This window comes from Enhydra lutris, unplaced genomic scaffold (assembly GCF_002288905.1).
Source record: "Enhydra lutris kenyoni isolate GAN:26980312 unplaced genomic scaffold, ASM228890v2 scaffoldscaffold19, whole genome shotgun sequence".
Classification (NCBI taxonomy): domain Eukaryota; kingdom Metazoa; phylum Chordata; class Mammalia; order Carnivora; family Mustelidae; genus Enhydra; species Enhydra lutris.
Window position 1 is genome coordinate 5,472,704 of NW_019154103.1, and position 144,179 is coordinate 5,616,882.

Genomic DNA, 144,179 nt, shown 5'->3' on the forward strand with positions numbered 1-144,179 from the left:
GGAGTGAAAGCAGGAGTGGCCTCAGCATCATTTTGAGTGACCAGCTGAATTCTGTTAAGGTGAGAGGTCTTGATCTTCAAAATGGGTATGTTCTTGTCATGAGATAGTAAAGATCTCATTGACCCAGAAGCTACAGCTACCACCTTGACACTTTGGGCTCTTTGTGGTCAGAAGGTAGCAGGCAAGAAAAATCACCACCTTGTCAGGGGTAGTTAACACTGATCAGTGAGAGGAAGCAGGGCTGTGTTACATGATGGGAGCAGGGAGGAATGTGCATTGAACTCTCGTGGCCCCCAGATATCTCTTGGTATGCTCTTGCCTAATTGTGACAAATGTAATGATGTAGTAATGGAGGCTATACATGGGTAAGGTCACCAGGAGTTCAGACTCCTCAGGAATGAGAGTTTAGGAAACACCACCATGTGAGCCACTAAAGTTAGCAGAGTGAGAGACTTCAGAACAGAGAGTGGAGGAGAAAGACGATGAGTACCAGTTTTGGCCATGAGACCAACCATAGCAGTGGAGGCTACAGTTTGCCTCTTCTAAATCTGCCCTCAGGAAGAGGGGCTGACCAGAGCGGAGCTGCTCCCCAAATATGTTATGAAGTGGATCCATGGAGCACACAAGGTAAACTGTACTAGATGTAGAGATGTGGCAATCACATCATCCTTTAAGAAAAGACTTGCTCTGGCATGCCTGGGTGGTATATAGTCGGTGAAGCAGCTAACTCTTGGTTTTGGCTCAGGTTGTGATCTTGGGGTCATGAGATGGAGTCCCACATCAGGCTCTGTGCTCAGTAGGGAGTCTGCTTGAGATTCTCTCTCTTACTCCCTCTGTCCCTTCCACTCTTACTCTCTCTCCAAAATAAACAAATAAATCTTAAAAAAAAAAAAAAAAAAAAGAGGGGCGCCTGGGTGGCTCAGTGGGTTAAAGCCTCTGCCTTCGGCTCAGGTCATGATCCCAGGGTCCTGGGATCGAGCCCCACATCAGGCTCCCTTCTCAGCGGGGAGCCTGCTTCCTCCTTGCTCTTGCCTGCCTCTCTGCCTACTTGTGATCTCTGCCTGTCAAATAAATAAATAAAATCTTAAAAAAAAAAAAAAAAAAGATTCACTCCACATCTGCAAGGCATGTGGTTGGCTGAGTGTCCAGCTGTTTGTGTCTTCAGAGTCAGCTTCAGGTTATCATACGATGCTTTTCTCAAGGTGGTCCCAAATCAATGACTGGGCAAGGCCTTATCATTTTTACTCAATGGGGGAACTTCTTTAAGGAATAATCTTTGCTCTGGAGCTCCCTGTTGGGGTAGTCTGTGCAATTCTGCTTCTGCCCCCTTTCTTTTACAAGTGTTAACCCTCATAAACTTTTGCATTTTGAACTTCTTTTTAGTGTCTCCTTCTGAGAGACTCTAATTGGGACAGATGCATCCATTAGGCCCCTGAACTCCATTCATTCATTCCCTGTTCTCAGTCCTGGAATGTGTGACTAAGTAATCAGAACTGCTGTTTTCTCACATGTAAGATTAAAGACTTATCCCTTTCCTAAGTACATTATATGATTGTTGTGAGGATAAAATAAAAATGTGCAGGAAAATCCTATGTAATTTGAAAGCTGCTATGTAAATGATTACAGTTTTTATTAAAAAGCCTAAAGAGTTCAAGCACTTCCCAGATTACTTCGCAATCCTCAATAGTTAAAAAAAAAAAATTCACACAGAAAATTATTTTCAAGCCTTTTCAAAGCTGGTAAGGTGTATGTGGCTTTCTGTGGTGTTACTTATTCCTAAGGAATAATTTTTACACTCAGAGATCTAGCTTGGCAATCAAATACACAGCTAGATAAAGAATTGTAGAGTACTACAGTAAACTGCCATGGGAATTTTGGTTTGTTTCTTTTCATTTCTAGGATAACAATTACTAAGATAGAGGAAATGAGATACACTGAACAACCCCTTTGACAAAACACAGAGGTCAAAGTCTTTGGAAAAAAATATTTAAAACCTGTGTGGCCACGAAACAGTTTTTTCTAGCACTATTGTGAGAAGACATAATTTAGTATCTTTGGATAGATATTGCAGTTTTAATATATATGTAAATAAAAATATTTCCTATAAGCATTCTTTTAGGACTCATTATTGGTATTCAAAGTAATCTATAATGTATTACAAGAAGAGAGCTAGTGATCATGTCATCACTTTTTATGAAAAACTTTCAGTGGTACCTTTTTAGCAGAAAAGACAGGTAAGTTTTCTTGATATGCTATCTTTTGCTTAGCTGGTGATTCAGATTTCGAAAGTTTTATCTCTGATTTGCATTTGAGAGTTGGGACATGTTCAGTTACAGGCTTTGCAAATTTGTGGTTCTACATAAAGAATTGTAAAAGAACATTTAAAAAACCTGTCCTTTTCCCTTTTTGCTCATCCTGCCCAAAGTAATATATATTTTTTTCTGGTCCAAGCAGATCGATAGGTCTACAATGTCCACCTGAGCGACAGGGCTAAAAATTTAGATTGTTTATTCGGATGCCAGTGTATTGAAGTAAGTGTAGCTAACAATGCATCTTTAATCCAAATGGTTTGGCATAATTTGAGAAACACTTATAAAAGTAAAAGAATAATTCCCATTGTACTTTACTGTGGATGCAGAATACCTGTGCTATGAATCGGGAGCTAACAGTAAAGAGAATAACTATAATATAAACTAGATTATAAGATCCACCCAGCAATTTGAAAAATGTGTTTCATTTTTTAATGAAAAATATATACAAATAGCAAAATTCTTCAGATTTACATGATTTTTTCCCTATGTGCATTCTGATAGTCTCTAGATAATTGAATCCAACTTCAAAAGGACTTAAGCCAATGACCTCAAAACGAGGTTCCCAGGGGGCACCTGGGTGGCTCAGTGCTTAAGCCTCTGCCTTCAGCTCAGGTCATGATCTCAGGGTCCTGGGATCGAGTCCCACATCGGGCTCTCTGCTCTGCGGAGAGCCGGCTTCCTCTCCTCTCTCTCTCTCTCTCTGCCTGCCTCTCTGCCCACTTGTGATTTCTCTCTGTCAAATAAATAAAATCTTTAAAAAAATAAAAAACCGAGGTTCCCAGAACAGTACACAATGACGAAACCTGAAGCAATAAAGCGCCGATGAACTGAAATGTAAATACTCATCCTATTAGGACATGACTGAATTTTCACTTACTTAATTTGGTTTTGGAGTTCTATTGGCTGTCTTCAGACACCTCCCTTTCACATCTTAAATTGTGTCTCAAGGGTGTTAGGGGAGAATTCAACAGTCTGAGGCATCCCAATAAAGTTTAGCACATAGTTAATGTGATGTTACAGAGCACTTTCTGAATAGAGGGGTTACATATACCGACTCCCCCCGGGGCTCAGAAGCCACTTGTCCCGCAAGACGCACGTAACCACGCTCACTGTCTTCCCAACCTGCCGTCTGTGGAGAGCCTTCTCCAGCCGCTGGGGAAGGAGGCTGCGCGGAAGGCAGGAGTCGCGCGCGCGACCGCTCGCGGGCGGGGGCGGGGAACGGGGAGGGGCGGTGCCGGCGAGCGCGGGCGGGGTGTGCGCGCCGCCGCCGCCGCGTCACCAGCGTGCGGCACGTGCCCGTGTTTACGTCCCTCGTGGAGCAGCCTACGTAAGCAGCCAAATGGCAACATTGTGGCGATACTGAGGCTCAGAGTTTAGGAGACGCGTCTGTCCGTCAGGCCGGCTCCGGGCGGTCGGGAAGAGGAGAAGGAGGAGGGGCGGGGAGATAGGCCTGGGAGCGCGGCGGAGACTTACACATCGCCGGCTCCTACCGCCTACCGGCCTGCCCGGCCCCGCGGGACCCGCTCCTCACCTTCAGAGAGCCGCAGACGCAGCACCGCGGCCTCGCGCTGGGGGCGGCCGGGACGGGCGCGAGGCGCTGCCGCAGCACCGGACTTGTAAACAGATCCAGCCGCACGTGACCATGTGAACTACCTGCTCCGGGGACGCGTATTGTCTTTCCTGCGAGCCGCGCCACAAAGGAGCGCGGCGGGTTCAAGTGAGGAGGGCCCGGCGAGCAAGCGGGGAGAGCCGGCTGGCGCGCTAAGATGGCCGAAGGCGCCCAGCGAGGGTGAGCGGGGGGCGCGGTGCAGCCAGCCGGTGAGTCTTCGAGCGGGCAGGGCCAGCGGCGCCTCCCCCGCGGCCTGGCACCGGAGCCACCATGTCGTTCGCGCTGGAGGAGACGCTCGAGTCGGACTGGGTGGCCGTGAGGCCCCATGTGTTCGACGAGCGCGAGAAGCACAAGTTCGTCTTCATTGTGGCCTGGAACGAGATTGAGGGCAAGTTTGCCATAACCTGCCACAACCGGACGGCCCAGAGGCAGAGGAGCGGCTCCCGGGAGCAGGCAGGGGCACGAGGAGGTGCTGAGCCCGGAGCACCCGCGTCCGACGGGACCCGCGCGCCAGGCAGCCCAGCGGGCAAGGGCCGGCCCGAGGCCATGGTCTCTGCGACTCTGGGTAGAAGTCCGGGGCCCCGGAGGAGCGCGGCCTGGGCGGAGGGCGGCTCTCCGCGGAGCGCGCGCAGCCTTCGTGGGGACCCGCTGCTGCGGTGTCCCGCGGGCAAAGGGGCGGAGAGCCCCCTCAGGAGCCCAGTGCGGGCCAAGACCAGCCCGGTCCGAAGGGGATCTGAAGGCAAAGATGTGGCGGGGGCCGCTGCAGCAGCGGCCCCGCCGGCGCCCAGGGAGGCCCCGTTGTCCTCCGTGCGAGTAGTGAGCGCTTGCGGGGCGGTCTCCGAGGAGATAGAGGTGCTGGAAATGGTGAGGGAGGACGAGGTGGCCCCGGCGGCCCTGGCGCTGTCGGACGCGGAGCAGCCGCCTTCCACCGTCGAGCTGGAGTCCCCGGCTGAGGAGTGTAGCTGGGCCGGGCTCTTCTCCTTCCAGGATCTGCGTGCTGTGCACCAGCAGCTGTGTTCTGTGAACTCGCAGCTGGAGCAGTGCCTGCCCGTATTCCCCGAGGAGCCCTCTGGCATGTGGACCGTGTTGTTCGGGGGCGCCCCAGAGATGACCGAGCAGGAGATCGACACTCTGTGTTACCAGCTCCAGGTCTACCTGGGCCATGGCCTGGACACCTGCGGCTGGAAGATCCTCTCCCAGGTACTTTTCACTGAGACCGATGATCCCGAGGAGTATTACGAAAGCCTTAGCGAGCTGCGGCAGAAGGGCTATGAAGAAGTGCTTCAGCGGGCCAGGAAGCGCATCCAGGAGGTAAGAACCTACTCTGGGCTGCAGTCATTGGTTTTAGTTACTCACTGCCGGAGGCTGGAGCCTCTGTCTGGGCTGTGACCATGACCATATGGGAGACTTTTTCTTCTGGACCGGAGAAGAGGAAGAAGATGGGTTCCTTACCAATCAACTCCTTGATTCCTTTCAGTAGTGGGAAAACCCTGGCTTTTCTTAATTGGCCCTCTGAAGGAACTTTGATTGTCTTTAGACTTCTTTATAGCATTTATCAAATAGGCTGTATATAATAAGTGGTGTGTTTTCTACTCAGTGCTGCAGGTAATAAAGCCACTAAGAAAAGAGGCGACCCATAAATATACACTGAGCATTCCTATCTCTTTTGCCTCTCTTTCCACCGATAACTGCTCAGATATCAATCTTACTTTTCTGATGTCCTGTTCATTTATTCAAAATAGTTTGTCTTAGGGAATAAAGTTTTTTTTTTTTTTTAAGTCTCCGTTTGTAGTTTGGCAACTTAGGCAAATTTTAAATTCGTTTTCCTTCAAATGAGTGGCCTATCCAAATGAAAAAGCACCATGCGAATGTATTTTTAAGGGCTTATGAGTAGTCTCGAGTCTTTATAGCTGGCTGATGTTTAACTCTTGTTTTAGGGAGGAAAAAGTCTTGAACAGGAATGTTTATTATACTTTCGTACTTGTAAAAGTAGTACAAAGCTTTTTCAAACCATCTTACACCTAAAATTACAGGAAATAATATATAAGGACTGCATGGGTGTATATAAGGAGGTCTGTGATTTGTAGGATAAACATAATTTGCGGTCATGCCTGCCGTAGTGTTTCTGCTCAAAGAACAGTAGGGAAAAAAGTATTTTAAAATGTACTTTAGTTTTTGGGTCACCTGGCTGGCTCAGTCAATAAACCATGCAGCTCTTGATCTTAGGGTTGTGAATTTGAGTCCTATGTTGGGTGTGGAAATTACTTAAAAATGAATATTAAAAAAAAAAGATACACTTTAGTTTCCCTAATGGGCACTAACAGATACTTCCTGAAAGCTATTATTTTTAGTATTAGTACCGATTGAGGTTAGAGGTGGCGTCGGGAAATGCCCCTTTTTATGATGTTTATATTCCTGACATTGTGTTGTCATCTGTTAACCTTGCCTGTGTTTATAAAAGCCTCGAATCCTGCTATTAAGGCTAGGAAGCTGGTACCTCGTGGTTTATCCATGGAATCCTATGTATTTTTCATTGCTAGATTTGTTTTTCTTGCTTAATTCACAGTGCTTTCATACAACTTCCTGAATCCAGATTTTCACTCCTTCCTGTTAGTTTACTTTGTCCTAAGCATCACCCACCTGTAATGTGATCCCTAGAATTCTGGGGATGTTTTTATTCCCTTCTTCTTTTTTTTTTAATAAGATTTTTTATTTATTTGAGAGAGAGAAAGTGAGCATGTGTGTGCATGATTGGGGGGGTGGGAGAGGGAGAAGCAGACTCCCCATTGAGCAGGGAACCCCACTTGCCAACTTGATCTTAGAATCCTGGGATCATGACCTGAACGGAAGGCAGACACGCAACTAATGAGCCACCCAGGTGCCCCTGTTTCCCTCTTTATCATCTACATCTGGAATCTGTGTTCTACCATAATTCTTTTTGGAAGGAAGTGGTAAATTTTAAATGGTCACATATATTCTCTTTAAAGTTTTGTTAATATTGACTTGATTAATATTGTATTTCTTTTAAACTACGTGGACAATATCAATATTTCTTTCTCATAATTTTTTGTTGAACTTGATTGTTTTTTAAGTTTTCTGTTTATTAGCAAGAGAGCGTGTGCATGAGCTGGTGGGCGGCAGGCCCTGTGGGCAGAGACAGAAGCAGACTCTGCTGAGCAGGGAGCCTGAAGAGGCTCAATCCTAGAACCCTGAGCCAAAGTCAGATGCTTAACTGACTGAGCCACCCAGGCAACCCCTAAACTTTATATCTCTAAATGATGTAGACTTTTTTAGTTTTAATTTTATTGATTTTTGAAAGAGTAATTTTGTCTGGTTTCATTCAAATAGGGTCAAAAATGAGAGCTGCCAAAAAATAGATACAGTTTTCTGGAACTTTTCCATGGGGGTGGAGGGTTACATTTTTTAAAAAATATCTTTTCTTGGGCCCCTGGGTGGCTCAGTGGGTTAAAGCCTCTGCCTTCAGCTCAGGTCATGATCCCAGGGTCCTGGGATGGAGCCCCACATCAGGCTCTCTGCTCAGCAGGGAGCCTGCTTCCTCCTCTCTCTCTGCCTGCCTCTCTGCCTGCTTGTGATCTCTGTCAAATAAATAAATAAAATCTTTAAAAAAATAAAAATAAAAATAAAAATATTTTTTCTTAATGTTATGTTGACCATGGTGTTGCGTTCTCTTTAAGAAACAGAATTTAAAGTTTTATAGAGTATTTTGTGTTCTGGAAGACAAGTCAAAAGAAGTTTATTATGAATTCATTTGACATTATATAAATTTTTGGTGCTTCGATTAGTAGATTTGAACAGTATTTGAAAAGTAATTATCAAGACAAGAAATGGATTCAGTTTAGTGCTCACCCTGGTATCTACTGGAAGTTTATATTGAAAGAAATGAAGCTCAGTAGGGAGAAAGGGTAGTGGGTTTAATTAGCGACTTCTGTTATGGGCATGATAATAGGAGTGTAAGAGCATGGCAGCCATGTTTTTTTGTTTTTTCTTAGCTGCTTAAAATGTTTTACTATTTTAATAGTTTGCAGTAACTTTTTTAGGTAGACTATTTGTAGAAATGCGTAATTTTTGTGCTATTGATTTTATTAAATTTAGTATAATGGTTTTTTTGTTCCCAATTCTGCAGTTGACTTGTGGAAGTGGTTATAAAGGTGTTCAAGCCAGGTATATCTGGTAAATCAAACACATTCTTAGGTATATATTACTTAGAAAACTTAAACTTTTGGTTGTGTTTTTCCTTCTTTATTTTCTCTGGATCTATTTTCTGCTTTTTTTTTTCCCCTCCAGTATCCCTTTTCCTATCTATTTAAAGGCTTTCGCCTAAAGACCACACCTGTTTTTGTTAAAAATGGTCCGTAAATTGTGTAAAGGAGGTGATTTTTTGTTTTGTTTTAGTAGAACAGACTGTACAACTAGATTGTAAACTTCTCAAGGTCACTGGCCTTGAGCGGTATCTTGGAATTCTCTCTGCCATCCCTACCTAGTTCAGGGCCACACATCTTGAGCATTCTTAATATTTGTGGAGCAAGGACACCAGAGGTGTTTTTGTTGTTGTTGCTTTTTAGTATTACAAGAATTCAGAGGATTTAGAAGAAATTTAAAAATGTGGGTAAATAAAATTTTATTATAAATTGCTTAATGTAAATTCCACATAAGGGACCATGCTATTTAGAAACTGAGAGTTAGGGGTGCCTGGGTGGCTCAGTGGGTTAAAGCCTCTGTCTTCGGCTCAGGTCATGATTCCAGGGTCCTGGAATCAAGCCCCGAAACGGGCTCTCTGCTCAGCATGGAGCCTGCTTCCTTCCTCTGTCTCTGCCTGCCTCTTTGCCTACTTGTGATCTCTGTCTGTCAAATAAATAAGTAAAAATCTTAAAAAAAAAAAAAAAAAAAAAGAAACTGAGAGTTAAACCTTATGAAACTGCAAATAACTTTCTAAATAAGGGGTCTTTATCTGAGGCTGGTGAATTCCCTATAAGTTGAGGGGAACTATAGATGGACTTTAATGGGGTGCCATAAAGTAGCATACTAAGTTTTATATGCATAGACATTTGCATTTTTGTAGAGAGGCTTTTATCAAATTCTTTAAGGTGTTCTTCAGAAAGAGCTTTAAAACCATAGTTGTAAATCATTTGCTTTTTAAGCTTTGGGCGTATCTCTATTGGAGTTTAAGTTTTAGAAGATACTTACAATTTAATATGGGATTATAAGAAGTACTTCTATATCAGTTCTGTGAAATATTGAAGAATAAAATACTAAGTTCTTTACTACACGTTTTAATGATTCACAGATTTGGTCAGTTGACTAGGAATTATAGCTTGTGAGAAGGTATAATTTATGTAATACTAATAAGAAATTTTTACTTAGTTTTAAAGATTTATTTATTTATTTTGAGAGGAGGAGGAGGGAGGGGCAGAAGGAGAGAATCTTGCAGCAGACTTCCTGCTGAGCAAGGAGCCTGACATGGGAATGGATCCTACAATCCATGAGATCGTTACCTGAGCTGAAAACAGGAGTCAGATGCTTAACTGACTGAGCCACCCAGGTGCCCCACTAATGAGAAATTTTTAGATAACATAGGAATTGTAAGGTTCTGTGCTACTTAGGGCCTTAATCTTAAATGAAGTTAGTAATTTATTAAATGGTAGGTTTGTTTTAGACTTTTACGAGGGTTTGCTGTAAGGAGTGCTATTTGTATAGCACCCTATTTGAATGAATCAGGTGCCACCAAGGCCGCTGGGGATGGTTTTGAGCAGTAGTCTTAGTTGTTGGTTAGAGCTGGGGATCATATTGTAGTGTATATGCATGGGTGACCTGTACCGTGGCTTACTTACCTCTGATGACCTCGATTTTGTAAATAGTGGTTTCCTTATAAGGACAACTATTGTTGAAATAGTTGTGGTCTTTTAGATAGTGAACCTTAACTATGATGGTAGGCTTGGTTAAGATCTAAAATAGTCTTCTCTTTGGAGAAGAGATTATGTTTATACAGTTGCTCAGCTAACTTCTTCCCAGTTGATTTTAACTTATTGCTAGTAAAGCAAACAAACAAAAAAGTACTGAGAGCAGTATGTGTTTTTGTTAGTAACTATGTAAGGGATGCTGCAGAGAGAGCCTACCTAATGTTTGGAGTCAGAAAGACCTGGCTTCCAAATAGAACTCAACACTTCCGTGACCTACTTAGTTAACCTTCTTAAAACAGGGAAATGGAGAAGATACTTAAAAGATATCTAAGATTTAAGTAAGATATTATGAAAAAGTGCTTAACAAAGTGGCATGTATAAAGGAGGCTTCCAGGAAGTGTTCTCTTCTTTCCTGTAATGAGGATTCTCCAGAGTTTTTTCACCTCAGCATTTCTTTAAGGGAATGTAACTAATATTTATTGGCACTACTTAGGTATTGGTGTTTCATGTTTACTATCTCCTTTCATCCTCCCCACTCTCTTTTCAGGTAAATCGTGTTTTATACCTGTTTTACTGAAGCAGAAGTTGAAACTTAAAGATGTTGGATTTGGCCAACCTTAAATAGCTAAGTTGTGACCAAACTGAGATTCAAGTGTAGATTGGTTTGAATCCAAACATGTGCATTTTCTGCCATGCCTTGTTTCTTTGAAGACAATAGAAGGGATGTCAGTCTCTACTCCTGAGAATGGGAGAGTGGCTATATTTAAAACTCCTAGTCAGTTCAATAATGACTTTTAAATTGAGATAACTGATTTTTTAAATTTCAAATGAACTATGATAGGCATGCTGTGGGGCAGAGTCTCATGTTGTGTTACAGAAGAAAGGGGTTGCCTAGGGGTGCAAGGATGGGTTTATGTTAGACAAGAGTGCCCAATTGCTGTTTTCCTTTGTAACTTAAAATGACTCAGATGTAAATAACTAACATAAGGGACAGGGAGCTCTAGAAAGAATGCTTACCATCTCTCCAACCAATTATGATTTTTGTAATTTTTCTGAAAAACTAGGATTAGTTATAAAACTCTGGAGCCACACTGATATCCCAACTATATGTATTAGAGAACTCATAGTCTTTTTAGAGCCTGAGGATGCTGGCCTTTCACTGGGACAGTGTGCCTTTACCCATGATTAGGTATAAATAGTAGAAGTAGACTCAGGAAGGATTTAATGTAGTTGCAGCTGAGAGCGCTGTATGGCTGTATTTTCCCATAAAAACAGGGCACACACAGTTAAGGAATAATGAAGCTAAGTGAATTTTATAGGATTCTTGAAAGTTATGAAAGACTTGAAAGGTAGAGGCCGTGAAAACAATGATTCAGATACTAACTTTTTCTTCATTTCTGTGCCCAAATAAACTTGGCCATTTTTCACATCACTGAAAAGAGAGAAGTATAGAAAAAAGATGAATATATCCTTTTAGGTTAGTGTATCTATAAATGCAGAGGCATGGAGGCTGGTGGGAGGAGAGCAGCAGCCTTCATGGTAACTGATTGATGTGATGCTTTCTCTGCTTGCTGTTTAACATTACATGATGCCCCATCCACCAGGTATTTCACAGTCTTGAAATCAGGCATGTTTCTTCCTTGCTAAAACCAGGCCAGCTTGGACAAACACTTAACTAATGTGAGTTCAGGGTGTGGGGGTGGGACTACTGACCAATGTAGTACAGGGAAGAAGGGGAGAAGGTGAGTGGGCGGTTTGGTTTGTTAAGCATAACAATTGTTATGTTTGAATTAGCAATCTTCACTCCCCAAATCTTCACATGTAACTTTAATCAGTCTCTCACTGTTCTCCATTGCTGCTTTATTTGACCTTTCATTGACTGTGGAATATTGCTGGAAGTGAGAATTGAAAGCAAAAGTTGGCCTTCCATTGATGGTTAAATGCCTGTGTGCTTACTTTTTTGTAATGGGAAGTTTCCTATGACTCTTTTCACTCGTTAATAGGCCAGATCTGTTCCCTTTTAATCTGCCCAATTCCCTCAGTTGTTGATGGGAAAAAATTTAAGTTGCAAGGCTGAGAGAATGTAATGAAGACTAATAGTTCTTGGTGCTATTTGTTTTTTGATAGTGGTGAAGTTCCTTTGGACTTTCAAGCTTTTTGTAGTGGACTGTTAATACTAAGTAGCCTTAACAGAGAGTAAGTTATTAAAGCTCCAGAAAGGCAGAGAAGGATTCATTCAGCAAAAAGCTGGAAGATTTCATGAGTTTTCTTCAATGTGGAAAAATGCCCTTTTATGCTTTTCCTTGGATTTTATTTTTTTTGTCTTTATTTTTTTAAAGATTATATTTATTTTAAGAAAGAGAGAGCACATAAGGGAGGGGTAAGGGAAGAGGAAGAGAATCCCAAGCAGACTCCCTGCTGAGCACCAAGCTGGCTTTGGGGCTCCATCCCTTGACCCCAGACCAGAACCCGAGCCAAAATCAAGTCTGACACCCAACTGACTGAGCCACTCAGGTGCCCCTATGCTTGCTCCTGAATTTAAATTTTATATGGTTATAATTGCATATGATAGATACTTTTTGTACTCTAGTAAAGATTTTGTGGTATAGGCTGTGAAATAAAAATAGGCCTGATGGGCTAGAGGAGAATGGTTTTAAGGATAAGTATATGACATTCACTTAATGATGTGTGGTTTTATTTATTTTTTTTTTTTTTTAAGATTTTTATTTATTTATTTGACAGACAGATCTCAAGTAGGCAGAGAGGCAGGCAGAGAGAGAGAGAGAGAGGAGGAAGCAGGCTCCACGCTGAGCAGAGAGCCCGATGTGGGGCTCGATCCCAGGACCCTGGGATCATGACCCGAGCAGAAGGCAGAGGCTTTAATCCACTGAGCCACTCAGGCGCCCCTGTGTGGTTTTATTTTTAACGTTAGCATTTGAGGGTGATGGCTAGGGGCTTAGTTGCTTTAACAAATATTAGTACATTCAGGTAACATAAGCATAGGGAGACTACAGTGATAAAAATGGTGTTTTTCTTTACAAGAGGTTTTAAATACAGTTGGTTATCAAATTGGCCTGCTGCTAGGAATTAGTTGAGGCAGGGTTTTTGTTCGTTTGTTGAGGCATGGTATTTTTAAGAAGCTCTAACTACACTATGGTAAGTGCATAGGGGAAAGAAAATTTATTGAATGTGGCTCAGTAAAATCTCTTTTTGTGCTAATTCTGATACTAGTAGCTTGACCTTAAAGACTGTCACTTAAGGTCCTTGGTCTCTGTGTCCCAGGTAAGACCAAGGTTAGAAGTTAAGGATCCCCAGGGTGGTTAACAGGTATAGTATGGCAAGTGTTGGAACTTGAGCCACTTGTTTTATGTGCTTGTATCCAGGTTTAGGGTCTCCTTGCTATAAACTGACTGTTCAGACTGTTCAAGTCACAGCACTTCTAATTTTGCTAGAGTTTTTTTTTTAAGGCTTTAAAAAAGCCCTAAATTCATTTTTGACTGCACAGGGCACTAGAAGAGGGCAGAAGTGTTTCTTCCTGTTCTTATATTTGTTTTCTTGGCCTCACTTTGTTCATTACTTGTTCTCAAGGTGTTCCCCATTTCCCCCAAAGTTTCTTTACATTTCCCTGTGGTTTCTAGTATTAAAACTGCTTTTCCATTTGAAAACTTGAAGTTACATTTACAAAGCAAATATTTAGCTACCAAAATTATTTCTCTTTTTTTTTAAGATTTTATTTATTTGACAGAGAGCACCAGTAGGCAGAGCAGCAGAAAGAGAGTACAGGCAAGCAGAGAGAGAGGGAGAAGCAGGCTCTCTGCTGAGCTGGGAGCATACCGTGGGGGCTCGATCCCAGGACCCTGGGATCATGACCTGAGCCAAAGTCAGATACCTAACTGACTGAGCCACCCAGGCACCCCTAAAATTATTTCTTTAAAACTTCTTCATCTTCACCTTCCTGTCTAGGTGAGTCTATCTCCTCTTCGCTGACACCAATGGGGCCATGTTGAGAGGGACCTGTGTGTAGTGAAATATGTGAGGCTTTAAATTTTCAGTCATCGAAATAACCTTTATTGAATGCTTCCTGTGGCTCAAGCACTGTGCTGAGGTCTAAATTACCTCAGTTAGCATGTAGATAGGAGTTAAGAGGTAGTGTTTTGACTTTTGAGTCTTGGCTCCTCTACCTGATAGCTTTGTGAACATGGGTCTACCTAATTGTCTTATTTCCTTAGCTACTGCTTCTGTAAAGTGAGAGAACACTGCTACCTTTAAAAATAGGTTTTATATCAGTACTTAGAACAGTGCTGTGTATCCAGCAAACACTTGGTAAATGTGAACTCTTAATGTTAATCTGCATATCAAACTAAGAGGTAGGAATTTTACAGTAGAGGATATAGGTTCAAAGAGATCAGATAAATTTGTGAAGATAACATATGTGGCGTGTAAGCAAACTGGATTCAAATCCAAGTCCAATTCTACCCTGCTTTCTTAATTATTGGACCATAGACAGGGAGAGAAGCTAACTGATAAACATTGGCAAACTGAAATACTTGGTCAGTTTCTCATAACCAGACAAAAACATTAACAGTGTCTGGCTGCTGATTGTTTTTGGAAAACCTTGATTATGTCAGTAATACTGCAATAATGTTGTCTGTAATTAGAGAACATGGTAATCCTAAAGGAGGCTAATTTAAATTTGTGCATATATGATACATGAGGCTCTAATGTGAGACAGAATGCATGTCTGTCTGTCTTTTTTTCTTTTTTTTTTCTTTTGATAGAGAATAAAAGGTGGAGCAGCAGGCAGAGGGAGAGGGAGAAACAGGCTCCCCCATGCAGGGCTTGATCCTATATCAGGACCTAAACTGAAGGCAGACACTTAACCAACTGAGCCAACTGCGCCCCTCTCTTTTTTTTTTTTTTTTTAAGATTTTATTTATTTGAGAGAGAGTGAGTGAGAGAAAGAGAAAGAATAGGGGGAGAGGCAGTGGATCAGGGAGAAGCAGAATGCCTGCTGAGCAGAGAGCCTGACATGGGGCTTGATCCCAGGAACCTGAGATCATGACCTGAGCCTAAGGCAGATGCTTAACCAGTTGAGCCACCCCGGTGTCCCAATGCATATAATTCTTAAAAGAATCATTTATAGGGGTACCTGGGTGGCTCAATGGGTTAAGCATCCCACTCTTGATTTTTGTCTTGGGTCATGATCTCAGGGTGAGATCCAGCCCCATCTTGGACTCCACACTGGATGTGGAGCCTGCTTGAGATTCTCTCCGTCCCTGTCCCCTGCGCCTCCCCACATCCCTCCTCGTACTTGCTCTTTCTCTTAAAAAAATTCATTTATAAAAATAATTTTTCTAAACCACAGGAAGAACAACTGATAGCTTAAATATTCTCTTGTAAAATCTATATAAGTTCAGGGTTTAGACATTATGATAATTTTCCCTAAGTTTTCACATGTGTATTTTATTTTCTCCTCCCCCCCCCTTTTTTTAAGATTTTATTCATTTATTTGACAGAGCACCAGCAGGCAGAGGGAGGGGAGAAGCAGGCTCCCCGCTAAGCAGAGAGCCAGACGTGGGGCTCAATCCCAGGTTCCTGGGATCATGACCTGAGCCAAAGCAGACGCTTAACCAGCTGAGCCACCCAGGCACCCCCAAAATATTTTCCAATGCTTTCCCCGCCCCCCATGGGAGAGCTCTAGAATTTGGTATAGTCTAAACTGAGACCTGAAATCTTACCTCCATCCTTCACTATTCACTCCCATTTAAATAATTCATCCATGACACCAAATAGTAACTATTACACTCCCTTTCCCCTTAATAGTACTAAATACGTATCTCATTGGCTAGATTTTTCTGGTTAGACAGGGGAGGAGGGCAGTTAAGTGTGTTACCTTCTCTTTATTTTTTGTTGGAAATCCTGCCCCCTTTTTTTTCTTCTATAGTAGATGATGTGAATTTGGGTGTTGGGGTTCCTAAATGAAAATGAAAAAGTTAGGACAAGCTGGGTTAATGAAATGAAGGATTAAGAGGGAAAGGGGATGAGAGGTGCCTGGTTGGCTTGGTCATGGAGCATGTAACTCTTGATCTTGGGGTTATGAGTTTGAGCCCCACATTGGGTGTAGAGATTACTTAAAAATAATGAAATTTTAAAAAAAAGAGAGTGAGAATTAAGCAGTATTTAAACTTGAAAAATTAGTGGGAATGGATAACCTTATTTTTTTTTTTTTTTAAAGATTTTATTTATTTATTTGACAGAGAGAGATCACAAGTAGACAGAGAGGCAGGCAGAGAGAGAGAGAGAGAGAGGGGGAAGCAGGCTCCCTGCCGAGCAGGGAGCCCAATGCGGGACTCGATCCCAGGACCCTGAGATCATGACCCGAGCCGAAGGCAGCGGCTTAACCCACTGAGCCACCCAGGCGCCCCAACCTTATTTTTTTTTTATTAACATATAATGTATTATTAGCCCCAGGCGTACAGGTCTGTGAATCGCCAGGTTTACACACTTCACAGCACTCACCATAGCACATACCTTCCCCAATGTCCATAACCCCACCACCCTCTCCCTACCCCCTCTCCCCAACAATCCTCAGTTTGTTTTGTGAGATTAAGAGTCTTTATGGTTGTCTCCCTCCCGATCCCATCTTGTTTCATTTATTCTTTTCCTACCCCCAAACCCCCCACGTTGTATCTCCCCTTCCTCATATCAGGGAGATCATATGATAGTTGTCTTTCTCTGATTAACTTATTTTGCTAAGCATAATACACTCTAGTTCCATCCACATTGTCACAAATGGCAAGATTTCATTTCTTTTGATGGCTGCATAGTATTCCATTGTATATATATATACCACATCTTCTTTTGGATAACCTTATTTAAGTAAAAGTAAATTATGTGCCAGCCCACAATGAAGACTGTGTAGGTGTTTGCTTTTGTAAATCATGTGTTAAAAAGTCTCTGGCTCCTTGGAGGGCCATGGAGTTGGCTTTTGAGAAGGTTTTATTTTACAGATTGAGCTTTGGAAAGAATTCCAAAATTAAGTAACAATTTCATTCTCTTTTCATCTTGTCTGACTGCATGACTCCCCACTTAATTTTTTTCAGTTTACCCTCTTCCCATGAAATATTTCATCGTACTTTGTCTTCCTACACTCAACAGATTGGCATGTTTCCTGTAAGGGAAAAATAGACTGGTTGTGAATAGGGACATAAAGGACAGTGTTTAGGAGCCTGAGTTAGGCTGTTGAGGATTCATACTTTCTTCCTTTCGTCCTCTACGTAACTTTAGGCAAGTTACTGGCATAATAGTTACGCCTATATCATACAGGAAGAGTAACAGAGAATGTGTATAGAGAGTCTAGCAGAATACCTGGTACTAGAAGCCCTCAGTAAATACCAGCTATTATGATATTCTTGAGTTTTTCCTGAAGCAAACGGATACTGACTGCTGGATTCCTCCTAGATCCAAATTTGTTTCTACTGCAGACCAGGTTGGTTTTAAGGGAGGCTGATGCCATACAGGTAAAAGATTTCCAAACCAAAACAATGTCAAAACAGCAATAAAAGTGTGTTTGGGGCACCTGGGTGGCTCAGTTGGTTAAGCGACTGCCTTCGGCTCAGGTCATGATCCTGGAGTTCCGGGATCGAGTCCCGCATCGGGCTCCCAGCTCCACGGGGAGTCTGCTTCTCTCTCTGACCTTCTCCTCGCTCATGCTCTCTCTCACTGTCTCTCTCTCTCTCTCAAATAAATAAATAAAATGTTTTAAAAAAAAAAAAAGTGTGTTTGTTAAGCCTCTTAATGGTCTGCAGTAGAAACTCCTCTAATCCGAGGCACCTGGGTCGCTCAGTGGGTTAAAGCCTCTGCTTTCCGCTCAGGTCCTGATCTCAAGCATCGGGCTCTCTGCTCGGTGGGGAGCCTGCTTCCCCCCCCCCCCTCTCTGTCTGCCTCTCTGCCTACTTGTGATCTCTGTCTGTCAAATAAATAAATAAAATCTTAAAAAAAAAACAAAAAACTCCTAATCCATGGTTCCCAAGCCCCCTTGTTGCTGTTTCATGTGAGTAGTATTATTTTGGCTGACTTCACAGGACAGGATGGTTCTTTTTAAAGACAGTTTTTTCTATAGCTCTTCCATTTTTTTCTGTAGCTCTTCTTCCCTTATGTTTGTAAGCATCCCAGACAACCCTGATCACAGTACATTTGTGGCTATTCCTGCTGAAGTAATTATTTAAGAAAATTGTAAGGATTAACCTCTGAAAGTCCTCACAGCCTTTCAGGCTCCTCATTAGTCACTTATTCAGCATATTTTTGTGCCAGGTGCTACTGCTAGGCATACTGTAGAAAATGAAACAGCCCCTTTCCTTATGGTTCACTAGAAATTCTGTTTATTCTAATTGAACTGTCTTTATTTTATGTTAGTTATTAGTTATTAGTTAGTTATAGATTTTATTTATTTGACAGAGCACAAGCAGGGGGAAGGGCAGAAAGAGAGAGAGAAGCAAACTCTCCACTGAGCAAGGAGCCCGATGAACGTCCTGGGATCACAACCTGAGCCGAAGGTGATGCTTAACCACATGAGCCACCCAGGCGCCCCGAATTGTCTGTATTTTTTAAGTGCAGACATTTCTGATGAGTATTTTAATAGCTTGTTCTTATAAAATATTGTCATATTTTTCATTACACTTGTACAAATTTACCTCTATTTTGGGTAGTCATTTTATAGTGGGTTGTGTGGTTAGAAGTCCAACCACCACTTAAAATAATGTCTTCATGGGAAAAAAGGTGCCTTTAAGGTACAATAGGTTTATTAATAAAGAACCACCTAGTTGACTTTTCTCTCCACCTTTACTTATTTAGTATATTTTTCAAAGGATCCAGAATTATTTCTTACAAGGATGATCTCAGTATTTTTGTATATTGATTTTTTTTTTTTCCTTAAGTAGGCCCTGTACCCAGCATGGAGCCCAACATGGGGCTCGAACTCGTGAACCTGAGAACTCGTGAACACCTGAGCTGAGATCAAGAGTTGGGTGCTCAACCACCTGATCCACCCAGGTGCCCCCTGATTTTTAAAAATAGTTATTTTTTTAAAGGATTTTATCCATCCATTTGAGACACAGGAAGAGCGTATGAGCAAGGGGGAGGGTCAGAGTGAGAGGGAGAAGCAGGCTTCCTGCTTGATCCCAGGACCCAAGATCATGTCCTGAGCCAAAGGAGTTGTTTAACTGAGGCACCCAGGCACCCCTGCAAATGGTTTTTTTCTGGAGATACTGCTAAACCTCTTTTCTAGCTTAATGACTTGAAAAGTACAGCAGGGTGGCTATACCGCAATACTGTTAGAAACAAGTAGCCATTTTGATAAGGGCAGTGGAATAAATTGGTAAAGGGAGGATTACAGCAAATCACTGTTGTGTCACAGATCAGGGTTTTTGGAGATACAGAGTTTGAGTATTCATAAATCATTGATTTTTGTCAGCTTCTCATGTACTGTGTGAATAATTTGTTTTTAAAACTTATTTTGATGTCTGTGCATGTTTGGGTGTGTGCGCCTGGGTCCTAAGCTATTAAGTGGCGTTTTACTCTCTTTCTGCCCTGTGGTCATCTCTCATCCTAGAGTTCTAAGTCCAGCATTTCCAACTTTCACTTGCATCTGGATGCTCTGCCGAATTTCTCTTCATTGCATTTATCCAGAGTGTATCCTCCCACCTGCCATCCCTGACTTGGTGTGTGGATCTCTATGAAGCAGTGCCTTTAATCTGAGTCTTTGCTATTTCCCTGAAAATGCCTCACTTCCCTCAGTTCCCAAAACTGTTATTCATTTCTTCCCAATCTGGTGTTTGTTGGTCTTAAGAAGCTATTGATTATGACACATGTTTGATTTTAAGACAGGTTTTGTTCAGTGTGGAAAAAGAAACACTGTTATATGTACACGTTGATTTGTAAATGCATACTGATTCAGAAATATTAAATATTGATTTTAGAACTAAAGAACTAAACACATACAGAGAACAAACTGTACTCTTCCATTGCTTACCGTTGTCCTATAGACAGAGCCCAAATTCCTGGCATTCAGAGCCATCCATATTTTGGTTAGCCTGCCAGTCTTAACTCTTTCTTCTCTATACGAACCTTTCATTATTCTAGCCAAGGTCTTTTACCCATTATTTGCTGAATTCACAGTACCCGTGTTCCACTATACAGTAGACCGCCCTCTAATGTCTTCCTTTTTTTCTCTAACTACCCTTCTTTCCAGGGCCAGATTAAGTCATTTCTGACCACTGTCAGAGTAATTTCTCTCAGAAATCCATAGATCAGAGAGGCCTTACGTTATGTATGACTCATATCATCTATAACTGCTGCCCTGTGTTTTTCTCTTTTTGAACAACTCCTGCCCTTTGAAATGCATTATAGTTCCTAGGAGACAAAGACAGATTTTCTGGATACTGTTCTAATGCTTCAAATTCCCCCATGCCTCTGTATACTGTTGGTGCTCTTCAAAAAAGTTGGCTTCTTTACATGACATGTATGCATGTAGCTAACATTTGACTAAAGGTATGTGTTTCCCCAGGAGTAAAAATGAAATAAAATGTACCACTTCTCTGTGGAGTAAAGAATCTAGAAATCGATGTTTAAAATTTCAGAATGAGTTATTACTGTCAGTAGCCCTTACACTTTGTATTAGAGTAAATGCTAAATGCTAATGTGGTCTAGCATTTAGCTAAAATTGGGTTTTAGCATTAACTATTATTAACAGATAATTAGTGATTAACTTACAAAATAATATAGAAGCAATTCAGTTTTATTATAACAAGAATAGAATTGAGCAGTGTGCTTTTTTTTTTTTTTTAAGGGTTTATTTATTTACTTGCCAGAGAGAGAGCACAACACAAGTAATTAGAGCAACAGGCAGAGGTAGAGGGAGAAATGGGCGTTCCGGTGAGCAGAGAACCGAATATGAGACTCAATCCCAGGACCCTGGGATCACCACCCGAGCCAAAGGCAGATGTTTAACCAACTGAGTCACCCAGGTGCCGCAAGCAGTGTGCTTTGTGAATCTGGAAAATATGTTTGGTTTTAGTCCTTACTTTCAGTTGGAGAAACAGATTGCAGGTCTCCCTAGTGCTAGTCCTGAGTCACTCCTTTTTCACAAGCAGGTAATTATTTGAATGTCTTAATAATTTAATAGTGAAGATATTTGTAGATTTTGTTAAATTGTTTCTTTAACATCTTTCTAATTAAATAAATATAAGGCACTGTCTTGTGTTTGACAGCTTAGAGTAGGGAAGAAAGTTATGAAACTGTACACAGGAGAGTTTAGCTTCTAAATTTTATATCTGCAGCTTTAAAAATTATTCCATGATCTCCAAGGATAGTAGCAATCTTATAATCCTGAAGTTAGGATTGAGCCTGAACTAACTTGAACTAACTCTGATTGGGAACTTACAGGGTGGGAACTCCATAATGAAGCACATAAGGTGTCTTCCGTTCTCCTCCACTGGAATGATCATTGGCATAGAGACCAAGTGGAATACGTTTGGGGAGAGAAGTGTGGTGCAGGGTTGTCGTTTCGAGGTTTTCTCTGCTGCAACCAATTATAGGGAGTATTTAATAAAAAATTTTTTTTAACTGTTGTCACTGACTCTAAGATAGAAAGTCTGGGGGTGCCTGGGTGGATCAGTGGGTTAAAAGCCTCTGCCTTCGGCTCCCGTCATGATCTCAGGGTCCCGGGATCAAGCCCCGCATCGGGTTCTCTGCTTGGCAGGAGCCTGCTTTCCCCTCTCTCTCTGCCTGCTTCTCTGCCTACTTGTGATCTCTGTCTGTCAAATAAATAAATAAAATATTTAAAAAAGAAAAAAAAAAAAAGATAGAAAGTCTGTCAGTCCTTGCCCTAGAAAATTTTTGCAAAAAGCAGTTTTGTTTCAGATAAATGAGACCTCAGAGGTTAAGAGCCTATTTCTTAATCACGATTAGATCAAGGGAGGCAAAAAAAAAAAAAAAAATCCATTTAGGGAAGCTAGAAAGAAGGGAAAGAGAAGGGTTCTTAATAGGCTAATATGTTTAATTGATTCTTTATGCAGTTGTGCTTCCATTTCTTTTAAGTGAATCAGTAGAGCAAAATAACTTTCTAAAATTGCATGAGATGTGTCAGGCCTTGACGCAGAAATAATTCAACTGAACTTGCTATTTCTAGGCCCCTGTTCCCTGCCTCGTCCTTTTTTCCTGTGCTGTGAGCATCTCTCTGTATTGTGTTGGCTGCACTTGAGCCTTTCCATCCTCCTGTCAGGAGTATTATAATTCTAATTCAGATCATCTCCATTCTGTCTCAGTTTGTGTCCATCAGTAACTCTTTTCAAATTTAGCAAACCTGCATTTTCCATATTTTAAACATGCCAAACATCCTTAATCCTAAATAATCCAGCTCTTTGCAATTTCTTTGTACTCTTTTTGTGTGTGTATTATTCAGAGCACCTTGCACATTTTGCAGTTGATAACCTGCAGATGTCTGCAGCTCAGGTTATTTATTCCCTGGGTTTCATCAATTTTGGTTAGCAAGATAGAAACTTTTGTTCATAATAGGTTAGTGATTATATATATATATGTTTAAAGATTTTATTTATTTATTTGACAGACAGAGGTCACAAGTAGGCAGGGGGGGGGGGAAGCAGGCTCTCTGCTGAGCAGAGAGCCAGATGTTGGGCTCATTCTCAGGACCCTGGGATCATGACCTGAGCCGAAGGCAGAGGCTTTAACCCACTGAGCCACCCAGGTGCCCCTGTGATTATATTCTTTTATCAGTTAAATTCTTTTAGCATAGATTATAGGAAATGGTTTAGACTAAAAAGTCTAATGCTTATAGTAAATTGCATCCTTTGAAGGTTTAAAATGCATTTGCTTTAAGATTATTTTCATATACGCAGATTAAAATAGGTTGCCAGTTGAAGTTATAATTGGTTTTAAGGTAATCTGATGTTGGAAAAACATGAAACTTTATAGCAAAGAGGATAGATTAATAAATTAGCAGTGTTAGGTGAGATGTCTTGGGCTTCTCTGCAAGAGTATTAAGTTTAGTTGCTGCACAATACCTTTGTAACGTACTGTTCTGTTTCAGGATAAAAAGCATGTGGGAAATAATATATAAGTATATTAAACGTGAACAGAATAACTTATTTTCTGTCTTGTCAATTGCACATATCTGTGTAGAGTGGTATTGTGATTTAATTAATAAGTATATCATGACCTGATATTTTTGTGTTGGCAGAAAATAGTATCTGTTTGGTGTATTACATTTACTTTAGTGTCTCTGTAAGAAGAGCTCAAAGAAGCCTAGCATCTGAGGATTGTCTTACTGTTGAATGGTGGCATTTGATCACTGGTAAATGACTCCAGGAACTTTGTTATTGAGAGATGTTCTGCACTTTTGTTTTCTTATTCTTTTAGTAGTTTCGCATTCCTAAAACTTGGTAGAAAATCGTTATCTTGAAAAATTTTCCTTTTTTTTTTTTTTTTTTTAAGAGACCTGGAGAACATGCGCATGCATGTGCAAGCTGCAGGATAGGGACAGAGGGAGAGGAAGAGAGACAGAGAATCTTAAGCAAGCTCCATGGCCAGCTTGGAGCCCCAGCTCAGGGCTCAGTCTCATGACCTTGAGATCATGACTTGAGCCAAAATCAAAAGTCAGATGTTTATGGGGCGCCTGGGTGGCTCAGTGGGTTAAAGCCTCTGCCTTCTGCTCAGGTCATGATCCCAAGGTCCTGGGATCGAGCCCCACATCGGGCTCTCTGCTCAGCGGGGAGCCTGCTTCCTCCTCTCTCTCTGCCTGCCTCTCCGCCTAACTGTGATCTCTGTCAAATAAATAAATAAAATCTTTAAAAAAAAAAAAAAAAAGTCAGATGTTTAACAAACTGAGCCACTAAGGCGCCCTGAAAATCTCCCATTTTCAAGTGGAATAAAAGATAAAGGGCTTTAAATATACATTTTCTGGCAAGAGAGAATGACTGCCTTTAAAATTATAAAGGTAGTTTATAATTCATTTTAAAAATTCATTTTAATTCACTGTTTTGTTGCTATTATACATTCACTTTTTTCCCCTAGTTATCTTCTCTATCCTTCCTTAAGCTGGTTATTACTAATATGCCTGCAGCTTTGAGTTGGTAAGCTGTGATGGAGGTGAGCACCTTTGCCACCAGTTAGAACTGAATTCTTAGACTTCAGTGCTGTGATTAGAAATTGATCAGCTCCTGCCACTTTCATAATTCTACTTAAAGTAGATATAGCTTAAAATAGATGGCTCAACATAGGATTTAGCTACTTCTGAATAATAGGTAGGTAGGCACAAGAAGAGAAGCATGTATCATTATCATACTTCCTTTTTTTTTTTTTTTTTAGAGATTTTATTTATTTATTTGACACAGAGAATGAGAGAGAGCAAGTACAGGCAGGGGAAAAGCAGGCTCCCTGCTGAGCAAGGAACTCGATGCAGGACTCATCCCAGAACCCTGGGATCATGACCTGAGCTGAAGGCAACCACTTAACTGACTGAGCCAACCAGGCACCCCATTTTCATATTTCTCATGCCTCATCCTTTGAAAAGTTACATGTACACATATATTTTGGATATTTTGCCAAGGGGGATAATTTAATTTTCCTTTTTGATGTGTAAGCCAGAATACCTTAGGGGTGGAAATAGAGAAGGAATGAATATAAAACCTTCCTTTAAAAAAAAGTATATGGGGGCACTTGGGTGGCTCATTTGATTAAACGTCTGCCTTCCACTCAGGTCATGATCACAGGGTCCTGGGATCAAGTCCCACATGGGGCTCCCAGCTCAGTGGGGAATCTGCTTCTCCCTCTCCTTCTACTTCTCCCCCCTGCTCATGTGCTCACTCTCTCTCTTACTCACTCTCTATCTCAAATAAATAAAAATCTTTAAAAAAAAGTGTATGTATTTATTTGATAGATCATGATTGAAAAAAAAAAGTGTAAGTTGGGGCGCCTGGGTGGCTCAGTGGGCTAAGCCTCTATCTTCGGCTCGGGTCATGATCTCAGGGTCTTGGAATCAAGCCCCACATCAGGCTCTCTGCTCAGCAGGGAGCCTGCTTCCCCTCTCTCTCTGTCTGCCTACTTGTGATCTCTCTCTTTCTCTCTCTGTTTCTGTCAGATAAATAAGTAAAATCTTAAAAAAAAAAAAAAAATGTAAGCAGAGTGTACATCTGCTCCTTACTCACATCTGTTTCCTGATCTGTGGTTCTCATTCTCCGAGGCAACCATTTCTGAGTTTCTTGAGTGTCTTTCAGGTTCAGTACATATAAAAGAAACATAGGACATAGATATTCTCTACTTTTTTAACAACTCAAATGGTAGCATATACATACTCTGTTCTATATCTTGGGTTTTTTCCTTTTTTTAATTTCCACTTTTTAAATTTAAATTCTGTTTAGTTAACAGATATGGTAAAATGGGTTTCAGGTGTAGAATTTAGTGACCCATCACTTAACCCTCAGTGCTCATCACAAGTGCCCTCCTTAATACCCGCCACCCATTTAGCCCATCCCCCACCCATCTCCCTCCATCCTGTTTGTTCTCTGTAGTCAAGAGTGGCTATAATTCGTCATCTCTCTCACTTTTTTCTCCCTTTATGTTCATCTGTTTTGTTTCCTAAATTCCTCATGTGAGTAAAGTTACATAGTATTTGTCTTTCTCTGACAAACTTACTTTGCTTAGCATAATACACTCCAGCTCCATCCACATTGCTGCAAATGGCAAGATTTCATTCTTTTTTATGGCTGAGTAATATTCGTGTGTGTGTGTGTGTGTGTGTGTGTGTATGTATGTGTGTGTATGTATGTATATATATATATATATATATATATATACCACATCTTCTTTATCCACTAATCAGTCGATGGACATCTGGACTGTTTCCTTAATTTGGCTATTGTTGATAATGCTACTCTGAACATCAGGGGGCATGTACTCTTTCAAATTAGTATTTTTGTATCCTTTGGTCAAATACCTAGTAGTACAATTGCTGAATCATAGGGTAGTTCTATTTTTAACTTTTTGAGAACCTCCATACTTCCAGAGTGTCTGCACCAGTTTGCATTCCCACCAACAGTGTAAGAGAGGGTTCCCCTATGTCCATATCCTTGCCAACCTCTGTTTCCCATGTTGTTATTTTAGCCATTCTGACAGATGGGAGTGAGGTGGTATCTCATCATGGTTTTGATTTGTATTTTCCTGATGATAAGTGATGTTGAGTGTCTTTTCATGTGTCTGTTAGCCATCTGTCTGTCTTAGGAAGAATGTCTGTTCATGTCTTCTGCCCATTCTTAGCTGTTTTATTACTTTTTTTTTTTTTTTTTTTGAGTGAGTTTGGTAAGTTCTTTATAGATTTTGGATACTAACCCTTTATCAGATATGTCATTTGCCAATATCTTTTCCCATTCTATAGATCATCTAGTTTTGTTGATTGTTTCCTTTGCTGTGCAAAAGCTTTTTATCTTGATGAAGTCCCAATAATTCCTTTTTGCTTTTGTTTCCCTTGCCTCAAGAGACATGTCTAGTGGTTTGTTTTTGTTTTTTCTCGTAACAGGCTGCATTTCTTTTAATGGCTAAATAAACTACACCGAATGGATTTGTTTTGGTACATAGCTTTTCCCCGCCTTGATCTTACACTGTTCCTGTTAAAGTAGCAGATCTTTTCCCATATATTCAAGTATATCTGTAAGTAAATTTCTGTAAGAGGAATTTCTGGGTAACGAGAATGTGCATTTTAATACAGTTGTTTTCTGGAGAGGTATACCAGTTTACTGGCTCTCAAACTCAAGGAGATTGTCTTTTGTTTCTATATCCTTTTCAACCCAAGACTATTTTCTTTTTTATTTTTAATTTAAAATTTTATTTATTTGACAGAGCACAAGCAGGGGGAGGGGCAGAGGGAGAGGGAGAAGCAGACTCCCTGCTGAGCATGGAGCCCATGTGGGGCTCCATTCCAGGACCCTGGGACATGACTAGAGCTGAAGGCAGAGGCTTAACTGAGCCACCCAGGCACCCCCACAAGACTGTATTTTTAAAACCTTTTTGGTCTTACCTGTGAAAAGTTTCAGTTTGTAATTTATTTTTATGAGTGAATCTTCATTTGTTCAGGAGTCATTTCTTTGAACCCCTTATATTCCCCTATATTTTTACTGTATTTGTGGAAATTGTCTGTGTTGAAAGTATTTTTCCCTTTATAATTTGCTTCTTGATATTATTTTGTCTGCCTTTGTAGCCAGTTTAAAACTTTGCAGCACAAGTTATTAGTCTGTTTTGATAGTTTTGGATTTTGAGTCATGCTTTAAAAAGTACCCCATGATGAGATTATTTAGAGCAAAACAAACAAAAATCCCCTCACATCATCTACTTTTATGGTATTATTATTCCCAGTTTAAGTTTCTTGATGCCTCTGGGATTTATTTTGGTGTAGGGATCCAACCTGTTTTATTTCCTGATTAAATGACAGTTATGACATGATTTCTTGAGTGATTGATACTTACTCTGCATTAAACGTCTGTGTATCTAAACTCTTTAGTAATAATACATTGTAGTTGATACTTTTATCAGATACTTATAATACATGGTAAAGCCGTTGCCCCTCTCCACAATTACTCTTTATAAATTTTTTTATTGATACTTTGTCCTCTTATTTTCCTATGTGAACTTTAAAATCGTCCTTTTCTTATGCTATAAATATATAAAGAAGCTATTACCATGTGAAATTTATAGATTAATTTAGTAAGAATTGATATTTTTATTATTAGTCTTCCATTTATTTACATCATCTTTTGGTACCTTTTTTTTTTTTTTTTTTTTTAAAGATTTCATTTATTTATTTGACAGAGCACAAGCAGGGGGGAGTGGCAGAGGGAGGGGTAGAAACAGGCTAAGGCAGGACTCAATCCCAGACCCTTGGCGTTATGACTTGAGCTGAAGGCAGAGGTTTAACCGACTGAGCCACCCAGGTGCCCTCTTTTGGTACTTTTAAACATTTTATTTACATGGCTGTTAATAGACATAAGTTTAGTACTAAGTATTTTGTTTTTGTTGTTTCTGTTGTAAATGGAATCCTTGCTAGTTGTTTTTACTATAACAGGGCTGTTGGTTTCTGCATATAAATTCTAACTAAGCTTATTGAATTCTTTTTCTATTGCAATTGTTCAGTTTATTCGAAATTGGATTCTTAAATGGCCATTTTTATAATTAATAGGCAGATATCTGTCAGCAGAACCAGAATATCTTTTTTTTTTAAAGATTTTATTTATTTTTTGACAGAGAGAGAAAGGAAGCACAAGCAGGGGGAGCAGCAGAGGGAGAGGGAGAAGCAGGCTCTCTGCTGAGCAGGGAGCCCGATGTGGGGCTTGATCCGGGGACTCCGGTATCATGACCTGAGCCAAAGGCATGTGTTTAACTGACTGAGGCATCCAGGCACCCCAGAACCAGAATATCTTTATCATTTTATTGTGTCTTTGTAAGAATAAAAAAGCCAAATTACTATTTTTTTAAAAGTAAGCATTTCATCATAATGAAAAGAGTTAATTGGATGATTTCAAACCAGAGGTCATTGCCTTTATTTTAATTTACTTATATTTAAAGATTTATTTATTTGAGATCGTGCCCGTGTGCACACTCCTGTGTGAGTCAGGGGAGGGCAGAGAAAGAAATCTTCAAGCACACTCCCTTCTGAGTGGGGGAGCTGGGCACGGCTAAATCTCAGGACCCTTGAGATCATGACCTAAGCCAAAACCAAGTCAGGTGCTTAACCAACTGAGCCACCCAGGCGCCTCAGTGGCCATTGCCTTTCAACATCCACTTTCATGGAATGGCTTACATACTGGAGATATCATCCCTGCTGGTGCTAGAGATAAGACCAGGCTGATTTTTGTTATTCTGTATCTGTCTTAATAAAGATCATCCTGTGATTGACTTCAGTCATAACTTTGTGGTTTTTTTCCCTTAGAATAGCTAACCCCCCCGCCACCAGCCTCCGTCCACTAAAAGTGCTTTAATAGAAAACTGAACCATGAGAAATGAGGGGTTTGGCTCAGTTTTAATTTAAACATGGGCATACTTTAGAGATACTGTGGTTTCGGTTTCAGACCACCACAATAAAGCAGATGTCACAATAAAAGAAGTTAAATGAAATGAATATTTTGGTTTTCAGGTGCATATAAATGTTGTTTCTACTATACTGTAGTCTATTGAGTGTCTAATAGTGTTTTATCTAAAAACCAAAAACAAAAAACAGTGTACATACCTTAATTTACAAATAACTTCAGGAGCGCTGGGTGGCACAGTCAGTTAGTGCCTGACTATTGGTTTCAGCTCAGGTCATGATCTCAGAGTTGTGACATCAACCCCCATGTCAGGCTCTGCACTTAGCGTGGAGTCTACTTAAGATTCTCTCTTGTTCTCCCTCTGCCCCCCCTCCCCCAATAAATAACTAAATCTTTAAAAAAAAAATACCTTACTGCTGAAAAATGGTAATCTTTTGAGCTTTCTATGAGTTGTAATCTTCTTGGAGATGAAGGGTCTTGCCTCAATGCTGATGGCTACAGACTCATCAAGGTGATGGTTGTTGAAGGTTGAGGTGGCTGTGGTAATTTTTTAAAATGAGACAACAGTGAAGTTTGCTGCATTGATTGACTCTTCCTTTTATGAGCAATATCTCTATAGCGTGTGATGCTGATTGACAGCATTTTACCCACAATAGAACTTCTAGCATAATTGGGAGTCTGTCCTTTCAGACCCTGCCCTACTTTATCAACTAAGTTTATATGATACTCTGACTCGTCTGTTGTCATTTCAGCAGTCATCACAGCATCTTCACCAGGAGTAAATTTTGTCTCAAGAAACCACTTTATTTGCTCTACCACATCCGCAGTTACTTCCTCCATTAAAGTCTTGAACCTTTCAAAATCATTCATGAAGGTTGGACTCAACTGCTTTGGAACTCCTGCTCCTGTTGATACTTTGACTTTTTCCATGAATCCTGAGTATTTTTAATGGTGTCTAGAATGGTGAATCCTTTCCAGAGGTTTTCAGTTAACTTTGTCCAGATCTATCAGAGAAATCACTATGGCAGATAAAGCCTTACGAAATATATTTCCTAAAGAATAAGACTTGAGAGTCAGAATTACTCCTTGATCCATGGGCTGCGGAATGGTTATAGTGTTAGCGGGCATGAAAACCACCCTCACTGTTCATCTCTATGAGAGCTCTTGGGTGATTAGGCGTATTGTCAGTGTACAGTAAGATTTTGAAGTGAATTTTTTTTTCTGAGCAGTAGATACTTCAAGCAGTGAGGTTAAAATATTCAGTAAACCATATTGTGAATAGATGTGCAGTCAATCAGGCATTTGGCATTTGTAGAGCATAGACAGAGTAGATTTAGCATAATTCTTAAGGGTCCTAGGATTTTGGGATTTGGGGAATGGTAAATGAGCATTGGCTTCAGTTTAGAGTCACCAACTGCATTAGCCCCTAACAAGGGAGTTAGTCTCTATCCTTTGAAGCTTGGCACTGAATTCTGTCCAGCTGTGAAAGTTGTAGACGTATCTTCTTCCACTATAATGATGTAAGACTGTTTCATCTGCATTGAAAATCTGGTATTTAATGTAGCCACCTTCATGAATTGCTTGAGCTGGATCTTTCTTGAGTAACTGACTGTAGTTTCTATATCAGCACTTTCTGCTTCACCTTGCACTTTTACCTTCTGGAGACATCTTCTCTCCTTAAACCTCTTGAACCACCCTCTGCTAGCTTCAGACTTGTCTTCTGAAGCTTCTTCACCTCCTTCAGCCTTCATAGAATTGAAAAGAGTCAGGTCTTTCTCTGGATTTAGGCCGTGGCTTAAGGGAATATTGTGGCTGGTTTGAACTATATTCAGGCCACTAGAAACTTTGTTTATCAACAATAAGGCTCTGTCACTTTCTTTATCATTTGTGTATTCATTGGAGTAGCACTTTTAATTACCTTTATGAAGTCTTCCTTTACATTTACAACTTGGCTACCTGGTGCAAGAAGCCACTCTCAGCTTTTGATATGACTTCACCAAGTTTAATCATTTCTAGTGTTTGACTTAAAGTTCACTTTAACCTGAATACTTTGAGGCCATTGTAAGGTTATCAGTTAGGCTAATCTTCATGTTGATGTATTTCAGGGAGTAGGAAGGCCATAGGAGAGGCAGAGAGATGGGGGATTGGATAGTTGAGCCCTCAAAACATACAACATTGATCAGTTGAGTTCACCGTGTTATATGGGCATGGTCCATGGTCCCCAAAATTATTAGAATAGCAACACTTGAGAGTACTGATCACAGATCATCTAACAAAGATACTAATGAAAAAGCTTGAAATACTGTGAAAATTACCAAAATGTGACACAGATAGGACGGAGCAAATGCTGTTGTAAGAATGGCACTGATAGACTTGCTTGACACAGACAGGATTGCCACGAACCTTCAGTTTGTTAAAAAGAGTATCTGTGGGCGCCTGGGTGGCTCAGTGAGTTAAAGCCTCTGCCTTCGGCTCAGGTCATGATCTCAGGGTCCTGGGATGGAGTCCTGTATGAGGCTCTCTGCTCAGCAGGGAGCCTGCTTCCTCCTCTTTCTGCCTGCCTCTCTGCCTACTTGTGATCTGTCTCTGTCAAAGAAATAAATAAAATTTAAAAAATAAAAAAAAAAAAGAGTATCTGAAGTGCAGTAAAGTGAAGCACAATAAAACGAGGTGTGCCTGTAGTGCTAATTGATCTAATAGTAAATGCAGTGAGAGAGTGAGAGGGGAAAATTGTTTCTGATTAAAGAAAAGTCACCTGCCATAATTTCTATAACTTTAGAGAGACTTTTGCCTCACTTCATTGTTAATACGGGTATATTAAGGTGTTCCTGAAATAGAGTGTCTCAAACTTTGGCATGTGTGCTTTTTGCATGGCATTCTTACTAAAATTCAGATTCTGATTTTGTGCTTCTGGAGTGGGTCTTCAGGTTCCATATTTATAACAGGTTCCGAACATGATGCTGGTGTTGCTGGTCACAGACCATGTTTTGAGTAACCAGATACTAAATGACCATCTATTTGATTTGGTTATTTAGTTGAGTTGAACATAGCCAACTAAATTAAAGATGGCAGGTTGGCCATATACGTCGTTCTTTTTTCCTACTCCATAGGTATTTTCACTGCTTATGAGAATGTGCTGCATTTACAGACTCAGTGTGATGCCCTGTTCCCTAGCATGTACCTTCTAGACTTCAGGGAACATGATAACTTTGCTACCCCTCGTCCCACCCGGATTCCTTATCCAGGATGCTTCTATTCATGTGATTTCTCAAGTCTGGCTTACCCTCCTTCACCTATGCAGCACTTCTCATCCTTCAAAACCCAGTTCAAATCCTAGCTTTAGAACACCTTTTCCAACTGCATTAGCCTACTCTGATCCACCTTTTCGGTAACATTTTACTTCTTTTATAATCAGTGTTTTATTTTTATGTCTGTTAGTTTGCTTCCCTAGTTAGATTTTAGACTTCTTAAGGATAAGAACATTGGACATTTTGTATCCCCTACATGACTCTCCTGTTGGATATCTAAAAAGCAATTTGGATGGTGTCTCCGAGTCTGTTAATCTTTGCCACTGAAAACCTGTCTCTGTTCCTTTGTTTTTTGTCTCAGTTAAATGCCAGAATCCTAGTAGTCATCCGTAATTCTCTCTGTCTTAAAATCTGGTCTTTCACCAAGTACCACTGATTTTTATCTCCAGAACATTTCTTGAATCTTTGTTCTGTCCCCCAGTGTAAACTTCCACCAAGTTTCATAGACACAACTGGGAGCCTGTGAACTGATCTCTCTGCATGCCCTCTGATACCCTTCCAAGCTTTTCTCAGCACTGTAGTATATAATTCAGAGTCAGCAGGGTCTCTTAGTAAGTCTCCAGAATTGTCTTTCTGCCTGCTGCTCCCCATGCTTGTGTCCTGTCAAATAAATAAATAATTTTTAAAAAACTAAACAAAAACCACTTGTTAACAAAGCCGAAAGACATTGATCTGATCACCCTATAAAATAATAAGGGCTTAGCAGAGACAATAATTGGTATTAATTAGTTATTATGTTTTAATCTTTTTTTGTTTTACTTTAAAAATAGGCATACATGGGATGCCTGGGTGGGCTCAGATGGTTAAGCATCTGCCTTTGGCTCAGGGTCCTGGGATTGAGTCCTGCATCGGGCTTCTTGCTCAGCTGGCAGCCTGCTTCTCCCTCTGACTGCTTGCTCAGTGGGGAGTCTGCTTCTCCCTCTGCTTGCCGCTCTTCCTGATTTCTAACAAATAAACCAAATCTTTAAAAAATAATAATGAAAATAAGCACATGTACTGTGAAATACAATGTTGTCTTTAAGTAGGTTTGTATTATATAAAAATTAATTGACTTTGTTTTAATCATTCATTCATTCAGTAGATTCCACAGCTAGTGTGGAGCCTGGGGTGGGGCTTGAACTCAAGACCCTGAGATCAAGACCTGAGCTGAGGTCAAGAGTCATGCTTAACTGACTGAGCCACTCAGACACCCCGGTAGTTTTGGTTTTATATGAATTTTAGGTTTACAGAAAAACTGAGCAGAAAATACATAGAGTTCCCATTTATTCCCCTCCTGTCCACAATCTCCCCTAATATTAAAGAGCATACTTTATATAAGTGGTCATTCTTTGGGTTGTGCAATTCTCTGACTGACAAAAGGAGAATGTCTGTATCCATCATTACAGTATCATACATAGCAGTTAACACTGCTCTAAAAATCTCATGGTTCCCTTGTTCATTTACTGGAGTGTGCCACATCTCTCTAGCCTCTGGCAACTAGTGATTTTTTTTTTTTTTTTTTTGCCTTTTTTTATTTTTTTTTTTTTTTTTTTCCAGAATGTTATGGAATTGGTGTCCTAAAATATGTAACCTTTTCAGATTGGCTGCTTTTCACCTTTGAATATGCATCTAAGCCCCCCCCCCCCAGCCTTTTTTTGGTGGATTGACAGCTCTTTCTTTTTTTTTTTTTTTAGTGCTGAATGAATATTCCATTGTGTGAATATACACAGTTTGTTTATTCATTTACTTATTGGAGGACATCTCTGTTGCTTCTGTCTTGGCATTTATGAATAAAGCTCCTATAACCTTTATGTGCAAGTTTTGTTTGGATTAGAGTTTCACCTCATTTAGGTAAATATCAAGGAACATGATTGCTGGATTTTATGGTGAGAATATTTAGTTTTGTAAGAAACACCATGCTAACACTAATCAAAAGAAAGTTGGAGTAGCTTATATTAATTTGAGATAAAGCAGACTTTGGACCAAGGGAAATTATTAAGGGTAAAGAGGATAATTATATAATAGAAGGGTTAATTCTCTAAGAAGACCTAATAATCCTTGATGTGCATTTGCCCAACAACAGATCATAAGAATACATTGCCACCAACAATAAATGGGAATTCTGGTTGTCCCATATCCTTGCCAGCATTTGGTATTGTCAGGTGTGTAATGGCATCTCATTGTTGTAATCTGCAGTTCCCAGATGATGGTGTGATGTTGATCATCTCATATGCTTACTTGGCATCTGTATAGCTTATTTGGTGAGGTCTCTTCAGATCTTTTGCCCATTTTTAAATTGGGTTGTTTCCTTAATGTTGAGTTTTGGGAGTTTTTTTGTGTATTTTGCATAACAGTCCTTTGTCAGAAACGTATTTTCCAAGTGTTTTCTCTGTAGCTTGTCTCTCCTTTTTAAATTTTTTTTAAGATTTTATTTTTTTTTGAGAGAGAGAGCATAAGCAAGGGGGAGGGGCAGAGGGAGAAGCAGACTCCCCTCTGAGCAGGGAGCCCGATGCCAGGCACTGTCCCAGGACGCTGGGATCAGGAGCTGAACTAAAGGCAGACACTTGACTGACTGAGCCACCCAGGTGCTCTGTAGCTTGTCTTTTTATTCTTTTGAGTGTCTTTTATCTCTTTCTTCTTTTTAAAGACTTTATTTATTTACTTGACAGAGAGAGAGACAGTGAGAGAGGGAACACAAGCAAGGGGAGTGGGAGTGGGAGAGGGAGAAGCAGGCCTCTGAGTGAGAAGGGAGCCTGATGCCAGGCTCAATCCCAGGACCCTGGGATCATGACCTGAGCCAAAGGCAGACACTTAACTGACTGAGCCACCCAGGTGCTCCTTGAGTGTCTTCCGGTAAGTATTATAACAAAGTCCAGCTTACCAATTTTTTTCTTCATGGATTGTGCTTGGGGTGTTGTGTCTAAAACATCTATCAAACCCATGGTCACTAAGATTTTCTCTTAGTTATTTTCTGGGAATTTTATAGTTTTTGCATTTTTACATATGGGGTCCATGATCGATTTTGAGTTAATCTTTTTGTAAGGTCTAGATTTCCCTCCCTCCATCCCTCCTTTCCTTCCTTCCTTCCTTCCTTCCTTCCTTCCTTCCTTCCTTCATATGGATGCCCATTTATTGAAAAGAGTATTCAGGGGTGCCTGGGTGGCTCAGTTGTGATTGGCTCAGGTCATGATCCCAGCATCCTGGGATCAAGCCCCACATCAGACTTCCTGCTCAGTCAGGGGCCTGCTTCTCCCTCTCCCACTCCCCCTGCTTGTGTGCCCTCTCTCACTGTCTCTCTCTGTCTCTGTCAAGTAAATAAAATTAAATCTCAGAAGAAAAAAAAAAAAAGACTATTCATTGAATTGCCTTTGCTCCTTTGTCAAAAGATCGCTGGGCTGTATTTGTGTGGGTTTGTTTTGGACTCTATTCTGTTGATCTGTTCTTTTATCAGTAACCCCTCTGTCTTGACTACTGTAGCTTTCTAGTGACTAATGAAGTTGGATAGTGTCAATACTCTGACTTTGTTTTTCAATATTGTGTTGGCCATTCTGAGACTTTTACCTTTCCATGTAAACTTTAGAAGTGGTTTGTTGATGGCCACAAAATAACTTGCTGATACTTTGATTGGCATTGTGTTGAGTCTATAGATCAAGATGGAAAGAACTGACATCTTGACAGTAGTTAAATCTTCCAATCCATGTATGTGGAATATTTCTCCATTTGTTTAGATCTTTGATGTCTTTCATCAGAGTTGTGTAATTTTCTTCATTTAGATCTTGTGCATTGATTTATACCAAAGTATTTCAATTTTTGTGTAAACATTTAAAGTTATTTTTGGAAGGCTTCTTTTTTTCTCTTTTGTCTGTTCCTTTGGATTTTTCTACAGAGTGATGTCATCTGTGTAAAGACAGTTCTGTTTCTTCCCAGTCTGTATACCTTTTATTTCTTGTTGCATTAGCTAGGACTTCCAGTATGATGTTTAATAGGAATGGTGAGAGGGGACCTCCTTGCCTTGTTTAGCATCTAGTTTATCACAACTAAATATGTTAGCAATAGGTTTTTTGTTCTTTATCAAGTTAAGAAGATTTCCCTATATTCCTAGTATAATGATAATTCTTTCTCATGAATGGTGTTGGGTTTTGTCAGATGTTTTTCCTGCATTTATTAATATCATATGATTTTTCTTCAGACTGTGATATGATTGATTACGTTGATTTTTTTTTTAAACATTGAATCAGTCTTGCATACCTTGAATAAGTCACATTTAGTGGTAATACAGTAGTTCTTTTTATACAGTGTTGGATGTACTTCCTAATATTTTGTTGAGGATTTTTGCATCCACATTCATGAGAGATGTTGGTCTGTAGTTTTTTTGTAATGTCATGGTTTCTAGTATTAGGCACATGCTGACCTCTTTAGAGTAAGGAAGTATTCCCTCTGTAAGGAAGTATTCCCTCTGTTTTGTTTTCTTGAGAGATTGTAGAAAATCGGCGAGATTTCTTCCCTAAATTGTTGGTAGACTTCACCAGTGAGCCCATCTGGGCAAAATAGAAATATTTTGCAAGGTTATTAATTATGAATTCAATTTCTTGAATAAAGGTCTTTTCAGATCATCTGTTCTCATGTTTTATTAGAGTGTGTCTTTTGAGGAATTCATCCATTTCACCTGTTTTTTTGAATTTGTGGGCATAGAGGTGTTCTTAATACTCTTCTTAATGTCAGTGGGATCAGTAATGATGTCCCTTTTCATTTCTGATACTAGTAATTTGTGTCTTCTCTTTTTCTCTTTGTTAACCTGGATAGATGTTTATCAATTTTATTGATGTTTTCAAAGAACCAGAGTTTTTGTTTCATTTATTTTTTTATTAATTTCTTTTTCAGTTTCATTGATTTATACTCTAAATTTTCTTTTTTTCCCCTGTAGTCTTTGAATTTAATTTGCTCTTTTCTAAGGTAAAGGTTTAGATTACTGATTTTACACTTTTGTAATATATGCATTCAGTGCTCCAGATTCTCCTCTAAGCACTTTTACTGTGACCCAAAAAAATTTTGCCAAGTTGTGTTTTCACTTAGTTGAAAATATTTAAAATTTTTTCTTTTTTCTTTGACCCATGCACTACTTAAAATTGTGTTGTTTAATCTCCCAAGGATTTGGGGGGTTTCTAGCAATATTTCCGTTACTGATTTTTAGTTTAATTTCATTATAGTCTAAGAGCATACTTTGGGTGATTTCTGTTCTTTTAAATTTATCATGATGTGTTTTGGGCCCAGAACATGATCTGTCTTGGTGAATGTTCCATGTGAGCTCAAAAAGGCTATATATTTTGCTGCAATTGGATGAAATAGTCGATAGGTGTCAAATATGTTCAGTTGATGGTGCTGTTGAGTTCAGCTGTCCTTAATTGTTTTCTGCCTGTTGGATCTGTCCATTACTGATAAGGGATCTTGATGTCTCCAACTGTCATAGTGGACTAATACTTTTCTCCTTGTAGTTGTATCTTTTTTTAACTTGGGTATTTTAGTGTTATGCTTTTGGGCATATACACATTAAGGATTATCATGTCTTGGAGAATTAACTATTTTTATAATTCTCTCTAATAATTGTCCTTGTTTTGAAATCTGCTTTATTTGAAAGTAATATAGCTACTGTAGCTTTCTTTCAATTAGTGTTACATGGTATGTTTTTACCACTTTAACCTATCTGTGTCTGTATTTAAAGTGAGTTTCTTTGAGACAACGTATAGTTGGATCTTGGTTTTATGTTCACCCTGACAGTCTCTCTTAATAGGTGTGTTTCAGCCATTGATGTTTAAAGTGATGATTGATACAGTTGGAGTAATATATACCATATCTATTACTATATTCTGTTTATTGTCCAGTTTTTGTCCTTTTTTTGTTTTCCACTCTTTTGGACTTTTGGTATTAACTTCTGGTATTATATTCTGTTTTGTTTTTGTTTTTTTTTTTTTCTCAGTTAGTATATCCTCAATTAGCATGTCTGTGATACTTTTTAAAACTTTCTTTAGTGGTTACATTCAAGTTTGCAATAATAACGTTTGCAATACTAACCAAGCTTTCTTTCAAATAATGTTGTACTTTACATATAGTACAAGTACCTTATAACAAGGTATTACCAGTTCTTTAGTCCTGTCCCTTTTGACCTGTTAATTATTTTATTAATCTGTAAGGTGTAATCACTGGATATATTGTGGCACCTATTTTGAGGAAACTATTATGTTAGATCTGTTAAGAATAGTAATAGGGAGGTGTGCCTGGGTGGCTCAGTGGGTTAAGCCTCTGCCTTCAGCTCAGGTCATGATCTCAGGGTCTTGGGATCAAGCTCTCTGCTCAGCGGGGAGCCTGCTTCCCCAGTCTCTCTCTGCCTACTTGTGATCTCTGTCTGTCAAATCAATCAATCAATCAATCTTTTTTTTTTAAAGGAATAATAGGGAAAGATGTTATTTAACTTTTATTAATTTCTTGTCTAATATTCTTCCTTTCTTTATCTAGATCCAAGTTTCTGTCCTATATAAATTTCCTCCTTTCTGACAAATAATCTTTTAGTATTTCTTGCAAGACAGGTTCCCTCAGTTTATGTTTGCCTGAGAATCTCTTATTTCTCGTTCAGTTTTGAAGGTAATTTCACTGAATACAGAATTCTAAGTATATGGATTTTTAATTTTTTTAAGGTTTACTTTTTCTTTCTTTTTTCTTTCTTTCTTTTTTTTTTTTTAACTAATCTCTACACACAGTGTGGGACTTGAACTCACAACTCCAAGATCAAGAGTGGTATGCTTTTCTGACTCAGCCAGCCAACTCTTAATTATTTCACTCTACTTCTCTTGTTTGCATGGTTTCTGAAGAGAATTCTGATAGAATTTTTCCTTACTCTTTATAGGTAATTGTCCCATGCTTCTTGGATATTTTGCTCTTTGGAATTTTTTTGTTTTTGTTTTTGCATTTCAGTTTTGGAAGTTTCTACTGACACTTCTTCAAGCTCATTTGTTAGTTTGTTTTGTTGTTGCGTCCAGTCTAAAAATAAGCCCATTGAAGGCATTTTTGCATTTTAGTGGTTTTGATTTATAGCATTTCCTTTTGATTCCTAGTATTTCCAACCCTCAACAACATAAGTTGTTGCATGTTGTCTGCTTTTTCCATTAGATTCCTTAGCATATATTTTTTAAAGATTTATTTATTTAATTTACTTCAGAGTGAGAGAGAGAGCATGAGAAGGGAGAGGGTCTGAGGGAGAAGCAGACTCCCTGCTGAGCAGGGAGCCCAGTGTGGGACTCCATCCCGGGACTCCAAGATCATGACCAGAGCCGAAGGCAGCTACTTAACCAACCGAGCCACCCAGGCACCCTCCTTAGCATATTTTTAAAAAGATTTGTTTGTGTATTTGAGAGAGAGTGTGTGACAGAGAGTGCACATGCAGGAGTGGAAAAGGGCAGAGGGTGAGAACCTTCAAGCTGACTCCCCCATTGAGCAAGGAGCTTGATACTGTGACCCATGAGACCGCGACCTGAGCCAAAACCCGAGTCGGCTGCTCAACCTACTGAGGCACCAAGGCACTTCGAGATCACTTAGCATTTTAATCATAGTTTAAATTCCTAGTCTGATAATTCCATATCCTTGCTATACCTGAGTATGGTTCTCATGCTTGCTCTGTCTCTTCAGACTGTGCTTTTAATATGCCCTGTAAATTTTTTTTTTTTTTTTTTTGTAAGCTGGACATGATGGTACTAGGCAAAAGGAGCTGAGATAAATATGCCTTTAGGGTGAGATTTTGTTTATCCACCTAGAAAAGTCTCAACTGTGTTATTCTAGGCAGTTGCTGTAGGTGTCAGAGGCTAAGATTTTCTTTGGTGTCTTCGGTTTTGTCTCCTGTGGTGTTTTGGGTTTCCCTAGTTACTACTTAAAATCTTTTTTAAAAAATGAAGTTTTTTTCAGTTTCATATGAGCTCTACTGATGCAACAGTAAGGAATTAGGGGAATAGGAAGTGCTAATCATAGATGATTACTTTTTAATCTTTTAACTTCTTACTGTGTCTGTGCCCCGGACTATTTTAGACACTATTTTTTGTTCTAGAATGTCGTTTAGGGGTGCCTGGGTGGTTCTCTCGGTTAATCATCTGACTTTGGCTCAGGTTATCTTGGAGCCCTGGGATCAAGGCACCCCCACGTCACCCTCCCCCACTGCCCTCATTCAGTGGGGATTTGGCTTGTCCCTTTAGTACCCACGCCCACCTCCCCCATGCTCACTCGTTTGCTCGCTCTCAAATAAATAAATAAAATCTTTAAAATACTATTTCTTCTTTGAGATTCTGTTTATTCTTCATGAGCAAATTGTGTCCATTAGCATTTAAAATAATTGCTTTAAAATCTGTGCTAAATCTAGAGGACCTGGGTGGCTTAGCCAGTTGAGCGTCTGCCTTCAGCTCAGGTTATGATTCCAGGGTCCTGGGATTAAGCCCTGCATTGGGCTCCCTGCTCAGAGGACAGCCTGATTCTCTCTCTCCCTCTGCTCCTACCCCTGCTTGTGTGCGCACTCTCTCTCTCTCAAATAAATAAAATCTTTAAAAAAAAAATTAAAATCTGTGCTACATCAAAAGTATTTCATCTTAAAGTTGCCTACATTTGATTCCCTTTTGAGCATTGTTTTGTTTTCCTATTTCTTTACAGGTCTGCGAAATTTAGATTGTATTCTGGACACTATAAGTGGTACCTAACAGAGCCTCTCTGTCTTATGTTCCTCCAGAGATTGTTGATTTTTTTGTTTTTAAAGATTTTTTTTTTTTAATTTGACAGCACAAGTAGGTGGAGCAGCAGGCAGAGGGAGAGAGGGAGAAGCCGTCTCCCCGCTGAGCAGGGAACCTGATGTGGGGCTCTATCCTAGGACCCTGGGATCATGCCCTGAGCCAAAGGCACCAACTGAGCCACCTAGGTGCCCCTTGAGGGGAGTAGAGTTTATATATCAGTCTGAGATTTCCTCCTTTGGCTTTCTCCTTTTCTGCACTTCTCCCCTTTTTTGTATGCTGTGGTTGTCTTAACTCTGTCCTCTGATTCTTCAAGCGCCAAGACTGTAGTTCTCTGTTTAGCCAAACTTCTCTCCTCTGGCAGCCACTGGGGCCTCCCTACAGGCCAAGTGCTGTAAATAAAAAGTTACTTAGGGTCTTCCTGTCTTCTAAGTATTGATGTTCTCTCCAGTTTTTAGTTACTTCTGGTCACTTTACAGTGTCTTCGGGTAGTAGTGTTGTAATATTTTGCCCAGGATTTATAGTCCCATCAGTGGGAGAAACGATCTAAGAGGAACTATTCAGCTGATACTGGATAGTGGAAGTTCTCCATGGTAGCGGTGGAAGTTGGAATTACAGTAGCCTTAAAATAACTAGTATTTATATAGTACTTCTTTGTCATAAAAACAGTTTAAGGTAGATTATCTGATCCATCATGATTGTTAATAATATAGTAGGCAGAAGACCAATGCGTATGTGCTACTACATTTAGTGCTAAGAATCTGGGCAGGAAGTGAATTTGGACTCTAAATTGAATATAAGATGTGTAGTCGGATATGGTAACTAAAGCAAAAAGTTGGGGAGGAAGGTAGTAGTGAAAACTTTAGATATGGAATGAAGAGCAGAATTTTGTGCCTTTGAGAGGAGACTGTCAGCAGGTAAATGGGCACCAAGAATAAATACATAAACTGTCTTGCCTACATGTTTCTTTAAATTTTAGTGTAAGCTTCCTTGGATCCTTGGAAAAGGATTGCCTACTCTCTCTACCTTTCATAAATTAGGTCACACAGTGCCAACATCTGCCCAACTCTCATTCTTTCTCATGGGATTCATTGTTTCACTGTATTTTTATTCTTCACTTTTTTAAAGCTTTAAAAAATAATTTTCATATCATCACAGTTTGTAATTTTTAAAAACTTAGTTTCTGTTTATTTACTACACTGTAAGCTTCATGAAGCGAGATACCATGTTTCTGTATGCCCAGCTCTTGGCCCAGTGCCTGACACGTGTTAGATGTCCATATTTGTTGAGGAATGAATGAAAACAAGTGTACACATGTATGCACATGTACACACACACACACACACACACACACACACACACACACACACGAGTACCAAGGAGTACAAGTAAGAGTTACAAAAATCTGTTATAGTCAGTGTTAAACTCTTTAGTACAGTTGAGGTTTTTATTAACCTAGATTTTGAGGGATGTCATAGGCGTGAGTTGAAAGTTAATGTAGGACAGTTCCAAACTGGGAGGAGGAGTGGAATGGCAAGAAGATTTGGGAAAATTAGTAGAATAATATTGGTAAGAGTTGATAACTACTTTGTATATTAGCAATGAAAAATTTTTTTTATAAATACAGAAAAGGCTATAGGATATGTGGAAATATATTTTTAAAGACTTAAGTCTAGGTGGTTAGATAGTATGGAGACCCAGAAAATACACAGAACAGGATATTTGAACAGAACATCATATTTGATGAGAGCAGTTTGAAAAGGATGATTCAGGCAGTCTTGAGTAGTAAGATGTCTCCACATGGAGATGAGTGATGAAGAGCATCCAGTGCTTTTCATTTCTTCTGTGTTTCAGTATTCCAACATCCCAAAATAAAGGAGGGAGTTAAAAAGAAGTATTTATAGGCTATTATAATTAGATTCTTTATAATAAAACCTTCTCGTTCCACAGCTCTTGGATAAGCACAAGAATACAGAAAGCATGGTGGAGCTTCTGGACTTGTATCAGATGGAGGATGAAGCTTATAGCAGCCTTGCAGAAGCCACAACTGAACTATATCAGTATTTACTACAGCCATTCCGAGACATGAGAGAGCTTGCCATGCTACGGAGACAACAGATCAAGGTATTTTTTTTTTTTTTTTTAAAGACCTACATGGTTCTCTGCCTATTTCATAGTTCTCAGACTGGCTGGCCATAGAGGAGCTTTTTAAAAATGCAGATACCTGGTCCTTTGTCCCCAAAGATTCTATTTTGGTCGATTCAGGTTATATAGGACCTGCGCACCTCATTTTAGAGTATCTCAAAGGTGATTCTGTTGAATAGCCAGGGATGAGAAGAGCCTAGAAAGTAAAGTTGTGGATGTATTGAGAAATTCCCATCTTCCCCCTTTATCCTGTACTTTTTTTCTCTGTTCCTCTCATAGAATGTTTTGGGGACTCTGTGGCCTTATATTTCTTTACCAGAAGTTTTGGGAACATTTCTTCTGGGAAGGCCTTATTTTGGAAGTTACAAGAGGGGTGCCTAGGTGGCTCAGTCAGTTAAACATCTGACTTTGGCTCAGGTCATGATCCCAGGGTCCTGGGATTGAGCCCTACATTGGGCTCCCTGCCCAGTAGAAAGCCTACTTCTCTCTCTTCCTCTGCTTGACGCTCCCCCTGCTTGTGTTCTCTCTGTGTGTCAAATAAATAAATCTTAGAGAAAAAAAAGCTATAAAATTTTAATGTCAGAGCTTCAAAAAATGTTTTTATAAGTCTTATTTATTTTAAAGTGGGGAAGGGGCAAAGGAAGAGGGAGACAGAATCCTAAGCATACCCCGTGCTGAGGGCGGAGCCTGATGCAAGGCTCCATCCCAGGAGTCTGAGATCATGAGCCAAAACCAAGCCTGGGCTGCTAAACCTACTTAGCTACTGGGGCAACCCATTAGAGCTTTAAAACCTATGATATTTAAGAGGCGCCTGGGTGGCTCAGTTGTTAAGCGTCTTTCTTCAACTCAGGTCGGTCCTGGCATCAAGCCCCGCATCGGGCTCCCTACTCTTGCAAAGCCTGCTTTTCCTTCTCCCACTGTCCCTGCTTGTGTTCCCTCTCTTGGTGTCTCTCTCTGTCAAATAAATAAAATCTTTAAAAAAAAAATATGAGATTTAGTTTTCATGGGTAAAGTGTGCTTTACATTTTTGAGGCAGGTGTTCTGACGTTTTTCTTTGCATGGTGTTCTTTTAGCTACTCTTTTTTTTAATCTATGTTTTTGTTGAAATTACAGAGATACAGCCTTAGCTCTGTAAAATTTTATCCTGAACCTTTGGCAAGATACCAAGCGATGAAGCTTAAGCTGTATTTATAGAGAAATTTATAGTTATTAGAGAAGAAAGTTCTAAAATCAGTCATCTAAACTTTCACCCTAAGAAGCTAGAAAAAGAGAGCAAGTTAAACCCAAAAAATTAAGAATGGGGTCCGTGAAAAAAAGAAACAATAGATTGAAGAAAAGATCACTGAAACCAAAACCTGGTTGTCTGGGGGAGAAAAAAAACTCAATATATTTTATAAACCTAGCTGAATTGATTTTTTTTTTTTTTAAACCCCACATATCTATTAGGACTGAAAGTACAGATATAACTACAGATTCTACAAATGTTAAAGTTAATAAAGAATATGAACAAATTGGTACCAGTACATGGTCTGATTTAGATGAAATGGATACATTTCTTAGAAAAAATGCAAGTTATCAAAATAGATTCAAGGAGAAACAGAAGACTATAGGGAGCCCTATATTAACAGAGTTGAGTTCATAATTCAGAACCTTCCTATAAAGAAATCGACAGGTCCAGAACACATCATTGGAGGCTTTATGAAACACGTAAAGAAGAAATAATGCAAAATCTGCACAAACTCAGAAAACAAGGGAGGGAATACTTCCCAACTAATTTTTTAGGCCAGCATTATTATCCTGATACCAAAATCAAATGATGTTACAGAAAAAAGAGAACTAGAGATAGATGACCCTCGTGAATGTAGATGCAGTAATCCTTAACATGATCTTAAAAAATAGGGTTTAATAGGGACACCTGGGTACTCAGTCATTGAGCATGTGCCTTCAGTTTAGGTCATGATCCCAGGGTCCTGAGGATCGAGCCCTGCGTAGGGCTCCCTAGCAGGGAGTCTGCTTCTCCTTGCTCTGCTCCTCCCTACCTCACTCTCTCTGAAATAAATAAATAAAATCTTTAAAAAAATAAGATCTAGTAATTTATAAAAATAATGATACAGTATATATGAGTAGGGTTTATCTCAAATGCAAGGTTGTTTTAACATTCAGAAATAAACCAGTATAATTTACCATATTAGACTAAAGGGGAAAAAAACCAGTATATTTCTATGGATGCAGAAAAGCAATTAACAAAATTCAGTATCCATTCATGGTAAAAACCCAGCACACTAGGAAGAAAAGGGATTTTCTCGACCTGATAGGGTGTGTATGAAAAGCCTACCTAACATCAAATCTGATGGTGAATGACTAAATTCTTAGCCCCTGTGATTGGGAACAAGGCAAGATTATTTACTCTCACCACTTTAATTCAGTATTTTTCTGGAGTTCATAGCCAGAAAAAGTAAAAGGCATATAAATTGGAAGCACAAAATAAAGCTATCTGTACTTACAGATAATGTAATCATGTATATAAAATATACTAAGAGTTTTTTTTTTTTTTTTTTTTAAGATTCCGTTTATGGGGCGCTTGGGTGGCTCAGTCGGTTAAGCATCTACTTTTGGCTCAGGTCATAATCCCATGGTCCCAGAATCAAGCCACACATCAAGCTCCCTGCTCAGCTGAGAGCCTGTTTCTCCCTCTCCCTCTACCCCTGCCCCCACCCCTCCTCGTGCTCGTGCTCTCTTTCTTGCTCTATTGCAAATAAATAAATAAAATCTTAAAAAAAAAAAAAGATCCCATTTCTCTATTTGACAGGGAAAGTGAGAGAGAACACAAGCATGGGGAGCCACCCAGCTGTCCCTCTCCTAAGTGATCTCTAGCAAAAAAACCTGTTGAAATAATATGTAAATTTAGTTACAAGGTTAATGTTAAAAATTCAATTGCATTTTCTAATCTTTTAGAAATGAAAATTACAGGGGTGCCTGCGTGGCTCAGTGGGTTAAAGCCTCTACCTTCTGCTCAGGTCAGGATCCCAGGGTCCTGGGATCGAGCCCCGCATCGGGCTCTCTGCTTGGCAGGGAGCCTGCTTCATCCTCTCTCTCTGCCTGCCTCTCTGCTTACTTGTGATCTCTGTCTGTCAAATAAATAAAAATCTTTAGAAATGAAAATTACAGAAACTTTACAATACCATTATAAGCATCTCTGAACATCAACTCTTCAGAAATGTATTTTACAAAATATATGAAAGTTCTGTCTACTGAAAATTGTAAAGCTTTGCTGAGGGACATTAAGTGTACCTTAAGAAATGGGAAGATCATGTTAATAGTTTGGAAGACTCAGTAATGTTTAGATGTCAGTTTTCAGTTGATCTAGATTCAAATTAAAATTCTAGTAAGTTTCTCCCCCCAGAAACTGACAAACGAATTACAAATTTTTATGGAAAGGCAAAGTATGGCTTTAACAATTTTGAAAAAGACAAAATTGGAGGACTTATTAACTGACTTGAAAACGTCTGGAAAACTAGTGAAATCCAGAAACAGATACATGGTTATATAGTAGGTTTTTCACGAAGGTGACAGAGCAGTTAAGTGGGGGAAGGAATAATCTTTCCAAGAAATGGTACCAGAACAACTACATACCCACATTAAAAAAAAAATTGATCTCAGTTCTTATACCATATGGAAAAATTAACTTCAAATCCATTTTAGACCTAAACAGACTCTCATGTTCTAAAATGTGTATAAGAGGGGTGCCTGGATGGCTCAATAAGTGTCCAACTCTTTATTTTGACTCAGGTCATGATCTCAAGGTCATGAGGTCAAGCCCTGTGTTGGCTCAGTGCTAGATGTAGAGCCTGTTTAAGATCTTTCCCTCTCTTCCTCTTCCTGCCACCACTCCCCTACTTCTCTCTTTAAGAAAAAAAAATTTTTTTTAATGTAAGAAAATGTAGGAAGTTTTGACAATTTTGGGAAAGAAAAGGTAAAGGCTTTTTAGGATGCAGAAAAGTTGAGCCATAAACTTTATTATTTTTTTTTAATTTTTTAAAAAGATTTTATTTATTTATTTGACGCAGAGAGAGAGACACAAGCAGGGGGAGCAACAGGCAGAGGGAGAGAGAGAAGCAGGCTCCCAGCTGAGCAAGGTCCCTGGGATCATGACCTGAGCCGAAGGCATCTGCCTAACCAACTGAGCTACCCAGGCGTTCCATGAACTATAAACTTAAAAAAAATTTTTGATAAATTGGACTTCACCAAAGTTAAACACTTACTTTTTGAAAGATCGTTAAGAAAAAGAAGGCAAGCCCACAGAATGGGAGAAAATACTTGTAATACATCTGAAAAAGAAATTATACAGCTCAATGACAACCAAAAAATTTAAAAATTGGCTAAATTCTTAAAAGACCTTAAAGAAATGGCTAATGAGCACATACAGAGAAGCTTAAAATTGTCCTCATGGAAATTCAAATTAAAACCGTAATGAGATACACACCCATTAGAGTGAGTATCATTTAAAATTCTGGCACTAGGATGCCTGGGTGGCTCAGTCGGTTAAGCATCTGCCTTTGGCTCAGGGTGTGATCCCGTGGTCCTGGGATCCCGCCCCACATCAGGTTCTCTGCTTAATGAGGAATCTGCTTCTCCCCACCCCCCATCTATTCTTTCTGTTCGTCAAGTGAATAAATAAAATCTTAAAAAATAAAGTTGTGGGGGCGCCTGGGTGGCTCAGTGGGTTAAAGCCTCTGCCTTCGGCTCAGGTCATGATCCCAGGGTCCTGGGATTGAGCCCCACATCGGGCTCTCTGCTCAGCAGGGAGCCTGCTTCCTCCTTTCTCTCTCTTTGCCTGCCTCTCTGCCTACTTGTGATCTCTGTCTGTCAAATAAATAAATAAAATCTTTAAAAAAAATAAATAAAGTTGTGGCACTCCCAAGGGCTGTTGAGGTTATAGAGCAACTATAATTCTCAAATATTCCTAGCATATTTTGTAGTAGTGTAACCCATTTTGGTAAACAGTTTGGCTGTTACTTGAGGAGTTAGATATATACATACTTCAGTACTCAGCTATTCAAATCCTAGTTATTTATAAAAGAGAAATGAAAACATTTGCTCGTAAGACAGGCACAGTAATACTCATGCCACCTTTCTTCACAGTAGCGCCTAACTGGAACAGCCCAAATAACCATCAACGGGTGAATGGATAGGCAAAATGGGGTATTTCCATGTTACAGAATAAATAGTTAGCTATGCAAAGGAATTTACCCTTGATAGTCACAACAACATGGATAAATCTGAAATCTTGCTAAGTCAAAGAAACCAAGTACAAAAGCATATATTCATGTGTGAAGGGATGGATGGCATGAGGAATCTTCTTGGAGGTGATAGAAATGTTTTATGTCTCGATTGTAGTGGTTGTTGCTTGGGTGTATACAGCTATTAAAACTCATCAAAAATTGACTTTAAATGGATTAATTTTTATGTAAATTAAACTTTTATTAATAGTTTACAAAAAGTATGCTGAACAAAAGGCAACAGACACAGTGTACTATATGAATCCATTAATGTGAAATTTTGGAGTTGATGGTTTTGATCTATATTGATGAAGCTTAGCACTCGTTGCCTGGGGTTGGCCAATGGAGATTGAGAGGGACAAGGTGTAACAATCCTTTGGGTGATGGATACACTCTAAATTTTGGTTGTAGTGGTTTTTACATAGATATGTAAACTTGTCAAAATTCATCAAAATTTACACTTAGGTCAGGAACATTCTGTTGTATGTAAATTATAACTTAAGGTGATTTAAAAAAAAAGTATTATGTAAAAGTTGATGTAGAGGCACACAAACTGGAGTGATCAACACTGCCTAAAGATACATGGAAAAATAGGGAAATCAATTATCTTATATTGAAAGAATCAATACCAATCCAGTAGAAAGTGGGTACATATGTCTGCATTGGAGATTGGAATAGATAGTACCCCAGATACAGATAAAATCTGGAATGGTACTATAAATAGGCATGTGCTTGTGCTTTTCGTCAAAATAAATACTGAATAAATTATAAAATCTTCGCTCCTACCTGGCACCATTGTTGATGCCGGTATAGCATGGCTGGGATTAAAACACGTGTCTGTTTGACTGCAAAGCTTGCTGTTTTAATTAAACCACAGAGTGTAAATTGTTGGTATGTCTCCAGTTTAAGGATTTGTAGGAAATGAGAGGAAAGTTGGTCCAGGGCTAGAACACTGTAGCATCCTATGGAGTTTGACCTGTACTCTGGATTCTTTAGAAAGAACTTAATTTCCAGTGCTTTTAAACTAGATACTAAAGCATGATAGAAAAGAAGATAGAAAACAAGTTAACTTGGTACCCTGAATGTATATTTATATTTGTATTATATAATATTTATAAGATATATATTTAATATATCTTGATATTTTCTAAAATATTTATATATTAGCATTTTATTATAATATAGTTACTATATATTTTTATATTTTATATTAAATATACTTTAGTCTTAATTATATTTATATAAACGGTAATTTAAAACTTTTTAAATTTGGTATTCTTAAAAGCATCCTTTATTACTTATGGAAAGCCTTTGATCTTTAAACCATACAGTTTTACTCATTGTTCAGATCCAGCTTTGTCTCAAGGCAGAAAGTAATATTGCTCTGTCTCCTAGTTTTAATGCCTCATACAGGTATCTGATTTTTTAAATTTTATTTATGTATTTGAGGGAGCATGAGCAGAGAGAGGGGGAGAGGGAGAAGCAGACTCCCTGTTGAGCAGGAAGTCTGATGTGGGGCTCGACCCTAGAATCACCACCTGAGCCACAGACAGATGCTTAGCCAACTGAGCCAGCCAGGCATCCCTATAAATGGTAATTAATAAGGATTTTTCACTAATCCTCTGTCTCATCTATAAGCATTAAGCAGTTCCTCCCTACCCAGAATTTTTGGCCAGGGATTGTTCTAAAACCCACACCCCTTGACAGAGTTACCAGACTCTGTGTCTAATATATTGGCTCTCAAAAATGTAACCCCCAGGGGCACCTGGGTGGCTCAGTGGGTTAAGCCTCTGCCTTCAGCTTGGGCCATGATCTCGGGGTCCTGGGATCGTGTGCCATGTCGGGCTCTCTGGTCGGCAGGAAGCCTGGTTCCCTCTCTCTCTGCCTGCCTCTTCTGCCTACTTGTGATCTCTCTCTCTGTCAAATAAATAAACAAAATCTTAAAAAGAAAAAAAAAAAGTAACCCCCAGACTGGTAGCCTCAGTATCATCTGGGACCTTGTTACCAATACAGATTCCTGGTCCATACCTCAGATCGCTACTGAAACTAGGGTCCGCAGTCTTCATTTAAACAACCTTCCCAGGTGATTATGATACTTAAGTTTAAGAACCCCAAGTTCTAAAGAACTTGAAACCACTCATGGGTGGAACACACTGAACTCCAAAGTTACAGTCTCTCTGGGACTCAGTTTTGGCATCCACAGAGTGAGTTTCAAACTAGATGATTCTATCTAGATTATTATTATTTTTTTAAACAAGAAGTTTATTTAAACAACAATATGCTTGACTTGAAGGGAAAACTATCTAGGATTCATTTCTTTTAGAGTAATTTATCTCCACTTAAAGACAGATTGCCCTACATGTAATGCTACGTACAAAAAAGTTATAAAATTGTCCTTGGTTTTACAATGATAAATGAAAAACATTAAAGTTCTCCAATTGAACAAGGTATGTAAGGATTTTTTATGTTCATTTTTTTGTTAAACAGTGAGAGCAAAATAACTTACTGGAATATAAAGGTAAGAGCTGACTGAGAATGCCACTAATGGAGAGAGGGGGTATTTTCACAGAAGCAGTATTTTCCCCCATCCCATCTCCATTTGTTGTCGATCAAAACATACCACTGGCCATTTAGTTAAAAAAAATACAATATGCTTGTGCACATACACAGTTACTTTATGTACAATAAAGGAATGGGGAAGGGGAAAATGAAAGAATAGAGAAAACTATACTGTAGTAGTCAGGATGTGGTGGAACCAAATTGTGGCTTTCTAGTTGAGAATGTCTTCTTGGTCTGGAGGAACAGAGTTCTGGAGTAAAGTAGCAGGTTCCCTTTTTAGTAGACACCTCCTGTCTGCTGCTGGAACACATCAATTGTATCTTCATTCTCCATTTCCACCTGTGCAGGTATGTCTGTTTCATTAATTGGCTGCCCATCAAATTGGAATCTGATCAGCCTCATTGACAAACCCTGTCATTCACAATAGGCTTTCATTAGTTTACTAAGTAGTGTATGCCTCTTAATCTTAAGCTGCAGCACAGAACCATCCCACCCCGCCACTTTCAAATTAATATGATCGTTGTTCTCAGTCTTGACTCCTTCCTTGGGCTTTTTGTCGGCCATGGCGAGCACCAGAGTATCCTCAGCTGCCGCTTCACAAAAGAGGTACTAGGTCCGCACCGAACAAGCATACCTCTATCTAGATTTTTTTTTAAGATGTTATTTATTTATTTATTTGACAGGAATCACAAGTAGGCAGAGAGGCAGGCAGAGATAGAGGAAGGGAAGCAGGCTCTCTGCTGAGCAGAGAGCCTGATGTGGGGCTCGATCCCAGGAACCTGGAGTCATGACCCAAGCCGAAGGCAGAGGCTTTAACCCACTGAGCCAGCCAGGCGCCCCCTCTGTCTAGATTTTTAAATCCAGCATATTAACGAGTCAGGGTTAGTTACTGAGTTGGCCCACTGATTTGTCTTTGCGTAGCTAAAAGCACTTCAAACACATTGGCTGACTTTTTATACTTGCTGAAAGAAATAAGGATCTAGAAGGCAACCTCAGCTCTTTTCTCCCCTTCGTAGCCAGGCACCTCATTTTGCCAATTATCGTCTCATTGCATCTTAAATGTGCTCTTCCACCCTTCCTGTTCCCTAGGACCAAGCAAATCTGTAAGTATCATTGTGTGAGATAGAAAGATACACACTCCCCAGCCCCTGTTCCAGTGGACAAATTAGAAGAGGGTCTTCATCTGGGCAGATACAGCAGTATACATAGCTTGGAAAAAGATGGGCTGGTTTTCAGTCTCCACTCTGCTCACTTGTTGGGGCACTTTGTGCAGGGTGGTTTTTACACTGTTGGATCACTGTATACTGTCACATATCAACTGTGAACTGTATAGTGCCATCACTTACCTCTTACCTGAGCTATTTTTTCTTTGGTTTCCTTGGCTTTTAGATTTCTCTCACCACTTTTTTTTTTTTTTTTTTTTAAGATTTATTTATTTTCAGAGTGAGAACATGCAGGAGAGTGGTGGGGACCAGCAAAAGGAGAGAATTTCAAGCAGACTCCCTGCTGAGTGTGGAGCCTGACACTGGGTTTGATTTCATGACCCTGAAGTCATGACCAGAGCTGAAATCAAGAGTCAGATGCCCAACCCACTGAGCCACCAGGGTGCCCTAGATTTCTCTCATCTTTAAAAAAAATTATCAGGTCACACTTCTTGAGAATATTGATTTACTTTTAATCCAGAAAAATGCATGACTAAATACTTCCAAATATGATCATGTCATTTTCTGGGCCCAGAAAATTTGTATTAAAGGTACTACAATGTCAGTATCTATACAGATTTATCTTGGCATCTCTTTCACATGAGAATTGGAGATTTTGTTTTATTTTTCTCTTCTTCACCCACTAACCCAGCAGTAGACAAGAGTAACACTTAAGGTTCTTATATAAAACCCAGTATCCAAGGAAGTGATGTACTTCATAATAAGTAATTGATGCCAAGAAATTTGTATTTATAAATTAGTCTCACTATAGCCACCTAAACTGACACATACTTTTTTCCATTTCAAAAGCAGGCACTGTTTTCCTTCTAGCCCTGAAATTGAAAACAGAGACGTCATTGTTTTTAAGCTCATGATCCAGCTCACCAGTGCTGTACATTTTCAGACTTGCCAAGATAGGAAAAGAACTTAGTATCCTGACTTAATGTCTTAGGTACAGTAAACTATAATAACATTTTTTAAAAAGGTGGCTGCAGTGTTAACTACTGAGTTTTAGAAACCATTTAAACAGCACTTAGAAAACATGCAGAGCATGTTTGTGTTGCGTATATTTGAATATACCTATACAGTGAAGGTAAAGATAATCCAACAAAGGACAAGTTATCTTCAAATAATTACCAGCAGATTTTTAAAATTTTCCCTTTCGAATAAGCCATAATGTAAGTTTCTTACTTCTGTATAGTGTTTAGGCTTCCAAGTGAAAAGGATTTCTGTTTAATGATCTGAGTTAAGATTTTTGAATTTTGAACATTGCTTGTTCTGTTTTTTAGATTTCTATTCCATAGTTGTGTCTGTAGGAGTTTGATCGGAAAAGTAAACCAGTTATTTCAGCTGGGGGGAATTTAATACAAAGAATTGTTAACTTGGCATAAAGTTGTTAACCAGATGGTTAAGAAGGCAACTAAGATATCAGAGCTAACAACTGTACACAGCCACCACCACTGGGATTGGTGGCACACAGGCAAGAGATGGCAGTTACTAATGTTTTAGTGTGGAGGATGGACTGTGTGTGGAGCTGAAGTCTGGGGAAGGCAGCATAGGTCATCAAGGGCTGGTAGGAGAGACTGGAAGGAGAGACCCAGATTACTGGGAATAGAGCAGCCCAGTGTTGGTTCCTCTTGCTGGGAGGGTGGGCAGAAAGTGAGGCTAGTTCTGCTAAGGCTGACAAACTACAAACTGGATTCTGTGAACTGCTTCAGGAAGGAACTGCAGATGCTGGGATGAAGTGAGTCTCTGGTGATGCTCATAGGAACAGCAAACAGGAAAGTCAAGTGATACACGTAGGAAGAAGCAAATCTCTTCTCCCTCCCCCAGCCCTTTCTATTGGCAAAGGCTAAATGTGGTTCACAAGCTCCAACTCTAGCATCACAAGGCATAAGGTGAACTTGGAAACTGATGGACAAGAATTTACATATATCTTTAGACTTTCAAAGTTGGGGGAAAAAAAAACCCTAGTAACCTAGCTTACGGTTTTAGGTACAATATACCAAGTCCTTGAAAGGGTATAAAGTTTAATCATGTCATTGAAAAGACATTCTCTCATAACATGCTGAGTAAGAGTTTAAAATTTGGCTGCAGTGTTAAGTTTTCTAAATCTTTGGTCCACACTTGTGAATATTAATCTTATACTTTTTGAGTGTTTAAAAATCAGAGGTAATCACAACAAAGCATGGTTATGATGGTTTTGTTAGATACAAACGAGTCTTCTGAGTCCTTCTATCTGAGCTGAAGTCTAAATATGCCACTTAACTGCTAAGAGTCCCACAGTGGCTTCCTGGTGCCTCTCAAACTAAGTATAATTTCAGCCTGACGTTTTAAGTCCTCCTAATAGTGACCACAACCTCCTTTTCTAGTCTTATCTCCCATTGCCTTTATCTGTTTTACCTAAACTCTGGCCATGCTGGACTATTCTGTCTTCTAAGACACTGAACGTAACTCCCTATAGGCTAGCCTTTTGCTCAGGTTAATTCTTGCCTCCAGCAGACCTTTTGGGTGGTTCTCTTTCCCAGTATACCATGTATCTGTCAAAATCATACCCCTCCTTTAGAGCCCTCTGCAGTTTTCAACCTCAGTAAAGTAAATCCTGATCTGAACAGCTAAATGGTTCTCTTCTTGCCAAACGTTTCATTTACCTTAAGGGTCTTAAAATACCTTTATTCTTTTTACACAGAGACACCCTTCACCATTATTAATACCTGGGTAGAATTCTACTTGTTCTCTCTCTTCCCCCCCCCCAAAAGTTTTATTTATTTGAGGGAGAGAGAGAGAGAGAGGCTCGTGCATGGTGGGACAGGGGTTGACAGGGACCACCTGAGGGAAAAGAGACTCCCCACTGAGCAGAGAACCCAACACAAACTCATCCCGGATCCCTGAGATCATGACCTGAGCCAAAGGCAGACACTAAACTGGTGGGGCCACCGAGGCACCCTAAAATTCTACTTGTTCCTTAAGAATTTAGTTACTCATCATTCCCATTAGAAATTTTCTTCCCAGACTCAGTACTGCAACCTCCATGGCTGGTGCTTCCCCAAGTATCCTAGGTATACTCTATCTTGATAGATTTTCATACTCTATTGTAATTCTCTATTTTAGTGTCTGTGTCTTCCACTAGACTATCTTTCTGTGCCTGCTGCCTAGTACAATAGTGATGGTGAGAAAATAATATAATACATCATCATTTTGAGTGAATAATTGAATGTTAAGTGATTGTGTCAAAGCTCTCACACTTAATAGTAGCACAGCCAGTTCTCCTAATTTGAAGACATTTCTGCAGCACAGTTATCTTTGCTTACCCCACCCTCCAATTAGATTGTAAATTTCTCAGGCGGAGAATGTGTGTCTTACGTTACATCCCCTGAAGTACCCAGTACAATGGGATCTTTATTCAAGTTACATAATTGAATGATTCCAGATATTAGCCATGGTAAAGTCTAAAAGGGAGAAAAAAGCAACCATATCCAGTAGCATCATGTAAGTTTAACTCCTGCAGTATGTGACTGGAGATACAGTAGTTGTCTTCTGAGAATTAAGAAATTCCAGTCTTGGTTAGTAGGGAATCTGATATCAAACATCTAAGCTTCTCCTACTGATTTAATTGTCCTTACTTGGCACTATTTTTATGGTCCCAGAAATGGAGCTCAACATAATTCTGTTTTCCAACTATTAAGGAAGACATTTAGGTTCTGATCATATCTCCACTTCCCCTCCCTCCCACACACACTGGAAAAAAAAGTAAGTCTCATAATTTTGCCTCTTGCTGGTCCTCCTGTATGGAAACAGGAGTTCATTGTTTGCTTGACTAGAAACAGGAAGCCTCTGGGGTAATGTGTCCTCATCTTGTCTGGTTGGTATGGTTTGTGAAATGAAGAAATAAAGCATTTTTTTGGTTCATGATTATAAAAGCAGTAGGTATGTACACACACACACACACACACACACTCTAAAGAAGATTTGGAAAGTACAGATTTCAAACAGGAAGAAAAATAATCACTCACAATCTAACAAAGGATGACCTCAGTAATATATTCTATATATTTTCTCCTTTTTTCTTGACATTATATAGTTGAAATTATGTCTATGATTTGATGTGTCTTTACTTAATCTTATAACAGTTATTGTCCTTTGTTACTAGAAACTTCATAAGCATTATTTTTGCATAGAATTATGTAAGTATTATCATTCTCTAATACTAGATATTTGTGACAAGTTTTTTTCTTCTATTTTGAGCAGCATTGTAGTGAACATCTTTGGTTATTATTCTTTGAAGGTATTTTCTTATACAGGTAAGAAGATCTGTATATAAGAAAATGCCTTTAAAGAGTATGGTATCATCAAATAATTGCCAGAAAAGTTTTTCATCAATTTATAGTTCTACCAGCAGTATGAGTTTGTGCCCTTTTCACCATGACCTCAATAACTCTGGTTACTTTTTTAAAAAATATTTACTTAATGAGTTTTTCTAAATGGTTTCTCATCCTACTATGTAAAAACATCTATTTTGTGTCTTCTTTCCTCCATTCTCCTGTACTAACATTTTCTTATCTGGACTCTTTTCTTCACAGGGGAAAATGGAGATTATCAAAGAGAAATTCCCCTCATCCTACCAAATCCAAAACTTGACTTTCTTTATGCCCACGGAAGAACTTTCCTTACATTTGCCAAGAGCAAATTCCCTACACCAGTACTCTGAATCTTGTTCCTTCCCATGTTCTTTTTTTTTTTTTTTTTTTTTTTTAAGATTTTATTTATTTGACAGAGAGAGATCACAAGTGGGCAGAGAGGCAAGCAGAGAGAGAGAGAGCGCGGAGGAAGCAGGCTCCTTACAGAGCAGAGAGCCCGATGTGGGACTCGATCCCAGGACCCTGAGATCATGACCTGAGCTGAAGGCTGAGGCTTAACCCACTGAGCCACCCAGGTGCCCCCCATGTTCTTCTTAAGGACCTTTCTACTATAATTCGCCCCATTTTCCCCTGGAATCTTTCTGTTTTCCCTTTGCTAGATACTTCTTACCACTTCTCAGACTGTTCTATGATCTCCCATTAAAATAAAATTTAAAATTTAAAACCCATTAAGGTTTGTCCTCTCTTACCACCACCCTTTTTTCTCTATTCAGATCCCTCAAAAGAATATTTATTTATAAACATGTTGACATCTCTCACCTCTCATTAAAAACAGGTGCAGAGTGAATTTTTAATTACTCATTTAGGAAATATTTTAGATTGCATATTTCATGCCAGGCAGTATGCTAGTGAGAAGCAAAAAAAAAAAAAGAAAGAAAGAAAGAAAACAACAAACCACACACTCAAAAAATGCCTGTGTCCTCATAGAACTTTAAAAGGGGCAAACAGTTAATAGTTAAAATTCACAAAATCTTCTAAGCGCCATGCAGGAAAGTGGTATGTGTTGCACTGAAGAGATTGTAACAGGAAGTCTGGGAAGACTTCCATGGACTAGTAATTGAACTGAGATCTGAAGATGTCATGGGTGTTAATAGGCAAAGAAAATTTGCTTATACTCTAGAACTAAGTTGTTGCTAAGTTCAGTGATCTTATTGCTGTTATATCTGTTGGTACTAGTGGTCATCTTACTTGACCCCTAAGCAGTGTTGGACAGGTTCAATTTCTCCTCCTTTGAATCTTGCTCCTCATGTGATTCCACACTTGCCTGGTGTACCCACTTCCTCTGGCTTTATTTCTGTGGGCTGTTGACCCAGCTTTACAGTCAGTATTCCTTAGGGTTCAATCATGACCCTTTTTCTCATGACTTCCTTAGATAACCTCATTCACTCTGATGGCTGTAAATGTCATCTATATGTCAAGCCACCTAAATTTATATCTCTAGCCATGGCTTTTGCAGAATCAAACTTAATGAAACCAACTACTCCTTCATTGTTTACTTCTTGAGGAAATGGCAGTTCTATATACAGATTTTTCTTTAAGATTGTATTTATTTTTTAAATTAATCTCTACACCCAGTGTAGGACTCCATCTTCCAACCCGAGATGAAGTCTCATGCCCCACCAACTGAGCCAGCCAGGCACCCCCCGATTTTTTTTCTAGTCCTTTTTTTTTTTTTTTTTTTTTCTTTTTTAAAGATTTTTATTTGGGAGAGAGAAAGAGAGTGTGCACATACCGAGCACACACAAGCAGGTGGAGTGGTAGAGGGAGAAGCAGAATCCCCACTAAGTGCAGAGCTCCCGTGGGGCTCTGTCCCAGATCATGACCTGAACCAAAGTCAGATGCTTAATCTAATTGAGCTACCCAGATGCCCCTCTAGTCATTCTTGATCCCTTCTTGTGCCTTGCTATTATCCGTTCATAACACTGCTTATTATAAATTGCTCATTGTGTGCTGGCTTCTGAACCAGGTGCGCTTGCACCTAGTATATTTCCCCCTCTATCTGGAAACCTCTTCATTTGCTTAAGGAGTAGTATACTGTTTTTTGTATATTTTTGTATATTTGTATATTTTTGTATATTGTTTTCAAGATCAAAACCAAATGTTATCTTCCTCTAGGTTATATTTCCTGGTGATTAAAATTTTATTTTGGGTTCAGACTGTTCTTTTAATTTGTTAATTGCACCATTTAGAGAATATGGCCTGTATTATTTCTACCTCTTAAAATTTTTTTTTACAACTTTTTTGGTGGCTCATGATAGTTGATTAGTTTTTTAGAAATATGCCAGGGTGGATTAATACCTTTCTCTGTGTTTTTTTCATCATCCTAATAAGATGCTCTCATTTAATTTTTTAAGCAGTCTTTTCACACTATATGATAAAGCAGGATGGAGCACAGAGGACCCATTCCTAGTCTTCCTGGATTTCACCTTTCTTCCATGTTAAACATACCTGTGTAGTGTTTTTATATGCTTTTTTATTAATACTGTCACATCTGTGAATTTTACTTTAGCATTTCATCTAGTACCTCCGGTCCATCATTCAATTTTTAGCTCTGCTTTGTTCTTTTGTTTTTGTGGGTTTTTTTTAAGATTTTATTTATTTATTTGACAGATCACAAGTAGGCAGAGAGGCAGGCAGAGAGAGAGGAGAAAGCAGGCTCCCTGCTGAGCAGAGAGCCCGATGCGGGGCTCGATCCCAGGATCCCGGGATCATGACCCGAGCTGAAAGCAGAGGCTTTAACCCACTGAGCCACCCAGGCGCCCCTGTTCTTTTGTTTTATTTGTAACTCTTGCAAGTAATCATTAATTTTGTCTGTTACTTTTGTCCAGAGATCTTTAGTGCATAGATGGGCTGATTTTTATAAATTATCAGTCTTAAAAATCCGAGTTTTCAATTATTTATGTCACTTATAAAATAAGTATTTAGTGATACAAATAATTTTTAACCTGAAAATATAATTATCATAAAGTAGGAAATATATTTCTTGTTATCTCAGCACCCCAAAATAACATCTTTATATTTTGCTGTATGTACTTTATTTATATATGGAGGAGGGGAAGGGTGAAAAAGAAGATAGAGAAAGGAATGGGGAACAAATTTCTGTGTCAGATGTCTTTAACATTATTATTAATTTATTTTTTTATAAGTTAATGGCTTGTACTCTAGGGCAAGAGAAAACAAGTATTGTTTGTTTTAGCATGAGACACAATGCCTGCCTGATTGTGAACATTCAGTAAATGTTTAAGGAATGAAGAAAGAAAAAGAAAGGGGCTCCTGGGTGGCTCAGCCCTTAAGCATCTGCCTTGGGCTCAGGTCATAGTCCCAGGGTCCTGGGATTGAGCCCTGCATTGGGCTCCCTGTTCAGCGGGAAGCCTGCTTCTTCCTCTTCCACTCCCCTGCTTGTGTTCCCTCTCTCGTTGTTTCTGTCAAATAAAATCTTTTAAAAAGAGAGGAAGAAGAAAGAAATGGCCCTCTTAATTTTTCTTTTTTTCTCTCTAAAGATTTCCATGGAGAATGATTATCTGGGTCCCCGAAGAATTGAAAGTCTACAAAAAGAAGATGCTGATTGGCAGCGAAAAGCTCACATGGCTGTGCTGTCTATTCAAGATCTTACTGTCAAGTATTTTGAAATCACAGCGAAAGCACAAAAAGGTGAGTTTCCTAGTAAAGTTATTCTTTTTAGATATTTTTGAAAATGACTGAAATATTTCATGTTTGCAGGAGTTCTATAGAATAATGTATAAAGACTACTCATAGTCCTAGTAGATAAAAAAGATCACTATTAGTAAATTATGGTAGATCCTTTCAGTCTTTTCTGGGCATGTGTTTACACATACTCCACCTTTAAAAAATAGTAATTGGGTGTTAGTGTAGCATAAGTCAATTCTGACACTAACCTGTTACCCCACAGCTTATGCGATGAAACTGCCCACATTTAAGACACTACTTGGAACCTTAGAGGGTCCCTGGGCCTTCTGCACTTCTCACCAACTGATGACAAACTTGGGGGTTTGCATGGCCTTTTTAGGTTTGATCATTTGCTACAATGACTCACAGAACTTAGGAAAGTACATGCTTAGGATTACAGTTTATAAATGATAAAAATCAAGACAAGCCAAATGAAGAGAGTCATAGGGCAAGGTCTTTGAAGGTCCATTCCTTTCAACTTCCTTCCATGGGTGGCCATGAAAATCCTTCAATAGCAGTTTAATCTTTGAATTGTTATTTATATTTCCTGAAGTTAGTTTCTGTACTCTTCCAAATAGTCAAAACCTAGTAAAATTCTTTTATGTACTTGGATTTCTTTCTGGACTCTCTTTTCCAATGATAAGCCTTTTCTTATGCTCTGATTAATGATAATAGCTTCATAATGAAATTTATTACCTACATTATCAATTAACCCTCGTTATTGTTCAGAAATCTTTTGGGTGTATAGTCAGTTACTCTTCTCTAAGATAGTACTATCATCCTTTTTGAAAAATCATTTCTTCCCAAACTAATGTAATTCTTATCAGAACTGCAATATTGTAGACTTTGACAAGAGGATTTTCATATTCATGGGAGGAGTAAATGCTTTCTTTTTTTTTTTTTTTTAAGATTTTATTTATTTGACAGAGAGAGATCACAAGTAGAGAGAGAGAGAGAGAGAGAGAGGAGGAAGCAGGCTCACTGCCTAGCAGAGAGCCTGATGTGGGACTCGATCCCAGGACCCTGAGATCATGACCTGAGCTGAAGGCAGAGGCTTAACCACTGAGCCACCCAGGCAGACCCTTCTTTTTTTATTTTTAAAGATTTTATTTATTTTGAGAGTGAAAGAAAGCACAAGCAGGGGAAGTACAGAGGGAGAAGGAGAAGCAGGCTCCCTGCTGAGCAGGGGACCCATTGCAGGGCTTTATTCCAGGACCCCGTGATTGTGACCTGAGCTGAAGGCAGACACTCAACTAAGCCACCTGGGCGCCCCACAGCAGTGGTTTTTAACTAAAGGTGATTGTGCCATGCAAAAGGACATTTAACAGTCTCTGGGGACATTTTGGTTGTCACAACTACTAAGAGTGTTACTAGCATTTAGTAGAGCCATGGATTAAGTGAAACAACTTATGTTACATAGGACAGCCCAATCTATGACAAAGAATTTTCTGGCTCAGAAGGTCTAAAGTGCTGAGTTTGAGAAGCTTTATCTTCTTAAAAAAAAAAAAAAAAAAATGCATGGTTAATCATATCAGTAAATGCTGAAAAAGCATTTGACGAAATACATGCTGTGTGTGATGAAAACACTCAGCAAACTAGGAATAGAAAAGAACTTCTGTAAGTCTGATAAAGCACATCTGCAAAAACCCTATAGCCAACATTGCATTTAATGTGGAAGACTGAATGCTTCCCCCCAAAATAGGTACAAAGTCTAGGATGTTTACTCTTGACCCCTCTTTCTTATTCAGCATAATAGAATAAATATTAGTTGTAATAAGGCAAGAAAAAGAAATAAAAAGATTCTAGTTGGAAAGGAAGAAATAAAGTGGTTCCTATTTTAGATAATACTGTTCATGTTGAAAATTGTATGGAATCTGTATTTATTTATTAATTTATTAAAAGATTTTGTTTATTTATTTGATGGAGAGAAACACAGAGAAAGAATACAAGCAGGGGAGTGGGAGAGGGAGAAGCGGCTTCCCGCTGAGGGGAGAGCCCGATGCTCGGGGCTCCATCTCAGGACCCTGGGATCGTGACCTGAGCCGAAGGCAGACGCTTAACCACTGAGCCACCCAGGCACCCCTGGAATCTATTTTTAAAAACTTCAGGGGCGCCTGGGTGGCTCGGTGGGTTGAGGCCTTCGGCTAGGGTCATGATCCCAGGGTCCTGGAATTGAGCCCCGTGTTGGACTCTCTGCTCAGCAGGGAGCCTGCTTCCCCTCCTTCTCTCTCTGCCTGCTTCTCTGCCTACTTGTGATCTCTGTCTGTCAAATAAATAAATAAATATATTTTAAATAAAATAAAATAAAATAAAAATAGAAAAAATAAAAACTTCAGACTACCAAGTGACTTTCTCAGGGTAACAGGAAATATGGTCAGCACCCAAAAATGTATCCTATTTATATAGGCAATGAATAGTTGGAAATAGAAATTTTTTTAAAAATTCCATTTATAATAAGTCTGACAAAACATGTACAGGATTCATAATGCTTACAATTAGATAACATGAGGAAGAAATCACAGATCTAAGTAAATGGATAGACATGTTGTGTTCATGTATTGGAACATCCAACATAGTAATGATGTCTGTTCTCTCCAAAGCAGTCTATAGACTCAACACAGTACCTGCCAAAAAGCAGGACTTTTTCCTATAAACATAAACAGCCTGATTCCAATTTACATGGAAAAGCAAAGGAACTAAAATATCTAAAACAGTTTAGAAAAATAGAAAACCAGAGACATGTTACCTGACTTTATAAATTATAGAGCCACTGTGACATGGTATAATGGAAGGGATAGACTGTGAATCGATGGGATAGAATAGAGAATAATAAATAAACTCACAACACATGGCCATTTACTCTGCAAATTAGTGCCAGAAAAGATGTTCAAGGCCATCAGTCATTAGTATGCAAATTAAAATCACAATGAGATAGCAACACATGCCTATTAGAATGGCTAAAATAAAAAAAAATACTAACAATATCAAGGGTAGACAAGGATGTAGAATAACTAAAGAACCCTCCTTCTATTGCTGGCTGTAATGCAAAATTGTATAGTCTCTGGAAAATGAATGCAATTTTTAAAATATTTTATTTATTTATTTGAGGTAGATGGAGTGAAAGAGAGCACATGCAGAGGTAGAGAGAAAAGCAGACTCCCTGACATGGGGCTTAATACCAGGACTGTGGGATCATGACCCAAGCCAAAGGCAGATGCTTAACTGAGCCACCCAGGTGCGGTGCAATTTCTTAGTAAGTTAAAGATGTGCTTACCGTATGAACTAAGAATTGCATTATGGGTATTTGCCTTAAAGCATCATGACAATTTAAAAAATAAGTGATAAAAACGGTACATTAAAATGTTAGTAATAAGGGCACCTGGGTGGCTCAGTGGGTTAAAGCCTCTGCCTTCGGCTCAGGTCATGATCCTGGGATCGAGCCCCGAGTTGGGCTCTCTGCTCGGCAGCGGGCCTGCTTCCCTTCCCCTCTCTCTGCCTGCCTCTCTGCCTACCTGTGATCTCTGTCTGTCAAATAAATAAATAAAATCTTAAAAAAAAATGTTAGTAATAGTTCATTTTAAGGTTTAAAGATGTCTTTTCCTACTGTAAACCGTTTTTATGAAATAATTTTCAGTAAATTTGGTTTAGAGTCTGCTTTCTGTGCTTTCTGGTTGCACTAGTGTTCTAAAAGAGAAAGTTTGCATTATGGTTAAAAATATATAACCATTATAGGGGCACCTGGGTCGTTCAGTTGGTTAAGCTTCTGACTCTTAATTTCGGCTCAGATCAGGATCTCAGGCTCCTGGGATCCAGCCCCATGTTGGGCTCCTTGCTCAGTGGGGAGTCTGATTAAAATTCTCTCCCTCTCCAAAGAATCTGTACTCAGAAAACTATGGAATACTCATGAAAGAAATTGAGGAATGCACAAAGAAATGGAAAAACGTTCCATGCTCATGGATTGGAAGAACAAATATTATAAAAATGTCTATGCTACTTAGAGCAGTCTACACATTTAATGCGATCCCTATCAAAATACTATCAACTTTTTTCAAAGAAATGGAACGAATAGTCCTAAAATGTATATGGAACTAGAAAAGACCCCAAATAGCCAAAGGAGTGTTGAAAAAGAAAACCAAAGCTGGCAGCATCACAATTCCAGACTTCAAGCTCTATTACAAAGCTGTCATCATCAAGACAGTATGGTACTGGCACAAAAACAGACACATAGATAATGGAACAGAATAGAGAACCCAGAAATGGACCCTCAACTCTATGGTCAACAAATCTTTGACAAAGCAGGAAAGAATGTCCAGTGGTAAAAAGACAGTCTCTTCAACAAATGGCGTTGGGAAGATTGGACAGCCACATGCAGAAGAATGAAATTGGACAATTTCCTTACACCAAACACAAAAATAGACTCAAAATGGATGAAAGACCTCAATGTGAGACAGGAATCCATCAAAATCCTAGAGGAAGGGGAGGAGTCAAGATGGCGGAGAAGTAACAGGCTGAGACTACTTCAGGTAGCAGGAGATCAGGTAGATAGCTTATCTAAAGATTGCAAACACCTACAGATCCAACGGGAGATCGAAGAGAAGAAGAACAGCAATTTTAGAAACAGAAAATCAACCACTTTCTGAAAGGTAGGACTGGTGGAGAAGTGAATCCAAAGCGACGGGAAGATAGACCGAGGTGGAAGGGGCCGGCTCCCGGCAAGCGGCGGAGCAACGGAGCACAAAATCAGGACTTTTAAAAGTCTGTTCGGCTGAGGGACATTGCTCCAGAGGCTTAACTGGGGTGAAGCCCACGCGGGGTCACTGTGGCCTCAGGTCCCGCAGGGTCACTGAAGGATCGGGGTTGTCTGAGTGTCGCAGAGCTTACAGGTATTAGAACGGGGAAGCCGGCTACAGAGACAGAGCTGAGGAGTGAGCTCACAGCTCGGGGTTACCTTCAACCGGTCGCAGGCACGGTCAGTTAGGAGCGCGGCCAGAGGCCAGGGTGACGGAAGTAATTGGGCGCTGTTCTCTGAGGGCGCACTGAGGAATGGGGCCCCGGGCTCTCGGCTCCTCCGGGCCGGAGACTGGGAGGCCGCCATTTTCATTCCCGTCCTCCGGAACTCTACGGAAAGCACTCAGGGAACAAAAGGTCCCCAAAGCAAACCCAAGCGGATTACTCAGCCCGGCCCCTGGTAAGGGCAGTGCAATTCCACCTGGGGCAAAGACACTTGAGAATCACTACAATAGGCCCCTCCCCCAGAAGATGACCAAGAAATCCAGCCAGGAGCAAGTTCACTTACCAGGGAGTGCAGTTTCAATGCCAAGGAGAGCAGCGGAATTCCAGAGGAGGAGAAAGCAAAGCCCGGAACTCATGGCTTTCTCCCCATGATTCTTTAGCCTTGCAGTTAATTTAATTTTTTTTTTTTTTCAATTTTTTTTTCTCCTAAATTTTTTTTAACTTTTACTCTTTTCTTTTTTAACATTTTTTAACTAGTTTATCTAATATATATATATATTTTCCTTTTTATATTTCTTATTTGTTTTCTTTTTTTAATTGTTTCTTTCTTTTTTTTTTTCTGAACCTCTTTTTATCCCCTTTCTCCCCCCCTCACGATTTGGGATCTCTTCTGATTTGGTTAAAGCATATTTTCCTGGGGTTGTTGACACCCTTTTAGTATTTTACTTGCCCCTTCATATACTCTTATCTGGACAAAATGACAAGGCGGAAAAATTCACCACAAAAAAAAGAACAAGAGGCAGTACCAAAAGCTAGGGACCTAATCAATACAGACATTGGTAATATGTCAGATCTAGAGTTCAGAATGACAATTCACAGGGTTCTAGCCGGGCTCAAAAAAGGTATGGAAGATATTAGAGAAACCCTCTCGGGAGATATAAAAACCCTTTCTGGAGAAATAAAAGAACTAAAATCTAACCAAGTTGAAATTAAAAAAGCTATTAATGAGGTGCAATTAAAAATGGAGGCTCTCACTGCTAGGATAAATGAGGTAGAAGAAAGAATTAGCAATATAGAAGACCAAATGACAGAGAATAAAGAAGCTGAGCAAAAGAGGGACAAACAGCTACTGGACCATGAGGGGAGAATTCGAGAGATAAGTGACACCATAAGACGAAACAACATTAGAATAATTGGGATTCCAGAAGAAGAAGAAAGAGAGGAGCAGAAGGTATATTGGAGAGAATTATTGGAGAGAATTTCCCCAATATGGCAAAAGTAACAAGCATCAAAATCCAGGAGGTTCAGAGAACCCCCCTCAAAATCAATAAGAATAGGTCCACACCCCGTCACCTAATAGTAAAATTTACAAGTCTTAGTGACAAAGAGAAAATCCTGAAAGCAGCCCGGGAAAAGAAGTCTGTAACATACAATGGTAAAAATATTAGATTGGCAGCAGACTTATCCACAGAGACCTGGCAGGCCAGAAAGAGCTGGCATGATATATTCAGAGCACGAAACGAGAAAAACATGCAGCAAGAATACTATATCGACCTAGGCTATCATTGAAAATCGAAGGAGAGATTAAAAGTTTCCAGGACAAACAAAAACTGAAAGAATTTGCAAACACCAAACCAGCTCTACAGGAAATATTGAAAGGGGTCCTCTAAGCAAAGAGAGAGCCTAAAAGTAGTAGATCAGCAAGGAACAGAGACAATATACAATAACAGTCACCTTACAGGCAATACAATGACACTAAATTCATATCTCTCAATAGTTACCCTGAATGTTAATGGGCTAAATGCCCCAATCAAAAGACACAGGGTATTGGAATGGATAAAAAAAACAAAACCCATCTATATGTTGCCTACAAGAAACTCATGTTAAACCCTAAGACACCTCCAGATTTAAAGTGAGGGGGTGGAAAAGAATTTACCATGCTAATGGACATCAGAAGAAAGCAGGAGTGGCAATCCTTATATCAGATTAGATTTTAAGCCAAAGACTATAATAAGAGATGAGGAAGGACACTATATCATACTCAAAGGATCTGTCCAACAAGAAGATCTAACAATTTTAAATATCTTTGGCCCTAACGTGGGAGCAGCCAACTATATAAACCAATTAATAACAAAATCAAAGAAACACATCAACAATAATACAATAATAGTAGGGGACTTTAGCACTCCCCTCACTGAAATGGACAGATCATCCAAGCAAAAGATCAATAAGGAAATCAAGGCCTTAAATGACACACTGGACCAGATGGACATCACAGATATATTCAGGACATTTCATCCCAAAGCAACAGAATACACATTCTTCTCTAGTGCACATGGAACATTCTCCAGAATAGATCACATCCTCGGTCCTAAATCAGGTCTCAACTGGTATCAAAAGATTGGGATCATTCCCTGCATATTTTCAGACCACAATGCTCTGAAGCTAGAACTCAATCACAAGAGGAAATTTGGAAAGAACCCAAATACATGGAGACTAAACAGCATCCTTCTAAAGAATGAATGGGTCAACCAGGAAATTAAAGAAGAATTGATGTTGGTTCAACATCTGCAAATCAATGTTATACAACACATAAATAAAAGAAAGAACAAGAACCATATGATACTCTCAGTAGATGCTGAAAAAGCATTTGACAAAGTACAGCATCCCTTCTTGATCAAAACTCTTCAAAGTGTAGGGATAGAGGGCACATATCTCAATATCATCAAAGCCATCTATGAAAAACCCACCGCAAATATCATTCTCAATGGAGAAGAACTGAAAGCTTTTCCGCTAAGGTCAGAAACACGGCAGGGATGTCCGTTATCACCACTGCTATTCAACATAGTACTAGAAGTCCTAGTCTCAGCAATCAGACAACAAAAGGAAATTAAAGGCATCCAAATCAGCAAAGAAGAAGTCAAACTATCACTCTTTGCAGATGATATACTATATGTGGAAAACCCAAAAGACTCCACTCCAAAACTGCTAGAACTTGTACAGGAATTCAGTAAAGTGTCAGGATATAAGATCAATACACAGAAATCAATTGCATTTCTCTACACCAACAACAAGACAGAAGAAAGAGAAATTAAGGAGTCAATCCCATTTACAATTGCACCCAAAACCATAAGATACCTAGGAATAAACCTAACCAAAGAGGTTAAGAATCTATACACAGAAAACTATAAAGTACTCATGAAAGAAATTGAGGAAGACACAAAGAAATGGAAAAATGTTCCATGCTCCTGGATTGGAAGAATAAATATTGTGAAAATGTCTATGCTACCTAAAGCAATCCACACATTTCATGCAATTCCTATCAAAGTACCATGCATTTTTTTCAAAGAAATGGAACAAATAATCCTAAAATTTATATGGAACCAGAAAAGACCTCGAATAGCCAAAGGAATATTGAAAAAGAAAGCGAAAGTTGGTGGCATCACAATTCTGGACTTCAAGCTCTGTTACAAAGCCGTCATCATCAAGACAGCATGGTACTGGCACAAAAACAGACACATAGATCAATGGAACAGAATAGAGAGCCCAGAAATGGACCCTCAACTCTATGGTCAACTAATCTTCGACAAAGCAGGAAAGAATGTCCAATGGAAAAAAGACAGCCTCTTCAATAAATGGTGTTGGGAAGATTGGACAGCCACATGCAGAAAAATGAAATTGGATCATTTCCTTACACCACACACGAAAATAGACTCAAAATGGATGAAGGACCTCAATGTGAGAAAGGAATCCATCAAAATCCTTGAGGAGAACACAGGCAGCAACCTCTTCGACCTCAGCCGCAGCAACATCTTCCTAGGAACATCGCCAAAGGCAAGGGAAGCAAGGGCAAAAATGAACTATTGGGATTTCATCAAGATCAAAAGCTTTTGCACAGCAAAGGAAACAGTTAACAAAACCAAAAGACAACTGACAGAATGGGAGAAGATATTTGCAAACGACATATCAGATAAAGGGCTAGTGTCCAAAATCTATAAAGAACTTAGCAAACTCAACACCCAAAGAACAAATAATCCAATCAAGAAATGGGTAGAAGACATGAACAGACATTTCTGCAAAGAAGACATCCAGATGGCCAACAGACACATGAAAAAGTGCTCCACATCACTCGGCATCAGGGAAATACAAATCAAAACCACAATGAGATATCACCTCACACCAGTCAGAATGGCTAAAATGAACAAGTCAGGAAATGACAGATGCTGGTGAGGATGTGGAGAAAGGGGAACCCTCCTACACTGTTGGTGGGAATGCAAGCCGGTGCAACCACTCTGGAAAACAGCATGGAGGTTCCTCAAAATGTTGAAAATAAAACTACCCTATGACCCAGCAATTGCACTACTGGGTATCTACCCTAAAGATACAAACGTAGTGATCCGAAGGGGCACGTGCACCCGAATGTTTATAGCAGCAATGTCTACAATAGCCAAACTATGGAAAGAACCTAGATGTCCATCAACAGACGAATGGATAAAGAAGATGTGGTATATATACACAATGGAATACTATGCAGCCATCAAAAGAAATGAAATCTTGCCATTTGCGACGACGTGGATGGAACTAGAGGGTATCATGCTTAGCGAAATAAGTCATTCGGAGAAAGACAACTATCATATGATCTCCCTGATATGAGGGAGAGGAGATGCAACATGGGGGGTTAAGGGGGTAGGAGAAGAGTAAATGAAACAAGATGGGAGTGGGAGGGAGACAAACCATAAGTGACTCTTAATCTCACAAAACAAACTGAGGGTTGATGGGGGGAGGGGGGTTGGGAGACGGGGGGTGGGGTTATGGACATTGGGGAGGGTATGTGCTATGGTGAGTGCTGTGAAGTGTGTAAACCTGGCGATTCACAGACCTGTGCCCCTGGGGATAAAAATATATGTTTATTAAAAAAAAAAAAATCCTAGAGGAGAACACAGGCAGCAACCTCTTGGACCTCAGCCGCAGCAACTTCTTCCTAGATGCATCACAAAAGGCAAGGGAAGCAAGGGCAAAAGTGAACTGATGGACCTCATCAAGATAAAAAGCTTTTGCACAGCAAAGGATACAGTCAACAAAACCAAAAGGCAGCAGACGGAATGGGAGAAGATACTTGCAAATGACATATCAGATAAAGGGCTAGTATCCAGAATCTATAAATCTATAAAGAACTTACCAAACTCAACATCGGAAAAACAAAGACTCCAATCGAGAAATGGGCAGAAGACATGAACAGACATTTCTGCAAAGAAGACATCCAAATGGCCAAGAGACACATGAAAAAGTGTTCAACATCACTTGACATCAGGGAAATACAAATCAAAACCACAGTGAGATAACACCTCACATCAGTCAGAATGGCTAAATTTAACAAGTCAGGAAATGACAGGTGTTGACAAGAATGCAGAGAAGCGGGGTGGGGGGTACTCCTGGGTGGCTTAGTGGGTTGAGCCTCTACCTTCGGCTCAGGTCATGCTCTTAGGGTCCTGGGATCGAGCCCCGTATCTCTGCTCGGCAGGGGACTGCTTCCCCCCAACCCCTCTGTCTGCCTCTCTGCCTATTTGTGATCTCTCTCTGTCAAAATAAATAAATAAAATCTTAAAAAAAAAAAAAAAGAATGCAGAGAAAGGGGAACCCTCCTATACTGTAGGTGGGAATACAGCCTGGTGTAGCCACTCTGGAAAACAGTATGGAGGTCCCTCAGAAAATTGAAAACAGCTACCCTATGACCCAGCAATTGCACTACTGGGTATTTACCCTAACAATACAAATGCAGTAATCTGAAGGGGCATGTGCACCCCAGTCTTTAAAGCAGCAGTGTCCACAATAGCCAAACTATGGAAAGCGCCTAGATGTCCATCAGCAGATGAATGGATAAAGAAGAGGTAGTATATATATAAAGTGGAATATTATGCAGCCATCAAAAAAATGAAATCTTGCCATTTGCAATGACCTGGATGAAACTAGAGGATATTACGCTAAATGAAATAGGTCAGTCAGAGAAAGGTAATTACCATATCATCTCACTGATATGAGGAATTTGAGAAACAAGACAGAGGATCATAGGGGAAGGGAGGGAAAAATGAAACAAGATGAAACCAGAGAGGGAGACAAACCAGAAGAGACTCTTAATCTCAGGAAACAAACTGAGAGTTCTTGGAGTGGAGGGGTTGGGAGGGATGGGGTGGCTGGGTGATGGGGAGGGTATGTGCTAAATGGTGAGTGCTGTGAATTGTGTAAGACTGATGAATCACAGACCTAATATCCCTGAAACAAATAATAAATTACATGTTAATTTTTAAAAAGTGAAAAGAAAAAAACAAAATTCCCTCTCTGCCCCTTCCCTCTCTCTTTCTCAAATAAATAAATTTTAAAATATGTAAGCATTATAGAAAATTTAGAATATTAGTGGGGGGAACCCTGCATATATTTGTAATCCTTCTGCCTGTGCAGCCACTTTGTGGTTCTATCATGTTTTTTTCCTGTATATGGCTTATTACAGAATTGCAATGATTCCATATGTATTTTTTATATATGATTTGTATTTCTGGCTCTATACAATTTTGATGATTGCTCTGATTTTATACTTCTCCCATTTTAAGCAAAACATTTTTGTGTATGTCAGGCATCATTATAGGGTTCCAAATTCTTCATTAGAGTCACTGTAGACATCTTTATGTCTCAATTCTGTTGACTTTATCCTGGCAGGACACTTTCGAACCCAAACAGAGATATATTTGCTTGGCTATTTAATTTTCCTTTATTTTTCTTTTCTGAGTGTGTTTCCTTCTTCCCATGTCAGGGAAACAGAATGAACTCTCTGTGGCTTTATGCTGCTGATAGTAATAGCTGTCCTTTATATTTCCAATCAGAAGGTAACTTTCTAATTTCTCATTTTAGAGGAAGAGTAAAACATGCCCTTTTATTTTACTTTTTTTCATTTGCAGAGGCAGATATCCACCTAATTTCATGTATTATTGTTAGCTTTTCGTCTAAAGATTGATTTATTTATTTTAGAGGGAGATAGAGAGGGAGGGAGTGAGTGTGTGAGTAGGAAGGGCAAAGGGAAAAGGAAAGAGAATATTCAGCAGACCTTGTGTTGAGCACAGAGCTGGAGGTGGGGCCCAATCTCATGACCCTGAGCTGAAATCAAGAGTCAGATTCTTAATTGTGCCACCCAGGTGCCCCTATTATTGCTTAGCCTTTTTTTTTTTTTAAGATTTTATTTATTTATTTGGCAGAGAAAGACACAGAAAGGGAACAGAAGCAGCGGGAGAGGGAGAAGCAGACTCCCCACTGAGTATGGAGCCCGATGTGGGGCTTGATCCTAGCACCCTGGGATAATGACCAGAGCTGAAGGCAGGGGCTTAACAACTGAGCCACCCAGGCGCCCCTGATCCTTAGCTTTTAAAACTATCTTAAATGGGCTCATTTCTGACAGGTATACATGTTATCATGTTAAACTTTTTAAAAATAAACGTAACTTATTTTGTGAACACCAGAACTGCATTGCCTTCAGAGCTTTTTTTACATGTACAGATCATCATACACTATTATTAGAGAGTTGTTTCTCTGAAAATGTGAAAGGTCCACTTAGCAAAAATCTTTATGACTGCCAGCAGAGGGAGAGAAGAATCTGTTTTAGAGATATCCCAATAGTGTTCTAGGAGTATTCCAAGCATTTTACATTCACAAACAGTTTTCTCTGTTACTCTTAATATTTCTGAGCTTTGGGGGAAAATAATTTCAAGTGAAGAGAGTAACAGTGAAATATAAGAATATGTTCTAGCCAAGGTATTAGAGGACAAAGTATCTCGATTAGTTCCTGTGGTAACAACATGAGACTGAATTAGGACAGGGAGCTGCTCTTGACACTAAAGTGGAGAATAAGAGAGTGATGGTGCCATGTGAAGTGAAAGAAATGTTTGAATAACTGTCATTATCTCATGTACTTTCCACAAAAACTTTTGGACTAGATACTATATTTCCTTTTTTCATAAGCAGGGGAATTGAGCCCCAGAACAATGAAGTTTCTTGCCAAAAGTTACATGTCAGTTACAAGTGAATTTGGGAATTTAACTCTATTATTTCACTCCAAATCCTCTGATTTTTGTTTTCCTACATTATACTACTATATTGATCTTAGGGTTGCAAAAATAGTATAATACAGTTTTAAAAGATAGGTAGAAATTTAAAATGGCAAAATCATTTGATATTCAGCCAATGAGTAGATTTTGTTAGAAAGCCTAAAATTGAGATTCAGAGCAAGACTATGCATTGGAAAAATCCCTTTTATGTTAGCACTTGAAGGCTACAGAAAAACTGAAACCAAAAGAACCGATTTAACTATATTGAGAGGAGAATCTAAGCACAGTTCCTCATCTGTTATAATAGGAACTCAACAGGTAGTTTTTAAAGACTAAATTGAGAAATAGTCAATTTTTAGGGAAAAATACTGGTTTATAAAACCAATTTCTATATGGAAGTAACTGCCAGAAATAATTAAAAGTTGTTCTCCCTCTGCCTGCCATTCCTCTGCTCGTTTTCACATGTACGCGTGCTCTCGCTCTCTCTCTCTCGCTTTCTCTCTGACAAATGAATGAATAAAATCTAAAAAAAGTAAAAAAAAAAAAAAAAAAAAACCTTTGAAATTTAATAACACTAAACGTGTAAGAACATTTTTAAAGTTTTTAAAAAATCTGGGGTGTCTGAGTGACTCAGTCAGTTAAGCATCCGCCTTTGCCTCAGGTCATGATCCCTAGATCCTAGGATCAAGCCCTGAGTTGGGTTCTGCTTGTTGGGAAGTCTGCTCTCTCTCCCTCTGCTTGCTGCTCCACCTGCTTGTGCTCTGTCAAATAAATAACATCTTCAAAAAATAAATAAAGAAAAAGGAAAGTTTTAAAATCTGACAACTCAGTTCCTTATCTTCACAAGTTATTTCTGAGGATGATTATTTAGGATTCTTTTGTTTTTTTTAAGATTTTATTTATTTATTTGGCAGATCACAAGCAGGCAGAGAGGCAGGCAGAGAGAGGAGGAAGCAGGCTTCCTGCTGAGCAGAGAGCCTGATGCAGGGCTCCATCCCAGGACCCTGAGACCATGACCTGAGCCGAAGGCAGAGGCTTAACCCACTGAGCCACCCAGGCACCCCAATTACTTAGGATTCTTATTGAAGATAATAGAATCTAAGATACGTTGAGTTATATTTTAGAACTGCTAACAGGTAACTCAAGGGAGTAGGATTTATATGTTTATGTGTGCAGTCAGTGAGATCGAAAACTTTGAAATTTTTAATATCAAGTTGTCTTGTGTCTTAATGTCTCTAAAAATTATTATTAATAGCTGTGTACGATCGAATGCGAGCAGATCAGAAGAAATTTGGTAAAGCATCATGGGCAGCAGCTGCAGAACGTATGGAAAAACTCCAATACGCGGTTTCTAAGGAGACTCTGCAGATGATGAGAGCAAAGGAGATCTGTTTGGAACAGAGGAAACATGCACTAAAAGAAGAGGTAAAAAAAAAAAAAAAAAAAACATCAAAAATACACATAAAATTTAAAAAGGTTTGTGATTTGTTTTTTATCTTTGTACAAGAGTGGCGTTTTTCTGACACTGCAGGCAGTTGTTAATTTTGCATTGTCTCCATGAGATGATAACAGGAGTTACCCTCCTAATAAAGGAGTTAGACGTATGAAGTACTCTAACAGCATCACAGTGTGGTTATAGGCTGCAGTGCACTATTAAAACAAAAAGGAGGTTGACATTAGAATTTTCTTGTTGTTTTTAAATTTTTTTGTACTGTAAGGTTCAGTGCTTTATTAAGAAAATTTCAGTGCCCAGAGAAATATAGAAAAATTTTAAGGCAGTAGAATTTTGTTAGAATTGATTATATTATATTCAAACCATTACCTTTTGGAGCTTCCCATTTTATTCCTGCTGGAACAAAAAACAAGAGAGGTCTGCAACAGAGGTCCAGTTTTCTTGACTACACTCATTAAAACCTCTTCATGAATACCCTTGCAGAAAGGAATAGTTTTAGAAGTCCTTGAGGAGATTGCTGATGAACATATTTAAAATGTATCTAAAATGATTTTTAAAAAATTAACCACTTTTGGGGTGTCTGGATAGCTCAGTGAGTTGAGCATCAAGCTCTTGATTTTGACTGGTGGTCTCATGGTTATGGGATCGAGCCCCACATTGAGTTCAGCATAAAGTCTGCATGGGATTCTCCCTCTCCCTCCCCCCACTGTGTGTCTCTCTCTCTCTCAAATAAATAAAATCTTAAAAAAAAAAAAAAAACCTAATCACTTTTTTTCATGGTCATCCTGTTCATCAGTGGTTTTAGTATTCTTACTCATACTGTCCAGTGCAACACGGAATATACCATTGATGCCCAGCTCTTGGTGAAAATATTAAAACCATTAGATGTATACTAGTTTTCATTACCTCCTGGCCATTATTTTTAAATGCTATTAAACATGTTATGTTTTATTATTAAATTGGGCCAGAACAGATTGCTTTTTATGAAAGAGTACTCAAATATCTACATTGGTCTTTTGCTGATCGTTTTCTAAGTATGGGAAGCAACAAATCTCCATCTTGTTCAAGGGTCAACTGTAGTTTTAAAAGTGACTGAAGATTAAAGCTGGTGTTAAGGATGAACCTAAGAGGGTGTTCTATATTGTATATAGTATGTAGTAAGACTTTATGGTTTAGGCATGACTATTCAGTTTGTGCCTTTTGTACCAAGAATTAAAACATATTTCAGGGTGCCTGGGTGGCTCAGTCAGTTGGGCATCTGCCTTTGGCTTGGGTCATATTCCCAGGGTCCTAGGATCGAGTCCGGCATCGGGCTCCCTGCCTGGCAGGAAGCCTGCTTCTCATCTCCCCTTGCTCCTGCTCTCTCTATCCAAAAAAAAATTTTTTTCAGACATGAAAAATATTTTAATCATTATATAAATTTTGAATTATTTCCCATTTTTTTCACTTGAGATAATTGATAATTTATTGTATTATAAGGGAATTCATTGCCTTATTTTATTAAGGCAGTTTTGAAACAGTATTAAGTCATTTTCTTTGGCTAATACAGTATGCGTGAAGTATTTCTAAAACCAAACCACTTCATTTCCTCTTACTAGATCTTCTTAAATCTTCCTTTCTGTTAAAGCCAGTTCTTCAAGATACTCCAGGCTCAAAACTTCAAATACAAAAAATTTGTATCTTTTTGCCTTTTGGAATTCTCCCCAACTCAAATGTCCCTCCTCAGTTATTTATGCAACAAACATTTATTAAGTGGAGTGTTTTTTATTTTGGGGGGTTTTTTTTGGCCAACAATTTTAATGGGGATAAAGACATGATTAATACCCCTTGTCTCCCCATCTTCCCCCAACACTTTTTAAAGCCTAAATAAGAGTAGCTATAATGTTTAGAGTTCTTTGTGGTGGGGCAAGACAGGTACAGTGTGGAAATAAGCTGTGAGATAAGCAGGTTTCATTATATATAAAGTGGACCATTGCAGGAGCACTCAGCTGTGACCAGAGGGTCCTAGGTGAAGAGAACTGTATGTTCCAGGAGCCATAGGGAGCAGGGAGGAAAAGTCAGCCTTGTTATCTGGACCAGGAGTCATGAGAGATAAGTTGAAAAATTAATCAAAATTTGGGGCTGTCCTTCTACCTCCTACCAAGCAGTTTGAATTTCACCCTAAAAGCAGTATGGAGTCACTATAATGTTTTCATCAAGGAGCAGTACAACCACATTTATTTTTATGAAATAATGACTCTGACCAGTTCATAGAGAATTGACTGGAGAGTCATTCTTAAATCTAGTCAGTTTCCTCACATGCTTTTCTAATTGTTTCATTGCTGATAGTAGAAAGCAAGACATTTCTCAAAAATGACTGTAAATACCAGGAATATAGACCTTCACTCAGTAACAAAAGAGGTTTAAATTGAAGGCAGTAGGGAGTTGGGGAAAGTTTAATCTGTATTTATGTTTTGGAAATCTGAAATTGCTCCTTTAAAACCTACTCGGGTTTGCACAGCATTCCTGGGTAGTTAAGAACTGAGTAAAGGCAAGCTGGTGATGGTCAGATCCAGACTGCACACGCCCGGGCTCCATGCATGGGTTGTGCCTTTGTTCAAATAGTACTGCAGTCATCTTGAAACAGCTGGTTAGAGGAGGCAAGAAATGTGGCTTTTTATTGGACAAAGGAGAATGAACTGGTGAGGCATCTGACTTTGTATTATTTTTAAAAAGCAGTTATACCTCAGAAAGATTGGAATAAAATAATTTGATTGACTAGATTTATTGTACACTTCCCTTTTATCCACGGTTTTGCTTTCCACAGTCAACCATAGTCCTGAAGTAAATGATCCTCCTTCTGATACATTTGCCAGAAGATCAGTAGTAGCCAATGCTGCATCACAATGCCTCCATTTGCCTCACAGTTGAATGGTGAAGAGTGAGCACAGTACAAGAAGATATTTTGAGATAGAGACCACATTCACATAACTTTTATTACAATATACTGCTGTAATTGTTTTATTTTATTGCTATTAATCTCATACTGTGCTCATTTGTAAATTATACTTCATCGTAGGTGTGTATGTATAGGAGAAACAGTATATATACGTTTCAGTACTATCTGTGGTGGTGGGCATCCACTGGGGGTCTTGGAATGTAGCCCGTATTGTACTTTGTAGACCAGAGTGGTTTTTTAAAACCGCATTAAGACATGACTTGTGTACACCTGAAACTAATGTAACATTGCCAACTATACTTAAGTTAAAAAAAAAATTTCACTATACAATTAAAAAAATTCACTAAACCAAGCTTCAATTAAAATATCATACTGTTCACTCATTTAAAGTATATAGGTTCAGGGCGCCTGGGTGGCTCAGTGGGTTAAGCCACTGCCTTCGGCTCAGGTCATGATCTCAGGGTCCTGGGATCGAGTCCCGCATCGGGCTCTCTGCTCAGCAGGGAGCCTGCTTCCCTCTCTCTCTCTCTCTCTCTCTCTCTCTCTGCCTGCCTCTCTACTTGTGATCTCTCTCTGTCAAATAAATAAATAAAATCTTTAAAAAATAAATAAATAAATAAAATAAAGTATATAGGTTCAGTGCTGTTCAGTATACTAACAGAATTATGCGTGTCGCCACAAGCAACTTTAGAACATTTTCATCACCCTGGAAATAAACCTTACCCCATAACAGTGATTCCCCATCTCCTCTCTAAACTTTCCTACATGACCATTAATCTTTCTATAAATCTGCTATATTTCATATAAACGGAAATATTTCATATAAATGGAATCATAAAATATGTGGGTTTTTTTTTTTTTTAACATTTATACTCAGCACAGTGCTTTCACAGTTCATCCCTGCTGTAGCATGCATGAGTGTTTAGGTTAGTTTTTTTGTAGAATGATACTGTATTCTATGATTAATACCACATTTTGTGCATCCTCCGTCAGTTGATGAACATTTGGGCTCTTTCTACTTTGGGAGGTATAATGCACAGTGCTCCTGTAAACATTCATGCCCAGGGTTTTCATTTATCCTGGTATATATATATAAGAGCCAAACTGCTGTTTAACTTTTTGAGGAACTACCAGATTGTTTTCCTGAGCAGCTGTACATTTACATTCCCACAAGCTGTGTACAGCAGTTAAAATTTCTCCACTTCGTTCATCTCATCATTAATACTTAAAATTTGTCTCTTTTAAATTATAGCATGCTGGTAAGTTTGAAGTGATTATCTCTTTGGGGTTTTTGATTTGCATTTCCTTCATGGTATTAAGTATCTTTCCTTGTGCTTAGGCCTCTTCTTTGGAGAAAAGTATACTCAGATCTTTTACCGTAACATTTTAAAATTGGATGGGGTTTTTTTGTTTTTTTTTTTTTTTTTTTTATTTACTAAGTTGAAAGAGTTCTTTATAAATACTAGATAGAAGTCTTGCGTGGGATACATGCTTTGAAAATATTTGCTGCCGTTCTGTGGATAGACCATATTGGTTTTTAGAACACTGGCTATATCTGAGAGTAGTGTACTGTAGTCTGTAGGGGAAAACAAATTGCCTCCTCTTTTTCACTATGTGAAGATTTTTTTAGTCCTTATTGACATTTTAAAAGTGCATATGCTTATCAACTCTTGTTTAAAAAACAGTATGAGGTAACTTATAATTATGGCTATAATTAGTTCTAGAAAGAAGTCTTTTGTTAATGATTTAAATTGTGATTTTACCCTTAGGTTTCATTTGCTACTAGTGTTAAAGGTAAAATTGTAACTTGTCACGTCCTAGAACTTTTTCACACTATATTCGGCATCTCTTGGCAAGGATTTCAGTCCCACTTGTATTCCCACTTGTGTTCCTGATTAGCTTTCTCCCTTATATGACTAACTATCTGAATTTCAAGTTCCAGAAGTTTTAGAACTTAAAATCCTAGCATTCTTGTTAGGTTTTTGTTTTTAAATCCTAGCATTTTATTGCCTGTGGAATAGAATAGCATTTTTGTCTTCCTCACATGTACTAGCTTTGTTGTTCTAGCCAGCTGACACTGAGTTACAGGGTACCTAAAAGAACTGCTTGAGGGTAAGAATTCTGATTATTTGCTAATGTAAGAACATTGTTCTTACTGGAGTTGGTCTAGGGTGGTAGAAGAAGGGCTGGGCTAAAATCGGCCCCAAGAGTATGGGATGATAATCTGTGGGGTCATTTTACCTGGGACCACCCCATTACCTTAATAGTTTGCTTCTTAATGTTGTGGACTGTGTTTGAATTCTTCAAGGGTTTGGTAAACCTGTCAGTCATTCTTACCAGGTTAATGCTTGAGTGTATATAATGTACGTATTGTGTTTTATTACATATCTGTGATGTACTGTACCAGTTTATTAGCATTAATTTAAGGTGACCACATTACTCATGAGAAACAGAGCAAATATGCATTATTAAGCCCATCCCAAACAAATGATTTCCCAGTGAAGGCTTTAGAATACAGTACTACTCTGTGATTTAAATTATGGGAAAACTTTGTTCTTTAAAAAAATGTCAGTATGTTATGTCTTGGGGTTGTTTTTTTTTTAAATAGAAAACTTCTTTCTCATGTGATAATATAAAATACTTTAAAATTTTAAATATTTAGTAATATTTGCCATGAGTGTAGTGATGAACTTGAAACACAACTTTCAGATGAACTCTGACAAATTTCACCTACCTAAGCAAAATTCTCTTTGTCCTTTAAATATTTTAACTTCTGTGGGGCACTTGGGTGGCACAGTCGGTTAAATGTCTGACTCTTGGTTTCAGCTTAGGTCGTGATTTCAGGGTCATGAAATTGAGCCCTCCATGGGGCTCCATACTCAGTGCAGAGTCTGCCTGCTTAAGATTCTTTCTCCCTTTCCTTCTGCCCCTCCCAAACTACACACACACGAACGCATGCACTCTCTTTCTCAAGTAAATAAAGCTTTAAAAAAAAATTCTTTAAATTTCTTTAAGAGTATGTACCATTCCTTTTAATATGTTTCCTTCTTAAATGTTCCTGGGTCTTTTACCCTTTTTAGGTCACAGACTCCTGCCCCATTGAGAATTTGAAAGGTAGGAGCCCTGTACTAAGATAAACATGTACACACAGCTCTGCACACAAATTTTGTAGGTTCTCACATCATTTATACCTGAACCGCTGATCCCAGATTGCCACTGGTGTTGAAATTTTCCCATCAAACTCCTGAAAATATCAGTGTCTTTTTGACTCAATACCTTTGAAAGAACCCAGGGTAAGCTTAACTAGTTATAGCTCCTTCACTCCATTCTTTGAATAGTATACTCCCTCCCCTCCAATCCATATTCAAAAATAATAGCACAGTCTGGTTCTGCAAGTACAGTTGGGCTTTCAGATCTGTATTATTTACAGATTATGTCATATATTTTAAAACATTAAACAAGATGAGAATATGTAAAATCACACATGGTTAGAGTAGCATATATTTTAGAAGTGTTATTAAAATAAGGATTATTAATGGAGTAAGAGGATTTTGTTTTTGGTTATTAATTGAAATAGGAGATACCAAATTAAGATGCTAGAATGAAACAAATCAGAAAATATAATCACGTCTCATTTAATGTTTGCTCTTATATTCTGATTAACCATGTTCTCTGGTTAACTGAGAATTAACCAGGTAACTCTTTGGATGACAGTCCTTCTTGAAGGTTCTAAAAATATATCAGTGTCCTTTTTTGTCTTGGCAGAGAATTTTAACCATTACCCATCCTTTTTTTTTTTTTTTTTTTTTTTTTTTTTAAAGTACTCTCCATACCTAGCATGTAGCCCAACTTTGGGCTTGAACTCACGACCCGTGAACTGAGATCAAGAGTCAGACGTTTAACCAGTCGATTCGCCCAGGCACTCCCCACCTTTTTTTATTTTTTTATTTTATTTTATTTTTTTTTTAAGATTTTATTTATTTATTTGACAGAGAGATCACAAGCAGGCAGAGAGGCAGGCAGAGAGAGAGGAGGAAGCAGGCTCCCCTAGACAGCAGAGAGCCCGATGCGGGGCTCGATCCCAGGACCCTGAGATCATGACCTGAGCCGAAGGCAGCGGCTTAACCCACTGAGCCACCCAGGCGCCCCTCCCCACCTTTTTTTAAAAACTTTCATTCCTTGAGGTCATCTTTATGAACGTACATAAATAGCTAGAATATTGAGCTGAATATATAACAATTTTTTAAAAGATTTTATTTATTTATTTGATAGGCAGAGAAGGCAGGCAGAGAGAGAGGAGGAAGCAGGCTCCCTGCTGAGCAGAGATCCCAATGTGGGGCTTGAACCCACGATCCTGGGATCATGACCTGAGCTGAAGACAGAGGCTTTAACCCACTGAGCCACCCAGGCACCCCATGAATATATAACAATCTTGAGGCTACTTCCTTACAATCCATACTTTTGTCTTTCTCCTTTTTTTTTTAATTTTTGATTTTTGCATTTATTTGTCTGAGAAAGAGAGAGAGCACAAGCAGTGTGGGAGGCAGGCAGAGACAAGAGGAGAAGGAGGCTTCCCATTGAGCAAGGAGTCTGATGCCGCACTCCATCCCAGGACCCTGGAATCATGATCTGAGCCAAAAGCAGCCACTTAACTGACTGAGCCACCCAGGTGTCCCTTCTTGTCTTTCTCCTGAAAGCATATAGTTAAAGTATGATTAAGGTTATATTACCCCATGTCAGTTTTACATAAGTCATCAAGTATATATTGAACATTTATAGTATACCCTAGGGGACATAAGCTTAGGCTCTAGATGGTGCTATTCAATAGAAGTTCCTACAACAATGGAAATGTTTTATATTTGCACTTTCTTGTAGTATACCTACTAACCAGGTATCTGTTGAGCTCTTAATGTGATTTATGTGACAGGAGGAACAGAATTTTAATTTAATCTGTAAAAAATAGCCATGTGCAGCTTATGGCTACTATATTCGAAAGAATAATGTAGATCCTGATTCTGCATTATGTAACCTTGGGTAAATTAGATAACCTCTCTATAAAATATGATTAGTGTATACCTTTTAGGAAAGTTATGTTTCCATTGGTTAATGTATATAAAGCATTTAGCATAATGCCTGGCGTGCAGAGTAAGCGCAATAAATACTAGACATTATTAGCCAAGTATCAAGGAAGGGAATACAAAGACGGGAAAATTTAATTCCCATGCATAAGACAGTTGCATCTCAAATGGGCCTTGCCAAAAGTTTCAACATAAGGAGCTTTGATGTGGTAGACACAGTCTGAACAGAGGGCAGCTGGGGTGCTTGTCCAGGCAGACAGGCTGCTCTTTTATTTTTAGTTTATTAACAAAGTCTATTCTACTAGAGGGTGTTATGGTAAGTGAAATAAGTCAATCAGAGACAATTATCCTATGATCTCACTGATACGAGGAATTTGAGAAACAAGACAGAGGATTATAGGGGAAAGGAGGGAAAAATGAAACAAAACGAAACCAGAGGGGCACCTGGGTGGCTCAGTGGGTTAAGCCTCTGCCTTCGGCTCAGGTCATGATCCCAGGGTCCTGGGATCGAGCCCCGCATCGGGCTCTCTGCTCAGCCGGGAGCCTGCTACCCCCTCTCTCTCTGCCTGCCTCTCTGCCTACTTGTGATCTCTGTCTGTCAAATAAATAAATAAAATATAAAAAAAAAAATGAAACCAGAGAGGGAGACAAACCATAAGAGACTGTTAATCTCAGGAAACAAACTGAAGGTTGCTGGATGGGAGAGGGGGTGGGAAGGATGGGGTAACTGGGTGATGGACATCGGAGAGGTTATGTGCTGTGGTGAGTGCTGTGAATTGTGTAAGACTGATGAATCACAGACCTATATCCCTGAAACAAATAATAAATTATATATTAATAAAAAAATGTTTAAAGTCTGTTCCATATCTGCATGCTAGAAATTTCAGAGTCTCCTAAGCACAAAAAGCTAGGATCCACTCTAAAAGTTTTAATTTATATTACTTATCAAATTCTGTTTTAGCCATCTAAATATATTTTGATATTGGTTACAAAAAAGTAAATAGAAAGTTTTAAATATTTTAGGCCTATATTTAGTGCTTTATGTATTATCTCATTTAACTTTAAAGCATAACCCTTTATACTCTAAGCCCGTAAGCCACTATCTGAAACCCCTGAGGCCAAATCTATTTTATTTATTTATTTATTTATTTATTTAAAAGATTTTTATATATTTGAGAGAGACATAGTGGTAGAGCATGAGTGGGGCAGGGGTTAGGGAGAAGTAGGCTTTCTGAATGTTGGCAGGATCCTGGGATCATGACCTGAGCCAAAGGCAGATGTTTAACCAACTGAACCACGCAGGTGCCCCCAGATCTGTTTTAGAATTCTAGCTTTTTCAGATTTTAGACAGTTAAGTTAGGATATATAACTTTCAGACAAATGTTAATATTCCAATTATGAAACATTCTTATATTAAATGGAATAAATAGGGATTCACATCAGGTCAGATCGTATCTTCTTCCTACAAATGGATTGTGAGATTAGGTTTTGACATTAAAGAAATTATGGCTAGTTTCAGTTTTTTAAGATCTGAAATGTGGAATTCCAGATAATTCCTTCTGTTTATGTGTATTCTCCATATTTGTGTAGCTATTATTGGTGGAAACTGTATACTCAGGTTCATCTGATACCATTTCTTATGAACTGTCTTTGCCACATAATAAAAGAACTAGGCTTGATTAAGTGCTTGCTGAGCTTGTCTTTAATGTTATTTCTATTGTGCTATGTATGGTTTTCATGACAACTCTTTGACCCTTCACTTCATTTATTGCTAACTGCCATACTCTGTAACTCAGACAGCATCAGGTGCCCAGTGAATATTTCTTGAATGAATGACTCCGCCCACAGATACGCTAAAAGCTTTATTTTCATAGCCCCTCACATGTCATAAGGTTTTTCTAGCACAGCAAGGTGAAAGGCAGCACAGGGGCATTAGTTTGTATAAATTGCTTTATGTCTGGTTTCATGATTTTCTATAGTCAAAATAGGTACACAAGAAAACCATTTTTGTTAATGTGCCTGGTGGGAATGATCAGTGGGCTCAGTTGTATATGATGTACTTATGTGGATGTATGGATATTCATTGGTACTTAAGTTTTCTTGCCATATTTACTGTAAAACATTGTGCTTTGTTTCCTTTTCCATACTTATTAGAATGCTGCTCCCTACTTTTGTCTAGTGGAAAGGCCTTTCTTGTAGGAATTGGGTCAGGCTCCAATGTTGCTAGTATTACTTGGGTCACAGTGGGAAGGCATCTTATTTCGGGGTCTTGATATCTTGATATCAGAAGTTTTGTTTATTCAGGGGCGCCTGGGTAACTGAGTCAGTTGAGCATCTAACTTTTGTTTTTGGCTTGGGTTGTGATCTTGGGTTTTTGGGACCAAGCCGATTGTCAGTCTCACACTCAGTGGGGAGTCAGCCTGGGATTCTCTCTCTCTCTCTCTCTTCCCCTCAGCTCCTCCCCTGGTGCATGTGCTCTTGCCCTCTTGCATGCACAGGTGCACTCTCTCAAATCATAAATAGATCTTTTTCTAAAAATAGTTTGTTTTGTTAGAAGGTAAACGTTGAGCTGAGTAAAATTTCAAGGTAAAAGTTTTCATTGGCATTCGATTGTCTCCTTTGAGTGCTTAACCTACTTTCTAGGCTTCCTTCTTGCCAGGGAAGCAGTGTCCTCAGGCATAAAAAAAGGTACCCTAACTGTGGCACCTACTTGCTCCATTGTCCAGAAATAGTACTCCTTTCACTCTGGATTCTTGTTCCCTTAGTTCTGTGGCCATCACCTGAAGTAGGTACCAGGAGAAAAATCAGTCTGGAAATTACAGATAATATAGGGACAAGATTTGGTGCAGCATAGCCTTCCCACATCTCTGCATGTCTTTCACTGAGGATTTTGCATCACTGTTAAAGTTTAAATAAACCTCAGAGGATAGTTTTGCTTTTCCAGGTTTCCCTGATTTGTATCTTATCCCTTTCTCCTTATCTTATCCTGTAAAAGTTCTCTCTCCTGAAGTCCTTACAAGCCTTTACTTGCCCTGATGCCCACTGCTGTCCTATTGTTTGTTTTCTCAGAGGTTGGGATTCATCAGATCCTTAGTCTGCACTTCTGCCTTTGATGAGGTTTTGTCCTTTTTGAACCTCACCATGGCAGATTCACCTCTGGACTCCCTTGTTTTGAATAGAACTCAGTAAACCAGAAAGTTGGGGGTGAGGTCACTTCTGGTAAGGAAACACCCGGTCCTTTCTCAGTTTGGTATTTGATATTGGCCGACAATGTAAAGGTATGTCAGCAGGGGGCTCCCAACTTTTTTCCTTACCCAAAGTATTAGACAAGAGAGTCAGACTTAAGAGTGTGCAAGGGGAAGCCTTATTACAGTGTTAGGAACATGGCACATACATGGTTCTTTCCAGCTGGAGAGAGCTAAAGATAGTGAAGGTGGTACTAACAGCCCAGGTTTCTGTCCAAAGATTGTCACTGGAACTGATCTCACAAGAAGGTTTTTAGACCAATTCATACTGAGGTTTTATCTTAACTAATTATAGTTCCCTAGGGAATAAAGCTTCTAACATTACATATTTCACTTGTTTGTATGCTGTGCTCACAGAAAGTTTGGTGCTGATAACAGAGGATTATAGATTCTGGAATTATAGTCTCCACAGCTGGGTAAGAGACCCATGACAGTATGCAAAGGGATGTTTATAATTTAAAGTGAGACTGGGAGTCTGAGGAAAGAAATCACATGTAGATTCCTATTTTATGACTTAGGACAAAAATAGCAGGATTTCATTTTGTCAGCTTTCTCTATAAGCCACTATAATGAAACCCTTTTGTGGTTTGTTCTATATTTATTGTTCGTCAATCATAAAATACTTCCTAATGCAATAGGATCTCTGGCTTACAAATTCATTAAATATTTATAATATTTTTATAACATTTATTAAATAACATTGTATTTAATTAACCAGATTATTTTTAAATGTATACCATTGGACATTTAGATCATAGACCAATTGTTGCTTTGCAGGGATTTTTTTTAATTAATTTATTTTTTAAAAATAAACATATAATGTATTTTTATCCCCAGGGATACAGGTCTGTGAATCACCAGGTTCACACATTTCACAGCACTCTTCATAGCACATACCCTCCCCAATGTCCATATCCCCACCACCCTCTCCCGTCCCCCCTCCCCCCAGCAACCCTCAGTCTGTTTTTTGAGATTGAGTCTTTTATGGTTTGTCTCCCTCCCAATCCCACCTTCTTTCACTTTTTCTTTTCCTACCCCCAACCCCCCCACATTGCATCGCCACTTCTTCATATCAGGGAGATCATATGATAGTTGTCTTTCTCCGATTGACTTATTTTGCTCTGCATAATACCCTCTAGTTCCATCCATGTTGTTGCAAATGGCAAGATTTCATTTCTTTTGATGGTTGCATAGTATTCCATTGTGTATATATACCACATCTTCTTTATCCATTCATCTGTTGATGGACATCTAGGTTCTTTCCATGCTTTGCAGGGATTTTTAAAAAGATTTTGTTTATTTGAGATAGAAAGAGCGCATATGCATGCTTACAACTTTGGGGGAGAGAGAGAAGCAGATTCCCTGCTGAGTAGAGAGCCTGACTTGGGGCTCACTCTTAGGACCCCAAGCCACCCAGGCACCCCATGTTGCTTTGCAGTTTAAAAGGAACTTTAAATTTTGTGCTTAAAAAAAATACTCTGTTCTTCGGTAAGACTGTGTTGGGTATCTAGAATGTAAAGGAAAGACTGGACTCTTTTTTTTTTTTTTTTTTTTTAATTATTTGCAAGAGAGAGCACGAGTGGGGAGGAGAGGATTAAAGCAGGCTCCTCGCTAAGCAAGGAGCCCAATTGCAGGGCTTGATCCCAGGACTGAAGGGAGCAGCTTAACCAACTGAACCACCCAGGTGCCCCATGAAAGGCTGGACTCTTGTTTAAAATGTACTCTATGTGCTAACATGTTTCACCAACCTCACCAGACTGAAAGGATTATTTTGCAGCAATAAGAATATCTTTGCTGCCACAGCTGTCCTAAGAGTACCAGCCAAGTATCTCCTCAGTATTCTGGAAGCCCTAGATGACCCCTCACATGAGGTCACAAAACATTTCTCTCATTTTCTCTGTTCCTCCTCTACCCCTTTGGTGGTCACTTACTAGGGTTCCATTTGAGGCCAGGGCCTCCTCACCAATGCTGCTAGTTCACCCAAGGCACACTGGTACCTGTGCCAGTGGTATCCTGGAGTTTCTAAGCATGAACCTTTCAATTGCCAAAGTGGTAGAACTATATTCTTAGAAGAAATGTTCTGGGAGGAATGCTTTACTCTCTCACATGCTTGTACTTCACAGAATCCCGAAAAGCCATTCTGTCAGCTCCTTCTTACTGCCACCTTTCTCCATAGGGCCAGGTAGGAATCCATGGAAATAATGGGGTTAGGGACTAGTATCTGAAGTATACTTTGCTGAGAGCAATTTCCTTCTAATGCCTGGCAAAGTCTCTTCCTCCCTTCTCTTCAGGACCAAAACCCAATCAACCAACCAAGCAAACCTCATGTAAGACCAACCACCACTTCATAAGACATGCTTAGAAATCTGAGTTGGATATAGGATCCTGAGTGCATTTACTTAAAGATATTAATAGTTACCATTATTAGTAGATTGCAGGGATTTCTAGAAAATCAATTTTGTCATATTGTTTTCCTCACACCCACTCACCTTGCTCCCCACTCACCAGATTCCAGAGCCTAGTCAGGTTGTAACCATGGAGCACAACATAGTTCCAATGTGTAGGGAAACCAGACTTTTATCCTGTGGTTGTAACTATGCCAGTATGGCTTAATCTTATTCATTCATACATAATCTCATTCATATTTGGAAGAGAAAACTGAATATCCTAGCACATCCACTTTTGAAAGGACACTTTTAATATTTATATCATAATAATTAGAATAATAGATTCTAAACATGAGCTGTAATACAAATTAATTTACTATATTTGCCTAGTTATTTCCAAAACTGTATTATGTTTTGATTATTAACTATCTTTCTATCTTTTAAAAAAATCTTAGTTCTTGCCTTCAAGTTTTTTTCTTGGAACAGTTGATTCATGGATTTATGCCGTATTATTAGTATTCATTTCTAATCATAGCTTGATTTTTTTTTTTCTTGTCCCCACCAGCTAGAAATATTTTTATTTTATTTTCACACAGATGCAGAGTTTGCAGGGTGGTACAGAAGCCATAGCACGATTGGATCAGTTAGAAGCTGATTATTATGATCTGCAACTTCAGTTGTATGAAGTACAGTTTGAAATCCTGAAGTGTGAAGAGTTATTATTGACAGCCCAACTAGAAAGCATCAAAAGACTTATATCGGGTATGGTATGCATTCAACCACATAAATCAAAAAAAAAAAAAAAAAGAATAGAGGAAAAAAAAATACATATACATATATATATATGTCAGCTATGGTCCTTGAAACTGTTGAGACTAAAAAAATCCTAACATAAAACCTTTTAGAGGAGCTTCTAAACTCAAGTCGTTAGCTATACTTGGCAATGCAGTTACGTTATTACTATGCAAAATGCTCACTTTTGTTAGGTTGTTTTAGCCAGAAAAATTTTGAGTTCTGGGGATGATACTTAATATTTATTGAGCATCTAACTGCATGTCAGACACTGCTAAGCACTTCCTGCACACTGCACACACACACACACACCCTAGAAGGTAATATTTCCCAATAATCACTATTCTACAAAGAAGCTGAAGAGGTCATGACTTCAAGCCCTGTGCTGGGTATAGAGCTTACTAAAAGAAAAGAAAAAAAAATGTACTAGGATCAAACTTAGTCTTAATGAACAACAACAACAACAACAAAAGGATTGCCTGAGGTTACAGAGCCAATAAGTGGATTAGAACATTGTTCTTTCTGGCTCAGTATCGGATGCTCTTAGCCACTACCCCTTGTTGCTGTTTTGTTATAGAAAAGAGAGATGAAGTGGTTTACTATGACACTTACGAAAGCATGGAGGCCATGCTGGAGAAGGAAGAGATGGCAGCGTCTATGCACTTACAGAGAGAAGAGCTACAGAAACTTCAGCAGAAAGCACGCCAGCTGGAAGCAAGACGTGGACGGGTTTCAGCCAAGAAAGCCTACCTCAGAAATAAGAAGGTATATAATAGGTATTTATTGAATAGACAGCCTTAATTGTAAATCTTGCTTTTAGGCATTACTTAATCCTTGACCCATATCTGATAATTCTAACCTGGTTTGTCACTAATAGTTGCATGTTTTAAAACTAAGTGAGAGTTACCTCTTCGCAACACTCAGGCCATTATATATTAACATTTTGTCGTTTTCCGAGAGCAGCCCTGTTAATCACATTAGAACAGCCAGTGATGATGTCCTGTTTACCTGCGGCACCCTGAACATGACTCTGCTGAATGGCATGACTGTAGGATCCCATATAATGCAATTCCTGGCTCATTATTTAAGGAGGCCAGTGCTGTTCTTTAGTGAAATCTTGGTTCTGACCTCAGTCTTGAAGGAATTACATATATTAATCTAAATCTGAGGTAGGGAAGGTTACCCCCAAGAACCTGCAGCCTCATCTCTGCTGCAACCCATCATATCACATGGAGTCAGGGGCTCTCCATGGTCTTGTCCCTCCCATCCTTATCCCCATCCCTCCAAGGCTGCCACCTGGGGTGGTAGGTCTGCAGGGGGAAGAAGTAATGACAAGAGATGGCTGGAAAGAGAGGAAACTAGAAACACTACATCCTAAAAAGAAAGATAATGAGATCAACTGTATGATACAAAAGATAAAAACACACCTCTCCATGTAACATTGTTGTAATCCTTTTCTCTGTGTCAGCATGCCCACAGTCACAGGGTGCTCGGTTTATCCAATATCCTCAATAGAATTCCATACCCAAGAGTAGTTCTGACTGTATGTAAATCATGTCCTGCCTCTCCTCTTGAAAAAACAAAGACTGGGTGTCTGGCTAGGTCATGAGGACTTGAAGTCTATGTTTTGTGATTGTGCTTTTTAAGAAGAAGAATAGAAACAACATTATTCTTTATGCTTTTTTATCTTCTTTAATGATACACCTAGTCAAACGAGAGAATAATCTTTTGCCTAAGTCAAGAAAGCTCCAGAAATCAAAAGCATTCTCATACTTGGTGACAAACCCAGAGCTGAGCTGAGAGGAAGTTGTCCATCTCCACTTACTTTGACTATTCATATATTTCACTGCGCAATGTTAGTATTTCTTATAAGGTGCTATTTCAGATCCTGCTGGAGTTACTGGGTAGTGTGTATACAACATCCCACCTTTCTAAATCTGAAAAATAAGGGACTTGGGGCCTATATTCTCATTTTGTAATCAAGGGAACTAAGGCTCCTGGTAGTTAAATAAATTACCCAGGGAAAAGCAGCTAGTTATGGTACAAAGATTCTGTCTTAGGTCTGTGTGATTTCAAAGCCTGAGTCATTGTATCACTGTAGCATGTTACTTATATAAAACTACCTTTGTTATTCCTCTGGAGACTGCCCTGAAGAATTTAATTTCAGGATCTCTACTGTTAGGCAGTAGAGTCAACCCAGTGTTAGTGGAAAAGACAGTACAGTTGCTTTACAATGTAGTTTACTGGCTTAAAAGGCCATATCACTTTATCTGGTTAGAAGAGTGAACTTTTGGTATAGTTTTGAGAGTGTTGGAAACCAATGGCCATCTTTTTACCTGGAGGTCTTCTCTAGGAATACTGAGGGAAAATGAAGACATAGCATGGTATCATTAAATGTTGTCAGATGGTAGTGCATTATTTTGTAAAGAGGCTCATATTTCCTATTTTACTCTTACATTTTTATTTTCATGTGATTAGAATAAGCATTCCTATATTTTCTTTGTCATTCTGACTTTTTATCTTTAAGGTCTTTTCACTCAATCTCTGACCATAAGATACAGACTTCATAATACTATTTAAACACTCCAGGCAAAAATCATGTTCTTTAACCCATCAGAGTTTAGAATACAGACTTTCAGCCAAGAGTTGTATGTACTTTCAGCCAAGAGTCTGTAAACTCAGACTAGTTTAAAGAGTATAATAAGACTTAGAATCTTTAGAGAAGTTAGTAGTTTTTTCAGTTCCTGCTGATTTGGTTTCTGCTGCTTCAGTACTCCAGATGAGAAAAGACATGGCCTACTTGATGCTTTGCCATGTAGGCGCATGTTAAGATTAAAAATTAAACCCAATAAAATAAACTCTGGTGTGGTGTTCCAAGTCTTCCAGGTTTCACTTATATTAAAACATATTTTATGTATTTATAGGAAATTTGTATTGCAAAACATAATGAAAAGTTCCAACAGCGCCTTCGGAGTGAAGATGAATATAGAACCCATCACACAGTACAACTAGTAAGTTTGAACTTGTGGAGATTTAGAAGAAAACTTTGATATTTACATGTCTCAAAGTGAATAAGATTTATAGAGAATAAGAAAATGTGAGTAACTAGATGTTAGCATTAATTCCATATATATGTATATAGGAATGTATGTAGTTTAATATGTATGCATATACATACATATATTATTACCTAGAACAGTTTTAGATAAATTAAGTACACGATGTAGACAGTTCCCATATACTTCCATACATGCAGAGCTTCTCCTTCAAGCCAAAGAGCGTAGTACCTTTGTTACATTCAGTGAATCAACACTGATACATCGTTACCACCCAAAGTACATAGTGTTAAGTTCATTCTTGGTGCTGTGTGTTCTGTTGGTTTTGACAAATACATAGTGGCATGAATCCACCATTATAATGTCATATAGAACATTTTCACCACCCTGAGAATGTCCTGTGTTCTATGTATTCATCCCCACCTCTCTTACATCCCTGGCAATCATTGATCTTTACTCTCTCCACAGTTTTGCCTTTTCTAGAATGTCTAATTGGACTCATACAATATGTAGCCTTTTCAGATTGACATAATTTAGTAATATGCATTTAAGATTCCTCCAGTTATCTTCTTTCTTTCTTTTTCTCCATGCATTTTCATGGCTTGATAATTTATTTCTTTTTAAAAAGTGCTGGATATACCACAGTTTATTTTCTGATTTACCTAACGAGACATGTTGGTTGCTCCCAAGTTTTGGCACTTATGAATAAAGATGCTGTAAACATTCATACAGGTTTTTGTGTGCACATAAATTTTCATATCTTGGGTAAATACCAAGGAGCACAATTGCTGGATCATAAGGTAAGAGCTGACTTAATTTTGTATGATACTGTGAAATTGTTTACCAGAGTGGCTGTAGCATTTTGCATTGCTACAAGCAATGAATAAGAGTTTCTATTGCTCCACATTACTACCAGCATTGGTATTTTAGCCATTCTAATTAGGAATGTGGTGGTATCTGATGAGTGTTTAGTTTGCAGTTCCCTGGTGGTGTATGATAATGAGCATCCTTTCATAATGCTTTCTTGTCATCTTTATACCTTCTTTGCTGAGGTTATGTACAGGTCTTTTGCTGGTTTTTTAATTGGGTTGTTTGTTTTCTTTTTATAGAGTTTTAAGAATTCTTTATTCTGGAGAACAGTCCTTTTATTAGATAGGGTTTTTGCAAATATCTTCAAATTTGCGGCTTGTCTTTTCATTCTCTTGTCAGCATCTCTTGCAGAACAGAATATTTTTAATATCAATGTTACTGAAGTCCAGCTTATCACTTCTTTCTTTCATAATTATACTTTTGGTGCTGTTTCTAAAAAGTCATCTTCAAACCCAAGGTCATCTATATTTTCTCCTGTGTTATATTTTGGGAGCTTTATAGTTTATTTTACATTTAAGTTTGTGATCTGTGTTAATGTATCTGAAGGGTATAGGGTCTGTAGCTAAACTTCTTTTTAAATGTGAATGTCTAGTTGTTCCAACACCATTTCTTTAAGGAAAAAAAAAAACCTGTCATTTCTCCTTTGGATTGTCTTGGCTCTTTTGTTAAAGATCAGTTGATTAAATATACTTGGGTCTATTTTGTACTCTGTGTTCTATTATTTTTATCTAGGTCTTTTGCCTCTCCAAAGCTAGTCTGTAACCACAAAGTATGCAAATGAGATTTTGACTAGGATTACATCATGTTTATAGGTTAAATTTTGGAGTAATGGGCACCTTGATATTGTGTTTTCCTATATATAAACAGGGAATTAGCTCTCCATTTACTTAGATCCTTTTTATTTAATCTATTAATTTTATAGTTGGCCTCATATAGATCTTACACATATTTTATTAGATTTGTGCCTAAATCTTTCTTTTTTGGGGTGGTAATGTAAATAGTTTTTAATATTAAACTTGATGTGTTCATTGCTGGTACATTAGAAAGCATTTGACTTTTATATGTCAACCTTGCAGCCAAGCTATAATCCATTCATTAGTTCCAGTTTTCTTTTTCTGTTGGTTCTTTCAGGTTTTCTACAGGAACAGTCTTTTCATCTGCAGATGAAGACAGGTTTATTTCTTATATCCCAATCTATACACATTTTACTTATTACTCCTCTTTTTCCATTAGTTACAACTTCCAGTATGATGCGAACTGAGAAGGAATGGTGAGAGGGGACATTCTGTCTTTTCCTGATCTTAACAAGAAAGCTTCTAGTTTCTTAGCCATTAACTACCATGCTTAGCTATAAGATTTGGGTAGATGTTCCTTATGAAGTTGAGGAACTTACTCTCTGTTTATCATGTACTGAGCTCATTATGTCACTTTTTTAAAAATTGCATTAGAGGGGCGCCTGGGTGGCTCAGTGGGTTAAAGCCTCTGCCTTCAGCTCAGGTCATGATCCCAGGGTCCTGGGATCGAGCCCCGCATCGGGCACTCTGTTCAGCAGAGAGCCTGCTTCCCTTCCTCTCTCTCTGCCTGCCTCTCTGCCTACTTGTGATCTCTGTCTGTCAAATAAATAAATAAAATCTTTAAAAAAAAATAAAATTAAAAAAAAATAAAAATTGCATTAGAAATCTACTCCCAGCATTGCTATACCTCATCATGTCTGCATTGTATTATGCTCTCAGTCTTTTCAGACATATGTGTCTTAGATTACTCAACCACTGATTCTAAATTTCATTAAATAGTAGAAATGCTGACAGGACCATGTTACTATATATGCTCATGTAATTTTTGTCACCCTAAAGGCCAGATGGCTTAAATTTGTCTGCATTAATCCCTTAAGCTCCTTTTGGCATATGTTAAAGTTGCCCCTTACTCTTGATTTTAAACATGTAAAAGTAGCCAAACTAAACTGTAAGATTCATCATTCTCCATGAAACTAGAAATAGCAAAATTAATTCTTGCATTTTTATTTTGCATTGTGCTTTTCATAGATCAGAAGCTGCCTTGTAAAGGGTAGATAATGGGCCAGCGGAACAGGCAAATAAAATTCCTCTTGTCAGGGGCGCATGGATGGCACAATTCTTCAGCATCTGCATCGGGCTCCCTGCTCAGTGGGGATCCTGCTTCTCCCTCTCCCCCTGCTTGTGTTTCCTCTCTCGCTCTTTCTCTGTCAAATGAATAAAATCGTTTAAAAAAAAAAAAAAAGAATTCCTTCTATCAGCATCTGCACCTGTGCTCTCAGATTGCTGTTGAGATCCTTGCTTAGACATTGTTACTTATTTTATGAAGATTTTGGCTTGGTGAAATGCCACTACTTCGGTAGATATAGTAACTAATTTTTTTTTTTAAGATTTTTGTTTATTTGACAGCACAGTCAAGGGGAGCTGGGAGAAGCAGGTTCACCACAGAGCAGGAAGCCCAGTGCTCCTGGCAGACACAGTTGACAGAGCCACTCAGGTGCCCCTAATTATTTTTTTAGAATGAGTATTAAATCCTTTCTTCAAGAGTTTCTTAGGGCAAAGAAGAGTAAAAATGAGGAAACTGATACTTGAGGGGATCTCAAAATAGATGTCATCTGCCTTATAATTTCTGCCTAATATGAGCTTTGGGTGGAATGCTAAATGTGGGAGAATGAGCCCACTAGCCATCTCCTTATCTTTAACATGCATAACTATAGTAAATGGCAAGTTGGCTTACATTAAAATAAATCATTGTTTTTCAAAGTTGGTTTTAAGCCACCTTTATTTAAACCCCTCGGGGTGGTTTAAAATGCACATTCCTAGATGTTAACTTTAGTGTCTCAAAAATTTCTTCTGGAAATCCTTGCAAATTAAATATTTAAGACTAAGGAAGTTTATTTAAAGATTTTATTTATTTATTTGAGGGAGAGAGAGTGAGAGAGAACATAAGAGGGGAGAAAGTCAGAGAAGCAGACTCCCCATGGAGCTGGGAGCCTGATGAGGGACTCCATCCCTGGACTCGGGATCATGACCTGAGCTGAAGGCAGTTGCTTAACCATCTGAACCACCCAGGTGCCCTGGAAGTTTATTTTAATATTTGATAGTAAACTCTCTGAAACAGAATAGAAAGTGTAAAAAAAAAGTGTAAAGCTACTTACTCTTTTTTAAAGCTGAGAGACAGATTGAGTAAGAGAAGGAAATGGTGGGGAAACAAGTCAGTTTTCCCATTAAAAAGTGCATTCTTGTTTTATTAACCACACTCTCTTAATTGATGGGTTTCACTTCAAGAAAGTACATGCAGAATAATTTAAGCTGTAGTTTATGGAAACTGATCAGAAGTTTTAAGATTATTTTGGTTACGGTGTTTTTTTAAAAACCATTTCTTGGCAGTTTTTTTTTAATTGAGATGTAACATTGTATAAATTTAAGATGTAGCATATTGAGTTGATAACGTTCCTTTTGCAGTATGATTGCCATTGCTGACATCTCTATGGCATCACATAATTACAGTCCCTTGTTGTGTTGAACAGTTAAGGTGTAGTCTCTTAGCTAGTTTGGTGTTCATAATAGGTTTTTTTTTTTTCTAACGTAGGATATTTTAAAATTGGAGTGTAGTTACGTTAGTTTTGGGTGTACAACATACTGATATGACAGTTCCATATATCATGCTGTCCTTTCCACAAGTACAGTTACCCCTGTCACCACACAGCACTGTCACAGTACCACTGACTATATTCCCTGTGCTGTACCTTTTATCCCCATGAGTTAGTCATTCTGTAACTGGAAGCCGGTACCTTCCATTGCCCTCCATGCCCTCTTCCCACCTGCCCACCTCCCTCCCCTCTGGAAACCACAAGTTTGTTCTTTGTTGCTGATGGCTCTGTTTCTGCCTTTTTTGTTTGCTCGTTCATTTTGTTTTTTAAATGCCACATATAAGTGAAGTCATACAGTATTTGTCTGACTTACTTCATTTAGCAAAATAACCCCTAGGTCCATCCATGTTGTTACAGATGGCAAGATAATCATTCTTTTTATGGCTGAGTAATATTCCATTGTACATATCCATCTTCATCTACTCCTCTTTCGATGGACACTTTGGTCACTTACATATTTTGGCTATTGTGAATAATGCTGTAACAAACATGGGGGTGCATATATCTTTTTTAATTACTGTTACCATAGTCTTTGGATAAATACCCATAAGTGGAATTACTGTATCATAGGAGATCTATATATATATTTTTTTTTTAATTTTTTATTCATTATATGAGAGAGAGAGAGAGAGCACAAGCAGGCAGAGAAGCAGGCAGGGGGAGAGGGAGAAGCAGGCTTCCTGCTGAATAGGGAGCCCAACATGGGGCTCGATCCCAGGACCTGGAGATCACAACCTGAGCCAAAGGCTGATGCTTAACCATCTGAGTCACCCTGGCGCCTCAGGATATTTATATTTTTAGTTTTTTTTGAGGAACCTCCATACTGTTGTCTACAGTGGCTGCACCACTTTACCCTCCCACCAACAGTGCACAAGGCTTCCTTTTGTCCATATCCTCGCCAACACTTGTTATTTCTTGTCTTTTTCGTTCTAGCCATTCTGACAGGTGTAAGGTGATATGTCATTGTAGTTTTGATTTGCATTTCCCCAATGAGTAGTGATGTTGAGTGTTTTTTCATGAGTCCTTTGGCCATTTGCATATCTTTGGAAAAAACCCCATTTTTTAGCAGATTATTATTATTATTTAAAAACAGATTATTATTATTATTATTATTATTATTATTATTTTCTTTGGTATTGAGTTGTATAAGTTCTTTATATGTTTTGGATTTTAACTTCTTACCGGACATATCATTTGCAGGTATCTTCCATTCAGTAGGTTGCCTTTTCCTTCTATTTATGGTTTCCTTCACTGTGCCAAAGTTTTTTATATTGGTATAGACCCAGTATTTGATTTTTGCTTTTGTTTCCTTTGCCTGAGGAGACCTATCTAAAAAAAAGTTGCTAAGGCTGTTGTCCAAGAGCTGCCTGTGCTCTCTTCTGGGAGTTTTCCTCTTTTTTACCACCTCTACCTCCAGCAGGGTCCGTTTCTCCCCTGGTACTTGACAATTAAACCTCTGGGTCTATTTAACATGCCTCTTCTTTGTCACCACCACTTACACATCCATGCTGCTTTTCTAGGGCTTAATACAGGGCCTGGCTGACAGATAATTGACAAGTGTCTGATGGAAGAATGGAATTTCTTTATCTTCAGCTGCTTTCCCCCTAGCATATTACTCTCTTAGATGGTATTTTAACATGCTATCCTTCTTTATTTTCTAATCTTAAAAAGTTTCCTTGTCTTAATATTTTCTAATTTTGTCTTATCTATAAGCAAGGTGGTTTTTCCTGAATAATTGAGTATATTGATATGTGTATAAATTTTGATTTTTTTTTTAAGATTTTATTCATTTATTTGACATTGATCACAAGTAGTCAGAGAGGCAGGCGGGGTGGGGGGGAAGCAGGCTCCCTGCTGAGCAGAGAGCCCAATGCGAGGCTCGATCCCAGGACCCTGGGATCACGACCTGAGCCGAAGGCAGAGGCCTTAACCCACTGAGCCATCCAGGCGCCCCTAGATTTTGATTTTAAAAAGCATATTCTAAACTCCTTTTTTTTACTGCTACTTTAAAAATTCTTATTATAAGCAATTTTAAAATTAGTGGCTTGCAAAGATGCTTCTCAACCATTCTTACACATTTTTAAAAACCTTACTGTGTTTATAAAAAGACATGTGATTTTATGAAAGATTAAAGCAATAGAGAAAAAAATTATGAAGAAAAAACCACTAAAATAGATTATCACAACTCCGCTTCCTGAGTTTATTTTGTTTCATCTTAGAGTTAGATTTCATTGAGGTGCCATCTCAGGAAGGTTTCATGGTTACCATATATTCTGTGTTCTGGCATGTTTTGGGGGTGCTTGTCCATTTCCTAAGAGACAATTTTTCTAGGTCATACTGTCATATTTTCTCTCTATTAAAATTGTATAGAGACTGTTAACACTTTCTTGTAGCTTTGAATGTTGCAGTGTGAGGCCTGAGGTCTCCCCTCCTTCCACCCATCCTCCATGAGACTTGATTTTTCTGCTCAGATACTCATAAGTATTATGAGTTCTTGTTAGTTTTGGAAGTCTAGTAACTTTACCAGGTGATGATTGTAGGTCAGGGTTTCCTGAAACCCTTTCACTTTCAGCCTGAAGATTCAAGTCACCCTTTGGATTTCAGTGTAATCATCCAAGACAAATGAAGCAGAAACCGTCAGTAGAAATGGTTCAGGGAAAAGCTGGTGGTGGGAAAGAAAAGACGTAATAGAGTAAGGGAATAATTGAAGGTTGATTTTGAAAAGGACAAATGGAAGAAAGACAAGTTAGTGACACACTGGAGACCACTGTCCTCTTCACATGGAATTAACTGATCTTATAAGAGGTATCTCCAAGTTTTTAAAACAAAGCAGGAAATAAAGTCATAGCCTATTTGCAAAGCTTAAAATGCCTTTTCATTTAATACTTGTTCTGTAAAATCAGATTTAATTAGATAACCTTTAGGTGATTCAGCAACATAAGGAATTTTTTTTTTTTATTTCAGTATCGTTAACAACAGTATTCTGTTTGTTTCAGGTGTACAATGTGATCATTTAACAATTCTTTACATTACTCAGTACATATCATGATAAGTGTATTATTGATTCCCATCACTTCTTTTACCCGTTCCTCCCACCCACATCCCCTCTGGCAACAATCTGTTTGTTCTCTATAGTTATGAATCTGTTCCTTGGTTTGTCTCTCTCTTTTTTCCTTTGCTCATTTGTTTCTTAATTTCCACATGTGAGTGAAATCATACGGTATTTGTCTTTCTCTGGCTTATTTAACTTAGCATTATACTCCCTAGATCCATCCATGTTGTTGCACATGGCAAGTTTTCATTATTTTTATGGCTGAGCAATATTCTGTTTTATATATGCCAAAGCTTCTTTATTCATTTCTCCATAGATGGGCACTTGGGCTGCTTCCATAATTTGGCTATGGGAGATAAATAATGCTGCAATAAACATAGGGGTGCATATATATTTCCCAGTTAGTATTTCCATATTCTTTAGGTAAACACCTAGTAGTGAAATTACTGGATCATAAGATAATTCTATTTTTAATTTTTTGAGGAGTCTCCATATACCAAACATACAAATGGTTTTCCACAGTTACTACCAGTTAGCATTAACATAGGGAAACTTCTAAATTTCTCTGCAGATAACTCCCAACTTCAAGGTGTGATATTAAACCAAATCATTCATATATAATTCAAGAAATACTTTTTTTCTAACTGCTGGTTATATTGGTATCTAAGTTATTGGCCAGGTGGTTGCTGATTTTATTTATTTTTATTTTTAAGGTAACTATTTGATTTTGCAGAATAGAGCAGCTACAAGTATTTTATACTTAAATTGTCTAAGCCAGAAACTCAAAATGGAACATTTTTTGGTCTAGAGAAGATTTGATATTATTTTTCAGAGCAAACATCTTTAATTGTGGGTAAATGCAAAAAAGGAAATGGTATTGTTTTGTCAGCATATCACTGTGAATTTTAAAACTATGATTTCTGTTAAAAATTGGTAGTTTCATTCCATGAAACACTTTGTTTAATGAATCATTCTTTGGGTTACCCATTTTACTTTTTTTACTCATTGAGAAGTATTCCCCCCCCCCCCAGTTAATAATAAAAATGAACAGGACATGTCATAATGAAATTACTGTTCATTTTTTTATCAGAAGAGAGAAAAATTACATGATGAAGAAGAAAGAAAAAGTGCTTGGGTTAGCCAGGAGAGACAGAGAACACTGGATAGACTTCGAACTTTTAAACAGGTAATAAAAGTATGATCAATTGGTTGTTTTTCATTTTTTTTAAACAGCTACATATACACTCCTATTGGAAGATTATGAGAAAAAACTTAGTTTTTCCTTTATAATTTAGAAAATATAATTATTGGGGGATGGGTTAATGGGGTGATGGACACTAAGGAGGACACTTGTTGTTATGAGCACTGAGTATTATATGCAACTGATGAATCACAATTCTACACTAAAAATGATAATACACTATTTGTTAACAAACTTGAATTTGAACAAAACCAAAAAAAGACAATTACTTGAGGGGTTCCTGGGTGGCTCGGTTGGTTAAGTGTCTGACTCTTGATTTTCTCTCAGATCATGACTTCAGGATTGAGACATCAAGCCCCACTTCCATCTCTGCGCTTGGCAGAGTGTACTCCAGATTCTCCGCCCCCTCTCTTCTCTCAAGTAAACAAAATAACAAATAAAATATTAAAATATTTTTTTAAAATTAATGTGTGATTACAGGACTACCTTTCTCCCATTCATTTGTGTAGGTATTAAAGATTTATCATTTGAGAGGGAGAATGAGTGGGGGCAAGGGCAGAAGGAGAAGGAGAGAGAGTCTTAAGCAGTGAGCGTGGAGCCTGACACAGGGCTCGATTTCACAACCCTGAGATCATGACCTGAACTGAAACCAAGAGTCGGTCATGTAAGTGACTGTGCCACCCAAGCACCCCATACCTTTCTTCCATTTGTGTACAGCATTAATAACCTCGTGGTGTTGGCCTGTCATTTCAGTAGTATAAAAGGATCATCACAGCCTTTGGCAAACCTGGATTTTTGTTGTTGTTTTATAAAATTAATTAGTTCACAACTGACTATCCATTTCAGGCATCAACTTGTTATTAATAGCACATACAGTAACCTATGGTAACAATCTATGGAAATGACCCTGGCAGAATTAGTGGATCAGCTTACATGAGAAATGGTTTGGCAGTTCTCTTGCCAGGCTAACCCAGGACCCTGGATGCCAGTACACAGCAGCCAAACATTTCCTTGGAGCTGTGTTGAAGCTGAATGGTTCTAGTTATGTAAGTGCTCAGGAGTCTAACTTCCTATCTGTGCTGACAAGGATAAACCTTGTGTTAGGTAAATGTTGTTCACCAAATCCATTAATGCTAGGTTTTACTACAGTAAAAGATAGAATAAAAGTTCTGTATGTTAGTACTTAAAATTGTATTCCCTCTTCTTCCATCATAAAAATGTACATACTGTTTTGAGAATTTTTTGAATACCAGGAAATGTTTAAAAAATGAAAAATTAACATTTTGAACTGTTAGCTTGTGAAAATACATGTAAGAAGCTAATAGTTTCATAGCTTTCTATATACCAATATCATTGATGTTTCGTTGTGGTTTTTTTTTTTGGTTTTTTTAGATTTTTATTTATTTATTTATTTGACAGAAATCACAAGTAGGCAGAGAGGCAGGCAGAGAGAGAGAGGAGGAAGCAGGCTCCCTGCCGAGCAGAGAGCCCGATGCGGGGCTCGATCCCAGGACTCTGGGATCATGACCTGAGCCGAAGGCAGAGGCTTTAACCCACTGAGCCACCCAGGCGCCCCGATGTTTCATATTTTTATCTTGCTATTTTGCCATTTAAATTACTAATTTCAGTCATTAAAAATCTTCAAATCCTCTAATAATTCTGAACAGTTGGCTTCTTAAGTGGGAAAGAGGGGATAGGGCCTTGATAAAGGAGTTGATAAGCAAATAGAGCTCAATGATAATTGTCGAAAGGTATTATGCTTTGGTATTCTAGTCTTCTGTTTAACTTTTTAAAAGCACTTTCCCTGAAAAATCACAAAAGCTCCAAAATAACATCTTGCATCAGAAGGAGAAAATAGCCATTTGTTCATAAATTGTTTTACTGTAATTTGACCAGTTATAATAACTTCTGATTTTTTTAGAGGTACCCTGGCCAAGTCATACTTAAATCAACCAGATTGCGACTGGCTCATGCCAGAAGAAGAAGCACAGCCAGTCCTGTGCCCTGTGAGGACCAGTGTGACCCTCTGCCAGGAGCGCTCCAGCCAGAAGAGAACAGTGAAAAGGTGGAGGAAGGAAGAGGGAAGCTTGGGTCATCACAGAAAACAGAAGCCCAAAGCCTCTCACAACTTGAAGATACTTCATTAGCACAACTTGAAGCCACTTCATTACCTCTCAGTGGTGTTACCTCTGAACTGCCGTCCACTGTATCTCTTCCAGTTTTGAATAATATTGACCTCGAACCAGGTTCTATTACCACAGCTCCACTCCCCCCACCTCTTCCCCCAACACCACCTCCCCCACCCCCGCCTCCCCCTCCCCCCCCACCACCCCCTCTGCCTGTTGCTAAGGACAGCTCCCTAGAGATACTGGAGAAAGGTCTGCCTAGAACAGAGGGGAATGAGAAGAGGATCCCAAAGTCTGCGAGTGCACCCTCAGCACATCTCTTTGACAGCAGCCAGCTGGTCAATGCCAGGAAGAAGCTGAAAAAGACTGCTGAAGGTTTACAGAGGAGAAGAGGTAAGTTAAACAGACATGTTCATATTCATGTGTTGAATAAGTTAAGACATAATCAAAGGACATTATATTTCATAGCACCCTACAGAGCTTAAAACATTTTATTTTTGGACATTATTCGATAGTAAAGAGGTTTGCAGAGTCCCAGCTTGGCACAAAATCTCCCAGTCCGCATCAGCAAATGTGTACAGACACAGAAATGTGTACCTTCTTGAGCTCTTAGGGATGTTCTAAAACCTATGTATTTTGAAGTGATACTTGGTCTATCTGGTAATACATAGTAAGTGGCTCCTTCTGTGTTAAAAAGAAAATCTGATTTTAAACCTAGGAAATAACGAGTAAGGTATTCACACCAGAAAATGTAAGCTAGCTGGGCAGGACTGTCCCACTAGAATGACACTGGCAGGGCCATGTAACATTTGGTCACATATTTATTGAGGGCCTTGGTATACTCTTTGTATAAAAAAGCAAGGAAGAATGGGGAATAGCATACATAATTTATTGCATGCCATATATGCCTTAATAAAACTTATAATCCTGGTCCGTCGCTTTCATTAGGAGAACATTATATAAAATAATTTGTATATTAAATTTTAATCTGAGAGATCATACATTAACATATTTTTACCGTAACTGGAGTAGAATTTTATATGTAAAACAGCTAAATGGAAAAAACAGAAGTCACTGTAGTCAGGGCACCTGGTTGGCTCAGTCAGTAAAGCTTGTAACTCTTGATCCTCAGGGGCATGAGTTCGAGCCCCACATGGGGGATAGAGTTTATTTAATAATAATAATTTAAAAATCTCTTGAAAAAAATTAAAAAATCACCATAGTGAATCAAAACTTAGTTCTTTAAAATTACATTTGTAACTCAGTTGCTGTCTGAATTTAGATTGAGCTGTTGAATTATGGAAATCCTTTGGGAGTCTCACCCATTATATTCCCAAAGACCACCTTCCAGCTCCCAATCTGCTTGCTTCTCTTACATGGGAAATCATAGAGATAATAACTTGGAATTGGAATCTGGGTGTTGTGGCTTTGTTTGTTTAAACAAGCATAATTGGGATCCCATCTGTTTCTGGGAAACCTTTAGTCCACACTTCATGGTCTTTGTTGTTTTCAGTGTCCTTGGCTAGCACAGTCCTAAAGTCTAGAGGTTTCTAGTTGGACTGTCATTATGATCCTAACTGTAATTATTCTCTTTCATTTGTAAAGTGAGCTCACCCATGGATGAGGTGCTAGCTTCCTTGAAGCGTGGTAGTTTTCATCTCAAAAAGGTTGAACAGCGAACTCTGCCTCCTTTTCCTGATGAAGACGATAGTAATAATATCTTGGCACAAATCAGGAAAGGGGTAAAATTGAAGAAGGTACAGAAGGAAGTGCTGAGAGAATCCTTCACACTTCTGCCTGACACAGACCCTCTAACACGGAGCATCCATGAAGCTCTTAGAAGAATCAAAGAAGCGTCCCCTGAGTCAGAGGATGAAGAGGAAGCTTTGCCTTGCACAGATTGGGAAAATTAACAGGTAAATGGTCTTATTTTCTTTTTGTAGCATTCAGTAATACAGCTTTTATATTAAATGGTGAGGTCTGTTCTATTTTATTCATGAGGTTTATTATTATACAGCTCAGTTATAGCATGGACCATAGATTTATGAACTTCAGGTTTTGTTTAGTTTCTGGGAATTTTGAAAATGCTTTTCAAAGATACTGTTACATAAATGTTGTGTTTATATCCTGCTTGTTAAAAATTTCTACAATAGGGGTGCCTGGGTGGCTTACTCAGTTAAGTGTCTGCCTTTGGCCCAGTTCATGATCCCAGGACATTTTTGGTGGCGGGGAGGGTGGAAGGGGGGAGGGTCCTCTGCTCAGAGGGAAGCCTGCTTCTCCCTCTGTTCTTTACCCTGCTTGTGCTCTCTTGTTCATTCACACACTCTCTCAAATAAATAAAATCTTTAAAAAAATAAATTAAAATTTCTACAGTATAGCTATAGCCCAAATAAAGAGGACAGTCTTATTCCAGTAAAGTGACAGTCTTATTTCTTGTTTTAAAAAAAAAAAAACAGAGAAGGCAGGTGGGACGCCTGGGTGGCTCAGTTGGTTGGGCGGCTGCCTTCGGCTCAGGTCATGATCCCAGCGTCCTGGGATTGAATCCCACATCGGGCTCCTTGCTCGGCAGGGAGCCTGCTTCTCCGTCTGCCTCTGCCTGCCATTCTGTCCGCCTGTGCTCGCTGTCTCACGCACTCTCTCTCTCTCTCTCTCTGACAAATAAATAAATAAAATCTTTAAAAAAAAAACAAAAACAAAAACAGAGAAGGCAGGATGCCTGGGTGGCTCAGTCGGTTATGCATCTGCCTTCGCCTCAGGTCATGATCCCAGCGTCCTGGGATTGAGCCCTGCATCAGGCTCCCTGCTCAGCGGGGCGCCTGCTTCTCCCTGTGCCTGCCGCTCTCCAGCCTGTGCTTTCTTTCTTTCTCTGACAAATAAATAAAAAACATCTTTAAAATGAATGAATGAATACATACATACATACATACATACATAAAAGGCCTTTTCTGACTAAAGTATTTCAGGTACAAACTTATGTATATTGAATTTTGATGTCTTCTTAGCTGCCTACAAAGGAATTTTCTAAGATCAGTTTAGAAAAATTATTGCACTGTCTGATTATTTAGCTTTCTAAGCTTATAAAATGAAGATTTATCATTTTAAGACCTATCCTAGTTACTGCATGATGGAGATAAAAGTGCAGCTAATACAGTAAATACCTAATAAGTGTATGCATGTCTTATTGAGTACCCCTGTGGGTACTGGTAACACATTTGGGGTTCTCCTAAAGTAATAGAGTTTTTACTTGAACACATTTTAGTAAGCTAATTATATAGTTCTGTGGCACAAATTATGCTAAATATAGAGTTAGTAAAGATAGAACCTAACAGGAGTCTTAACTGAAATGTAACTTCCGCAAACTGTAATGCAAATATGCACATATATTCTTTTAACTATCTTATGCTCTCTTGACTAACTGTGTTTCTGTGGGCTTTACAACATTCACCATGGCGGGGGGGGTTCATAGTCCTGGAAAGGAAGTAGGTGAAGGAATAATAAACTTGTTATTGAAGTGATTCTGAAATATGCCTGATCATAAGAACTACCTGGGAGTTTATTAAAAATGCAGATTCTTGGCTTTCACTCCCATGGACTCTGACTGAATAGATCTGATGTACATGCAGATATACATCTGGATTTTGAAGACTTAATACAAAAAAAGGTAAATTATGTCATTAATTTTTTTATATTACTAACATATTGAAAGATACTGTTTGGGATATGTCAAATAAAATACTACCAAAAGCAATTTTACCTGCTCCTTCTGGGCATGGTTCCATCAGGAAAATGTAGATGTTCTTCTGCTATGCTCCCATCCCTACCTCTCCCCATCAGTGTCTGCACTGATCAGTAGGTTTAACAAAAAAGGTCATGAAAAATCGCATTCCCCTCAATAAGTGGTTGTATATTACCTTTTTTAGTGTGCTCCAGCCAGCATTCAGTAGTAGCACCACTATCCTGCCTTGGGTATTGGGCTGTTAGTATTCCTCTATCCTCTATTTATAGAGGCCCTAAGTATCACTGTGTAGGACCCAGTGTTTTTGGATCCCACATTAATTTCAGACCATTTGTGCTTAGACCTGTGTACACTGCTTTGTAGAAGTCACACATCTACTCAATGTGTGACTATGTCTAGGAATTCAGGGTGTCTAACTGGGTATTTGTAGATTTTCTACCACTTCACAGTGCTACCTATCCCCTTGTCTCTTGCTTGGAGCTTCTCAGTGAGCTGCTCCTATGCCTAAAACTACCATAATAGGCACTGATTAGTTAACCACACAGTTGGGCCTTTAAGAAATGAGTGTTTTTGTCTTTTGATTACAGCTGCTGCCCACAGTAGCCCAGGTGGGGTACATGGCCCATCAGCAGTTGTTCATACCAGCCCGTCATCTCCATTTGTTTTCACCCTTCCCACCAGATCCTGCCCAGCATGTAGATATGGCAGCAGCATTTCATATGTTCAAGTGCTTGGATGGTTATTTTTAGCTTTTGGCTGCTAATTTACCCTTAGAGTCAATGTTAAGAATATATCCACAATGAATACCATTTTGAAAATTGCCCAAAATATTTTTTTTTTGGCTGATTGATTTTTACTTATGGCTGGTTTATGTATTAAAATGTTGAGAGAAACAGTGAAATACTCCCAGAAAACACATGAGCTCAGATATCTGCAAAATTACTTAGGAAAAAACAATGTATCCTTAAGTAAACCATATTCTAGTTGTAATCCCCACCAATTTGAGCAGGGAATAATAAAGGAGCTATTTTCACTGCCCTGTATGGGGTCTTGGCAAATTGTTTATAAAGACTAAACTTTTAGATACTCGTCTACAGATGGCTAAAAGTCTATAATTCGTATTTCCTGTTAAAAAATCAGTTTCTTGAAGTTTTTAAATCATTAATTAGCTCTTCAGGGAAAAAAATTTCTCAAAACTTCTTGAAATAAAAAGTGAATATCTCCTGTTCTGCCTTGTACAGCTTGCTTTAAAACTCTTCTCAGTAGGGTGCCCAGGTGGCTCAGTTAGTGAAGCCTCTGCCTTTGCCCCAGGTCATGATCTCAGGTTGGGGTCTGAGGATTGAGCCCTGCGTCAGGTTCCCAGGGCTTGGTGGGGAGCCTGCTTCTCCCTTTCCCTCTGCTCCGCTACCCTGCTTGTGTGTACTCTCGCTCTCTCAAATAAATAAAATCTTTCAAAAAAATAAAATTCATCTCAGCAATAGCTGTAGGTAATGATGTCCTTGAAGGAAATTTCTATATAAGGAAATACAATTATATAGGCTTTATATTGAGTTTCTAATTCGTTTTCTGCAGGTTCCTTCTTTAAAAAGTAACTATAACACTGTCTGATAGAACTACAATACAATCCACAGATAAAATGTAAACAGTTCTCATAGTCACATTGAAAGGGTAAAAGGAAACATGAAATTGATTTCAGTAGTGCTTTATTTTATATGATGGATCCAAAAATAGTATATTTCAACATGCTATCAATATAAAAAATTAATGCTGTAGTTTACTTTTTTTTTTAACGAATCTTCAAAATCCAGTTTGTATTTTACACTTTATACTAGTAGCACATCTCAATTTGGATGCTAAGTATTCAGTGGTTAAAGTTGAAATGTCCTAGCAAAACAGTAAAATGGTATTTAATGGAGACATATTTTATACAGCTTCAGATTTTAATTTAAATCAAATTAAAAATTCATTTTCTCATAGTACCACGTTTCAAATGTTCCAAAGCCACATGTAGCTATAGTGTTAGATAATGCAGAACTCTAATAAAATAAGCTAGGACTTGATTAATATGCATGTTCCTTTTTATCTAACAAGGAACTTTTTCATGTAAGTGCTCCTGTGCTATGTGTAAGCCATAGATCTCGAGCACAACTATGCTGAAACTTAGCTAAAACATCTCTTTGAAGATGGGTACTAAACCTGTCCTCCAAATATCATTATAACAAAAACTAACTTTATAGTGAATTTTTAAAGTATCATTTAATGCTTAATATACTGGCAGTTTATGATGCTGATATTTTAGACTGTATTTGGTCCTTTTTATTGTATAGCTCTGACAAAGTGTTAGAGTAAAAGGAATAAAAGTGAATCTAACAACCTTTGAAGTGTTCAAAGTTGTATTCTAATTATTTTGTTTTCATTTTTATTGCTTTTACAAATTCATTTTTTTAAAAAAACATGTCTCTTATATACTACCTTTACAAATGTAAGAAAAATCATTGTCAGGTACGGCAAAAGTTGTGCAGGAACACATATGTGTTTACAACAACATGTTACATTTAACATGGCATATTTTTAAAAGACCACACTGGGGGCGCCTGGGTGGCTCAGTGGGTTAAAGCCTCTGCCTCCTGCTCAGGTAATGATCCCAGGGTTCTGGGATCGAGCCCGGCATTGGGCTCTCTGCTCGGCAGGGAGCCTGCTTCCCTTCCTCTCTCTCTGCCTGCTTGTGATCTCTGTCTGTCAAATAAATAAATAAAATCTTTAAAAATAAAAAAAAAGACCACACTGTTTTAATAAGTCAGTATTTTTTAATACACTATTTTTTTTATTTGTGAACAGGTGACTCAACAGAAAGGAAAAAGCACCTACAGTTGAAGATCAAAGATTTGTTTTTGGAAAACAAAAGTTTAATGTGTGATTTCCCCAACTGGATTCCACAAGATGCAAAGTGTGTTGGCTCAGTGGTATGAAAAAAATGGAAGCACAGTTGGCAAGTTACCACTTTTCCAGTCAGTCCAGTATTTGGTGGGTAACATGAGTTTTAGATGTGCAGTGCTCCCGATGCAATGAAGAAAAGGCCTTCCAGAGATGCCTGGTTTTTTAAGCACCTTCCCCTCCTGTCCACCCATGTTCATCCTTATAGTGGCCAGTCAAGCTAGGGGTCGCTCTGAGTTGGAAAAACACTGGGTTGACAGAGATCTACTGTGAGCTGTATCGGGACTGCTTTGAAATCCATCTTTAAGTGCACTGAATAGTCCTCTGCTTGAAAACACAGAGCTTCTTCTATATCAGCTTTTATAAATAGTGCGACACTCTGAAAAAGAAATTTATCATGATAGCTATAGGGCAGGAATTGGAAAGAATCAGATGGAAATGCACTGAAAATTTCCACATTACTCATCTCCAAAGGAATTTTCATAAAGATGTTCAACATCTGAAAAGATACATAACCATGGAGATACACTTAATGTGTTTACCACAACATGATACATTAAACATGCATATTTTTAAAAGACCACATACTCACTTTGTAAGGTTTTGAAGTAAAAATTTCCATGCTTTTAAATAGCTCTTCATAATTGTGAATTTATAATAGTTTGAATTTCATGCGCAGCTTTGTTTATGAAAAGCAATACTTTGTAACTTGATAATTCAGATTATTTTTAGTCCTTTTGTTTGAACGATTGCTTGATTAGTGTAATTCAACGTGACTTTCCTATTGAGAATCAGAAATGAGGATTCAGTAATAGGGATGCAGATCTCGCCTGTTTAACATGCACCATTTAAGTTTTTCTTTTTATGCTCCACAGTGAAGTGCACTCTACAGATATGCAGAAAGTAGACAGGCAGAAAAGCCTCCTTGGCTGGCATTTCACTATCTTCACATGTTTTGAGTGGAACTTGGGGAGAGGACCTTTGTTATTGTCAGTAGACCTTTTAAAATATATGTATGTAGTTTTAGGTGCTGATTTTGCTATAAGGAGTCCTGAAGGACGCATATATATGAATGGAGCCATTATGAATTCTCAGCAGGAGTGTTGTGGGCTTGGATGAAGGTAGATATGTTGGACCCAGTCTACAGTATTGTGTAGAGTGTAATTCTGCATCAGACAGATTTTGGCCTTTATATGAAGGGAGTTAAGTAAGGACTGATGTACCAAAAAGAACTTTATTTCTTCTGAGGCATTTCTCTGTCCTAGACCCAGAAAGCAGTCCCAGAGTAAAAGCCCTCCAATGTATATGAATTGGTTTTTCAGAAGAGAGAAAAAAATGCTTACACCTTTGTCACTTTAAGATGTATTTCCTTTAAAATAATTATGGAGAAAAATTTCTGTTTATTGACGAAAGTAGGAACTTTTGCACAGTTTTTTTCACAATACATTAGTTTTCTTCTTATGTTATTCCTATATCTTATCTTGGAAGATTAAAATATATATCTAATATAGAGACTCAATCTTTATCCCACAGTGGGAGAGGTGGATGAGGAATTTTCCTCATTTCCTTCAGTAAAACATTGAAGAGTGCTTTTCAACCAAAAGAATGATTGGTTTGATTAATATAATTTGGTGAAAAAAAAATGTTGAAGCAAATTTACAAACCTTAAAAAAATCATGTATCAATGTTAAGCCTTTGGATGCTTATGAATAAGTTTTTTCATTCATTGATATTTAGAAAAATACAGGAGAACTTAACATTTTAAATTAACAGCAAAAGCACCAGAACTTTTATCTGTTAGAAATTTGCTCCCCAGTTAGTGTTACAGCTGGGATTCCATCAGAAGACAGGCTCACTTATAAATGGGTACTGTCATTTGTCTTCCAGAACCATGTTCTAGTAAGTCTCCAGTACTCTGGAGGGGGTACAGACCCTTGTGAATCCTTTAGGGGTGCATCTGAAACTCAGCGTACATCCCACTGTGGCACTTCATGAAGATTCTCTCTCTTGAAGATGATGAGTAGGTTAAAGCAAAGCCTCGTTAACAACCAGCTCTGCTTATTCTCTGCTAAATAAACTTTCTCTACCACACCTATTTGCCATCCTTAAGATTCAGATTCCTGCCTCCATAGAATTACAAGTTACTGCAGATCATCCACCTTGGGAGTTCTCACAATGTTTAAATTTCAAATAACTACAGTCCAGTTGTCCAAGATGAGATTACCAGTTGAATCCTCAATTTTTTTCCTCATGTTAATTTTAAAGCAGTTTTGGAACCCAACAGTTTTGTAAGCATAAATTCCCACCAACACCCCCCCACACCCTTAAAAAAAGGAGTGTCTTTGCCCTTAATATTAAATTTTAATATATTTAATTAGGATGGTATTTACAGATGACCACATGTTTTAAGTTCCAGTACTTGGCCACATACTATTTATATGGTTTAAAATATTTGAGAGTTTTATATCAATGTATCCTTTCTGTCAAAAGAATCCACAAACAGCTGCTTGTTTGTGCCTAATCCCTTTAGAAGTCCGTTTACCAATCTAGTCCTCGACAGTAATATATTTTAAATAGGGAAACAAATAGATAAATTGAGGATATTTTAAGGTTAAGGTTACTGCTCACTTGAATGCCATTTTTAAATTGTTCTCCCACTTACAGTCACAGTGCTGTGTATATAACCAGTGTGGTACTTAGAGGAAAGGTATTCCTGATCTCAGACCTGGGCGGTACTATGATGTAGCTTTGTGACGAAACACCTGGCTAAAGAAGATTTTTAAAAGATGAGCAGTTACCTTCCTTACCTGATGTATGTCTGTAGGTTTTGAGTTTATGAGCGGCCTAAGAACAATCATTCCCTAGCTCATTTTAACAAATTTAGTTATAAATGATGTTGATCAGGTGTAGTAGTTAACACAGTGGGAATATGGGATTTTCCTCATTGTGTGAAACCACAGGGAATTTTCAGCACTTTGATTCACTCTGTAAAAAGGGGGCAAAAATTCTTGTTTCTACAAAGCTGAACTGTACAGCAGTTTTTGGTAACATATGGCATGACCACTTTGCCATAAAATGTGTAAATTCTGAGGCATACTTAGGCCAGAGCAGGCACTAAGAATTAAAACTCCTATCAGTGGAACAAAAATGAACAGGCAGCATCCTCTGTTTGGAATGGGACCAGTGTACAATTAACAAAAGTTAATTTTATACATTCCTTAAGATTCCATTTTTTAATTGCATTCATTGAATTTGTGTATAAATTTAAGTCAATGCCTAAGTCAGTTTAGTTTTAGCCTAAGGAAAGTTTTTTCTTCCACTAAATATAAGGTTTTGGGGTGGTCGGTGTTTTTGTTTTCTGGTTTTTTTTTTTTAATAACCTTTATAATTTAATTAGTATGCACATAATAATACCAGATAACAATCTGTTAAGTTCTATAGTAAGGGGTTCCTTAAAGGTCTTATCAGGGAGTTCAGATTGCATAACATTATTTCCAGGCTATTTGTAAGAAAGCATTTTGAACAGCTGTAAAAACATTTAAAAACTGTGGCAGATGCATTGTTAACCTGCAGCCGTTTGATAATAAGAGCAGAAACCTTAACAAGTTTTACCTAATTCTTGCACTGAATTTAAATGATAATATAAAGTTAAATGTGCATTTTAAGCAGATTTTATTTCACATTTCTAGCTTAGCATATGAGAAAAGCTATGCTTAGTGTTAGAGGACTGACCGGCAAGATGTATTCCAGATGGAAGAGGTAAGAGAGAAGCACCTTACTGTTGAAGCATGTTGCGTTTTCAGTGCTGCTGAACAATTCAGTAGTTACTTCTGAACGTTGCTGCACAATGCTCTTTAGTTAAAGCACATAGAGAGGGATCTCTGCCTAATTGCTTTGTAAATTGAAGCAATGGTGTTTTTTATTCTATAAATAGTCTAATTTAAAAGTTTTTCCTACAAAATGAGTTTATATTGCTGCCTAAGCTATCATGTATGTAAACAGAGGGTTTTTTTTTTAAGGGTGAGAAGAAATCGGGGTCCTGTGTGTGCGTGTGCACGGCACATATGGTGTGTTTGCCCATTGGGTTATTTGGAAGATATGCTCATTCTAAAATGTTCTGTTTTGCCCACAAGCATAAATGTACAGCTTGGTATTTGAGGGGTTTAATTGATTGAATTCAAATTTATAAGTTTCTCCCCTTCCCCACTTTTATTATGCCACTGTAAGGTGCATGTACAGAAAATACCTTGGAGGTTGACATATAATAAATACTTCATCAAGGCTATTTCACATTGAAACTCAAAGCAGTCATTTGTTTTGAGAGTTAAGGGAAAGTTTTTTGTTAGTTTTTTTAAAAGTCAGTTATAACTAAGAGTGGCTCAATTTGGGGGAATTAAGGGTGGAGAGGAAAGATGGTGGGAAGTGATTTTTAGATGTATACACAAAGATATGGGTGTTGGTTATAGAGGTGAATTTTAACAAGGGAAGTTTTGGGTTTGTTTTTTGGGTTTTTTTTTTAAACTTGCATGTTCTATGGTTAACTATCCAAGAGTGTAACAAGTTATTCTAGCTTTTCCCAGTACTAATTATATTGGTTTTAAGAAGTCTTCATGATCACAAGATGGCATTTTCTCTTCAATTATGAACCCAGAGGGATAGACAATACCACCCAGACAGTGACTTCTGACTTCTTTGACTTGGACAAAATCCCCACTGTCTCATTGAGTTTCTCGTACTGTATGTCTTGCCAAGTGTGAAACCACAATATATAGTTTGTGAAAAATCGAAGGCTACAGATAATTTTGCATGATTAAAGCCCATTAGGGCTACTGAAACTGACATGTTTTTTAGCCTTTCTGGTTAAATGAAAACTACAATGGCAAACCAATTCACCATTTACTAGCTTTGTGCAATATTATAATGGTAGAAGCAAAACACTAGCACATTGTGCTTGGCTTTTAAAGATGGCTTTACCACTGTACATTAAACGGAAGTGTGCACAGTGTATTGTAAATGCCAACTCTTGCAAATTTACAATACTTAAATATGCTCCATTAATATTCTAAAGTATTAAAAGTACAAAGAAAAAACTAAGCAGGCATTTATAGCAATACTCTGAAATCTCCAATAATTGTTTTGACTGTTGCCTTTTGCTCTTTAGTGCAACTTTTCTGCGTTGTAATTATTGTATTGCTTTGTATTTTCATGTTTTTTACACTCATGACTTCAGAGGTAGGTACTTGTACAGCAAGTACTGCAATCACCTTCTCTTCTTGTACATGCAATGTAACAACATGCAGTTTTGGTGCTTAACAATATTCCTTTTTTTCTTTAATAAAAGATATTTATTGAGTTAACTTCATTTTGTTTGTTTAAAATAGCACTCGTGGTAGATATTGTCACTTCATTTCAAAGAGAAGGAGCACAGCAAGTTGTGAATTTGCTCTAACATGATGAACAGGCTTCAGAAACTCTCTACCCCTGTACTTCAGCCTCTTCCTGACTGCTATTTATAATGAAGTAGTTTAACGGTTGCCGAATTTATGCTAATAAAAGCCTTATACATGTTGTGTGTGTAGCTATCCACATAGTTTGGCAATGTTGACTTTCAAAATTTGGAAGGTCTTTAAATGCCTTTCATTTTAGCAAGCCATCTGTGACTATTTAAATTTGAGATTATTGGCTCTGCACTTAAGCATGGGACTAGCTTAACCGGAACGCAGCGATACCCTTATCCAGTGCTGACTTGATACAGCTCCCAACATGCAAGAGGCATACATTTAAGGGCAGATCCCAGGTGCTGCTCAGTCCCCAAGTAAGGGCACCACCAGTTCCATCTCTCCTTGTGCAGTTCAAGTCACTTTTGCTCCCTGAGAGAACAGAATTTTTGTTTCTGATTTTTTATTACAGGGGCTATCTAGTTCTTACGTAAGAAAGTTCACAGCCTGGTATTAAATGATTTCTTCCTTCCTTCCCTTCCACCTTCCTTCTCTAAGCCATAATTTATAAAATGATGGGCTGAACACAGTGGGATTTGATTCTTTGCCAGTTCCAGGATTCTGTATTAAGAAGTGAGACAGTTCTCCCAAGGGAAAAATTAATTCCATGTATTCCCTCTGCAAATAAATCTGAAACTAGCCAGAGGCTTTGATTACTGGATAGTTTTTCTACGAGAATTTAGAGAATGGATTTAATAAGAGGAGATCTAGCCAAACTGGCACCGTATCTTCTCTGAATTAAACTTAGGTCCATTAATACATCTCTCAACACAGTACTTAAGAATCCTAGTACCTGGTGCATCCCTTATGAAGTCGGGTATTGTTGGCTTAGGATAGCCTCCCTGGATAATCTGTTGGACTAGCCATCTTTACTAAGTCAGGTAAAAAACCAAAACATCTCCTGGATATCTAGGCCTGATAGAATTCCTCCATCCTTTCCAACTGTCGTTCATGCTGACCTTGCTGAATTCCATAAACTGGATGAAAACCTCATCCAGGATGGATTCATCCTGAATTCTTTGCTACAGGGAGCTGTTGGGGAGAGGTTTAGAATTCTTTGGTGCAGAAATACCAACATTCCATCACATTCTGACAGCTGTTGATAGTGAAGTTTGATCTTCTTTCCGAAACACACTGTCCCTCTGCCAAGTTACTACATTCGTACCCTTTCTGCAGAGTCCATACAACTTAGTTGCTCATCAGAAACTTTGTTCCTTACTGTTAGCATTTTCTCCAGATCTCTCTCCACTAATAATCATGCCCATTCACAAGATCCTCTTGCTAACCAGTTGTGTGCTCTCTTATTTCTCTGAAGTTGGCAGTCTGTCAACTTCTGAACGTCTAACAGGGTGATGACCCATTCGTTCTCCCTGAGTTCTATCCTCTAATCACAGCTCCCTCCTACTTCTTTCCCTCCTTGCCTCCCTCCATCCACTCTTGGCTGTTGCTGAGAATGGCTCCATAGAGCCAGGCCATTAAGCATCTTTCTGATCTCCTGTTCATCCCTGTCACTAATTCCAGTGGCCAGGCTTCCAGTACAGTCAGTATGCTGCTAGACTTCCTGCCTCCACACTGGCTAGGGACACCATGCACCAATGCACAAGGCTTTCTTTGAGCAGACTCTGGTCTCCGTTCTAAGCCTTTAGCTCTGGTATCTCCATTTTACATACTCATCTCATGCCTTTGCACCTGCACAGGTATCTGCCTAAAATGCTTCTCTTCTGTCAACACCATCAAAATTCCATCCACTGTTAATTTGGAAAGCATATGGGCAAACACGACCCTCCCTGTGTGTCAACATCCTCAGAACACTGCAAGTAGGGGAATAAGAAAGTTAAGATATAAGAGGATTTATAGAATCTGATGGAATCTTCACGATTCTACAAATGTTACTCATCATTTCAGGCACAGAAAAAAGTAAAGGGTTTAGGTATTAAATTGTCCACGGCATCTACTATGTTTGCAGCTTTGGCTTAACCCCTCCATCATTCCCCGCAGCAACCTCGACTTCACTCTTAACCCTGTAAGGTCCCAAGTGCTCAGCTTTAATATTATACTGTCTTGAGCTCATTCTAGGCTATAACTAGACCCGAGTCTCCTGTGTTGAGATGTGGTAGAGAAACTCAGTAAAAAATTTCAAGAAGTATAAAAACAAAGTATCCAAGACAGCAAGATGTAAATTCAAATAAAGTCAGTTACAGACTGTAATTATGGTTAGTCACAGGGCTCACAGGCAGTGTCGATGGAGGAAATTTGTTCCCTACTATGCAGTTTTTGCAAGAGGAGTCATAGGTACATCTATACCCATACAGTATGCCTACAGTTACCTGTTTCACTTCCAGTGATGTCTCCAAGCTGCACAAGTTGGGCGAGGAGTAGAGGGAGAAAGAATCCTCAAGCCGACTTCCCAGGGAGCACAGAGCTCAACGTAGGGCTTGATCCCAGGACCCCGAGATCATGACCTGAGCTGAAATCAAGAGACAGACGTTCAACTGACTGAGCCATCCAGGCACCCCATCAGCAACTTATTTCTATTTAGATGCTTCTAGAGCAACAACATTCCCAGTGACGGGCCAATTCTCCCTAATCTGGAGGCCCTTTATATAAGAGTAATACTAAATAATGCTTTAATAAAAAATAAGTAAATATATAAATGCTTTAATCAAGTCATTGCAAGTCTATGAATATGTATTTTGAAGAAAAGCCTTAGCAGCAATTAAGCCCACTGGCCAATTTCTGTTGGAATAGTTTACTATCAGAAACAGTTAGTTATCCCCAAGGGTGCTTGAACACCTTTCATCAATAGACATTTTGTGTATGTAATCAATGATGAAAGACTGGCAAACTAAGAAACCTTATGTTTTTGTAATGCTTTTTTAATGGAAAGGATGGAGTCTGGCAGGAATCAATCATATAGTTACTCCTAAAACTTCTTAGGAAAGACTTAGAATAATAAAACTTAACTCCGATTTTTTTTAATTTTGTGTATGTGGTACACTTAAGCCAGAAGAATAAATAAGCACCATTAAGTGACTTGGGAGAAGAGTAAGATGACAAGAAGAAACTTACCACCTGTAGCCATCGTGGGCATATTGTTAAATAATCTTATACAAAATTACATTATAAAAAAGCCATACTATGTTTCCATGGTGGAAGTAGTCCAGTTGGCAACAACATCCTAAACATGTTGTAGGCCAGAATCATGTTTTTCATGCTTAAAGACCAAAACCTGTGGGATTTTGGAGTAAAATTGCAAGTGTTCTAGTAGTTCAGATCTGCTTAAAATTATTTGGTCTTCCATGTAGGCCAATTTGTGACCTACCTCTTTTCAGAAATAGGGTGGCCTACCTGGCAAGTATACAGGTCAATTGCACAGTTTTTGAAACTGTTAACTCTATTGCCTCTTCTGTCAGAACTTCCAAGGATCATCATAAAGTACAACCAGAAGTTTACTGGGACCCAGCACATGCTGAAAAGTTTTCTAACGTCAACTATAAGTTTTTGTGATGTTCTCTAAGTTCTGGTAGGACATTATGTTGAATCATCAGAAGGGAACACCTAGACACAGTACCTCACCAACTCCAGCGATGCCTTCACTACATTAGCTACTAAGCTGTGATGACTTCATACTTAGGCTTTCATGGATGTAGAAATAAATACCTATTTCTAAAAATTTCTAGACTTTCTTCATAACTCTCTTCCTGGTTAGTCTCACTCTTCCATGGATTTTAAATGATGTGTTATGATGATTCCCAGATGGGTTTTTTTTCTGACTGTACCTCTTTTCAGAACTCTAGATCTGTATGTATTCAACTGCCTGATGATCTCTTCATTTGGATGCCCCATGCATATCTCAAACATAACATGTCCAAAATGGTGCCCTGGACCCAGCCCATCAAAACCCAGATTTGCCCATCTTCCACAATCATCCTGTTCTGCAATTAGGAACCTCCAGGTTCTCCTTGCTGCCTTTCTCACCCTCACCATCCACATCCAGTTCTTCAACGAGTCCTATGAAGCCTAGCTCCACTTTGTATCTGGATCCTTCTTTGCTTTCTCTGTCCCTTACTACCCTTACCTCTTTAGTAGACAATCTTCAGCTCTCACCTAGATTACTGCACTGGCCTCCTAACTGATCCTCCCATGACACTCTTGTCTCTTTTCAACTTACTCCCCGCCCACAAAGTGGTGAGATCACATCTCTCTCCTGTACAGAACCCTCCAATTGCTTTCCATTGCACTTAGAATGAAATCTCAAGTCATCTTACAGTCTGCCTACAAAGCTGGATGTGGTTTGACCCTTCCTACCAGCCCATGGCTTACTGAGCTCTAGCCACATGTATAATATTTTAGGACCTATATGAACTGTCCTCTTCCTAGAATTGTTCTCCATCTCTTTTTTAGTTTGACCAACTTACCTGTGTCCTCAAAGTTCTTAATGTTGAAGTCCTAACCCTCACAATGTGGAGATATGGTCTTTACAGCAATAGTCAAGTTAAAGTAAGGTCATTAGAGTGGGCCCTAATCCACTATGACTAGTATCTTTATAAGTGGGATAATTTAGATACAAATGTGCATAGAGGGAAGATAATATGGAGAGACATACAGTAAAAATGGCCATCGGCAAGGCGAAGAGAGAGGCTTGGACAGATGCTTCAGCGTCCTCAGAAGGAACCAATCCTGCTGACACCTTGATTTTGGACTTGTAGCATCCAGAGACTGTGAGGCAATAAATTTCTTTTGGTGAAGACTCCTTGTCAGTGGTACTTTGTTACAGCAGTTCTAGGAAACGAATACATCACCCTTCAGGTTTGCACTGGGGTATTATCTCCTCATGAGGACTTCTCCCCCTTCCTTGAGTAGCTCCCACCTTATCCTCCATCAGAGTCGTGCTAATCAGATAATTCAGTGCTTCCCCCTGTATCTGCAAGCACTCTTGCAGTTAGAAGAGCTCTGTAACAAGTCCTGACCAATGAAATGGAAGAAGCAGTAACAATCGTCACTTAAAGCCTGACGCAATGAAAAGTTCATAAAAATTCCTCCAATATTTCTCTCTCCTACTGGCAAACAAAGAGGTCTCATACACTACAAGGCAATGGAGCCGCCTCTTGAGACTGTGAAGACAAGGATTCCCTCTGTCACCACTTCCTTTCAACACTGTATCAGAGGTACTAACACTGCAGTTAGGCAGGAAAAAGAAAAGGTGAAGGATGGAAAGAAAGAAAAAATGACATTGTTTGGCAGGTATTATGGTTATGTATGTAGAAAATCCAAAAATATCTATTGAATGAAGAGAGCTTTAGTAAGAATTGCTTGATAATATCCAGTATTTTAGTATCAACAGAATTTCTCTATACTAGTATCAAACAGGTAAAAATTAAATTTACGAAAGCTATCATTGTTTAAAAACTGAGAAGTCAAGAAAAAGCACGCAGTAGAAAACTGGGCGTGAGCCTTGAGTAGACAGTTAGTTCATAGAAGAGATTCAAATGGCTGATCCTGCACACAAAAGATGGTCTACCTCAAGAGCAATAAGGAGAACACTACACCAAAGTAAGATACCAATGCATGCTCAAGAATGGTTAGCCATTTGAAATACTGACCATTTCCTGTGTTCTCAAGAATTTAGAAAAGAACTTTCAGACAGTACTAGTGGTGGTATACCAGTTGTACAATGATCTTGGAAGCTTGCCCCGCATCATTTACAAAAGTTGGATCTGTGCTCACCCTGTGACACTTAGCTAGAATATGCACTGTTCAGTCAGGAGACCTACACACGGATACTTAGAGCAACATTCTCTGTCATAGCCAACAACCAGAATAACCCAAATGTCCCTCTACAGATGAATGGACAAATTGTGGTATATTCCTCAAATGTGGTACTGGCATACAGGAAAGTGCTGGAGAACAAGAAAAACGAATACAGCTATGCAGATCAGTTTGCATGAATCTCACGGACAAAGTTGAGCCACAAAAGACAAAAAGAATAATACATGATTCCAGTCATATTAAGTTTAAAAATGGGCAAAACTAAACTATAGTGTTCAGGGTATTTAGGTTATAAAACTAACTAACTAAATAAATAAAAATAAATAAATAAATAACCAACCAACCAACCCAAGTGATGATTGCCATAAAAATGATGTTAACGGTCATGTTTGTGTTCTCTGAGGCTCTGAAGCTTCTACTTCCTGACAAGGGTGTGGTTAGGTGGGGCTTATATTTATGTATTTTTCTGAGTGTTAAATTTCACAAAGTTTTTTTTTAAATGCTAATATAGGGGACGCCTGGGTGGCTCAGTGGGTTAAGCCTCTGCCTTACGCTCAGGTCATGATCTCAGGGTCCTGGGATCAAGCCCGACGTGGGGCTCTCTGTTCAGCAGGGAGTCCGCTTGTCCCTCTCCAAATCCCTTTGCCTCTGCCTCCCACTTGTACTGTCTCTCAAATAAATAAATAAAATCTTTAAAAAATAAAACCGCTAATGTAGAGTTCTTTTATTAGAATTCTAGAAATTGCTTTTAGAATTCAGTTGCCAAAAACTTTTCTCTGCAAAATAATTTGCATGCTTGCTCTACAAAACAATGCTAACCATATAATCTAACATTTCACTTTTTTTCATTAGTTGCCAGGAAATCAGAGCAAATTTAGTGCTCCAGTGGAAAAAACAACTCATCTCAAACTTCTGGTCTACACCGTTCTCTGCTCCTTTTAATTTGCTCTGTGTGTCTGTATGTCTTTGTGTCTGTGTATGTGTGAAACTCTCCTTGGTGTTTTAATATTGTGAGTTTCCTGTGAGGAAGTAGATGGGAAGTTTTAAAATGTTCATTAAATAAAAAGATGTTGTAGCATAGCATGGCATAGTGTTTAACAGCAGGGACTTGAGACGTCTGATAGAGCTGTGTGAATTTGGACAAATTACTTCTCTGTGCTTCAGTTTGTTCATCTGTAAAATGGAGACAATGTCTACTTATACGGTTGTTGCATGGATGAAATAAAAGAGTTTCTGGCACATATGTAAATGAGAGCTATTATTATACTCCCGAAAGAAGATGCCAAAATTTCTCAGAAAGAACCACAAAGATTTGAGTAATTTAGAAGCAAGAACATCAGAGATTAGAATAGATTGCTCGTGGACAACCTGAAAGGCAGTGATGATCATATGTATTTCCTTCATTAATAATTAGAACATAATTTCATTCACACATCAAAATGAAGATGCAATAGGCAACATTTATATTAACAATGAAAAATACCTTACCTTCATGTTTACTTTTTTGTAGAAAGAATTGGGCACAAGTGACAAACAGGATTTCTATTTTCTGATGTTCTGCAGAAATGCAATCCTAAAGAATCGAAATATCCAAAAATATAAAGAACTCCAACAAAGAACTTTCAGTTAAATATGATGGATTGAAAAGTGCTTTTATTTCTATTCCCTCCTAAATCCCCAACATGGCGGTAAAGGAATAAAGAGCAAAAGAGGAGAAAGTTACGGACAAGAAATGTCAGTGTCTGCAAGATGCACAGCAAGTAATGATTTAACAGTGGAGGGAGCTGACCTGTGAGTCTGCGGTGAGTACTGACAAGTGTGCCAAGTGCTGAGGGGCCTGGCCTCTGGAGGTACTGTGTTCCCTCCAAGGAGGGGATGAGGTATAAGGGTGCAAAGGGGAGTGGTGAGAAGTCTCCCAACAGAAACAACAGATCCCCCAACTCCCTGGCCCGCCCTTTCCCACTCCAAGACACAAGACCTTCATTCTCTGGAATAAACAAGCCAGAGAAGAGATGGACTCTAAGAGCAGGTACATGAGGAGGCCAAGGGGAATGGTGAACACTGTAGGGTTAAGTTAGAATCTGTCTTCACAGCCCAGAGGCCACAGCCTGCTTTCTCCTGCCTGATTCTGAGATGGGCCTGGGCTGGCATCTACACCTCTCAGAGGACTCTGAAAAATCCCTCTCTGGAGAAACTAAATGGCTGTAGAGAAAAGACTATGCCATGTTGATACCACATGTGAGGAAGAGTGGAGTTACCAAATGACAAAGCTGGCCTCCCAACCCAATCAATGCACCCCAAAGCGACCATCCAGCCAGCCTCTTTCCATCCATCGTCCATCACCCCGGAGCCCCCAGGGTTTCACTATAAGATGTGAACAGGCTGCTTAGAATCACAATGAAGTCTCTACACAATGAAGACCAAAAAACAAAAACAAAAAAACTAAAGATAATTCTTGGAAAACAGACAAGAGATTAGGAGAAAAATTTACTTCTAATGGAAAAAAAGTGAAGTACTGCATCTATAAAACAAGAATGTATCACAATAAAAAAGAATATTGAGAGCAGTGAATGACACTTAGAAACAAAAAGCATGATAGCTGACATTACAAATCCAATACAAGGTTTACAGGATAGAGGCTAGGAACTCTTTGAGTCAAAGAAAAGGCTAAGGAGACGAACAATAGAAAATATAATTAGAGGATTAATTAGGCTAATCTAATATCTGATTGATACTGGGAGAAGAAAGAAGTGGAGAGGAGCAAATTATTTAAAAAACAATACAAGAAACTTACTCCTTCGTTTACTACAGTTTGAGCTGGGTTTTCTTTCATGTACAAGAGAAGGATTCTCAGATGGTCCCCTGAGGAGTGTGCCAGCCAAGATGAGGACTCCGAAATGCTCCTGGCATGGGTGACGTGGAGGGTACTGGTGAGCGCGGAGAGAGCAATTCTGGTGGAGCCGGTGGGGCTGAAGCTGGAGTGGAGAAGTAAGGGCAAACGGAAAGTTAGGAAGTGGAGCTAATTCGTGAGTACACAATTTTTTCAGTTTCTCAGTGGAAAAGAAGAAATCAATAGCTCTGAGGATTAAAGGTGAACATCTTTAAAGGTAAGAGACCCTGGGGGTGCCTGGGAGGCTCAGTCAGTTGGGCCTCTGACTCTTCGTTTTGACTCAGGTCATGATCTCAGGGTTGTGAGTTTGAGCCCCGGTGTGAAGCATGCTTGAGACTCTCTCTCTCTCCCCCTCTGCCCCTTCCCCTGTCAGAAAGAGAGAGTAAAAGAAAAAGAGAAAGGTACAGATACACTAGAGCATGCTGGTATGCTAATTTAAAAAACAGTGAATAAATGGGGCTCCCCAGTGGCTCAGTTGGTTAAGTATCTTTCGATCACAGCTCAAGTTGTGATCTCAGGGTCCTGAGTTCAGGCCCTGTGTTGGGCCTTATGCTGGGTATGGAGACTACTTTGGGGGGGGGGGTTAAAAAATAGTAAATAAAAAATAAAAGTGACTTGAAGAAGCAGTCCTACCCCTGGTTCTTAGGTAAGCAAAAGACTACCTTTCTAACTAATAAGTAAAGAGAAAATGGAGGAGAAAATAAATTATCCAGTTCAGGTGCCCCAAATACCTTTGACCTCAATGATGGGAATGATTTCAAATCAAAGGATTAGAGGAAGTGAAGCAGAGAATATTCCTTCAAGGACTCACCTCAATTCTGCATAGTTACCTAATGCATGCGAAAAACGCAATAGATCTATTCTGGTCATTACTGGGTTTTCTAGAAAATGTTTCCATTCTTCTCCCACAGTGTTTTCAGTGATTTCTTGCGTCACTAGTACACTGATGTGCGCAGTCCACATTTAGGGTCAGTTACTTTCATTATCCACCTGCTCACAAGTCATTTTGCCATCTAGCAGGATTTACTCATGCTGATGATAGGCCCGTGTGGATGCACAGGTATCTGCAACGTGAGGGGTGGAAACAGTTGCGAAGAAGATCAAATCTCTGCCGGGGCAGTGCTCGGGGGTGGGAGGCGTTGGACCCCGGTATGGCTCATCCACGCTGCCCACCACATCTGAGACACACCAGGTCTTTGCTGCAGTCACAACACAGCACGACTATCCGGCAAGACAGGGTGGCCCGGCAAATAATACCATTGGGCGGGGCAGGCCTCATGGCCGTCGACACCCCTGGGAAGTGTACAGTGTGGTCATCTGGAGTCCCCTCAGGGAGGCCGGGAATGCCAGTGCAGCAGCTTCTGCTTTGGGGCATTCTCTCTAGTGACCTGACGTCGTCTTCCTGCAGTTTCCATCCTAGCCATTCTGCCACTTCTATTCTGGGGAATTTGTGTGAAGAACAAAACATGTCACCAGCACAGCAAGCGACCCAAAGGGCAAGGGCACTGCCGGGATCGCACCGGGACTCACAGCTGCCCGTTCCCCACTGCTGCCCAAGCACTGGCAGGTAGAAAGTGAGAGGAGAAGACTGGGGACGCTCAGGCCTGGGCCTGCCAAACTGGAGTATCCAACTAGAGCCCTGCTGGACTGCTTGTGGAGCTTCCAGAGAGGTCTAATCGACTCCCTCCCACCCAGACTACTTCAGTGGAAGAATCTGATTCAACTTTAGAGGAAAAATGAAACAAGATGAAACCAGAGAGGGACAAACCATAAAAGTCTCTTAATCTTAGGAAACAAACTGAGGGCTGCTGGAGGGGAGGGTGTGGGGGGATGGGGTGACTGGGTGAAGCGCACTGGGGAAGGCATGTGTTGTAATGAGCACTGGGTGTTATATAAGGCTGATATATCACAGACCTGTACCCCTGAAACAAATAATACTTTATATGTTAACTAAAAAGAATCTAAAAATTAATTAAAATAAGTTTAACTACCTTCCAAAAAAAAAAAAATCTGCTGTTGTGATGAATGTTCTCTCTGTATAAAACATCTGCTATTTAAATAGCCATCAAGGGAAAATATATGAAGAATCAAAGGGCAATAATGACCAAGACACATTTCCTAGTCACAATGTTCCTACCCAAGTAACAATTTTATTCTACTTTTATAAATGCAAATAAGAATGGAAATTTAACACCGTCATTTCCACCATGGAACAGGCTTTTGTCATTGCTGCCAAGTTCTGCAATAATCATAAATGCCTCTCATTCATTCCCAAGCTGAGGTCTGAGCCTTACATCTCCTCACATTGGGTCAGAACCAACATTCCGCCGCCTTTCTTTCAGCCACAATCCAACCATTTTACAGCTTTCATTTTTTAAAACAGTGCAGCAAGATACGTGCTTGGGTTTAGGACCTCGCTTTTGACTTCCAGAGATCTCGAGCTGCACTTTCTCAGCGAGTCATGAGCTGGCATAATACAAAGCCAAGAGAACTTGGAAGACAGTGACTGTTAGCCCTGCTCTAGCTGTGTTAGCTTGTAGCTGTCATGTACCTTCTCTGGGCCTAATTTCTTCCTCCAGGAAGTCAGCCAGGACAATCTCTGAGGTTCTTCACACATCTCACATCCTGTGATTCTATTAGTAGAGCAACTAAAATAGGTTGCTCCAGGTGGCCTATAAAGGAAGAATGTGGTCTACAGCTTTCTAGTTTCAAAAAAAGTAGAATGGAATCTCCCCACATGGGCACATACCACTTTAGGCAGAGGGAAGGAAAGCTGGTCTTAAGATGCCTGACATGCTAAAAAGTACTGCTTTTAGCAGTACAGGAGACCGCTGGCCACCAAGCCCTTGCCTTTGTTTACTGAGCTAGCTTCTCTCAGGAATCCACAAAAAGCTTTCAAGAAAGAGAGCTGAGCAAGGCTCAACCAGCCTAGGACCCTGCTCAGTCCCCTGATGGGTTTACCTGAAACCAGAAGATAAAAATTTTCCCTACAAATTCATATCTGCTGCCCAGAAATTAAAGGGCTTTCCAGAATGTTTTAAGATTTGTTTTAACCCTTTTTTTGTATCATAGCTGCACAAAACATATCTGTTGCCCATTATGTATTTTCTTCAAGTCTCAAGAGCTTACAAAAGATTTTCCCTAGCACCTGTGAGAAATGATTTACACAGAAGTTCCGTCCATTTAAAGTGTACAAGTGGATGAATGTAGGCATTTGCATATACCCATGACACTAATAGCACAGTCAAAACATAACATATCCTTCACCACCAAAAGAGCCCTGGTACCCTTCCACAATCCAGAGGCAACAACTGAAATGCTTTTTGTCACTGCAATAGTTTGCATTCTCTAGAATTTTACGTAAATGGAATCATACACCACGTACCCTTATGTCTGGCTTCTTTCATTCAGCCTAATGAGGTTCATTCATGTTGCACGTATCAGTAGCTTGTTCCTCTTTATTGCTAAGTAGTAACTGACTGTGTGGATATACTATATCTGGTTCATTTGTTCATCTGTTAATAGGCATTTAGGTTATTTCCAGTTTGGGGCTATTGTGAGTAAATATTCATGTGCAAGTTCAGCAAAGGAAATTATCAACAACATGAAAAGGTAACCTACTGAATGAGAGAAGATATTTGCAAATTACATATCTGATGAAGGATTAATAACCCCCCAAATATCAAGAACTTATACAACTTAGCACCAAAAAAACCCCCAAATAATTCAATTAAAAATGGGCAAAGGACATTGAGATACCACCTTACACCAGTTAGAATGGCCAAAATTAGCAAGACAGTAAACAACAAGTGTTGGAGAGGATGTGGAGAAAGGGGAACCCTCTTACACTGTTGGTGGGAATGCAAGTTGGTGCAGCCACTTTGGAAAACAGTGTGGAGATTCCTCAAGAAATTAAAAATAGAGCTTCCCTATGACCCTGCAATTGCACTACTGGGTATTTACCCCAAAGATACAGATGTAGTGAAAAGAAGGGCCATCTGTACCCCCAATGTTTATAGCAGCAATGGCCACGGGCGCCAAACTGCGGAAAGAACCAAGATGCCCTTCAACGGCCGAATGGATAAGGAAGATGTGGTCCATATACACTATGGAGTATTATGTCTCCATCAGAAAGGATGAATACCCAACTTTTGTAGCAACATGGACAGGACTGGAAGAGATTATGCTGAGTGAAATAAGTCAAGCAGAGAGAGTCAATTATCATATGGTTTCACTTATTTGTGGAGCATAACAAATAGCATGGAGGACAAGGGGAGATGGAGAGGAGAAGGGAGTTGAGGGAAATTGGAAGGGGAGATGAACCATGAGAGACTATGGACTCTGAAAAACAATCTGAGGGTTTTTAAGGGGCGGGGGGTGGGAGGTTGGGGGAACCTGGTGGTGGGTATTAGAGAGGGCATGGATTGCATGGAGCACTAGGTGTGGTGCAAAAACAACGAATACTGTTACACTGAAAAGAAATTTAAAAAAATAATAAAATAAAATAAAAATGGGCAAAGGACCTGAAAAGACATTTTTCTAGAGAAGATATATAGATGCCTAACAGGCACATGAAAAAAATGCCCAACATCAGTGATTATCAGGGAGATCCAAATGAAAACCACAAGGAGGTATCACTTCACACTTGTCAGAATGGATAAAATAAAAAACAAGAAACAGTAAGTGGTGGCAAGGATGAGGGGAAAAATAACCCTTGTGCACTGTTGGTGAGAATGTAAGTTGGTGTAGCCACTATGGAAAATAGTACGGAGGCTCCTCAAGAAATTAAAAATAGAAATACCATATGATCCAGCAAGTACGTTATGAAGTATTCACGCAAAGAACACAACACTAATTTGAAAAGCTATATAGACCCTATGATTATTTCAACATTATTTACAGACCAAGATATGGAAGGGACCCAAGTGTCCACTGATAGATGAATGGATAAAGAAGATATGGCATGTATGTACACACATACACACACAATAGAACATTATGCAACCATAACAAAAGATGAGATCTTGCCATTTACAACAACATGGATGGAACTAGAAGGTATTATGCTAAGTGAAATAAGTCAGAGAAAGACAAATACCCTATGATTTCACTTAAATGTGCATTCTAAAAAACAAATGAGGGGCACCTATAATGAGCACTCAGTTAAGCCTCTGCCTTCAGCTCAGGTCATGATCTCAGGGTTTTTGGATCAAGCCCCACATCGGGCTTTCTGCTCAGCAGGGAGACTCCTTCCCCGCCCCTCTGCCTGCCTGCTTGTGATCTCTCTCTCTGTCAAATAAATAAATAAAATCTTAAAAAAACAAACAAACAAATGAACAAAAAGCAGAAGCAAATCCATACACTGATGGTTGCCAGAGGGGAGGGGGTGAGGAATGGGCAAAATGGATGAGGAGAAGTGGGAGATACAGACTTCCAGTTATGGACTGAGTCATAGGGATAAATGGCACAGCACAGGGAATATGACAGGTGGTAGATAACTTGTGGTGAGCAAAGCATTAATGTATAGACTTGTAGAATCACTGTGTTGTATACCTGAAACTAAGGTAACTGTGTTAAGTATACTTCAATAAAAAAAGTGAATAATATTAGCATAAACAGGATTCATGTGTAAGTCTGGGTGTGGGTATGTTTTTATTTCTTTTGAGTCAATAGCTAGATGAATGGCTGGAACATAAGGTAGGTGTATGTTTAAAGAAAGTTCACAACATTTTGAGACAAAATTGGGATTGTCAGGTACACCTTCGTCCTCAGATGAGAGAAACTTAGAGTTTCTTTAGAGGCATTTTTAATTCTTTTTTAAAAATTTTATTGAAATTTTAGTTAACATACAGTGCAGTGTTGGTTTCTGGAATGGAATTCAATGATTCATCACTTACATACAACACCCAGTGCCCATCACAGCAAGTGCTAGAGGCACTGATTCTTAACCTAGTCTTTCTTCTTCTTCTTCTTCTTCTTTTTTTTTTTTAAGACTTTATTTATCTGAGAGAGAGACAGAACACATGTGGGGGTAGAGGCAAAGGGAGAGGGAGAAGCAGGTTCCTGGCTAAGCCAGGACCCCGACACAGGACTAGATCTCAGGACCCTGAGATCATGACCTGAGCTGAAGGCAGATGGTTAACGACTGAGCCATCCACGTGCCCCAACCCAGTCTTTCTCTTAATGTATTGGATATTCTAGAGGTGAAGGAATAGTTTGGAATAAGTTATAGATCACTTCCCTCATTTGCAGAGGAGGAACTTGGGCCCCGGGGAGAGAAAGAGTCTAGCCAGAAACAGAGCTGTGAGGCGTGGTATCGATTTTGGCAGGTCACGAGGGTTGAGAACAGCGCATGGCAAACACAAGTGCACAGGGCTCTTCACAGAAGGAAATGTCAAGAAAAGCTGCACAGCTCTGGGGGCTGGCTCACACAGTTATGCTTACTGACTCAATTAGAAGTGATCTAGTCATCATTTACACTGGATGACATATCTTCTCTACCTAAAATCTAGCGGGGGGCAAATAGTGTTTAGCATAAGCTTCTGACAAAACCCCTGAAGTGGGGCGCCTGGGTGGCTTGGTCGGTTAAGTGTCTGGCTTCGGCTCAGGTCATGATCCTGGAGTCTGGTGATTGAGCCTCCAGTGGGCTCCCTGCTCAGGGGAGAGAGTTTGCTTCTCCCTCTCCCTCAGCCTGCCGCACCCCCAATAGTTCTATCTTTCTCTCGTTCACTCTCAAATAAATAAAATCTTTTTTAAAAAAAGATTTTATTTATTTATTTGACAGAGAGAGACACAGCAAGAGAAGGAACACAAGCAGGGGGAGTGGGAGAGGGAGAAGCAGGCTTCCTGCAGAGCAGGGAGCCTGATGTGGGGCTCAAACCCAGGACCCTGGGATTATGGCCTGAGCCAAAGGCAGACACTTAATGATGGAGCCACCCAGGGACCCCTCAGATAAATAAAATCTTAAAACAAAAACAAACCTCTAAATTCCCTGGGACTTAACAGGCACGTGCAGATAGTTCTTCTGGGACCAACACTGGCCACTCAAAGGGCCGGTCTCTTTGGAGGAGGAGCAAATCAGCACCACTGTGTGCACAATCTCACACCTTTACCAAATGCAAAACTACTAGCAATGAACTTTGCTTGAATTCATTCATGAATCTCGTGTGGAAATACATGTTCCCTTTTTCATTCTTTTTTGCAATAAAAGTAGAATAAAATCATGAATTGACCACATCTCTCTCTTAATCCAAAACATAAGCCCAACAAAATTCTAATTTAAAAAAATCAATTCATGTTTGCTTTTTATTGTCAATACTGTTATGTATGATTCTTAGAATTATATTTATAAAATCATCTCTAGCAGTAATAGTCCATATTCTTCCGGATGGGACACTACTAAATGCAGGACATTTTAAGCATTGCTGTCAGGTAGGTCAGAAATTGCATATTTTAAAGGAAAAATGTTACTAGGAAGAACTTGACCATAACCCAATAATAAATAATTTCTATTCCTCTCAGAAAAGACAACTTGAGAATTTGGTATGCAGAGAGAATATATTGGTCAAGTGTTTCTTGGTGTGACTGTTTTTCACAAAGTGAAAAGAATTGGAATGAAATTTCAAAATTCTTTGAATCAAATAATGAGGAAGAAACAAAAGATTATGGCCAATGTTATTTTTACCACATTTACAATTTTGTCAGTTTTCCCAAAGGAAGCCTAGGCTCTTCCGAGAAAACAAAAGCCCCACCATTATTGTTGTTGGTTTTACAGCTTGAAGATTAAGGGGAATCTCCGAAGCATTTCTGGGGTTTTCCTACCTGCTCCACGCGGCAGGCACGTTCTTAAGGAAGCCACATGCATTCTGGCCCTGAAGTTACACTGCCAACTCCCAGCCTGCAACAAAAAATGGTCTCAGTCCTGAGACAGGATGGACCCGAAATCTTCATTTTGAAATCTGAGGACCCCAGCAAAGCCGAAGTGGAAGGTAGTTCTTTACTGGAGAATGCGTACGGGGAAGGCTAAGAAGGTTCTCTAGGTGGAGGAGTGGAGGCGTGTCATCATCATTATCACTAACGAGCCCCTCTTTATTTGATCCAATTCCAACAAATCCCAGGACTCCTTCCAGAGACAGGAATGGGAGTATCAAGTACTTTCATTACTGCCAAGCACTTTCAGCTTCCAGAACCCCAGGGTCTGGTTTTTGTTGTTGTTGTTACTATTGTTTTGTTCTGTTTTTCAGGGTCTGGTTTTCTTTTCTTTTTTTTTTTTTTTTTAAGATTTTATTTAATTATTTGAGAGAGAGAGCGCATGAGAGAGAGGATGAGAGGAGAGAGGTCAGTGGGAGAAGCAGACTCCCTGCTGAGCAGGGAGCCCGATGTGGGACTCGATCCCGGGACTCCAGAATCACGATCTGAGCTGAAGGCAGTTGCCTAACCAACTGAGCCACCCAGGCGCCCCTGGGGTCTGGTTTTCTAAAACCTCTCCCTGGGGTTCCTGAGTCCACCTTGGCACAGTGGGGGATTGTACTCTGAACGTGGTTCCATGATTACACACAACCCTCCTGCAGGTATCTCCCCCATTATGTGTGAAGTAGGCATCTCAGAAATCAGAGATGTCACCACTGCATGGACTCGAGATTTTTTTTTTTTTTTTTCCCCAATCCCAAAAGTTATAGCAGACTTGGGACCGGATAATAAAGCCAGGCGACAGAAAGGAATGAATGAATCATGGTCTTCAGCATCAGCCCTATGGCTCCAACCTTGTTACAGACTCTTAAGTGAGTAGTCAACTCTATTTATTCCATGGTATTTCTGTCTCTCATTGTTGAGGTTGGCCCCCAAAAATACGCCTCTTAGAGCAAAACAGGAGCTAAGCTCATTGGACTTCAAACTGGATTCCATCTTTTATTAGTTACATGGCATTGGGCGACCACCGGTTTCCTGGAGTCTCTGGGAGCTTATCCATTTTTTTCTAGGGCTGTTTTAAGGACCAACATTGGGCTTCATACATGCTCTCTGGTTAATAAAATTTCCTGTGATCCTCCCCTGTAGCTATTGCTCTTTCAAGTAGAATGAAATCAACTGGGAAATCAACTAAAACTAGAATTATAGGGGTGCCTGGGTGGCTCAGTCGTTAAGTGTCTGCCTTCTGCTTAGGTCATGATCCCAGGGTCCTGGGATCAAGCCCCGCATCAGGCTCCCTACTTGGTGGGGAGCCTGCTTCCCCCTCTCTCACTCCCCCTGCATGTGTTCCCTTTCTTGCTGTGTCTCTGTCAAATAAATAAATAAAAAAAAAAAAAAAAAAGAACAAATTAGAATTATAGGTTTGAGACATTTTGGTTTGATGAACAACTCATCAGACATGTGGAGAGTTTGGATATCTATCTATATATCTGGAATCAATCAATCTATCTATCTATCTGGAATCCAAGCTAGTATTTAGCAGGCATGGGCTGAAGACGAAGGCCACATGAAGTCCTGCAATGAAAGCTTTATTTAAGGGACAGTTTCATCCAACTTTCAAATCAAGTGGCCCAGGGCCATCTAAATTGGGAGAATTAAAGCAATGGTGACTGGTAACTCCTTTCTAACCTGGTGAAAGTGGATCTATGATTAGTTCTGTAGCCAGGTAAGGAAAGGAAGATCAATCACATGGTTTGTGCTTCACTCTCTGAAGGAGGCCGCATCCGGCCCAGGGAGCAATCGTTGGCAGAGCTCTTGGGGGATATTTTTGTTCTGAACAAAGTGCCATTCGGTAGTTCACTCTCCCTTGGAGGGAAGCCTTGTGTCTTCCTGGCTGGTGATTGTAAAAGTAGATCTTGGCATCTAAAGACGTGATAGTCCCAAACATGGGGCTAGTGAAATCAAGTCCAAAGTCATGAACCAAGCACAGCACAGGGGAACACATTATTTATTTTTGTTGAGTTCTTTCCCATGATACTTCAATAGTCAGAGCAAGAAGCTTGGTGTCGGGGCGCCTGGGTGGCTCAGTGTGTTAAAGCCTCTGCCTTCGGCTCAGGTCATGATCCCAGGGTCCTGGGATCGAGCCCCACATGGGGCTCTCTGCTTGGCAGGGAGCCTGCTTCCCTCTCTCTCTCTCTCTGCCTGCCTTTCTGCCTACCTGTGATCTCTCTGTCAAATAAATAAAATATTAAAAAAAAAAAAAAAAGAAGCTTGGTGTCAGCCGTCACATGAGATTTGGATAAGGCAAATTTGATACTAATGACTTAAAAGATTACTGGCCACATTTCTAACCAACACGGCCATAATAGGTAAGCAGAACTAAGAGATTAAAAAAAGTAAACTTGCTGATGTCACTTCCCTGGGGTTACCTGGTCACCTTAAATGCCCTATATCATCAAGCCATCAAATGTTTCATTTTTGCTACTGTTGTTGATATATGGGTTACTACAGGGGTGTGGAGTGGGGGAAGCTTCTCTGAATTATTTATCAGAGTGAGCTTTGTAACTAAAATGATGACAGCACTTACTTCCACAGACCAATGGCCAGCCTTAGAGATGCAGGTTAAAAAAAACTGTAAAATGGGGGCGCCTGGGGGGCTCAGTGGGTTAAAGCCTCTGCCTTCGGCTCAGGTCATGATCTCAGGGTACTGGGATGGAGCCCCACATCGGGCTCTCTGCTGAGCAGGGAGCCTGTTTCCTCCTCTCTCTCTCTCTCTGCCTGCCTCTCTGCCTGCTTGTGATTTCTCTCTCTGTCAAATAAATAAAATCTTAAAAAAAACAACTGTAAAATGATGACATATCCTTTATTTTTTAGTTAGCTATTCTGTTCCTTGCCAATCTCACAAAAAAGATGAGGTAATATATTATAAAAGTATGGGTGCTATCAGACCAGTACAAGACCAAACTACTGATCAAAAATTAGGAATAGGAGGGGCGCCTGGGTGGCTCAGTTGTTAAGTGTCTGCCTTCGGCTTATGTCATGATTCCAGATCCTAAGACTGAACCCCACTTCAGGCTCCCTGTTTGGCGGGGAGTCTGCTTCTCCCTCTCCCTCTGCTCCTGCTCTCTCTCTGTCTCAAATAAATAAATGAAATCTAAAAAATCAGGAGAGGAAAAAATCAACAAGGACCAAAAGGAAGGAAAACATCTAGAATTCTAAGAACTCCTAGCTGAGAAACATGATAGCAATTAAGCCTAAAACCTGGTCTTGAGCTTCCTAGCAGCCAGAAGGATAAGAGAATGATGGATTTATGTCGTTGTCATTGCCCAGAAATAAGCAGCATAGATCCGAAAAAACAAATTTATTTAGTCTTAATCTCTCAAAACAATTTGTGATGGAGATCTTTTCTTGAAAGAGTAAGTGGGTTATATAGCCAAAAACAAAACTGAAACCAAACAAATCCAACCACCACCACCAAAAAACCCCCCAAGACCCCAAATGCACATTGACAGAACATGCAGCCATGTTCCCTGTGCACATGAACTTCCATCTACCTTGCAGGAACACTATGGAGCTAAGTAAGGTTCAAGTATATCACTACAAATTGGGCCCTGGTAGTTAGAATCCCAGAATCCCTATGCAACCAGAACATGGCCTCAAGTTTGTGGAGATAAGGAAGATAATGTCCTGGTCAATAAGTAGAAGAGATGTCACAAAGAACTTAGTTTACAACCATGAACTATCTTAAGGCCCGATCCTATTCAGTATAAAATTAAGTAATAGCTGTCAGTTTGATCATCTGGTGTCACCTGTTAGTTCTTCTTTAGGTCACTTGGACCATTCTTCACAGGCTCTTCCCTAACTCCATTTTTTCTGCACACTCCTTTAAATGTCAGGGCTTTCTAGGGCTCTGGGCCTGTTCTCTTTACCCTCTACTTGAGTTCATCTGCCTATGGCTTCACCAATAGCCTGTTTTCTGGTAACTTCCAGGTTAATTTCTCCAGCCTACGTGCTGGGGAAGTACCTCAAACTCATTATGTCCAAAACAGAAGTTATCCTTCTTTACACCAAATTTGGAAACCTAGCAGTCCTCCAAACAGTTGCCAAGTCCCGCAGTACCTACTGGTAGTGGGTCTACGTTCCCAGGCCAAAAGTAGGATGGGCAAAGAAATTTGTTTTTCTCAGTTTTGTTCTAAAACATACTCTGCCTGGCAGCTGCAGCATAGTTCTTGTCATTTCCAGATAAAATCAACCAATGAAGGTTTCCCTTCTACCACTTCCTCCCTAGGGTTACAAGTAAGTTCCATAGTGTCCAAGTTCTGAGGGGTGTGGGAAGAGTGCTGGGTTCTGGTTGTTGATCCATTTCTACGGACACGGGCACGCGCTCAGAGAGCTCTCTGCGCCAGCATGCCCGGTGATGTCCATCTGGTCTTCGGTCCCAGATCCACAGAGGTGACCCTCTCAATTCACTGGCTTGTCGGCTGCTTCTGAACCTGCTGAGAGGGTGGGTCAGGGAAGCTTTTCAGGTGTTTCCCCATGTATGCCCTGTGGGGCACCAAAATAATTGTTGGGGACCCTCTTGGCTGACACACCACATCACTACTTCTCAACAGCTGCTCCATCCTCCTGGCCCAGGGGAATTCTTCTGTAGGCAAAACCTGGAAACCGAGGCATAAGTCTTCAATCCTCCGTCCTCTCTAGAGGGTAACTTGGTTGCCCCCAGCTCTGATGTAAGGCTGGTGTGTTGGAGGAAGGGAGCAGCCCGCGGGGCCCATTCTTAGTGATACTCGCCACCCTCTCCTTATCTTGTTTCCCTTCCATTCCTCTTCCTTGTCACATGAGAGGGGGCTTTTCCCTTTTAATCTCATTTGTGTGGAGACATTCAAAAGTGGAGAACTGACTCTCGTTACTGCAGTAACAACCCAAACCTGAGGGTCAGGGAACAGAAGGCTTTTGCTGTTCTGTTGGGGTGGGAGGAGGGGAGAGGAAGCAGTAAATGCTACAACAGAGCAGAAATTTAGAATTTCAAAATATCTTGCCATCATATACCTCTGGCTTCTCATAGTCAGTTCAGCCTTTTTTGGCATCTCCAGTTTTTATTTGTCTCCTACCTGGATGACTACAATTTAAAAAAAAGTCATCTTGAGTTCTGAATCTGGTCTTGCAGAACCATTCTTTAATCCATTTCCCCAGATTAATTGACATACAATTACATATAACATGGTGTAAGTTCAAGGTGCGCAACGTGCTGATTTGATACATGCATTTATTGTGAAACGATAACCACAATGAGGCTTGCTAACACCTCCATCATCTCACACAGTCTTTTATTTATTCTTGATACTGTGGCCAGAGTGGTTTACTTGTTTTCAAGTGTAAATCGAGTCACGATACTTCCCTCCTCCAAGGTTTCAGCGCCCACCGCTTTGAGGGAAAGTGGGAACTGCTGGGACCGAGACAAGGTTGCAGTCTGGAATCTGCCCATCTGGTCTGCTCCCGACCCCTAGCTAAGCCACAGATGGGTCCACCAGCATGTTAGACTGAATTCGAGCATGTGGCTCTTTGTGACGTGCCCTTTCCCCTAGGCTTTCCACCCATGCATCTGAATCTTCATCGAAGTGGACGTTTATCTTTCACGTCTTAGCTCAAATGCCACCTCCTTAATGACATTGGCGTACTCCCAACTCTGCCTGTTCACCAGAAGCTGTGATTCCGTTCAGTGCCACTGTCTACTGTTCCTACTGATTAATGTGGCTGCTTCCTTCACTAGACTAGGAGCATCTGAAGGGTAGGGACTGTGTATCATCACCTTTCCATCTCGGTGCCTAGCTCAGTCCCTTGTGGCATTGGAGGTGCTCACGAAATGTTTGAATCAACAGCCAGCGGGCAGGGTTGCTACCAGATATCAAGCCACCACTAAGAGGACAAAAGGGTACTGGCCTAAGAGGGAGGCACTGGTTTAAAATATCAGTTTAAGTATTTTCCTATTTGTCCTTTCCTTTTTAGTCCTGTTCCCTTCCTGCCCACTTGGAGGGCCACAAAGCACAGCACGGGGCATTTTAAACTGTGCTGTACACCCCTGCTGGGCCTCCAGGCAGACGCTGATGGGGGCACTGTACATCTGGTGGCCCAAGTCACTCAGCAGAGGTTACAACTTGCATTGGGCACCCTCTCTTTTCTGACAGGAAGCACGGGTGATCATTCCACACATTTATTGAGTGACTGCTACATTCAAAGCACCTTGCTAGGTGTTGCTTATAGTGTTATTTAAAAAGAATTTTATCAAGACCAGTTAAAACTTTTTTTTTTTTTTGAGTTTTAGTTTTCATGGATATTCATTCAGAGTTCATTTTCATCGGGGACATAAAAGGCCCTGTGGGGGCATTTGGTAACTGGGTACTAATCGATCTTGAATATCCCTAATACTGTGCTTAAGGAAGTAGCCTCAAGGTCAGAAAGAGGGTGGCATGAAAAAGGAAAGAAACAATACAGAGGTGCTTAAACTAAGTGTGATACATCCAGAGAATGGAACCCCCTGAAGGGGTTAAAAACTGCACATACAGACTGGGACAGAGCTTTCCAAGAGATTACGTAAAAATAAATAAATAAAAATAAACACTATAGAACAAGGCACACCGATAATAGCATTTATGTTACTCTCTCCTCCCAAAACAATTAGATATTTCTATAAGCACATAATACAAATGCATATAAACATGTCAAAAGGACGTAAATTCTAAGGACGGGACTGAAAGACCAAGGGCGACTTTTTTATCTGTACTATTAAAGAATGTTTGCAGAAAGAAAGCACCTATGAATGAGTAGCATAATCAAAGTGTTTTTTCTTTTTCTAAAAAAGGGTGGGGAGATAAATATTCGAAGATGTTATACCATTGTGGAATGGAAAAGGAACAAATTTTCTAAGTGGTAGGTTGTTAAGTATTGAGAACTGATAAACTTTTGTACCTGTCTTCTTAAACAGGGTCTGCGGTTCACCGTTTGGGCACGATGGAGTGGGAAGGACCCAGGATTAGCAAGCACAAGGCCTGTCTTCTTGGAGGCCTTCGACTTGGTCTATCACTTAATGTTGCCGAATCTCAGATTCTATAAAATCTACAACATGGGGATAACAATAACACTTAGGTCATGGCACTGTTGTGAAAATTTGTTGTGAACTGTTGAGGTGGCCATGAGCCATAGCTCATGAAGTTCTGTGTTTTCTATTTTTATATATAACACAGGATTTCAAAGCACAGAGTATACTCTAAAGTAAAGGCTCCGCTAAATGAGATCAAGCTTAATCACTAAATAGAAAACTATTAACAAAAGTGGCTTAAAAGAGGTTATTTGACAATTCACAAGTCATCTGCAAATTTTATGGGTTATTTGGAGCCCAATCTGCAAACCAGTAGCTCTTTTCTTCCTGGAATGTCTAACATGCTCTAATGTGTTGCCTAAGTTATTAGAGCAAGTTGTGTCTACTCAAGGAATTCAAGCTAATTTTAACTTAAATGAGAAATAAAAATCAAATATCATGCAGCAGCAGTCTAAAACCAAATACAAAGAGTATTTTGGTTGTTGTCATTGTTCAAGATCATTTCTACGAGAGATAATGTGTATACAGTTATTTATGAATCAATACGAAAAAAAGAGAAAGATCATTTGAGATCACATTAACGTTAACTCTCTAAACTTCCCACAGTGCTGGCAACACAAAATCACCTGGTCTTAGTAATGGGTTAAGCATCCAAATAGTACATTAAAAAAGATACAGGAAATATTTTTAAATCCCTAGACGTTGACTTTGAGGAGAGGCAGGTGAACCACAGAAAAAATAAGCCAAGTTCTGCTAGGAAAGTGTCAGTCTCCTTTTATCTGTGGCCCTACAACCTTCTAGAAATGACAGCCACATGGAAAACCAACACATTAACAGAAAGGTTGGCATGTGACATTTAATTTTCTCAAGAAGTCAATAAAAAAAATGAAGTTATTTTCAGAAACAACAAACACTTGAGACTGGGTTTACGGAAGACAGAACTTAGCGTGTGTAAAAGAACCAATTTCCGTATTTCGTCTCAGTCACAAAGGACTGGGAAAGTCTTAATTCACACTAACAAACGGAATTCTTTAACAACTCACCTTGAAATGCCAAGAGGCTCTTCAGTTTACCAGAGATGGCCTTGTTGTGGCAGCTGTACAAAAAGACTTCACCTGGACTTAGGTTTACTGGATTTCAATGTTTCAAAATGTTCTAAGTGGCATATTTGATTTTGCAGTTTTTAATTTTACCAGTTAAAATTTATTTTAAAAATTAAATATTAACAAAGAGTCTCAACACGATTTGAGTATCAGTGTCTTAAGACAAGAGTTCATTTGTGGATTGTGTTGTGTGGAATCTGGCTTTTTGAAACTCTCTTCTAGGTTTCCATGAGTCCCTACTCTCTGGCTATCCCCTCATCCAGTCTGTCTCTTTCACATGCTTTGGTGCTGCAACTGCCCCCAAACACCATTTTCATCTTGTGTTGTCATTCTCATGCACTCAATTACCATTACATATTGTCAGCACAACTCCCAAATATCGATCACCAGCTCCCATTTTTCTCCTACCTGATCACATCTCCATCTGGCTATTCCAGAGGCACCTTACACTCAAAAGAAAATGAACTCCTCCCTCCTTCATCTTGCTTTGTCTTGCCTCCTCACCTCCCATCTTGGGCTTCACTCTCAGTAAAGGAGATTATTCACCTGGCTGGCCAACTCAAGAGATCTGGGCATCAACCTGAATTCTTCTCCTTGCCATCTACATCAGCCAAGAAGTCCTACTGAGTCTACCTCCTAGATATCCTCTGAATCCGCTCCATTTTCTCCATTTCCAGTGTCACTGCCACAGGCAGCCTTTAAAGAGAGACAACCATGATTTGCATTAACAAAGAGACTTACAAAACATACCTTTTATTACTTCTGTACGAAAGCTTCTTCACTATCTCTGCATTCCCTTCAGAATAAAACCCAAATCTTCAATATGACTTACCAAGACTTTATTGATCAACATTTTCCCACTTCTCTATTGCCATCTTTGCTATACTCTATCCTAACATCCCATGTTTCACCACACTCACCCATCTAATTTTCTAAACATCTCAAAGCTTTAATCTCTCTGGACCTTTGCACCCGACATGCTCTTGGCAATTCTCTGAAATTTCAGCCCTCTTCAACCAGCACGCCCTTTGCTCTTCTGGGAAAGACTTGACAACTCCTCTTCCTTCTGGCCTCCCTCATTCTAGTGCCCTCTTCTGTGACACCACTTAAGTACCGTGAAATAACTATCTGCACCCTACACTAGATTATAAGCTTCTGTCTCTGCTCTATATTCCAAAATGGCGTCTGGGACATAGCCTGCGCTCAGTATTTTAGGTAAGAGAGTAAAAGGCCCAAGTTTGGTGCCCTTGGATCACTTACAGGTCTGTTAACAAACAATGGACCCACAACTGGATTCCTAGTGAGATGGCATTCTGCTCTGTGAGTCTTTTAAATTAACCCAATTGAAACCCAAACCTTCCTCAAAAAGTTAAAACATGAAATTACCATATGATCCAGTAATTCCAACTTGTGGGTATATACCCAAATAAATAAAAGCAGGGACTCATACAAATACCTGTATATGAAGCATCACTGAAGAATTATTCACAACTGCCAAAAGGGAGGACCCAAGAGTTCGTCAACAGAGGAGCTGATAAATAAACTGTGGTACATCCATACGATGGACTATAATTCAGCATTGGAAAGGAAGGATACATGCTGCAATACAGATCCACCTTGAAAACATTACGCTAAATGAAATAAGCCAGACACAAAAAGACAAATACTGTATGATTCCTTCTATATGAGGGGTATGGACTATCTAAGGATCAGACAGACCATGAGATACTTCTGCAGCTGATCTAATGTGATCAGCGTGGAGAGGCCTTTACTTCAGTGGAACCACAATGGACCACAAAGTCACTCAACACTGACTGCCAAACCCACATCCTGCTTAGCTATGGTTTAGTCTTAGAGATGAATTTTATAGGTTTACAGCTCATTTCACTAGGGAATTTAAGAGATGGGGGGTCTTCCCAAGGCCTTCAAAAAGAAGTTCCTGCTTAAATTTTATTGACTAGGAACTTTACATAAGAAATGCACTATCCTTGGATTATCTGAAGTTTGTAAGTCAAAAAAAAATTGGGACTAAAATACGTTGCATAAATATGACCTGCAAACAAAGTACGATTTGCAACTGAACGATAACAAGCATTGTAAACATCAATGGAGGCTGAAGGAAGAAGTTCAGGAAGAACAAATATAAAATATATAGTTAAGAAGTACCCTAACAGAGATAATTCTAGAAGCAAGGCAGTCAAGCTGGAGGGAAAAACTATACCAGATACATGAGCAAGATCTCCACCTTTGGACTGGTGAGCTGGGTGACCAGACTGATCACTGTGGCAACAGGGCAGGTGCGAGCATTTGAGCCTCTTCCCTTTCTCTCCCTCATCCCCCTTCCAAAGGAACACCCCTGCAAGGGCCCCTATACATAGAAATGAAACATCCGTTAGTACAGTGCCTGTCACATAGCACAGATTCAACAAACACACCTTTCTCTTCCATGTCGTACTGAAGTTGTTGAGAAAGTATTTCCTCCAAGTGCATCTGCTCTCTGGCCATGTTTCATGATACAGACATTCCATCTAAGGTGTGACAATCAAGTCCTACACGTGTCTTACAGCTAGGACTTCCAGAGATGCATACATAGTAACACAGTTATAAAACAGATAACAAGACAAAACCGTGACTGTTGATAGAAAAAATAGCCACAAAAAAAGGTCTTCCTGTGGTAGAGAAACGGGCTTAATTCTGTATTTATTAGGCACTCATTATCATCTTAGTTCGGTGTTATTAGGAGAGAGCAGAGTAGTATTTCTATCCCTGGGTATCTCTGATGTGAAAGTAACTGGCAAAAGTAGGTCAGAATTCCATACAACGTTGAGTTCTGAATGTCAGGTGTCTGATATTAGGCTGTAAATCCTGACAAGACAAATGACAGGATTGCCTGAAAGCCTTTAAAATTCGTTAAGGCAATTCCAACCTGCCTAGTGAAAAGCAGCAGGTGTTTCTGGCTCGCCTGACGCGTCTTTGATAAAAACGAAGGTGAGTGTATGCCCACTCCTTGCTGGCCCCACTTCCACAAAAAATCTCCTCCTCCAGATTTGTTCTCGCCATCACTGGCATGTGTCCTTTCATGCAAAGGACAGAAGGGACCTTATGGAGATCAGAGAATTGACTCGTTGCCTTTTCCCTATCCTAGTTCAGATGCAATCTCTCTTCTTGGGTCACCTGTTTTGGATAAAAATAAAGTGTTTCTTTTCTATCTAGTGTACTAAGCAGAAATAACCAGGCAGTGTAGTGTAGAGTTTTTGAGCTTTTTTCTTGGTTAAAATTGTTAGCTATTTTATTAACCAAAAACTGTTTCTTTAATTCATTAATGATGCTTATATTTCTGTGACGTTGATATATATCAGTTTCCCATTAAAAAAAGAAAACTGTCGGGCCCCTGGGTGGCTCAGGTTAAAGCCTCTGCCTTCAGCTCAGGTCATGATCCCAGGGTCCTGGGATGGAGCCCCGCATCGGGCTCTCTGCTCGGCGGGGAGCCTGCTTCCCCCCCCACTCTCTCTGCCTGCCTCTCTGCCTACTTGTGATCTCGGTCTGTTAAATAAATAAATAAAATCTTAAAAAAAAAAAAAAACTGCCCTCAAAATTTAAGGTCCAATTTTATATTGGAAATAACGCACTTTCACAATTTATTTTTTATTTTAAAAAATATTTTATTTATTTATTTGACAGAGAGATCACAAGTAGGCAGAGGCAGGCAGAGAGAGGAGGGGAAGCAGGCTCCCCACTGAGCAGAGAGCCCGATGCGGGCCTTGATTCCAAGACCCTGAGATCATGACCTGAGCCGAAGGCAGAGGCTTAACCCACTGAGCCACCCAGGTGCCCGCACTTTCACAATTTAAAGTTAAGGTGAACGATTCATTGGTTTTCTTTCCAACGATGCTCCTTCTCCAGTAATTTAAAAAATATTCTCTCACGTGCAAATCATCTTCTCAGTAATTATAGCACAGTACCCAACTTGAGAAAATTTGTTTTCAACGTGTCATTCTTAATTACTTCTTACCTGAAAGTTTTCTTAAGATTTTACATAAATTAATTTACCTCATGAATGATCAAGGAACAATGCCAAATATA

General features: G+C 39.3%; 1 protein-coding gene and 1 pseudogene across 1 annotated transcript; one reads left to right on the forward strand and one right to left on the reverse strand.

Annotated features, from left to right (window-relative positions):
- Nucleotides 1-3,845: 3,845 nt before the first annotated feature.
- Nucleotides 3,846-115,183, forward strand: LOC111148362 (junction mediating and regulatory protein, p53 cofactor). Its single transcript, XM_022504860.1, has 11 exons — nt 3,846-5,232; nt 42,921-43,094; nt 60,074-60,224; nt 74,559-74,728; nt 89,001-89,166; nt 89,774-89,961; nt 92,121-92,207; nt 100,929-101,024; nt 102,961-103,558; nt 104,771-105,081; nt 109,740-115,183. The coding sequence occupies exons 1-10, from the start codon at nt 4,192-4,194 to the stop codon at nt 105,076-105,078; spliced, it is 2,979 nt and encodes a 992-aa protein (XP_022360568.1). The 5' UTR covers nt 3,846-4,191; the 3' UTR covers nt 105,079-105,081; nt 109,740-115,183.
- LOC111148363 lies at nt 51,069-51,517 on the reverse strand (annotated as a pseudogene).
- Nucleotides 115,184-144,179: the final 28,996 nt, after the last annotated feature.

What these genes read in the sequence shown, in the direction of transcription:
- LOC111148362 (XM_022504860.1), top strand. Translation starts at nt 4,192, where the DNA reads ATGTCGTTCGCGCTGGAGGAGACGCTCGAGTCGGACTGGGTGGCCGTG. An exon ending in CCCATCACACAGTACAACTA is followed by an intron (nt 92,208 to 100,928) that starts GTAAGTTTGAAC and finishes TTTTTTTATCAG; the next exon opens with AAGAGAGAAAAATTACATGA. An exon ending in GACTTCGAACTTTTAAACAG is followed by an intron (nt 101,025 to 102,960) that starts GTAATAAAAGTA and finishes TGATTTTTTTAG; the next exon opens with AGGTACCCTGGCCAAGTCAT.